This window comes from Rhipicephalus microplus, chromosome X (genome assembly GCF_043290135.1).
Source record: "Rhipicephalus microplus isolate Deutch F79 chromosome X, USDA_Rmic, whole genome shotgun sequence".
NCBI lineage: Eukaryota > Metazoa > Arthropoda > Arachnida > Ixodida > Ixodidae > Rhipicephalus > Rhipicephalus microplus.
In genome coordinates this window covers 397,559,570-397,693,560 of record NC_134710.1, presented here as the reverse complement: position 1 = coordinate 397,693,560, position 133,991 = coordinate 397,559,570, and the positions used below count along the sequence as shown (strand labels likewise).

The 133,991-nt window shown below is 45.7% G+C and overlaps 1 protein-coding gene and 1 long non-coding RNA gene across 6 annotated transcripts; one reads left to right on the top strand and one right to left on the bottom strand.

The window, feature by feature from the left end:
* Positions 1 to 17,558: 17,558 nt before the first annotated feature.
* LOC119161000 (neurotrypsin) lies at positions 17,559 to 127,447 on the bottom strand. Of its 5 annotated transcripts, none has more exons than XM_075880174.1 (26): positions 127,289 to 127,447; positions 124,852 to 124,909; positions 122,500 to 122,685; positions 121,268 to 121,328; positions 115,015 to 115,146; positions 114,780 to 114,940; positions 114,004 to 114,186; positions 113,422 to 113,682; positions 112,477 to 112,604; positions 101,476 to 101,590; positions 101,321 to 101,384; positions 92,584 to 92,684; positions 92,260 to 92,348; positions 68,966 to 69,125; positions 65,961 to 66,068; positions 65,713 to 65,881; positions 64,063 to 64,250; positions 53,082 to 53,192; positions 52,848 to 52,995; positions 50,782 to 50,990; positions 48,607 to 48,717; positions 40,274 to 40,451; positions 39,931 to 40,052; positions 36,888 to 37,067; positions 21,934 to 22,138; positions 17,559 to 17,817 (listed from the first exon to the last, which is right to left on the bottom strand). In XM_075880174.1, exons 1-26 carry the CDS (start codon positions 127,337 to 127,339, stop codon positions 17,781 to 17,783), a joined length of 3,516 nt encoding a protein of 1,171 aa, XP_075736289.1. In that variant the 5' UTR covers positions 127,340 to 127,447; the 3' UTR covers positions 17,559 to 17,780. The 5 variants fall into 5 exon arrangements, with proteins under 5 accessions (XP_075736289.1, XP_075736288.1, XP_037269196.2 ...); XM_075880173.1 differs by having other exon boundaries at positions 21,962 to 22,138; positions 127,289 to 127,446; XM_037413299.2 differs by having other exon boundaries at positions 21,962 to 22,138; positions 92,584 to 92,654; positions 127,289 to 127,446.
* LOC142776458 (uncharacterized) lies at positions 56,818 to 60,495 on the top strand. Its single transcript, XR_012887552.1, has 5 exons — positions 56,818 to 57,169; positions 57,284 to 57,572; positions 57,777 to 57,992; positions 58,474 to 58,613; positions 58,693 to 60,495. It is a non-coding gene; the product is annotated as an uncharacterized LOC142776458 (long non-coding RNA).
* Positions 127,448 to 133,991: the final 6,544 nt, after the last annotated feature.

The following is a 133,991-nucleotide window of genomic DNA, read 5'->3' as shown; positions in this document are numbered from 1 at the left end:
CTCTCAATTGTAGAATATGCGACTTTACGTGGTAGCAGCTTTCTACTGGCGTAGGACACTGGATGCAAGAGAACATTGTGTTATTGTAGGAGGACAGCTCCCAAACTCCATGATGACGCGTCAGTGCGCAATACGAAAGGCCTTTCGAGGTTAGGTGCTTTCAGTATGGGTCGCCTTGACATCATTGCCTTGAGCTTTTGAAATGCATCATGATGCTTGTCACGCCAGTCCAGCAGCTTATTAGGACTTCCCTTCTTCGTGAGCTCGGTAAGTGGATGTGAAAGCTCGGCATAGTTGGGCACAAACTCTCGGTAGTAGCCGGTTAGTCCGAGAAAGGCTCTAAGCTCTTTCTTACTTTTCGGTGGTCAATGCCTGGGCTTACCTGTACACCACCGAGAACAGCGTACCGCCGACTGCCGCGAACAGACCTGGGACAGCGTCTCGCTCCGGGACCAGAACAGCAGCTGGCCGTGACGAACGTTGCTTTAGACCAACGTGGGGGTGAGGTGGGGCGACGCCCAGTCCAAAACGCACCCGAGGACTTCAACGCCGAGACGAGGCCCGGACACGGAGGGTCAGAACGAGCAGCCGGGGCGTGGCCCGAACTTGTCCTTGCTCTCGGCTCTCTGGGGTTAGCCGAGCTGTCCCCGTGGCTCGGGAGCTTTTCACGTGGTACGCGCACGAGCACGCGCATAGGCGAGCTTATAGTTTTACCGCTATCACCATCATGATGATTCCCGCGCACCCTGAAATACTAAGTCGGCCCCGCACACCGATTTTCTACGTCAAAGCATGACGCACACTCTCCAGGGCAGCGTTTTTTTACCACATAGGCAAATACAAAATCGAGACCTCGCGTGACCTCGTTGATAGTGCGCTGAAAGGTCTGTGCAGAGTTGCGCAATCCAAAAGGCATCCTCACATATTCAGACTGAATGGGGTGGTGATGGCCGTCTTCGGAATGTCGGTGGGTTCTGCAGGAATCTGATGGTAAGCCTTCGTTAAGTCAATCTTAGAGAAGATAGTGCACCCAGCCAAATTGGATGTGAAATCCTGTATGTGAGGAAGTGGATAGCGGTCTGGTAAGGTGTGGGCATTGAGAGCGCGGTAATCCCCACATGGTCTCCAGTCGCCAGGATCTTTCTTCGGCACCATGTGGAGTGGCGACGCCCAGTTGCTGGAGGATGGCCGCACAATGCCGAGTTCAAGCATGTGCTCAAACTCACGGCGGGCGATGGCGAGGCGTTTTCCAGATAGTCGACGGGGTCGTGTAAAAACGGGACGTTCAGTGGTCACAATGCGGTGAGTGATGGAATGCTTCACTGGTGATTCTCTGGTGTTCGGCTTCGTGATGCTGGGAAAGTGGTCGAGTATTTTTGCATACGGCGAAGCAGGTGTGAGAGCTCGCAGTCCCATTGGCGAGGAAGTACAAAGTACACTGTTGATGGAGAGGCGGGTGTTGAGATCAATGAGGCGATGAGCATGCATGTCCACAGCAAGGTTGAAAAAACTGAGGAAGTCAGCTCCAAGAACAGCTTGCGAGACGTCAGAGAGGATGAAAATCCAGCGGAACGTACGGCGTAGTCAAAGGTCAAGTGTAAGAGACCGTTGGTTGTATGTGCGAATGGCGGAATTGTTGATCGCTTGGAGTGGTTAGGTCTGTTCGTTGCGATGGCGATCTGCACACGAGGCCGAAATGACGCTAACCTGGGCTCCTGTGTCGACTAGGAAGCAAGCGCCAGTGATCTTATCAGAAACATAAAAAAGGCGGCATGACTTTCGACCAGTACCACTTGCCGCCGTCAGTGGCCGGTCGTCGCATTTCCCGACCAGGAGCACGGGCGAGTGCACTTGCGAGCAGAGGCACCGAATCGGCGGTGGTACCAGCACACGGTTGAGGATGAACCATCCCGCGGCGCGTCGGGTGGCCGAAGTTCCGGAGAACGCGGGGGCGTCGAGGAGCGACTGTGTATCTGGAACCTGGATGACAGTCGACGATGCGCAGGTACAAAGTCATCGAGGCGCCTGACAAGGGCGTCCAAACCGTTCTCGATGCTCGCGAGCACCGGGTCTGCAGCGGTGGCCGGTGGCGGTGTGGTAACGGCGTTGGGGCTATGTGCCCGCGAGTAGTCCGCCACTCGGTCAGCCATTTCAGCGAGTGTGTCTACTGGGACCTCTCCTGCAGCTACGAGGACCGGGACCATGCTCTGCGGTAAGCGCTGGAGGAACAACTCACGTAACAGCTTCTCCTTTTGAGGGGCGGAGGGCCACCAAGGAGCTGGCGCATGCGTCGCAGGAGCTGTGATGGGCGACGGTCACCGAGCTCTGTAGCTGTGATGAGGTGTTTGAGTCTGCTGTGTTCGGACTCAGCCTTGCGGGAAATGATAGCTGCCTTCAACGTGTCGAAGGGATGGGTCAGGTGCGGCGACGCTAAAATATCAGCTAAGTTGTCGGCTAGGTCTGGAGGTAAGCAGGATACCAGATGCCAGTGCCTGGTCTGTTGGCTGGTGATTTGCCGTAGACGGAAGTGCGCCTCGACCTGCAGAAACCATGTGCTGGGGCTGTGGGGCCAAAATGGTGGCAGGTTGACATGTTGAATCGCAGCGACTGCAGCACCGCTAGGTCTGGAGTCTTCTTGGGCGTCAGGACTGGTAGGATTGGGGGCAGAGCCGGTGGGATCCATGCGGGATGATCGGTGCTGTGTATTCTTTAATAACTGTCAGAGCTAACACGGAAAAAATCCAGCCCTGACAGCGTCCAGTTTTCGAACTGATTTTTTTTATTATTATCGCGCTGCAACCGCCGCGCGGCCCAAATGCTAACTTCTTCTTCCTTGACGAGCGGCGCATTGAGGCGCTACACGTCCATCCGTCTGTCTATCCGTCTGTGCTTTAGTAGAACTGTGCGTCTGTTCTTCTGTACTTCTTCCCATCCGTCCGTGTTGGTGTCCTTCCGTCCATGCATCCGTGTGTCTGTCTCTCTGTCTGTATGTTTGTCTGTTAGTCCATCCTTCCGTCCATCCGTTGGTGTGTCCGTCCAGCCATGCATGCGTTCGTCCGTGTTTCCATCCGTCTGTCTGTCTTTCTTTGTGTCGGTCTTTTTGTCTGCCTGGCAACGAGCATGAACCACCGAGGCCCTGCAATCCGCTTCTTCCATGCCCCACCAACGAGGCGATGAGCACGAGCCGTCGCAGCACTCCTCGCCCGCTGCGCTTCTTAGTCCGTACCCCACCAACGATCCGCTACGTGCGGTGCCGATCAAGGAAACAGAGAGGCACTCCTTCCTCGCTCACCTAGGCGCAACCCACGCAGCAGCAAATCGGAGAGTAACCGTACAGTGCCAGATAGAATATCCTAACTCAACTGAATTTTTATGTACTTCTATGTGACAACATCGTCTATTATACTGTTCCGCAGATACTGCTTTCCTTTATTTCTCGTCTCTTACCTCAGTTACGCCTGACGCAGAACAAGGTTAGGCTAAGAGGAGCTTCGGCCCTAAAAGAAACAAGCGCTCAAGGTTCGGACGTGGTCTGTGGAAAGGATATGTATCTTTCGTCCCCTTGTTGTCTTTTTCTGGTTCAGCTTTATTTCACTTGCTGTAAAAGAGAGAGAGAGAGAGAGAGGAAGGGTTTATAATGTGAGCCAAATCCCGGCACTCCGATCTAACGCGACGCCTTAAAAATATTTGCAGCAGTCAATTCCTGAACCATTAAGCCCTTGGAATCAGGCCATATGGCGATTACTTTGAAGAGCGTTTTAGGAAGACACGAGGAAAATCCCATCTACACCAAGCGTTGACGTCTTGCCGACGAATCAATCCTCGAAGAAGCGCTACCTGCAACAGCACGAGGTGAGGGGCATGACCTTTGTAACTCAGTCAAAGAAGAATGGGGATATCACCACTACAAGGAACCCAAAGCGAAAAAAGCAGAATTAGGGAAGAAAATTGAGAAAAAATTACTGATAAAAAGAGTTGCTCTAGACGATAGAAAAATGCGAAAGTTGTGAAAAATAGGCATTACAGTGGTATGTATCACCGAAAAATACAGAAAAACACGACGTGTTTAACATAAATCAGTTGCTGGGGTTTAATGTTCTAAAAATACAATAAGAATATGAAGAATGCTGTGGTCGAGAGATGCTCAAATTTTGACTACCTGGCAAGGACATAGGGGCGTGCACAACGGGTCCTCGCTCGCATAAATAAACAAAAAAACTTGACCAACATCCACGTACATTATCGCTTCCACCCATCTTCGAAAGACACAACCAAATCAAGAAGCCAGAATTCTTCCGGATAATGAAGCGTGATCGCTGTGGCCAAGAATTTGAAAAACAAAAACAAAAAACACCTGTCATGACCAGGTGTTGAACCTCGGTTATTTCGGCCACAACGCAACTTACTAACAACTGTACGATCACGGCTATCCCGCGGGATGTGGCAAGCGGGCGTAATTTCTGTGTAAATAAAAAGGTAAACACCTCTGTTCGTCGTCTTTACTTTGAAAGCGAGAAATAAAAAGTGAGTATAACTACACATAACCACAACGCTCTGCAATCAGTGGGCCTTGTTAACTGGTAGTACCTTTACTTAAAGCGCTCCTTGTAAAAGCACAAAAAGGAATGCCTAGATGTGTGTGCGTGAGTGATCAAGTGATCAAGGATTTCACTTTCAGTGTTCTCTGCGTTTCGAACAGCAGAATTTAGTTTGTCCCTGAAATAAGACCCTGAAATAAGAACTGTCAATTCGCACATATTCCGTAACAGCAGCGGTCTCTTTGAATACGTTCTTCACAAAATGTTTCTGCTCAGTTTCCTCTGAAACAGGAACAGGGGAGGGTGCCGTGGTGGTCCCATCTCTCAATCAATAAACTGGGGAGGGCAATGTTTGCCCCTGTTTACTAAGTCGTAATGCCCCCTCATTATTTAAGCAGAATGTCCACGCAGGTTATTGATATTATGGTGACCGAAGGCCACCGTTTTACTTTGCAAGACTTGTTTACTTCTAAACTCTTAAGTTGAAATACGTGGCGCAAGGTTGTCAATGAGAAGAACGAGAAGAGACAGAAAGAGCGCCAACTCACAACTAAGTTTATTTTCATGAATCATTCACAATATATAGTCTCTTGTAGGGCATGCGCAGAACATTTTATTCACTGCACAAGCAGGCATGAACATTTTGATGATGTAATACGATTATTTCAATCATGGTATCTCGTAACCAGCAACAAACATATATGCCGGATGAAAAGACGTCGAAAAAAAAAAACCAAACACGCCGAAGCCTGCGCAAAAAATGCGAGGAAAAAACAGCAAAAAGAACTGACAGACACTTCGTAGCAACCATCAAAAGTACAACTAGATTCAACAGTTGGAATTCACTATTATATGCAGCAAAACCGAAGGCACGCTGACAGACGAGTCACCTTTCTTCCTCATGTGAAAGGCTTCGAGTAACTCTCGCTCCAGCGCATCCCGGCTCCTTCCAAGTAGTCGCGTGCGATCGAACTGCGGCGTTCAGCCACACGAGGCACAGTGGAAGGGCAAATGAGACCCTGTTTCATTCCTAATTGATAAAGAATGCTCCCTTAAACGTTCATTTGTACAGCACCCTGTTTGGCCTATATAGACCTTGCCACAGCTCAGGGGAATTTCATAAACAGTGCCCACGCCACAACGCAGGAAGGGCTTTTCATGCTTCTTATCGCACACCGCCTTGGCACTTCTTGAAGAAATGCGGGCACCGAGCCTTGAAAGCTCCTTCCGAGCAGAGAGGCCCACCGGCACATGGTGCCGATTTGCAACCTTTTTCAGGTTCTGGGAGATTTTGTGCATGTATGGCACAACATGCGGTCTTTTCCTCTGGCCTTGCAATGGCTCTGGCCTCCCGCGTTCCCCTTTCAGCCTCTGAAGCCAAGTTTCAGACACACCAAGACCGAAACCCGGCTGCAGTGAGCCGCGATGACTGACAGGAAAAACGATCACACAAAGTGTGCTGGCATGACTTGGACAGCGCAGAACGAAAACACATAGCAGCTATAGACCTCTTTACCACTTTTGAATGTGCAGAAGCATATAAAAAAGTCCTTTTCTCATTCTAGGACTGAAGTTCCAACATACGTGACCCTCAGACAGAGTCAGGTTATTATCTAAAATCTGCAATCTTTCGTCAATGGGCAGTGAATGGGTAAAAAGCAAGCCTTTTCCATGTTATCGGAACAGGTTCAAAAGCAAATCTACCTCGCTAGAGTGCGTTACAGGGTTAGTAGAAGTTAACACCACGAGGACATCGTCCACATATCTAAAGATCTTAGGAACTTTTCCTGGATCAACGGCATTTGCTAAAGTACAATCAATAGACGCCAAAGAAAAAATGCACCAAAGATCAGGTGCAATGCTGGAGCCAATACAAATGCCCTTTCTTTGAATAAACAAACCATTATTAAAAGAGGCAAATGTGTTACGAAGGTAAAATTCTAAAAGTGACATGAAGTTGGAAACGGATACGCCAGAAGTATTGATAAATATTGTGCCCCCATGTTCCTCGATACTGTCGCTTACACAGGATAAAAGTTCGTTATGATGCACTGAATAAAAAAGATCCTCAATGTCAATCGAAAAAAGATAACTGATGTCACTTCTGCTTTCCAAGAAGTCTATGACGTCGCAGGAGCTTTTTGTTGCGAAAGGATCTACAAACCTTAACGTATTTAAATTTTTCAACAGATAGCGACTCACTTGCAGCTGCCAAGTACCATTTTCTGTCACAATCGGACTAAACGGCATGTCAACTTTGTGCGTTTTTACATTGAAAAACACTTCCAAGGAAGTTTTCTTGCATTCAAAATTTGATTTAGCCTGATTGGCTAAATTAAAACTCTTGCGAAATTCAACAGCACGACTTTTTGCCTTTGAGGCTTTTACAGTTGTAGGCTAGGAATTCTTCATAATAGCAGAACTGGCTTTTTCCTGGAAACTGGAAGCAGACATCACCACAAATCCGCCATCTTTGTCTGCGTGCACAAGGGAAAGTTCATGCTCCTTGAAATACGAGACAACTCCGCCTGTGGTCAACTTGGGACGGTCATTTTTACGGTTCCACAAAAGTGAGTGCGCACCCTCAAGCAAGCAGCACTCGCGATTTTCCTCGTCAGCACTGCGTGAGATGCCTCGGTTCAGGGCAAGCAATTCGTGGGCTGATACCTTAGGAACAACGCTGAACTTTGGTTCATTCTTGAGCACCAAAGCAACCTTCTCTAGAAGAGACACGTTCTCAAGTACTCCTAAATCGTCCGGCATTGATTGATATGTGGGGTTTAACGTCCCAAAACCACCATATGATTATGAGAGACGCCGTAGCGAAGGGCTCCTGAAATTTCGACCACCTGGGGTTCTTTACCCTGCACCCAAATCTGAACACACGGGGCTACAACAATTCCGCAGCCGGAAATGTTGCAGCCGGCGCAGTCGGCATTCAATCTCGTGACTTGCGGGTCAGCAGCCGAGTACCTTAGCCACTAGACCACCACGGCGGGGCAAATTGTCTGGCATTGGTCGCTTGGTCAGGAGCTTGGGAAGTCGAACCAAGATGCACTACTACCAGTACTCCATTGTGTCATTTGCTGAGCGACGAAAAAACCACAGTTGTTCTTCAGCTGTTATTCCCGGAAAACTCGAGAAATACCGCAGCCGTAGCAGGTCATGGTATAGGCATACTTGCCTCCAAAGTTCCGACTTAAGAATTTTGCAGATTCGTTTAACGTGGCCAAACGAGGGTTGAACAGGACCAAATAGCATTATGACGTCGTTCGTTCTTAGTCCTTTTCTTAAGCAATAACCAATAAACCTAGCACGGCAAGAAGCAGAAGCGACAAAGTGCACGTAATCCTGAGCCTGAGTAGAAGGTAAAACAGACTGGAAAGGGCCCTTGTAGAAGAAATGAAGCTTAACAGTGCGTTATGTTGGACTAGTTGGTACATATTAGGTTGAAATACGTGGCGCAAGGTTGCCAATGAGAAGAACAAGAAGAGAACGAGAATGAGAGGCAGACAAAGAAGGCGGATTTCTGGTGATGTCTACTTCCAGTTTCCAGCAAAAAGCCAGTTTTGCTATTATGAAGAATTTCGAGCCTACAACTGTAACATCGTCAGAGGTAAAACGTCGTGCTGTTGAATTGTGCAAGAGTTTTAATTTAGCCAATCGGGCTAAATCAGTTTTTGAATGCAAGAAAACTTCCTTGGAAATGTTTTTCAATGTAAAAACGCACAAAGTTGACAAGCCGTTTAGGTCAACTGTGACAGAAAATGGTACATGGCAGCTGCAAGTGAGTCGCTATCTGTTGAAAAATTTAAATACGTTAGCATTTGTATATCCTTTCGCAACAAAAAGCTTCTGTGACGTCATAGATTTTTCGAAAAGCAGAAGCGACATCAGTTATCTTTTTTTGATTAACGTTGAGGATCTTTTTTATTCAGTGCCTCATAATGAATTTTTATCTGGTGTAAGAGACTGTATCGAGGAACATGGGGGCACAACATTTATCAATACTTCTGGCGTATCTGTTTCCGACTACCTGTCACCTTCAGAAATTTACCTTCGTAGCACCTCTGTCTCTTTTAATGATGGTTTGTTTATTGAAAGAAAGGGCATTTCTATTGGCTCCAGCATTGCACCTGTTCTTTGTAGCATTTTTTCTTTGGTGTCTATTGATTGTGTTTTAGCAAATGCCGTCGATCCAGGAAAAGTCTCTAAGATCTTTAGATATGTGGACGATTTCCTTGTGGTGTTAACTTCTACTAACCCTGTAACGCACTCTAGCGAGGTAGATTTGCTTTTGAACCTGTTCCGATAACATGGAAAATGCTTGCTTTTTACCCATGAACTGCCCATTGACGAAAGCTTGCAGTTTTTAGATAATAACCGGACTCTGGGTGAGGGTCTTGTATGTTGGAACTTCAGTCCTAGAACGAGAAAAGAACTTTTTTTGTATGATTCTGCACATTTAAAAGTGGTGAAGAGGTCTATAGGTGCTATGTGTTTTCGTTCTGCGCTGTCCATGTCATGCCAGCACACAGTGTGTGATCGTTTTTCCTGTCAGTTATCGTGGCTCACTGCAGCCGGGTTTTCTTATTCAGTCCTATAGTGTGTCTGAAACTTGGCTTCAGAGGCTGAAAGGGGAACGCAGAAGGCCAGAGCCATTGCAAGGACAGAGGAAAAGACCGCATGTTGTACCATACGTGCACAAAATCTCCCCCAACCTGAAAAAGGTTGCAAATCGGCACCATGTGCCGGTGGTCCTCTCTGCTCCGAATGAGCTTTCAAGGCTCTGTGCCCGCATTTCTTCAAGAGGTGCCAAGGCGGTGTGCGATAAGAAGCATGAAAAGCCCTTCCTGCGTTGTGGCGTTGGCACTGTTTATGAAATTCCCCTGAGCTGTGGCAAGGTCTATATAGGCCAAACAGGGTGCTGTACAAATGACCGTTTAAGGGAGCATTATTTATCAATTAGGAATGGAACAGGGTCTCATTTGCCCTTCCACTGTGCCTCGTGTGGCTGAACGCCGCAGTTCGATCGCACGCGACTACTTGGAAGGGGCCGGGGTGCGCTGGAGCGGGAGTTACTCGAAGCCTTTCACATAAGGAAGAAAGGTGACTCGTGCGTCAGCGTGCCTTCAGTTTTGCTGCATAGTGAATTCCAACTGTTGGATCTAGATGTACTTTAGATGGTTGCTACGAAGTGTCTGTCAGTGTTTTTTCCTGTTTTTTCCTCGCTTTTTTTGCGCAGGCTTTGGTGTGTTTGGTTTTTTTTGACGTCTTTACATCCAGCATATCTGTTTGTTGCTGGTTACGAGATATCATGATTGCAATAATCGTTTATTACATCATCAAAATGTTCATGCCTGCACGTGCGGTGAAAGAAATGTTCTGCGCATGTCCTCCAAGAGCCTATATATTGCGAACGCTACATGAAAATAAGCTTAGTTGTGAGTTGGCGCTCTTTCTGTTTGTTCTCGTTGTCGTCCTTGGTAACCTTGCGCCACAAATTTCCACCTAATATGTACCAACTAGCCCAACATAACGTACTTCTAAACTGTTATTTGTTTACAAACTAGTTCATGGTATTATATCCTGCCAGTTACTTCTCAGTTGTGAAAGTTTTCGTATTTTTCGTAAGTTTACTAAGAGCATTGACCATTTAATGTATCTGTCAACTTTTTAGAACACTCTACCGCTCCAGAATACAAAGTCTCTGTGATGTTAACTTTTGTGATAATGATTTTTTTTTGCACAGTCTCAAAATTGTTTTCCACAATGTACAGAACCATTCATTTTCCATCTTTCAGGAAGCCTTCCACTTAGTTCTGTGTATTCCCCTTCAATTTGCACTCCCGCATGATAATTCTGATCTGATCTTCTTCGATTCCTGCCATTTTGCACTGATTTTATTTTGTCTGTCTTTTCGGCTTTTTCAAATCTTTTTCGTGAGACTACCATATTTATTGTTTATTGCTATTGTGTTATATGTGCGTTCACCTGCAAAAAGACGTTAAGGTCATTGCTGGACACCTTAAATAAATGACTGAATGATTGAATGACTGATTGATTTATTGATTGTTATTAATTTGCGCTGCAGTGTTTAACATGAAGGTGTTTAAATCCGGGGTCTACCACGGTTCCGCTGACATATTTCAGTCACTGATATGACTTTGTAAAGTATATACTACCAGATTGCAAAAAAGCGAGGAGTGAAGAAGTACTCTTCGTAGCACGCGGTGATAACCACTATGCTACAGAACACTTCTAGCGCACTCTATGTCACGAAAAGTACGTTGTTGAGGATGCTAACGGGAAGCTGTTTATATACTCGGTACACCGTATGGCAGTCGTCAGAGTTCGGAAACATTAGCGCGCTTTTGCTATCAGTAGCGAGATGGCGTGACGTTCTCGCGTTGAGAGCTCTCTAAAGGTGAGGGCGGCAATACGTGTCTTGAGTATTGCCGAAGCACGATGAGCCCCTCTACCTGAGTGGCCTCGGGAGGTGCTGCGTCGTTATGAGCGTGAGCGGGCCCCATTGTTGCTTGTGGATGTTTGCTCGCATGCGTCTACACGCGTTGATGATACTGATAGGGATGGTGTGTCCACTGGGCTTCGGTAGCGCTTGGGACATTCCCTTGCTCCGGTGATGTGAGGGCCGTTACAGAGCCGACAGCAGGCTAGACACTCATGGTTGGAAAAGTCGACATCTGTCTTTCCGCATGTTGGGCACCGACTGGATGCTAAGTCATAGGAATACGTAATAGAACACGCTAAAGAAAATTGTTTCTCGAAATGCGACTCTCTTACAGGGTCTCTCCATACAAAATCTGCCTGGCCCCTTCTGCGGCACCTCATTGACCAAGAGTCTACCAGAGGCGCGAGCAGAAGAAGCCTTCAAAGCAATATACATGGCTTCCCTGGCAACAATGCGGACCTACTCGGAGCCCTACAGTCGAAGTATGTCAACACTGCATGGGACCACGCATACATACCCCTTTATGACGGCCCCGACAATCCAGAACTTTCAAAAGCGTTCGAAATTAACGCGGCAATCGAAAGCATAAAAAAGGTATTTCCCCGGGGCCCGTTCAGGTATCGATAGGGCTGCTCTCTAACCTAAGCGATGACATCACCCAGTTGCTAGTAGATAAAATAAACCAGTACTGGGACGCCGGAACGCTACCCCTAGAGTGGAAATCAGCCGAGCTCACTTTCATCCCGAAAGCCGGCAAAACGCTCAATATTGATAACCTCCGTCTCATATCCCTCACGTCACGAGCTGTTAAGGTGATGGAGAAGGCCATACAAATAAGGCTTAACGAATATCTAGATGAACAGAACATCTTGCCTGACACTATGTACGACTTTCGTCCCCATTTGTCAGCGCAGGACTTCCTCATTCAACTAAAACACGAGATTGTCAACTTACCCAGTGGTACTACTTAGGCGTAAAGGGCCATCCTTGCAATTCATTTCAAGGGTGCCTTTGACAATGTTCGGCACTTCACTATCTTGGAAAACTTACGGGAGCTCAGGTGCGGTACAGAATTATATGCATATGTGCGGGACTACTTTACAGACAGAAAATTCACTATCCGCCAAGGAGACCTTAAATCTCAACCCATCACCATGGGTAATTTCGTTACTCCCCAAGGGGCGGTCCTTTCTCCGCTCCTATTCAATATCGCCCTCAGGCGCCTCCCGGAGGCCCTAAATTAAATTTCGCATGCACGCTACGCCATATATGCTGATGACGTCACAATCTGTAGCTGGTCTGGTAACCTGGGTCATATAGAAGAAGCCTTCCAACAGGCCGCCTCCATCGTAGAGAAGATAGGACGCAAGAGTGGTCTGGAGTTCTCCCCCCCCCCCCAAATCAGAAATCATAGTATATATAAATAAGGCATCTGACAATACATCACTCAACGTAAAACTCAATGGAACGCAAACTAAAAGGTTGAACCCATCCGAATTCTGGGGGCCCACTTCAATAATCGGGCTAACAACTCATTTGCTTTACATAAACTAGAAACGTCCTGCCCACAAATCTCTCGCATGATTAGTCGGGTGGCTAACCGACGACGAAGGATGAAAGAACACGGCATCATGCAACTCATTCAGGCATTTGTTATCAGCCGCATAACCTATAGGTTTCCTCACCTGAGGATCTTGAAAGCAGACGAGCACAAAATAGACAGTCATACGTGTGACTCTCAAGAAGGATCTGAACCTTCCCTCGTGGACCCTCACAGAACGTCTGCTTCAAAGGGGGCTCCACAATACCGTATCAGAACTATTCTATGCACGCCACATGAATCAGGTCATGCGCCTCGTTATCACTAAAACGGGACGGAAAACACTATCGTAACTTAGAATCGAAGCGCCCATTGAGAGAAGGGGAAAGCAACGTATCCCACATGAATGGAGGCAGGACTTCATCATCAAACCACTTCTACGCAACATGCATCCTCAGTTCTACGAACACCGACGTCGCGCATGGGCAAAAGTTCACGACAACTACTCAGATACTGAGGGCGCCTTCTTTGTCGATGCAGTTGGTGAAGTGAATAGCAAATATACAGCAAGCGTCATTCATTGTGGAAAACAGGTTGATTGTATATAAGTCAAGGACACAGACACAACTAGTATGGAAGAAGCAGGAATTGCCCACGCCCTACGAAACCCAAGGTCCCCTTTCGTTCTACAGATTCAAAAGCAGCCTACCGAAAATTTTTGTATTGTAAAGGCTACATTGTCCCCATTGCGCATCGACTTCTTACTCAACTCTCAACCTCACGCTCAGAGGGCGAATGGAAGCAGCTGATATGAATACCCGGCCACTGCGGAGTTAGAGGCAACGAGCTCGCCCATGCCTCGGCCCGAGAATTACTCACCGGACCTCCGACCCCGGCATATCGCACCTTCCTCGGCTATGCGTATGGACCCATTCCTGACATACACATATATTCTAGAACGTCAAAGACTTGAAAGACGGAAACTTCCGCCCCCGGGGCCAAAGCTCAGTAAAGAATCTCAGGTAGCGTGGCGTCGCCTGCAGACCTTGTCTTACCCCAATCTATACATACTGTCCAAGATAGATCCCGACACATACGCACCACAGTGCAGGTTCTGCGTCACTAAAACAGCCACCCTGCGCCCCATAGTATGGGAATGCCCACATAATTCACCTCTACAACCCAGAGCACAGCACAACACTGTAGGGTGGGAGACAGCTCTGTCCAGCTTAGATACGAAGACCCAAGAGGCCCTCTTGAGACGAGCGAGGACAACGGCCTGTGCCAATGGGATCCCGGACTAAGGAGCCCACTCACCGACACTCTTTTCTCGGTCGCAAATAATTGTTTTATTCTCTCTCTCTAAAGGTCGTCGCCTCCAGGAAGCATGTTCTATCCTGCGCGCGCACTTATCAGACTACAAATTTGGGACAGGACGACGTTCACTTCACTTGCTGCCGCGGCCGTGTTTGCGAAATTAGTGCGCTGTTGACACACGATGAAATAAAAATTGTGACAGTTATTCGCACTTGTTCTGTGTATACTTGTGCGCTCGTTTCAATAGTCTTTCTGTGTGAACAGCGCGCTTTAGGGGTCGAGCTGTGCCAGTTGTTACTCCGCGCTCATCATGTGTGTGCTAATTTTGTGCGTGCTTTCTGCTTGTATTGTGCGCTGCAAGTTTAGAGGTGCTTGCTGTCCTTCCCGTGATTTTGCAATTTGATGCCGTTTCTCAAACAGTGCACAGCAAACGCTCTACTACCTCTTTGAAGACACGTTTTGCTTTTGTGTTATACCGATTCCTAGATTGGGGGAATCAGCCACGTTTTTATTGCGATAGCACTTATATGGAAACTCTTCGCTGGAGTGCGCCACCGGCGTCGACGTGGACGTCGATGTCATGCATCATATATGTATAGGTATCTATATATATGAAAACGCAAGAAATAAAAAAAGTCCCACAAAAAGACTCCGGCGCGCGCAACCAAATGTGGGCTCCACGTCGTCAATGCTAAGCGTTAACCACTGAGCCACCGAGAGGTATCTCCTTCAATGTTCAAACGGCAAGCTATTCATATCTACTACTACATTGGTGGGCTTCTCGGGAGGGAATTATCGTGTTTGCAGCATTATAAGCAAGATGGCGCAGTGAGCTCGCGGCGACTCTTATCACTCACGCGCAAGTTGGCCTGCGTAGAGAATAAGGGGGTGTACGCTCGATCACGTGCCCTTATTTTGCAGTGGGGAGAATCGCATGTCTTGGCTAGCCTTTTAGTTTCGTCTGAACGATTTTGTTGTAGTTACCGGGAGTACAAAGGCCCCTGCAATCGTTGCACAGCCTCCTTTGCGAAAAGGGCGTGCTTTTCAGACACAGCTGAGTAACAACTGAGACGATTATTTGCGTTAATCTGTACCCGTGAGTACGTTTCGTGCCCCCGAAACGTACCCACAGGTACATATTTTGAGTACATGAGCCTGTGAGTGCGTTTCGTGCGCCCCGCCACGGTGGTCTAGTGGATATGGTACTCGGCTGCTGACCCGGAGGTCGTGGGATCGAATTCCGGCTGCGGCGGCTGCATTTCTGATGGCGGCGGTAATGTTGTAGGCCCGTGTGCTGAGGTTTGGGAGCATGGTGAAGAACCCCAGGTGGTCGAAATTTCCGGAGACCTCCACTACGGCGTCTCTCATAATCATATGGTGATTTGGGGACGTTAAACCCCACAAAACGATCAATCAATAAGTACGTTTCTTGCGTCCTTTGTGCGTGAGAAACGCGGGGCACGTTTCGATCTGTTTGACATTCCGCGCGTGAACTTCAAATTTGTTGCGATCACGTTCATTGCTTCGCCTTTGCGGCAAAGCTGTGACTTTTTTTCAGTTATGCACCCAGACACCGAACTTCCCTCTGTAACCTACGTACTCTTGCCATGCACGGTATAGCGCACCCGTATTAATGTGACGTTATTTTCTGTGCAGCCAAACTCATTAGCTTTTATTTGGTGCTGCCATTCTTGTCCACAAGGATCCAAATTGGTCTACGTCGGTACCATTGCGGCGTTTTCTTGAAGAGTATTCATTTCCATGTTTGAAATCTCCCATAGATGTTCAAAAGTGACACCACGCCATGTAAAATAGCTTCTCTGTGACTGGAACACGCACTTAATGAATACCAAGAAAAAGCTCCTTCAAAACACATTCATTTTATCTACGTATATGAAGTATAGTTTGAACCGTCCATCTCTTGAAAAAAGTTGTATGAGCTCACGAAATCTTATTACTCGTACTAACTCAGCAGACCTTTTTTCACTACATCGTCATGACCATCATGCTCTTCATGAGAAGTTTGACTACATACACTGCAAGACAAAGGTCTCTTTCATGTTCCGCTATTGATCTTGGTCCTGTGCTTGCTGCAACGACTTTATACCCGCAAACTTCCTAATCTCATCTGCGCACCTAACTTTCTATCTCCCCTTTACCCGCTTACCTTTTCTTTGAATCTCGTCTGTGACTCTTAATGACCAGCGTTATCTTGCCGTCTAGCGATGTACCTTGCTCATGCCCATTTCTTTCCAATTTCTACAATGATGTCTTTAACACGTGTTTGTTTACACTCTGCTCTCTTCTTGTCGCTTAAGGTTACACCTCTCCTTTTTTGTTCCATCACTTGATGCGTTGTGCTCAATTTAAGTTTAACCCTTTTTGTATACGTAAGTTTAACCATTTTTGTATACGCCCAGGTTTCTGCTCTGTAGGTAAACAGCAGTAAGATTCAGCTGTTATATACCTTCGTCTTGAGGTATGGTGGCAGTCTACCAGTCATGATTTGAGAATTCCTGGCAGTTGTGCTGCACTCATTCCTACTCATTCTTGTCATTATTATTCTTCTAGTTACCTAAATCTCATGGTTCATCTCAGAAATTACAACCTGTCCTAAGTAAACGTGCTCCTTTACAACTCGATGTACACTACTACCTATCTAAGCTCTGTTCTCTTCAGAATTAGCAAATTACTTTCATTTCCCGCAGTATAATATTAAGACCTACCTTCCTGCTGTGCTTGTCTAATTCAGTAATCATGAATCGCAATTTGTCCACTGAGTTACTCAGTATTGCGATGCAATCAATGAAACGCAGCACAATAATGCGATAATCCTTCTAACCCAATTTGCGGCTGTATATTGCATTAAAAAAGTAGCAGGAGGTGATGTGACACTTCAGTACACTTGCTTATGAAGTGTCAAACAATGGCACCAATGTAGACCTGCTGTGAATCCTCTTCATTTGGTACTTGTGCCAACATGACCAATCATCTATCTCACAAAAGGAAAAGTTGTGCTAAGGCTCGTGACATGATTTTCGATTCAGATGCACTTATGGTACCTAAAATACTTTACAGGCTGTTTCAGAGCAACTTAATATGAGTGAATTGTTTGTTCTCTTCATTAATCATCGCCCCACCACGGTGGTCTAGTGGCTAAGGTACTCCGCTGCTGACCTGCAGGTCGCGGGACCGAATCCCGGCTGCAGCGGCTGCATTTCCGATATAGGTGGAAATGTTGTAGGCCTGTGTGCTCAGATATGGGTGCATGTTAATAAACCATATGTGGTGGAAATTTCCGGAGCCCTCCACTGCGGCGTCTCTCATAATCATATGGTGGTTTTGGGACGTTAAACTCCACATATCATCATCGTCATCTTTGTGAATCATTTGGACTGGCGCAGTGCAGAGGACGTTTTTGATCGGCTTGCCGTTCTTTATGACAGTTGGATTGGTCGCTACTGCACTAAATGTTTCGCCCTTGGGGCGAAGTTGTTACTTTTATTCTACCTTTCTGCCGACTCACTGACATATTGCTTTCGCAACAAAAAGAGTTGACATGTTCTTTAGACAGTGATACATGCGTTGCAAGTGAGAGTGAATAGTAATGGATACTTTTTTCATATAGTGTTTTCGCGTAACGATATTGGTGCACTTGACAGAACGAGAAAAGCCGATGACACCAACGTGCTTAAATTTTGTCGCAGAACAATTTTAATGTTTAAGCGGTTAAAGTTTAGAGGCTCCGTCCTCGCACTATCTGATTATTGCGAATCGATCTCTTGATCTGTCCGTTCACTGTTGCGTGGTTCAAGCTCTGTAGTGCTGGAGCTCGTCAGCAGTCTTCATGATCCAGTCCAGGTAGTCCTGCACTTTCACGTACACACCCGGACGGTTAGGTAGGCCACACTCTTCACCCCAGCTGATGATACCGAACACTGCGTAACGACCTGCGCAAAGAGGAAAAGAGTGTGGTACGAGGCGCTGCAAATTTCGAGCACATTTTTTTTGGGTGAAAGAGGGGATAGCTCTGTGCACAGACAAATTTTCACTTTTGTTACATATATAGGACATCACTCCTTTTTTTTCTATTTCACAATTTTTGTTCCTTTAGTTTGGTCTTTAGTGCTAAAGGACGGAGGTTCGATGCCCCCGTCAGTGATCTTTTTTTCCTGTGTGAGCTACCAGAAAAGGCAGCTGCAGCTGTAACATTTAAAAGGGACAGGCATTTCGATGTGCGAATGCCACCTTTCCACTGCCCGCCGGCTACGTAGCCACGATTTTTTTCCGGAGAGGGGCTGGGAGGTCTAACTTTATATAACGTAAGCTAATCGTGGTTTTACTGTGTGAGTGCCTATGTTTTCAACCAGAGGGGGAGTTTGAACTACACAAAGCAAGTTCTTTTAGCTACCCTACTGCGCTGTTGTGTCGGAACGGCAAAAAATAATTGCAACACTTTTTCGAAATTGATATTGCCAGAGAGGTGTTCACATGAAATTGATTCGGCTGGAAATAAACAACTCATCAGACAGACTTGCTTAAACTATACAAAAAGAAAAGCCATGTAAGTACACGCAATGGAAGAGCTGAAGCGAAACAAAAGTGAATTGATGGAGACTGCAAGTGTCACTGCATCAAGTGATCGATCTCGCAGCTTGACGAGGAAACACGATTCATGCTTAACTGACGAGGAGGTGCGAAGACTCACGTGCATCTGGCACATTCACTCATGCGGTGCTGGGCAATAGCGCTCTATCACTCAAGTTTCTTTTTCCCTCTCTGTATATATATATATATATATATATATATATATATATATATATATATATATATATATATATATATATATATATATATATATATATATATATATATATATATTGTTATGATTGGCGTGACTCGCTTGAAGCGGCTTTATCGCATGAGACATTGGGCTGAGCCTACTTTAATTTCTTACGAGTTAGCGCTCCCAAAGATACACCATGAGTGGCGACAACAGAGAAATCGGTCTTCTAGCTATTCCAGGTCGTCGGCGCTCGTCGTAAAACTATTTGTACACGCCTGACCGACTGACAGATTAGGAAGAGTTGTTGGCCATCGAGACGGCTTGCTTTGTCGTCAAGGTGCACCGGGCAAAGGGCCCAGTGTCTGAGAACCGTCTGCGGATGCATTTCCCACGGTCTCCGGGGCACCTTGATGCCGCTGTTTTCACTATTTGTGGTGTGCCTGCCACCGCATGCCCATCACTGCAACAGACAACGAAATTGACTTCCACGTAAGACTCAACGTCTTGGTGCTGTGCTGTGTGGTTCGCGGTGTGTAGTGTTTTCTCCCTCGCCATGGGCTGAACTGGGTGTGTCTCTTTCCCCTTTCGTGGGTTAGAAAGGAGGCGGTGTTTCACCACCCCCCTTTCAGGGGTGGATGTGAGGATGACAAACTTCATTGGACTGTCCTGGCTTTCACAGTTTTTTTTTCCTGTAGGGAATCTTGAGAAGACCAGGGCATAAAATGCGAGCGCCGAGGCGCTCTGACAAGCTCCCACTGAGCTCCGAGAAGTTCCCGTCATGCTTCCATTGAGAGATTCCATGATGCTATCACTATCATGTAATACGCTACCTGTATATATTGTAATTAAAAATTACTGTTAACAGCTCTGGGCTCCTCTCTCTCCTTGACACCTCTCCGAGACTCTGGCTGGCTGGCTCCGGTCTTATGGGCGGACTCCCCCCCCCTCCCCCCACACACAAATATATATATATATATATATATATATATATATATATATATATATATATATATATATATATATATATATATATATATATATATACATGCAGTGCTCTGCTCATGCACAAATAACTGTACGCAGAAGTATACACAAGACGAGCGTGAGTAAGCGTCAAGTTGCACCCCTTTTTCAAACTAGGCGTCCACACACAGTGACAGAAGCGACCTACCTGCGTTCTGTAAAAAAAGGCATTTTCTCCGGTGAAAGCACATGTCGTACAAACCCTACACTAGGCGGAATTAACCGAGCTGTAAAAACTTCACTGCCTCATCAACTCTTTGCATTTGTGCGAACGGTTATGAGACCCTAGTTGTATGGCGCGCCATAAGACATCCATTTGAAGCTATCGAATTGCTTTTGTTTTTTTAAAAGGGCCCTGCAACATTTTATTAACATGATCAGGAACCACTGACGATCGCTATAGACGAGGCTCCTTAGAATATGGGAGCGAACTGACTTAGCTCAGCACGTGGTATGGAATTCACTGGGAAGAATTCACTATGGAAGCATTCTGAAATCTGAAAAAAAAAATTACTCTGTCTTCTCTCGGCAAATGATTCTGGAAACCCGAATGACCACGGCGTAAATGCAAAGTCCATGGGCACTGTCCTAAAGAACACTTCTGAGTTGCAAAGTTATGGAAGCCTCAAGGTATCGGCAGTATTGGTACGTGCGCATGCGCTGAGTTGCCATCACAATGAAGGTATGGCACTTGTTCATGAAAAAAAAAGAAAGTGTCTAAAGTCATGGCTTGCGCTGAGGAAGGGACGTATCTTCTTGCCTTTTTGTTTTTGTCATCCTCCCCCTCATGGCGTCCCTGCCACGTTGCGTAAAGTGCGAATGAACGCACGAACACACACGCGTGCCCCGAGTGTGCTTGTTGCGTGCGTTTTTGCTGTTAGTGAGTACGCCCTCCAACTCCACTCGTTCTTGACAGGATCTATAATATTTTGTGGCAGTTGATTTGTGAGACAATACAATCTTGTAAAGAGTCCATTGGACGATTACTAAGAAAAGTGTTGCATGATACCCAAAGAGGCTAATTAGGCTCTTACTTATTCAATCATTACCACGAGTTGTTTTCAAATGTATGCATATGCAATAATAGGAATTTAAATGCCTTCATTTAATTATTGATTTTGCCCTTTTTAAATAATTTCGAAACGCATCAGTTCAGTATACTGGGCATTGCGTAGCTGTGACGTACCACTAGTATTTGGTGAATGAAGCATTGTCCCGTACAGCAAGCGAACTACCTTAAAATAGAACGCCCGGCTACCATCGGTTTATCCCAGCAGTGTCACTGGACAAATAGTCTTGTTATTGGCAAGCTCGTATTTAGTACAAATTTTTCTCAGACTTCGGGAGGCGTTCTCGTTGAAAGAAATACGAAAATTTCAGTTGAACGATTTTATCACTGCCGACGCTTTACGCCGTGCCGACAAAGGTATTATGTTTGAACGCTGCAGTAATAGCTTCGGGAAGGTATGTGAATGTACACGCCACAAGTAATGCGTGGCCCCTCACGTCAAAGTCGTCGGTAAGACAATGGTGCGTAATGGGTAATACGTGTACCTGCATGCCTTAAGGCTAGGGATATAAGAGCAGAGTTTTCGTATTACCAAAGGGGGCGGACAGCCCGACTTTCTCTTCTTAATTTCTCCCTGTCTCTCTCGATATATATAAAGAGAGAGAGAGAGAGAAAGAGAGAGAGAGTGATAGAGGACTAGAAAAATATTTATCGAAAATACTAAGACGACAAACAATCCATGTCTATCACATAATATTACACAAAAAACTTTCATTGTTTTGATGCGTACGCGTATACCCCGCAGTTATGGTGAATCACAGCCATACAAATGCTTTATTCTTGTCATTTTGTGACATTCTTTTTTATGGGATCATAGCGCCACACTTGCTATTTACTGTCATTGATCAGAATTATGTTATCCAGAAAGGAAAAAAAAACGGGCATGAATGCTGCCATGTAAAATAACTGCAAAAAATAAGGCTCGTCAACACACCGTTCACAGCGAATGAGAGCTTAAGACAAACTCTTATGAATATCACGGGCCAGCGCTAAGAGAAGGGGGGACTGTGCTTCCCTTGTAGCAAGCCGGAGAAAGCCCGAGCCCCCCAGCTCCCCGTACTCTCCGCCTTAGGCTGGAGGACATGGCTGATTAAGAACTTAGAGCCCCGATTATTCGAAAACGCCACTAATACGACTGCTTATCTCCTTGCCCCTGGTAGCGAGGCGCACCGATATAGTTACACATACGGACAATGGTAAATAAAATTGCGTAGACCAGTGACGGAGCGGCAGATGAGCGGTCCCCCGCTGTCACCGTGGCAAGCGTCCATCCCGCCTTGTACGTGGCCCGCGCAGAACATGCCCCGCTGTATTCTGTTTCCGTACACCCAAGGCTGTTCGCATTCTCCGGGTTGGTACAATGGCACTGCTGCTGTCTGAAGCACGGCGGACCCTGAAAATACAGCTCATCAGAAGAAGGCAACATGTAGTGAGTTCTTCTCAGTTCAGACTTCCGTGTAACAGCTCACCGCTACAAAACAACTGGACTGTTGGGCGAAGCACTGCAGCACTTGTGTGTGTTAATCTTCCTCTTTCAATACGGTGTTCATATTCTTTTGGCAAACCCCGCCGGCAAAAAACTTATAGCGGCATCCAGTAGCGCAATAGAGTCAGCGAGAGGCAGATATAGCAGGGCAACACTCAGGTGCGTTAGAGACCGCGGGCGCGCGCGCGCTCTCCTCCCGCGGCTGAAAACGAATAGCTCTGTGCGTCGCCGCAAGCACACATTCGCCAACCTCCTCTCCCAGGGAAACATTGACGCGGGGCGCCGTCCCAGAGGTTCCCCTCCTGTCTTTCTTGCTCCGTGCCCTGGACCCTTGTATGGCGGCTCACCGAACACCCCGCGAAGGGACAACAGTACTTCATTGCCATGAGCCTTCTACAAATTTCCTTCTCAGATTGAGAGGAGGAAGGGACTTGGAATGCGATTACAACAAAACAGAAGATAATACCTCGTTTAGAAATAGTAGCGCCCGCTCATGTTCAGAGAACAGAACCACATTTGTTACTTGGGCAAAAGTGTAAAAAATACGCGGGAAAGGACGAGCAACAATGGTGAGTAAGCATACCCTACGTGTAGCTTCCACCTCATTTCATTGGTGGTGCCCTCCAATGTCACAGGGCGAGTAAGGACAACTGAAATTCGATCATGTGACCATACGAAATTCAAGGTGGTGGTCAGCTTTTTTAGAGAAATTGTCTTTCTTGGGGTACTTCGACGCAAACATTTAGGTCTGTCTGTCTGTCTGTCTGTCTGTCTGTCTGTCTGTCTGTGTGCCTGCCTGCCTGCCTGCCTGCCTGCCTGCCTGCCTCCTGCCTGCCTGTCTGTACATTTGTCGGTTTGTACACTCTAACAATACCCCAAAGGGCCAAAATCTAACCACACCCACAGCGCCATAAAATATAGCTCAAGCTTCAGCATTCATACTTGTGCGATTGTCAATAAAAAGCAATGATTGCACATACAGCCACAATCACAACTCGTCAATATTCAGCGTATATACTAGAGAAGGCACACATAAGTAATTCTAAGGACCATAGCGTTCATCACGCTGCGCTGAAAATGCAACGCTATGCATAAAACGGCGTTTCCAACGCTTTCCTAAATTTACACAGTAGTGGCACCTGCCCGTCGCTTTGTGTTCTACAACTTATCGCCTCCGAGACAAGCGCGCACGCCTTCGCTGCATGGGTGGATCGAGGCACTCTAACGCAGCGTCTCTAAAATACAATAAATAAACTTTTTTTTCACTTTCTCGGAACAAAGACTATCACCTTCCGACGACTTTTGCAGTCAAACATGCAAATACGGGGCCATTTTTTTTCTTGTATAATGAATTTTCTCAACTTAATAACTTTGCACTGCGGGCCACTATAGCTTCCGTTGTTGGACCACTAATATATTAGTACTTGAGTCAACACAACCCTCGAGTAAGAAAAAAGAGAGGGGTGAATGGTGTTGGAAGGCTCCTTTAATCAATAAAAGCAATCGGCAGAACTAGAGTTACATTATATGGTATTATTAGGTACAAAAGTCAGATCCAGCTTTTCTGGACACGAGCGGTTTAGTTCGCCTGAACGACACCACGTGGCGTCTTGACCTTAAAGAAATAAAAAGCCCCGCCATGACGTATGCTGTGACGGAGCACTAAATAAAGTATAATAAAAATAAACGGTGCACACACCCTGAAACGTTCGCTTCACCTCAGTGCGCAGATAAGAGCACGGTGTGTTGGCGTTATCTCGACAGCGATGACTGGCAATGGATTGACAGTTTTTCTAGACATACCGTGCCAGAAAGCTTGCCGCATTTCGCACGAAATGTCTGGCTGTCGTAGACACACCCTTGGTGTATCAAAAGAAGCGTGTTGGTAATTTATTCGTTTATTTTTAGTTCCTGCGCTTCCGTACTGGTGTGGATATTAGGGAAACGTGCTGCTTTCAGGGGTTTTAGTTCACCGAGCGTGAAGCATTATACTTGAGGACGAACAGGACATTGCGGTTGTAATATAATCATTTTTTTGTGTGTGCGCTACTTAGGTGAACATCGTTCCTTCCGTGCGTTATGTCAAAGTGAAACTGGGTAACTTTGAGAACGCTAAAAATGAGAGTATGAGAAGGAAGGCAAAGATGCGTATTTTTTGTTTTCATTTAGTTCTTGTCGAAATGTGGCTGACACCTTCAGCTTGGCGCCGTCGAAGCGACTGTGTCTCGAACTTAAGCACGCAGTGACGCTTGCTTTCCCACCGCATCATGATCTCGGTGTCGCACGGACATTTTTGCTGGCGATCAAGACCAGTACGAATCGATTTGGTACTCTAGGCTGGTACAGATTGAGGCTAGATACTCCTTTCTTAATAACATTTCGGCGCCAAGAATGCCTCCTAACCAACTCGCCAAGCTTTCCATAGAAATTCTAAATACGCCTGTTAGCATCGCGTTTATGTAAATGTTAAAGAACCCCCGGTAAGTGAAAATTTCCTGAGCCCTCCTCTATACAACATCCATAATAACCATGCCATGGTTTCGAGGCATTACACTCCAAGATTATTATTACTGCAAGGAGAGCCGCAGCGCGGGAAAATGTCAATCGACTCCTGTGCCATTAAATATCTACCTTCTTTTATTCAGGTCTTTCTCTCCTTCTCTCCCTATGACTCTTAAACACACACTCTCTCTCTCTCTCTCTAAGCCGAAGTTCGGCAAAGTTGCACTTACTGCAGTCGTTAAACCAATGGACGAACGGTTCGTGCAACGGGGACTAAATGCATGACAGTGCGTGTCGTGCGCAAGCGCCCGACAATAAAGGGACCAATGGGGAGGGTGACTGCGCCGCGATCGCCTTTTGTCGATGCTGCACTGCAATGCTCGGCGTAGTCGGCGATCCCGAAAACGATCACGAAAAGTTATATCGGCTATACGCCACCGTGAAAGTGAAGCACTATCAAACGAATAGAAGATGTTATGAGAGGCAAGTACAACGCGCAGTCAGTGCACACAGGAAGTACCCCCGCGTTTCCACTATGCCGGCACGGACGGGCCAAAACCAAGTGAAAAAGTATCCGTGAACACGGGAAATGCGGATAACTCGCTTCAATGTGCTGAATTAGTTGGAACTACGAAGTACACTGACAACGCTAATAAAAGTAAGCTGTTCGTTAGCGGTCGTGTACCCTCAAAGTCACTGGCCACAACTACAAAGCGATATATAGAAAAAGTAGGCCTTGTACGTCATCGGTATCAAGCTGGCTGACGGTGTGAGTGCATTGCCAGCACATCACATACAATTTCTTTCACAGAAAATAATGTCTTCTGCATTAAAGCTCAGATAAACTTATGTCTTTTTTCTAAATGCGACAATCGTTGTCAAACATCAAGCGTGAAGGCGATCACGGATACGATTGATCGTGTGGCCGGTGGTGCAGAGCAAGCAACTTACCAGCACTATGAAAGAACCGTGCCTGCGAACGGTCTAGTCGCTGTATGTATACAAATATCTACATCACTCCATAAGACACCACGAACATTGGACACCTACCTATTGTTGATTTGTGACTATAAAATAACGACGACGCAAATTCCACACAAGCCGCGTGTTGCGATCGCTGGTGGCCGTTTAACCGTACTACTCGTAAGCCTAGCGACGCCGTCGGCAAACCGACACGGTATCACAAAGGCGAGGTGCCTGGCTGCTTCGCCGGCTTTCCTGCATGAGCGCCGCTGCTACGTTTGTGTTTGCGGACTCGTGCACCAGCGCTGCGAACGCTGGTTCAGCCGACATGATCGAAAGGCAGCTGATGATTCGTATTCTCTGATTGGAGAGATGGTGAAGATTAGATAGATCCATATTAAAAGATCGGTGCGCTTTGGTGATATGAATCAGCCCATGTAAATTTTCACGTTACGGTGTCAATGTTTATTGTTTTTTTTAAGCTAAGTAAAAGTCACCCACTGCTACTACGTGGGAGGTCAAAATAATGTGCTATATATATCCTATAGTTTCTCTGTATTGTAACGCGGGCGGCCAGTGTTTGAGGTGTTTCACTTTAAAATAATAGTGCGTATGTACATGTGTGTTTGTGTGTTGCATTACCATATACTGCATTCTTCAGTGTTAATTAAATTGGCATAAACATAAAATATACTGCACAGGTTCAGGGTCACGATTTTTTTCCATTCGTCCAGACGGTTGAACTGTTAGTCCTACTGTAGCATTCTACGTGTACCAACATATAAACCAAGTAGAGTAACTGCTAGGGGGTAACAGCTGAACCCTTGCAGTTGCTCCCGTAGTTAGTCCTAAATTGGTTCAAAATCTGTGGCAGCCCATTTATTCTCCTAAAGGACCAATGGCATACCCCATTTTTTCTATGAGTATGCCATAACGAAAACAAAATTCGGGAAGATGGGAGGGGGGACGGGACGGGCCTAGTGTGGTGCCGCAGCATGGCTACGCCATCGGTCAACGCGTTTGGCTAATACAAACTTTACCTTCAATTCGCTGTGACTCTACACTATTTGGCTGATGAATCTCTTTCGGCTGCTGACCCGCAGGTAGTGGGTTCGAATCCCGGCTGCAACGGCTGCATTTCCGATGGAGGCGGAAATGTTGTAGGCTCGTGTGCTCAGATTTGGGTGCACGTTGAAGAACCCAAGATGTTCGAAATTTCCGGAGCCCTCCACTACGGCGTCTCTCATAATCATAGGGTGGTTTTGGGACGTTAAACCCCGCACATCAATCAATCAATGATAAGTTTCTTGGACTTTTTCAAATCAAGTGTCCGGTGGGATTAACGATGCCAAGTACTGAACAACTATATGAAGAATACAAAAGAAAACAATAGAAAGAGGAAGATGAAAGCTTGCGATGCACAATCGGTAAATAAAGGTTGTGTCAATACTCGTCTTTCTCAGGGCTAGAGCAGAAATGATTTCCGTAGTGCTGGCGTGTCTACGCTTCGTAGCTCTCCTCAACACAAGATTCAATCTCGCGACCCGCAGGTCACCAGATTGAATCCCGCCTGCGGTGGCTGCATTTCCGATGGAGAAAGAAATGCCGTAGGTCCGTGTGCTCAGATTTGTGTGCACGTTTAAGAACACTAGGTGGTCGAAATTTCCGGAGCCCTCAACTATGGCGTCTTTCATAATCATATGGTGGTTTTGGGTCATTAAACCCCACATATCATTAAAAAAATGCAGCCGGACTGCACCGGGCATTACGAAAAGGAAGCTGAACGTGTTCTTTCTTTTCCTTCTTGTGATTGCCGGCCGTTTGTCCTGCTCGTTTCCTAAATAAGAAACCGTGATTATGTTGGCGTGGCGACGGCGTCAGGCAAAATTAAGAACAGCTATGCCTATCTAAAGCAATGAAACCGTCGGCAAGCCTTATAAAACCACGTTGTTGTAAAACCTCATTACTGACGCAAAACTCAGCTAATCAAAGCACACTGTAAAAACCCTAATTATTTCAAGCAGAGATTTTTGCATGCCGAAAATCAGGCTGAGCAAAATAAGGTAAAATATGTTAAGCGTAGTCTAACACTAAGTACGATGGAGTCCAGCTAGCACTAACTTGGTTAATTAGCTAATTATATAGAATAATATACGATCAAATCTAATCGTGACTAAGTTTATTTGAAAGTTGGATCAATAGCTTGTTTACAAAATGAGGTACTTGGTGCTGCAATTCTGAAGCGATTCTCAAATGGAACCTCATCGATACCAAGCCTATTCCCGTGAATCACAATGTGATCGCGTGGGCATTCTGTGCATGAGCGTGTAGGTGAACGTGTGCCTACTCAAGCCTGTACAAGACAGTGCCAACTACCTTTGCTCTGCCGCAACCTTGCACGATTCGGTGAAAGCTCAGCAAAGTTTTTATCATGGCGAAAAGCTCGGCCGATGAGAGATCTTGGAGGGGTTGGCATACATTTACTGACTGAACAGTTCAATAGTGGAAGTTTCGCAATTTTGAGATCTTACCTTTAACTTGTAGCGTATGCTAACATGTCATCCCCATGGTTTTCGAGAATTTTTTTCTACTACTTGGCTTTCTCTGGCTACATAGACAGTGGTTATACTTCTTGTAGTTATTGTTGTTGGTTTGGCGTCCAAACAAAGCTATATGAATGTGAGAGATTCTGTAGTGGAGGGCCCGATAGTTTGACGATGTGAGGTTAACGTGTTTCTGAATCTCAGCACACGGGACTCCAGCAGAATGCGTAAGTGGAAATGTGGCTGCCGCGTCTGAGAATTAGTCCCGCAAACTAACATCGTGTTGTTAACTAACATTACTCAATGCAGAAAGTACCGCTGCGGCGGTCGCATTTTCGATGAAGACGAAAGTGTTTGAGGCCCGTGTGCTTGGTTTTAGGAGTGCGTTCAAGGACCTCAGGTGGCCTAAATAATCGAAGCACTCCACTAAGGTGTCTCTCATAAATGGTTGTTTTGGGACGTTACACTCCTATATTATTATTATTATTATTATTATTATTATTATTAATATTATTATTATTATTATTATTATTATGTTTCCTGTCATTTCACACGACGTCATTGCACAGTTTGGCGCACTACGTGAGGTGCTCATCGACTGAAGGATATGTATTTCTGTCGGATGTCGTCAAACCATTCTAGTGAAATGCAAGGTCTTTCACCGGACCACCACATCTTAACATCATGAAACGAATTGTCTCACAGAAATGTTTAGTTCAACATCAGGCGATTTCCTGCCATGTACGTCACTTCCAATTTCTATGACTGCCACCATGTCATTCCATTTGCGACGTATATGCTCAAAGCACCTTTACGCACCCCAGAACTAGACCTTCCCCTGTCTTTTACTTAAGGACTGGAGGCCTCCAGTATGTAACACGTATACCTCCTTTCCACGCTTATGTGAGTGAGTTGACAGCAGTTTCCCCAGCTACTAAGCATTCAAGAAGGCTGCCAGGGAGCACGATCTCACGCCACAGCTGCTAGCCGCTTCGAAGGCACTATCTGGAAGCTTTTTAGCGTTATATGACCTTGACTGAGTTTTCATACGTTTACATGTTTTCGTGTGGGAACTGTTTTTCTTTCCCATCGCCCACAGCTATAGATTACTTTGGGCTACGGACTACTCAAGGCGCCTCTTAGCAGTTTTTTTTTGTTCTCCTCCACCTGTAGATCGTACGTGGTGGAAACAGAAGTTCATTTGATTTGAGTTGAATTTTATGGCTTCTTCAGCTAACTCCGCTCGTCAAGTCACTTGAGCGTTCTTGTAATGTATTATTGAACAATGTCGAGGCATAAGATTGCGCATATGGAACTGCTAAACTCTTACTATCACTGTACCATGGTGTTCTGTTTTTCTGCTTTTCTATTCTTGTTCTGTGTTTTTGGAAAGTGTCAGTATAGTTTGACGAGCTGGACACCCATCGAAGTGTGCACCGAGGAAGTTCGCCTGATCTTCCAAGGTATCACCTTGTGTGTTTACGAGTGGAAGTGTGTGTACTTGTTTTTCTGCTACCCTACCAACCATGTTCCAGACTTTAGCCTCCTGTTTGTATGAATTGATCTCCGACAAAAACTTCTGCCAACTTTGTCTTCTGGCCTGCTGACGCGTTCTCCTGCCCTGAGACTTCATTTTCTTGAAGGTGTCAAGATTTTTGGCTTGTCGGTGAGTTCCGAAGCAACCCCCATTCTCTGTTTTGCTGTTTGCGCGCGTTTTGGCATTCACAGTTCCACTGTGGCACACGCCGTTTTCCAGGGTGTCCATTTGTTTGTGGAATGCATTTTGTTGCAGCATCAATCAAAAACGCTGTGAAGTAATCAACAGCAACATCAATGCTCAAAGTACTCAAGTCACTCCAACCTAAACGAGCGATGGTATAAAAGTGTCCCCAGTCGGCTCTGTTTATGAGCCATTTGGCAACACCCGGTGGACACTCAGTTGCTGTGGTTGTGCTCAAAGCTATGGGGGAAGTGGTCACTTCCGTACGGATTACTGATGACTTTCCAATGGAGTAAAGACACAAGAGATGGAGATACTGTGCTTAGGTTTATGGAGGAGTAGTTAATATTAGCGAGATTACAATAGGTAGGTTCTTTTCGATTTAGGAGACACGCACTCGGCGAGAGAAGAAACTGTTCAATCAGTCGACCTCGCGCGTCGCCACGAAGGTCACCCCATAGCCTACTATGCGCATTAAAGTCTCCAAGGAGAACATAAGGCTCCGGAAGTTCATCAATTAAAAAGTGTATATCACGTTTTTGCAGTTGATAGTTACGAGGAATGTAAATAGTGCAGATTGCGATCAGTTTATCAAAAAGAACTGCTCGAACAGCCACTGCCTCAAGGGATGTTTGGAGTTGTAAGTGTGTGCATGCAATCCCTTGATTCACTATAATGGCAACACCTCCGGATGATGTCATGGCATCATCACGGTCTTTTCGGAAAATAACGCATTTACGAAGAAAGTTGGTGTGTTTTGAATTAAAGTGTGTTTCTTGTACACACAGAACTTTTGGTGAGTGTTCGTGCAGAAGCTGTTGGACGTCGTCAAGGTTTATGATAGGCCCCTGACGTTCCATAGCATAATTTGAGTGTTCATGGCGAATGTAAAATAGTGCTGTGTGTACAAAAAGCGAGTGGCTGTTTAGACGGGGTGTTTGAGTTCACGTAACAGGGCCGTCACCAGGCCCTTTTATCTGCTTTTTTATTTTCTTGGCGCGCTCCAAGGAGCCACGCCACTCTTTCGGCACCAAGGGTACCGACGTATCTATTGCCTCCTCAGAGGCACTGCATGCCCGTACGTGCGAGCTTTTAGTTCGAATTTTGAGCCTCGCCTGGTGAGGTGAGGCTTGAGACCTGAGGACTCTGGAGTCTCCAGTCTCTGTTCGGGAGTAGGTGGTGCAGTGTGGACTACAGCCGCCTTGGGGGCAGGTGCCACAACCACCGGCTCGGTATGCGCGGGCCGAAGGAGTGGCGAGGGCTGGTGCGGCGGTGCCCCCTGACGCGCCACATCAGCGCATGCAGGTTCATAGAAGGGTGAGACTCTTCACCGTGCTTCCTTAAATGAGATGTTCTCCTTCACCTTCAACATAATTATCTTTTTTTCTTTTTTCCAATATGTGCAGGAGCGTGAATATGCGGCATGGTTTCCTTCACAGTTTACACAGTGTGGCGGTTGTTTGCAGTTCTCAGACACGTGGCCTAAGACTCCACAGTGTGCACAAATCTGGCGACCACGACAGGTTTTAGAACCATGGCCATACCTCTGGCATTGGAAGCAACGGCGAGGGTTCGGTATGTACGGTCTGAGAGAGGTCTTCGTGTACCCTGTTCTGACAGATACTTTCTACAAATACTTTCTGACAGATTACTGGAAGCGAACGTGAGTATTAGGTATTTTGTTGGTGTTATCTTGTTGTCTCTTCTGATGATGATCATTTGTACATTGGTCACATTCTGACTCTTCCACCCCTCCAAAAGTTGCTCTCTCGGTCAAGCCAAGTAAATCAGCATCAGATAACACTCAATGGCTTGTGTTCATAGATCTGTGTGGTGTTACAGGGATTGGAGCGTCACCAAAAGTTGAAAGATTGTGTAGCTTCTCAAACTGTTCTTTTTTTGAATTTCGAGGAGGAGGCCTCCGCTGGCCATTTTAGTAACTTTGTACCCGGCCCCAAGAGTTTCTGTCCGACAGCTGGCTACTACAAAGTGGGATACGGTTGTGGCTTGCTTGCCACTTTTCTCACTATGTATGACGTGAAAATGGGGGAATTTTTTTTTTGAACGGTTGAAAAAACCCAAGTCTTCGGTGCGTACGCGCTTTAAGACAGTACGATCATTCAAGGAAGGAAAAGCTCTATGCATGAGTGTTTCATTTTCTTCAGAAGCGTTGGCGGCCACTCACCACAAAGTCCAGTGAGGGGACGCTACAAGTTTGCGGATGCTAAAACCTGCAGACGCCAGCCGTACAATGCAACTATAACCCAATGCGCCTAGACCAAGGTAGGCTATTTGCACAGGGTTAACCCTTGCCGCCAGGAAAATTGGAAGTAAACAGAAGAGATAAGTCGACAGGACAGACTAAAAGTGAGAGATAAAGACGAAGTTGTAGAGGAGAGAGATAGGAAAAGGCGACTGCCGATTTGCCCTGGGTGGGTCAGCCCAGGGGTGCCGTCTACGTGACGCCGGGGCCAAATGGGTGTGTTGCCTCTGCAGGGGGGCCTTAAGTGCCAACCACTGGCACGCGTATGCTCATGTCTACGCGTCAAAATCGTCAAATGCGCTTCTCGGCGTCGGCGTCGGAGGGGAATACGCGAGGAGGCGCGGGGAACCAAGCCGGTCTTGATATTTGTGCCGCGCGTACGCTACGTCACCACGCGTAGCGTGGCGCCAACCAACCAGAAGCCGCGATGCCTCCAAACGTTATGCCTAATGGCCGCCTCTTCGAAGGCACGGCTGAGTGGTGGAAGCAAGCATGGGAACTACTCCAAACGTTCCTGAATGCCCGCTTCGTAATCTAGAACGACAATGACACGACGAACGACTGTGAGTGCTACCAGCGTGACGTGGTTTCATGCCGACTTCAAGCGACGCCGACAAATCCAGCGAATCCCGGCTGGCTGGCTTGCGCCGGTACTGAGTGCAATCGTCGGCCGAGCGAAAACATCGTTCAGACTACTGGAGCATGTCGGTGTTCCTGCGCTTTTATCTGTGATTTTCTGTGCTAAAATGAGGGCAAACAGACTTCGGAGGTTTGAAGCTTTGAGCGTGAGCCCTCACCTACCACGGAGGCAATTCAGAGCGGTGTCATCTGCATCCAGTGTAGGCCTCTACTGTCTAGTTCGTATGAATCAGCACATGCGAGGAACATCGACTGAAAAAAATCTACGGTAGTTTCTGTCGCAACAAGACACCATATACGACGCCCGAAACATCGCGTAGTGCATACGGAGGAGTTTTTATCTGCACTGTGTTTGTTTTCAACATGGGTATTCATCATCGCTGAAAGAGAACCTCGCACAAGCCAGCACATTTCGGTGATGTCAAATCGTACGTGCTTATATAAGTGTATTCGCGAATTGTATGACGCTGAAACATTCATTGGCTTCGGTGCAAATCCTTCTCGTGTGTTGCCAAACTAATAACAAGCGTGCGCTGGTTGGTAGCAGTGTGATGTGATTTTGTGTCGGGTACCAGCGACGCGGACACATTTAGCTGTCAGCGGTCTCATGGCTATTCATGTACAAGGTAGAAACTCGAGTGGGCGTTGCTGTGGTGATCGAAAAAGAAAGTTGCATGATTGAGTGCTGCTGGTATTGCCTGCTATTTCACTTCTCGCTTGTTCTGCTTCTCTGCCACGCTCAGTAGCACATACGTTGTTTGGAGGCATTCTAACACACACATTCTTATTTTATAGTTCATTCTGATGCTCATAGCTACAGGCATATAATGGCGCTTTTCCGTCGTTTTACAGTTTACTATATTATAACGCGCGTTTTGTTTACAGCTGGAATGGTTACTGAAAACATTGGGAGAAGCACCTGATTTAAAATAAGCTGCACGATGACACGATAGTAGAAAGAGAAGGTCACCACATGTATGCACAGAATGAATGAAGGTGCACTAGTACTGTACTACACTTTGTATAGATGAAATGTAAAAAGTACCTCATGTGACTTATGAGACCTTTCAGAGCTGTGCATGTGTTTATCTGTTCCTCCAGACTTTAATGAGCTGAAGATATTATTAGATGGTTTCGAACATTGAATCTTTGTTTGTGTTTTAAAGGACTGCTTCATTTCTGTTCAGTTTTTTAGTATACGCAATAACTTGGACTATATATACATGCACTTAAGAATATTCAAAATATCAAGATATTCAGTTTAGCTATGTTATAAAACTTGCCAAATATTCTGTACGGTGCTCTGGTGCAATACTATGACCGGTATCTGTCCCATCAAAAATTTTGGGCATGCTTTATAGCATTATAGGGTATTCCGACTATTGATGACATGTGAAAGCCTTCTTTCTACACAGTGGCTGGCTGCTATCTCAAAACCAATCTCTTTGTCATCAAGAAGTGTTAGATGCATTTTGTAGATGTTAAAGAATATTTAAACTTGCATCAAAGTGCAGAAACCTTCAACCCAGCACTGATCTGCAATCACAATCCAGCTTAGAAGCAATTTGTAGTGCTCTCCAACACGTTCAAATAAAGTTATCAAACATTGGAATGATCTACTTGGTTTGGTTCGTGATACCAGGGTGTCTGACTTTTTGGAGGCACTTGTATCATAATAATGTTCTATTTCTCTCATTTCTTACCGGGGTGCACTCAGGGGGTAGTGATATTTGTTTACCTTGGCACACTTATTGTGATATAACTGTTTGAATGCTTTCATTTTGTATATATGTGCACCACTCCTGCAGTAGCCTAACATTGGGCCTTATTTGAAAACAAATAAATATACCATCCGAAAGTGTTCCACGCTGTGCTCGGTTCTAATCTGATCACTAATATATGTTGCATCATGAAGTGTCGGGTGGGTTTCATTGCATTAGGTGCATTTTGGCTGCCTTCTATACAGGGTTCAGTTCCAGTATTATGACCGATATCTGTGACTTCATGAAGAGTTGGGTGCAGTTTGTCATTTTAGAGAATACTTAACTACAGACAACGTCCAAAAGTCTTCCATACAGGGTTGAGTTGCAGTCCTGTGAACAATATCTGTCTTATCATGAAAGTTTCAGGTACAGTTAGTTGTGTTAGAGCATAGTTTGACTACAAAAAATGGCCAAAGGCATTCTACGTAGTGCTTGGATCCATTCTTATGACCAGTATCTGTTGTATCATTAAAAGCCAGGTGCAGTTTCTTGCATTCGAGGATATTTCCAATACGCTTATCATTTGAAAGCTGTCCACACAGGGCACAATTACAGCCTCATAACCTAAATCCGTCACATCATGAAGAGTAGGGTATGGGTTGTTACATTGGAGAACATTTCGGCTGCAGACAACGCTCAAAAGCCTTCTATACAGGGTTCAGTTCCAACATTATGACCGATACCGGTGACTTCATGAACAGTTGAGTGTGGTTTGTCGCTTTAGAAAATACTTTGACTAAATACAACGTCCAGAAGTCTTGCATACAGGGTTCAGTTCCAATATTATGACCGATATTTGTGACTTCATGAAGTGTCAGGCACAGTTAGTTCCATTAGAGCACATTTCGACACTAGAAAATACCCAAAGGAATTCTATGCAGTATTTGTTTCCTATCTTATGACCAATATCTGTTGTATCAATAAGAACCAGGTGTGCTTTGTTGCATTGCAGGATATTTCTTACACACACACACCAGTCGAAAGCCTGCTACTCTGGCCTCAATTGTAGTCTTATGACTTAAATCTGTCAGATCATGAAGTTTCAGGCATGGTTATTAAGTTGAGTGCTATAAAATATGAAGCGTAAATGTACTGAAGGAACCAGCATATTCATGGTATTGTTAAGAATTCGGTAGTGCAGGTATAGAAACCCGGTGGTTTGTAAACCTGATTAGGAGGGCAGCCGCTGCCTCATTCACCGAAGAGAGGAGGGGGGAGGGGCGCAATGTCAACTCTATATATTAACATAATAGGGAGGGGGCGCTAAGTCAGCCCCTACATGGACATAATAGGAAGGGGGAGGGGCACTGCGACGAACTTTTGCCCCCCCCCCCCTCTTAAGGAGAACCCTGCACATGCCTATGATAGACGTACAGTATCCTAGACGCGAATGTTCATTCGCGGGAGCGGCGCACGCACCGATGTTGATTTCTGGTACATACCACTATAGTTACTTTGGGCATTGGAATGCCAATTACTTCTAAAATAGTCTAAACTGTGGTGGGTGAGCACTGTAAATTTTTTAACGTGTTCTCATACCCTCTAAAACATACAAACCCGCCCCAGTTAAGAATGTGCCGTTCTGTGCTGAACTTGGACAGTTCTAAGCCCAAAGATCAAGCAACGTTGCGCTTCGGCCTTCGACGCGTGGGCGTCAACGCGGTTGAAGCGTGCCGGTGGTTGCACGCCTTTTTTCCCCACAGGCGCGACTAGACGCTTTTGACACGTAGGCGCGTGCATACGCGTGCCAGGGGTTGGCACTTTAAAGGTCCGATATCACTCAGCGTCAGCTCAACCCCCAGGATCCCCTTTTCCGTGGACACGGCAAAGCCATGCGCGGCTAGGCGTGGGAAGGAGCCGAACCCCCCCCCCCCCCCCCCCCCCCGTTTGCTCGGGTCCGTGGTGTCGCTACACACCAAACGCCTGCTTTCACAGGTGCCCCTGCAGGGACCTAGGGCTGTCTCAGGCGTTTAACATAACTGTTAGTTTCACGAAAATAAGTCTGGAAGAATAATTATTAAGAAAATTAGCCGAAATAAAAAAGGCGACAAGAAACACACGCAAGAAGACACGGACAAGCGATACACACAGATGTTGAAAAGCACAGAAGAGTTGTTATGTTCATTGTCGTTTTTTTTCCATATGCGTAAATTGACCTCGAACCGTTATGCGTGATCAAATAGCTTAACAATCAGTTGTTTTACGATTCTATTAAATCTCATGCATGCACGGCGTAATTCTCAAAGGAATTAGCATTGCTTACGAGGTTGCCTTCGTTGAGTGGTGAAGGTCTTTCCCCAGCCGGCAATGATGCAGTAGCTGCCGCCAATGTAGGTGTCTTGCTTCGTCGGTAGACACACGGGCTTGACGTACTCGTTGAATAATATTCGGTGTTGCGCAGTAGTGCGAATTTTCAGCAGGCAGATGTCGTTGTAGAAGGTGTCTGCTCGATAACCATGTGTTAAACAAACAAAAAAGTTACTGTCACAGACGGCGCATTATAGGCAGAACTTGTTCGTGCATGGGAGGTTTTCGCAATGAAATGATGAGTGGTTTGGCTTTATTCCCCTTATGAAACTTGCATCACTGTACCCATACTCGAAGGACAAGTCAAGACATTAAGGAAACAAAGCACGCAATTCCATTTTGTCAAGTGCTTCACTGACAAAATACAAAAATAAATAAATAGGTAAATAAGTAAATAATTAAATGTTGTTACTCCATATTAACTGATAATCGGCATGGACACAACATGAAACGCAGCTTTCCAAGTAAACAAATAAAATGAAGGCGAGGGTGATTGCCTACAAATACTGCCTACAAACACAGGTGTGTATGCAGCATGATTACCGCGGACTTTTCGCAACTGACTCGGCAGGCTTCTCTTCTACTCTTTTCGTTCAGAAGCTCAGTTTGTAGTGACCCAAGCGCTCCCCTTTGACTGACGAGATTTTCCAACTCCCTCCCACCTTGGTACAAAGAGAAATGAGAAAGCGGCAAGAAGAGTAGCACGTCCGGTATCGACATGTTTCTCGAACCCTGATGCCGAATACTATTCACAAGTGACCCAAACGCAAGCCATATGCATTGTAAAGACCTTGATTGAAACAATTTTCTTGTAACTCGCCCTCTCGCTGGTATGACGACGTTATTTAATGTCCCGGCACTTGCCGTAGTAAATATTGTCCCTCCAGCCCACCCAAACATGTGAGCTTCGGACCTTATTTTGAGTCAATCAACGAGAAAAACGAGTCTAAAAGAACTGCACCGCTATTCAACGTTTACGATGTTGCCGTCATTGAGTGATGAAAGTGTGTGCGTATGTAGGGGTGGGTGCATGTTACTTTAAAGGTATTGTAATTTACATTATTAAACGTCAAAACACATTACATGTCCTCATTGTCTATCCGACACTCTGCTAATAATAAATTAGAAAAGAAGAACTTTTTAACACACTTCATTGCTCATATTTTTTGTAAGGCTTTCCCCCCTGAATTGCATAGCTATACTGAGTAGATTGCAAAGGAACACACGCTGCCTAATCACTCAGTCTTGTGAAGAAGAGCTTTCTATCTAATCTCCACCTGTCTTTCACTCTCTCGCGCGGTTTGCTTCACATATGCCTAGAATAGATTAAAAAAGCGTGAAGGAAAATAACACAGTTTCACCGCAAGGGCGAAGCGAACGTCACCTCAACAAATCAGAAAGTTCAACGAAGTAAGGATGCCAGCTAACGCTTTTAGGATGCAATCTTACATAACTAAACACAGCGCTGGAGTGCAGCAAGTGATTTTGTACTGGCTATCAGTTTAACTCGAAGTAAGCGGTACATCACAGCATCTGCAAAGTTAAATGCTGTCTGCTGAAGACCTCTAATTGATTGATTGATATGTGGAGTTTAACGTCCTAAAACCGCCATGTGACTATGAGAGACACCTTAGTGAAGGACTCAGGAAATTTCTACCACCTGGGGTTCTTTAACGTGCACCCAAATCTGAGCACACAGGCGTACAACATTTCCGCCTCCATCGAAAATGCAGCCGCTACAGTCGGGATTCAATCCCGCGGCCTGCGGGTCAGCAGCCGAGTACTTCAGCCACTAGACCACCATGGTGGATCAAGACCTTTAGTGGTACAGCGGACGCACGGTCTTGGGCAACCATGTCTTCAAAATGCATGCTTTTCGTCCCACAGACATGCATCTCTAACTGATGGAATCGCATGATCCCTTCTCGCCACGGAGATGGGCGGCTCTTTCTATGCCAACCAAGTTCGTCCACAACGCTCGTGGGCAGAACATACGAGGCGCGAGACAATGTTGTTGATTCGAATTTTATACGAAACATGGCGGCGACGGCAACACCCACTGGTAGTGCCCATATAATCACTATCATAACAAAGCTAATACCGAGGGAGAGAAGAAAAAAATCATTCTTTATGTGTTCCCTTAAGAGGACTCGAGAGCAAAATATTCCTGCAAATCTATCTTACCGTGCACTTTGTATCACGCAAATGCTGATTTTCAGTTTTTTACTTATGACAGCAGGAAGCATAACAACTGTAAGACAGGATACATAGAAAGTTAGAAACTGTCTAATCAAACATTTTTCAAAGAAATCCACAACCATTCATTGCAATTCATCACCCAGCTTGGGGCTCCTGAAATTAAATAAATAGTATTGCTAAGCAGGATACTTAAATAGTGTGACTTCACCCATGAGATTTACAGCAACATAAATTTGGTTGGTTGCCACACAGTTCATCTGCATATTGCTAAACTCTGTCAGAAAATGGCTGGGGCGCCCTGTATACATTAAAAGTTGAGTACCTACTGGTTATTTCATTATCCAAGCTCATCGCCATGATGCACGTTAGGTACCTCAACAAGACTAAATGTTATGATAACTCTTTAAGATTGATGAAACGCCTATACCCGTATTTTTTAGAGCTTGGCATTGATCCTCCTAAATGTAGGTAGCTACAGTTACTAGTAAAATGTGCTAACCAAAGTGACAGTAAAAAAAGTGACTTGGCGATGATGGACGCTCTGATCTACTAAATATTTGGGCCTAACAAATGCGCCGTTCTCCTACACTTTTTTTTCATTTAGAGCCCATGACTTGTATTTGGATAACCACAGGGCGGGCGTTACAAAGAGGTTTATCTTGACTGTACATCCTCTGAATGAGTGCATCCTCTCTATGAACTTATTTGTTAATCCTTAATTGGCCAGATTTCAATGTAAATAATTTGTCGCACTAGGCACTGTAAATTGTTTGGTATGAACAAGTGGCATGCCGTTTCACCTGGATTGAAATCTCTGTGAACACGCATGGCCTCGACTTGGAACTCGAGCTCGTAAGGGTCGGGTGCGTAGAGCTTGTACTGTCCCACGCGCACGACTAGTTGTGACACGTTCGGCGAAAACCTGCCGGGAACGCAAGAATGAAAAAAAAAGCACGTTGAATGTGAGCACACTGTGATCATCTATAATGATATCTTCGTTGTAAAACGACTGATTGGTCCACACAAGTGGTTCTCTTTTAATCTTCAAAGCAGCTGTGGCACTTAGTACGCTATAACACGATATTTAGTAACCGCATCAGCTGGATGGATTTGCCCAGAAGGGAAGAAATGAAGCGCACGTACTTGAAGCAATGGGCAGCAGTAAGAATCAAGTCGTGGGTCAGGATGGTGCCTCCGCACCAGTGCAGTGTCTCCCACGAGAGGTCGCGCAGACGCACGTCCACCAACCAAGGGTGGGCGCCATAATGGGCTGGTATGCCATCAACAATGCGCCCGGTGATGCGTCTTCTCGGTGACCTGGCTACACGAGGGCGAATTAAATTGAAATAACAGTAAATACAACAGAGCTACGTTGGAAATTGCTTTAATTACGTCTAATTACCTCAATAACTTGATAGTCAACACTCGAAGCATCATTACTTATTGGTAATAAAGCCAGCACTGTTTGACAGTATTGTTTCGTGAATTGCCAGTCGGTAGACCAGTCTATAGAACAGTTACGTTACGCATTTAAAATAGCAGTTTCAGCGCTGGTAGTTCAGTTCCGAGCCCGAGCAGAGAGAGATCTTTCTTCGTCCAGCGCAGACGCGCATGATTCAAAGAGCTGGAAGTATGCATGTACAGTATTAGACAGTTATAGGTTATCGTTAGCGTGATAGCTGAAGTTGAGGGAATGGCGTTATCATGCAGCAAACGTTTGTTGCGGACAGCATCCTATAGTTTAGCGGTATAGCGTTTACGTGGTTTGCGTGGCCCCAGCTGGGATGGTGGTGCCACCTATTGGAGGGTTGAAAAGTAAGAACAGTAAAGAGGAAAAGAAAACAAAATTGTTTGCTATGTCATCTCGCGAAGCATTGATACAAGTGTATTTTAGCAATACTAAAAGCAAATAATTGTGAACCACGCATCAAACGCGAAAACAATTATGTTGCCGATTTGGTTACAGGGATCTTGCAGTTAGGTCAAGAGACGTTGGAAATGGGAAGCTACCTCAAAAACTAGGCCAACTTATCCATAATAATTGGTCCTAGAAGCTGCCTCAACGCAAGCAAAGCCATTTTAAACAGTCGTTTGCTGCGAACAAAGTAAATTTTTCAACACTATGCTAGAATAACATCAAAGCAAGCATCCGAGAGCACCGCCGTGTTTTACGTACACTGCATACACCAACGCTAACACGGTAACGTTAAATCTGAAAAATAGAGCGCGTACGGTAAGCGGTACAGGTAACGTACATATCTGCGCGTGCGCACTTTTATCTCCCAATCACGGTACGCCCGGTATACCGGTAAGCCTGGTATGTCATTACTGTCTATTATTACGAGTAAAGACCGTGAACAAGCCGCAAACAGCACACACACAAAAGGCCGTTGACTTCGCACAAACTTGGGCACCTCATTTCTGCCTTGCATTGTCTAAGATTAACGCATTAAAATGAAAACGTGACGCACCATGGCAGCGCAGGGGCTACTATAGGTACGGATTCGATTGCTGTCGATGGCTGCCGCATTTCGATGTGCGCAAAGCCTGACTAACTTAGGATTGAGTACAAACTACATGAAATAAATCTATAATTTTCGTGATGAAAATCAGGAAGTTTCTCTGCAACAGATTATTAAAACGTTGCATATACCGAGAAAATGTGACTGCTGATTAAGGCTGCTTAAGTGTGGGGTCTGGAGGTGAGAAGATGGAAGGAAGGTGATCGCCATTCTGTACTTCTTTCTGTGCTGCGTTAATAGGGCCTCTCATTTGTTTTTTGCTCATTGCCACGTTTCTTTTCTCAAGTTTTGTTATCGCCCCAGTACACTACACAATTCTCAGCGCAAACCCCGCCTGCAGTTTTATAGAAGCTTCAGGAGTGTAGTAAATCATTTCGAAAAGATCACGCCAGCTCCGCGAACTGTACAGATTATTCTGGAACCTACGTCACCCCTAGCGACAACGCTAGAACATTCGATGGCAAGTGTATAAGTGCCGATGTGTTTCGCCGCTTGTCAGTTGATCGATAGCCGATGATGCATGCACCGCTATCAGTGCAAGTGTGCTACCGTTACCAGACTTTCCCTTTAGTGGGAACAGGTTCGCCCAAATGAACAGTTTATTCTGACCATTCCGTCTCCTGCCTTCAACCATGTCACGACCCCGTGACATCTTGTGAAGGTGCTGCTTCGTTCATGTACCGGACACCCCCGTCAAGCCGCGAACCCAGCCCACGTCACGGAGAAGACACCGACGCCAACCAGGAGCTGCGAACAAGCCACCGGCAGCAATGTCTACCACAGGAGCAAGGGCCTCTACAAGACAAGGCGCGGAAGACCAAGGCCATGACTTCTACTGCGCCGACAATAACCAAAGCAGCGTCCCAGCCCGCTATCGTCATGCATACACTCAGGTAACCACCAACTTTCCGCGGGTCGTCATTCGAAGACCCGGAGACCTGGCTAGAGACATACGACCACGTGGCCGCCATCAACCACTGGGACACTGATGAAAAGCTCCGTCTTGTGTACTTGTACCTGAAGACACCGCATGTACCTGGCTCGAAAATCGGGAGTCTGCGCTTCAAACGTGGGAGATCTTCTGCAGCGCATTCCTGCAAACGTTCGCAAGCGTCGCTCGCAAGGAGAGGGCCACTGCTTTACTAGAGACCCGGGTTCAGCTACCAAATGAAAATATCACAAGTTTCACAGAACAAATGACCCGCCTATTTTGTCAAGCTGACCCGGACATGCTTGAGGAGAAAAAAAAATCGTTTACTCATGCGAAGGCTCAAACAGGAACTCTTCGCGGGACTGACGAGGAATCCACCGAACACCGTCCCAGAATTCGTATCGGAGGCGACCACTATCGAAGAGACCCTGGAGATGCGCACCAGACAGTATTATCGTCGCCTGACTCCCGACTGCGCTGCTGCACAAGCCATTGACTCAGAAGACCTGCATGAAACGATCCCAACAATCGTGCGGGAAGAGCTGCACAAGGTGTTTCCTTCGACGCAGCCTTAAGTGGATTCGATCATTGACATTGTGCGAGAAGAAGTTCTGCAATCGCTTCTAATTCCCCAAGCAACGCTGCCCGAGCCGGAAGTTATGAGCTACGCCACTACAGTGCGCCGCAACGCTCCTCCCCGTCGCCAAAACTTGACCCCGTTGCACTTCCGTCGCCAGACGCTACCGCCGCAACCACCCCCACCGACGTCCTACCGTTAGCCAGCGGGCCAGCGTGGTGCGCCGAGAAAAACCAACGTTTGGCGAGCTCCTGGCAACCGCCTGCTCTGATACCACTGCGGCGAGGCCGAGCACACCTACCACCGTTGCCAGTACCGACAGATGGGACAACGTGGCTTCGCCGTCAAGGCACCACGTCCGAAGTCAGGGGAACGGCCACGTGACATCACCGACTACCTGACAAGAACTCAATGGGCACCACGAAGTCCTTCCCATTCACCGTAACCAAGCCGCCGCATGTCAGCGCACCACCGGCAATACTCTGGCCCAACGCGGGGCCGGTCTCCTAGACCATATCCGGGAAACTAAGGGCAGCAACCGGTGGAGGTGCGGTTGCTGTGCGACGAACTCTCGAAGATCCTCCGATGACGATGACGCTGTTACGGAGCTTTCCAAACACGACGCCAACCAGGCAAAGTACCGACGGCGAAACCTCACTTACCGAAAGTGGCCTGACGATGCAACATGAAAGCAGTGGAACAAGCCGACACAGCCATGACCCGACGCCACGCCCTAACTGCAACGCGAGGCGGCGAACTAGCGACCTCGACGTTCTTATCGACGGCCACAGTGTGACCGCTCTCGTTAATACTGGAGCCGACTATTCCGTCATCAGTGGGTCGTTCACCACGAAGTTGAAGAAAGTGTGGACAGGTTGGGAAGGCACCGCAATCCGCACAGCTGGAGGTCATCTCGTAACGCCGGCAGGAATCTGCACAGCGAGAGTAACCATAACCAGCCGTATTTATCCTGCAGACATCGTAGTCCTACAGCGTTGCTCGGGAGATGTCATCCTTGGAATAGACTTCTTATGCCTTCATGGTGCAGTCATCAACATAAGAACAAAGGCGATAATACTATCCGCAGAAGAAGCACTACCGCCGCGCACGCCATCAAGAAACCACGCCTTGAATGTGCTCGCAGAAAAAGTAACCATTGCGCCTCACTCCAGCGTCATTATTTCAGTCGCCGCTCCTAAATCACCTGACTTGGAAGGCATCATCGCAGGCAGTTAGCATCTGTTGGTCACCCACAACATTTGCGTCGCAAGAGAAATTGCAGAGCTGTGGGGAGGCAAAGCAACGGTTATGCTCACAAGTTTCAGCAATGAAGCCGAACACGTGAACAAAGGAACGATGGTCGCATGCATCGAAGAAATTGCGGAAGCCACCTGTGATTTCAACCTCACCGATTCTGCGGAACCTGCTCGGAGGAATCAAGCCCCTCTCTCAGCTTTTGACGTCAATCCCAGCCTTCGGAACCATAAGTAAGAACAGCTGAAGGCCCTGCTTCAGCAACACGAAGATACAAAGATGTTTTCGTTGTCATCGAAACTTCGGCAGACCCCAATCACGAAACATCACATCATTATCGAGGAAAATTCCAGAACACTCCGCCAGAGTCCATACAAGGTTTTGACGCAAGAACACGAGGCCATGAAAAGACAAGTTGATGAAATGTTGCGGGATGACATAATCCAGCCGTCCAAGACTCCATGGGCGTCCCTCGTGGTGTTAGTGAAGAAAAAAAAAGATGGAACCCTACGTGTTTCTGCGTCGATTATCGTCGCCTGAACAAAATCACAAGACAGGACGCGTATCCTCTCCAACGAATAGATGAAGCACTTGATTGGCTTCATAAAGCTAAGTACTTTTCGTCAATGCACCTCAAGACTGGCTATTGGCAAATCGAAGTGGACAAAAGAGACCGAGAGAAGAGGGCATTTATAACACCGGACGACCTCTTCGAGTTTAAAGTAATGCTCTTGGGCATTTGCTCAATACCTGCCACGTTTTAACACGTTATGGATACAGTACTGGCAGGATTGAATGAGCAGACTTGTCTTGTGTACTTGGACGACGTAGTCGGGTTTTCTTCGAGTTTCGACGAGCATCTTCAGCGCCTTGAAGCAGTACTTCAAGCCATAAAGACGTCCGCACTCACACTGAAGCTAGGAAAGTGCAGATTTGCGTACGAGGAGCTCTTGTTCCTGGGGCACGTGATTAGCAAGCCTGAAGTCCGTCCCAATCCACGGAAAACAGCCGCCATCGCCGACTTCCCGTCGCCCACTGACAAGAGGGCAGTGCGCCCGTTTCTGGGCCTTTGCACCTAATATAGGTGGTTCGTAAAAAAATTGCCCGCATCGCCGTTCCACTCACTAACCTTACCAAGGCCAAAGTGGAGTTCAAGTGGGAAACGCCGCATGAACACGCTTTTGAGGAGCTTAAACATCGTACCCAGATGCCTCCGTTACTTGCCCATTTAGACGAGTTCACCGAGACAGAAATACACACTGACGCAAGCAGCGTAGGTCTCGGCGCCGTTCTTGTGCAGAAGGCTCACGGACTGGAAAGGGTTATTAGCTACGCCAGCCGATCACTATCCAAAGCAGAAGCCAATTATTCCACAACCGAAAAGCAGTGCCTCGCCATCATCTGGGCTACGTTGAAATTTCGCCCCTACCTCTATGGCAGGCCCTTCAAAGTTGTGAGCGACCACCACGCCTTGTACTGGCTAACTACCTTGAAGGACCCTTCAGTTCGCCTCTCACGATGGAGCTTGAGACTTCAAGAATATGACATTACCGTCGTTTACAAGTCCGGCAAGAAACACTACGACGCTGACTGTCTCTCTTGTGCGCCTGTAGACCAACCACCTCCCGACGACCCGTATGATGACTACTTCTGGAGAATGATAACTGCTGACGACTTGGCTGAACGACAGCGGGCCGACCCGGAACTCAAGGCCCTAAATGAATACTTCGAAGGCAGGACCACCTAAGTTCTGAAGGTATTCAAGCGCGCACTTGCGTCGTTATTCCTGCGAAACGGTCTTCTCCAAAATAAAACTTCTCACTGCTTCAAGCCAAGTACCTCCTTATGAGGCATTCAACGCTGCGACCAGAACTCCTGCAGGCACTCCACGACGATCCGACAGCAGGGCACCTTGGTGTTTCCCGCATGCTCGCGAGGATACAAGAAAGGTACCACTGGCCACGTCTTACCGCTGACGTCACTCGTTATGTGAGGACATGCCGGGACTATCAGCGACGCAAGACACCGCCGACAAGGCCAGCGGGACTTTTGCAGCCAATTGAACGACCTCGTCGACCATTCCAGCAGATTCGTATGTACTTATTAGGCCATTCCCGACGTCGCCTTTCAGAACAAGTGAATCGTGGTAGCTACCGACTGCCTCACCTGCTACGCTGAGACAAAAGCCCTACCTAAAGGCGGTGCATCCGAAGTAGCTAAGTTCTTCGTCGAAAATATTGTCTTACATCATGGCGCCCCGGAGGTCCTCATCACCGACAGAGAAACGGCATTTACTGCTGACCTAACTCAAGCGATATTGGCATACAGCCAGACAAACCTCTGCCGGACAACAGCGCACCACCCACCGACTAACGGCGTCACCGAGCGGCTAAAGAAGACAATCACCGACATGCTGGCAATGTACGTCGATGTCGAACACAAGACGTGGGATGCAATTCTCTCGTACGTGACCTTCACATACAACATGGCGGTGCAGGGGATGACGTTCAGCCCCTTCTCAAAATACACATAAAAAGTGCGAGACGATGCTGCCTGTCACATTCCATCCTATTAGAGTAGAGTGCGTTCGAAATACAACGGTCAATACGGCATAGTACACGGATGCGACGCTATTGTTCCATACAAATTGGTCTATGGAAGGAGCCCGGCAACGACGCTCGGCGCCATGTTACCGAACGTCACTGACGAAAAAAAACCTCGATGTGAGTGAGCACCTTCAACGACCGAAGGAGCCCGACAACTCGCGTGCCTCCGTATCAAGAACCAACAGACGACCGACAGTCGCCGTTACAATCTTCGACGACGCTTCGTGGAATACCAGCCCGGTGAACGTGTTTCGGTGTGGACGCCAATACGCCGACGCGGACTCAGTGAAAAGCTTCTGCGACGGTACTTCAGACCGTACAGGGTGGTTCGACGTCTCGGCCCACTCGATTACGAGGTGGTCCCTGACGGCATCACGAACTCTAAACGACGCCGATTGTGACCTGAAGTCGTCCATGTCGCACGCCTCAAGCCGTTTTATGCACGTTAACGAACTGAAACAGTGTTTTTTTGTATTATTACTGTATCGTAATTTGTTTCTTGTACTTTCTTGCATTATTGTTGTACCTTCATCTTCCGTTAAAGCATCGGGACGATGCCTTTTTCAGAGGGGGGCAATGCCACGTTCCTTTTCTTAAGTTTTGTTGTCGCCCTAATAAACTACACAATTCTCAGCGCAAACCGCACCTGAAGTTTTCGAGAAGCTTCAGGACTGTAGTAGATCATTTAGATAAGATCGCGCCAACTCCGCGAACTGTACATATTGTCTTGGAACCTACGTCACCGCTAGCAACAACGCTAGAACATTCGATGGCAACTGTATAAATGCCGACGCGCTTCGCCGATTGTCAGTTGAGCGATGGCCGACGCTGCATGCACCGCTACCAGTGCAAGTGTGCTACCGTGACCCGACTTTCCATTTAGTGGGCACCGGTTCACCCAAATAAACAGTTTGATCTGACCATTCCATCTCCTGCCTTCAACCACGTCACGACCCCTTGACAATATACGTAGTACCTCATTTGTACTTTTCCGATACGTAAGAACACCAGGATTTATTAGTTGATTGTTTTATAACGTGGGTAATCTTCAGCCCCTTCTCTAAATACACATAAAAAGTGCGAGGCGATGCTGCCTGTCACATTCCATCCTATTTGAGTAGAGTGCGTTCGAATTACAACGATAAATACGGCATAGTACATGGATGCGACGCTATTTTTCAAGCCAGACACCTGCAACAGCGATAGATTCTCCGGACCTTTTCACTACAGTGAATATCCAGCCGTGCCCACTTCGTAGGTATTGCGTCGCGCTGCCAAGCTCGAAAATGTAGGTTTGGTAATCCGCTACGGATGCCTCGATGTTTTGGGTGCAATGCAAAAGGGGATGTGCACCTGGATTTAGGGGCGCGTTAAACAACGTCAGAGGGTCGAAGTTAATCCTGAGTCTCTCACTACAACGCGCAAGTTATATCGTGACATACAGCATGAAACCTGACTGCGCTATATCCGTAGGCGTTCATTTTATGGGCGAGCTTTAATGCACGTGTGTAGCAATGTCTGCATTGTTCTTGTTATATAAGTAATGAAGGCGTGTGAATGTGCACGCATAACGTAATATTTATTACCTGAGTGGAAGTTCTGATGCAGGATTCTGTTCCTGCTCGTGTGATATTGGAAAAGCACCGATGCCTGGTCCATTCGGGGCTGGTACTTTGGCATTCCGCAGATATGCCTATCTGTGCGGAAAATAAATTTGAAAAGAAAAATGTTAGACCAGCGAGTATTGTGACAAGATCGTTTTATAAACCACCAGTGCTATTCAATCATGCGTTGATTCACCTGTACAGATGCAACTATTCGCTTATTATTGCATAGTTTACACAACAATAAATAGCTAGAACAATCCATCAGAATTAAAGAATTCCTTAGCTTCTATAAAAAACTGGTGCAACAAATGGGGGATGAACCTAAATGCAACTAAATCAGTTAGTATTTCGTTCACGCATAAATAAAGAACTCGTCAGAATCAGTTCACTATCAATAACGTACCGCTGAAGAAGTGCGACAATTTCAAATATCTCGGTGTAACTTTTACGACGAAATTAAACTGCGAATGTTAGATAATTATTGTATATCAAAAGGTTATAGGCAAGCTGCACGTTTAGAGAAGAAAGTGAAAGAAAAACACATCTCGCAGCATTAAACTAAATGCATTTTAAACTCTCGTTAAGCCAGCTTTAGAGTAAGCGGGCATAATATGGGCGCCACGCCACAAATATTTAACCGACGAATTGAAACGCATACAGAAGCTAGTATTGCTGTTTATATATTCACCGTATTCGTGACAAACATTCATTAAGAACTTGCGTGTCAGGCCTAATTTTCAACCACTTGTACAACGCGGGTTAATTTCTAAGCTAAAATTTTTGTATCTCCTTTGTCAGGGCTCCTATCGAATAACCTAAGCAACATACTTTCATGCGCCACTCAGGCATTCAACTTGAACGAAGCATAAAAAAACAATACGTCAATAACCTGGTCATAATAAATATAATAAATATTGTATATTTCCACACACCATTTCCTAGAGGAATGCCCTGCCTGCTGATATTGTGAACTGCTCATCTGTCGATGACTTTATTAGCAGCATTCATAATCTAGAATTAAAAAGGTAAAAATATTTGGTGACATTAGCCTTTCATATACTACCCCTTTTGCCGGCGCAATTATTACTCGTATAATGCTGTTTCGCTGTATATATGAACACCTTGTTTACTGCATAATGCTCGTGTTCTTTGTCATTTTGCGTGTGCTCATACACGATGCTCTGAATTGATGGTCTCAGTGGTTTTTTTTGTTCCAACTTTTGAGAACTGTATTTAATTTCAACCCACTACAGCATGACCTGAGAGGAGCCTGCAGTATTCCTAAATAAATAAATAAATAATTAAGTAAATAATATCGGCAAGGTGGGTCGTTATTACAGAAGATGTCATTACGGACAAAGATTCATTCCCCGCTAAATAAACATTGCTCTCAAAGTGAAATGCTCTCTGATTTTCAATGACACCACCGTTGTTTCAAAACGTTTGAATCGACAAACCTGGGAAATTGTAGAAGCATTTCACAATACTGAAGAGGGAGAGTTGTACTAGTCAATTATCTCTTTGATAAGCAACCGAGAAGTCACCTTCCTGGAAAGAAACTAGTTTTAAGTTTATTTATTGAACTACAATTCAATAAATAAACTTAGAATTTGTGCCCTTGCAGGAAGTCTATTGTAGCGATTGCAACTGTCACGCACTTAATCAGGTTTACTATTTCCGTTCCCGGCTTCAGCCTTTGTACATTACCAGTAATACATCTTATTTTGCTGTTACTTTCGTTCTGTTTATTTTTAAAGTGTGAAGCCTACGCATGCATTTATTTACTGATGAGTGCGTGCAGTGTATGTTCTGTGGTGAGAGTGCATTTTACTTGCTAGTGCCTATCTGTATCGTCTGCTCTACGCAGATGCAAATATTACGTATTTTTCCTGAAATGAAAGTAATAGTGGATTCAACAATTGTCTTATTTTTCTTGCCCCTTTAGTCTCTGTCAAAGTATGCCACTTCAGCCATACGGCATCAAGATCTGTAATTAAGTCGCCCAGCTTTCAATCTTAGTCGTTCTAAGCATTAGCGTGTTCACTGAGTCTCCTAATCATCCACGGCGTTCCATTTCACAAATTCACGTGTCTTAATAGATTGCTTTATACAAAGTGGTTGTGATTATCATACTTCAATCAAAGGCAGACGTACATGAGGTAATACTCGGTGGCTCGGGATGCTCGTGGTACGAGCTGCACGTGATCGCCACGTCCTTATTGTGACTGCAGTCGCTGTATCCCCAAGGAATGCTGCGACACTCTTCCAGAGAACTCTCCGTGCCCAAACAGTGCACATCTTCCAGCCAAGTAGGACCTTTGCCAGGACCATAGGGGAGGCCTCCGAGCACGGTGACGCTGGCACTACACCAGTGTGGAGGGAAGGATGAGCAGCCTTGGGTAAGCTCACTAATATGAATATTTGGACATGTCGATAAGAGGTGACAGAAACAAGTGTGCGCGATACGAACTTACAGAGGAGGCTTATGAGGCGTCAGTGCTCGTGTGCCTTCAATCTCTTCTGTGCCCATGCCTCTAGTACTTTTACTTTTACCAGGAAGGCTGTTTAGGCAAGCCGCGAAAACTTGGGTGTGTACATTTATGTACAATAAGCTATCACCCTAGAAAAGGGACGAACCGAAGAATTGGATAAAGCTCACTTTTCTCCGCTCACTTTTCTCCGCCGGGTGGAAAACATCAGTGAACATATCTAGAAAGACGTAAGTAGTAATTCAGAGAATACCTTTAATAAATATGCGCAGATAACACAGTAATAAACACCATAGCTGCACGTTTCAGCTTCACTGAAGCATATGCATAGAGTGCTTCAGCAGCACAACAGGAGAATACTGGAAGACAAGAGAGGCAATGGCGGCTGCGAGACGACCCCTAAGCGAAAAGAGCCTTACGCGAAGGACTACGTGCTCGTATATATCTATGGGAGGTGCGAACGCTTGGTTTCAGCACAAGTTCTTGTCTCTGTAGCTTGGGGTTACGTGTGGGGTCATTGACTGACTGATTTGGCTGGAACTTCTCTGCGCTGCGATGCAACCAGGAAACAACCTAGCATCGCTAAGTTAAAGCATAAGAATGAATTAAAAGAAACAAGGTTAAACTTCAGGATTGTCCAGCTTCGCTGCTCAAGACTTGATAAACTTGGAGGAAGCTTCACCATGTTTTAAAAATTTTGTTTAAGCATTACTAGAATTTTGAACTCCTCTTTGTTGTGAATATCAGGCCTACTTCGCCAGCATCGACCTCTAACTGACAGGTGGTTGTTTTGTGTCTAGAAGTGATCGATGCATCACTATGGGTTGCCCAAGGTGTTTCATGAAGGCATTTACAAGAATGTTTCGGCAACCACGCGAAAGACTTGCTCACAGTCACAGTCGGCTATAATACTTGCATTTTCTTACAATTTTCGTTACATTTTCCTCATAATGACTACGAAAATTGCGTGAAGACGGCACTGAATTTCAATCATTTATACACGTTCATCATCCAAAATAAAAAAGTATAAAAGTGACAAATCGGCAGACAGAGCTTCTTCTCTCAAGTCAACTCGAGAGCATAATAAAGTTGCTGTAGGAAAAGGCTCCGCCTCAATTTAAGCTCCTTCATTTTTTGCATTGTGCACTGATTTTATTGGAAGCAAGCATCTCAAGCTGAATTAAACGAGAACAAACGGCGCTGGACATGGGATGATGAAAAAAAACGACAAACGAAGGCCTTCGTCTCTGTCTGTCATTCTTTCACTGGCTCTTTTAACGGTGACGCAGACTAACGACAGAATAAGACGAAGGCGTTCATTTTTCGTTCTTTCACGGTCCGGTGTCCAGCACTGTCTGTTCTCGTCTTAATTCCACATGTACCAGTAAGCCCAGCTAGTCAAACTGCGAAGTTGAACGCAACTTCAGGTAGAGTGAAAAGACAATGACGCGAACAACAAAACAACCACAAGAGGACAAGCGTTGACTCCAAAGAGAATTTAATTAGAGGAAGCATCACCAACGCGCTCTTTGTCGAAAAAAAGCACAAGAACGAATATACTGTTTTATTTACCTTACCCTGAAGTCTTTTGGCTCTGCATTCAGTTATATTCAAGCACAACCGACCAGCCAATTAAAGATGCTGCTGACGGCCTTTAAAGTTACAGCACTCTGATCAGTTTGCCAAGTACGTATGTATACACTATGTCGTAGGATAATAGGAACCGCATACTTAGCTATGCCCAACATGGCACACGCCACGCGAGCCTCCACTGGTCCGAAGCCGTCGGCGCAGACTGTGCCCCATATGCCGTGTCTGCGCAGTTCCAGTCTTCCCGAGAGCGGGTGTGGTCCTCCCATGAGCCGGATGGCCAGCTTACCTCGGGGGAGAGAAGAACAATATGCTTAACACTCACAGCGGGATTTGCGTGGCTCTCATACAGTGTGCACCATTGGCTGGGCTTACTTTCGCACTCGAACTCTTCGTCTGCACCGTCGGCGCAGTCTCTTTGCTCGTTGCAAACAAGGTAGTACGGGATGCAGGCTCCGGAACATTCCAGCTCAGACTGTCCGCACGCTGCAATGGGGCAGAAGAAATTGTGGCAGCTACGAACTTGTGGCGCGAAGACTGAGGAAGCACCCGTCTTGGTGGACATCCTTTCATATTTTTCCTATTCCTGGCATCCCTTCTCTTTCCCACTGTTTGCTATACTATATTAAACAGGAGTATGTGTTCTGCTGCGCTTTACTCTGTGCTCTATGCCCTTAAATATCAGATTTTCGACCTTACTTATCTTCCCCTCCCTCGCATCATACAAAGCTATGCTATGACGGATCGGGTGTTCACATCTCATTCACTTACCTTAAATTTCCCTTGCCACCATTTTGTTACGCAAGGCTATGCTATACTTTACAATTTCCCCTCATTTCCGTCGTCCTCATTATAAATTCCCTCTACCACACTTGGTATACTGCACTATACTTCATATGCTGATTGATATGTGGGGTTTAACGTCCCAAAACCACTATATGATTATGAGAGACGCCGTAGTGGAGGGCTCCGGAAATTTCGACCACCTGGGGTTCTTTAACGTGCACCCAAATCTGAGCACACGGGCCTACAACATTTCCGCCTCCATCGGAAATGCAGCCACCGCAGCCGGGATTCGAACCCGCGCCCTGCGGGTCAGCAGCCGAGTACCTTAGCCACTAGACCACCGCGGCGGGGCATACTTCATATGCTATACGATACTATATTATACTATAATATACTATGACATGGTGCTGTTCGCTCTACGGTACTATTCTATGCCTTTTCCTATACCATACAACGTTCTGTTCTACCCTGTATCCTAATCCTTTCTCTCATCACATAACACCTCTTCACGCTCACTTGTCTTTCCAACTCCTTGGTGTAACGTGGCTATGCTATCCTTTGCCCTCTCAGCTTTCTTTCAGTTCTTCTCATCTTCACAACACTTCTCCCCCTACTCACTTCTCCTCCAACTCTTGGCTATACTATACCACAGATGGCTATGTTATGTCTCCTCTTACAGCTACACTGTGTTTTGAGCGTTCGCTGGCCATGACTGGACATCAAGCCTAAATAGTCACACTGGTAATTTTGTATTGTCGCTGGGGTTGCAAGGTTTATACAGCGCTCCTTGCATACTTTCGGGTGCACAGTACTTAAAAGAGAAATCATATTATTTAGCACAGTTGTCATAATTTTAAGAAATTATATAATATTCATTTGTGCAGCAAGCTCAGCCGTGTGCTTGAGCTTGAGGCCAACGTTTACCGCATCAAGTTCCCTGCTCATGAAACTTGAAACATAACGAAGTTTACCATGATTACTTCTTTTAGGAAGCATAATAGAAGTAATGCCCTCGAACATTTTGTTGGAACTATCTTTCGTACGTGGTCATCAACATCTTCGAAAGTCCGCCGGGGCGGTAGCAGTTACGGTGCACGGCTGCTGACGCGAAGGTCAGCAGCCAAGGTTCCATCCTGACCTTGACGGTCACATTTAAATAGAGGCGATATGGTAGTGGCCCGTGTACTGTGCGATGGCAGTGTACGTTAAAGAACACCAAATGGTCGAAATTTCCGGAGCTCTCCTTTACGGCATCTTTCATAACTATTTCGTGCTTTCGGACGTAAAATTTTCATATATTAAAAAAGTTATGAACCTAATTAAAAAAAATTTTTTGAATAGGAGCTCAAAATTCTATCATTTGGTGGAAGTATGCCGTTTTTCTACAAGACAAGGCATGCTATCAAAAGGCATTTTCGATTTTTCAAACGTTTTTTATGCAGCGCCAACGTTGCAAGCGTTATCGAGTGGCCGATAGAAGACTAAAAGGGAAGCTTTTCATTCGATGCCTATTGTTGTACATGAAAGTGAGCAATGCCGTGGTTCATACAATTTTTTTATTGTCTGAGCACTTTTATTTTTGCAGAACAGGACACTATAAAATAATAATTAAAATGTAACCACGTGAAAACCAAACGAACAAAAAAGAACTTCCAGTCTTTTCATATATCGGTAATATAAAGGGTGCTAAACTAGTTCGCTTCAACTATTTTTAAACGTTTAGTAGACGTCAACACAGGCTGAAAGAAAAAAAAATTAAACAGGATAGTTAGCATAGTTAAATTGATCTGAAACTCCTGAAGGAGTGCCATCTTGGTTTGGAATATGTTTGCTAAAGTTTGTATTTAAAAAAATCTACTTTATCAATCTCTGTTGATTGACCAGCTTATCGGCTATAAGAACAAACATCAACGATGTGCTGCATACGGCTCAAAACAATACTGGACCTCTCCGACACGCGTAGCGCATAGCCGAAGGGGAAAACTCCCTCTAGACACAAATAAATTGTCATCATTGATTTTCGTTAACGAAAAGCCACCAGAGGGCAGTTTTGCTGCCACAAAATAACTAAAACTGCCCATTTACGCACAATGCAAGCTGGAAACAAGCATATATGTATTGAAGTGAACGGGCGCAGAAAAGGCCATTTTGGGCCGTTATATCTGGTGAACAAAGCAAATGAGGACACATTGAAAAGAAGTTGGGTCTAGACCGACAAAGGTAAACTTCGATAAAAATTTTCGTGGGAATGGAGACTGCAATTTTTTCAATCCTATTTTTTGAAAATGAGCTTTCGAAAATATTGCTTCTTTTTGTTTTTATTCTTCTGCGTTGCTTGTAGGAGAAAATATTTTGCTGAAATATTGAAAAGGCCTTTTTCTACAATAATTTCAGTTTCCTGTGTTCCATTAAAACGCGCCTGAGCGTGTTTTCAGTGGACCACACAAACGTAGCATAGAAAAACACATTAAAGCATCGCAACATAGCAAACTGTTTTTTTTACTTGAGCCATGTTTCCAATTTTCTGCATTTTTCTCCATCTGAGGACTGCATAAAAAAAGCTTGCATGTAAACCAATGTAATAGACATCTAAACGCAGAAGAAAAAGACGTCAACACATAGTTTATACTTTGTGGTGGAGTCGGCCTTGAATTATAAAATCATTGCGTTGAGCAAAAAGTGAAGGCCCGTGTATTTGCCTTCAAATAAAATTTTTCTATGTGCATTGGGAACGCTTTTTAAAATAAAAAAAATTGATTAGGTGCATTTTCATTGTGCCCACGTAACATATAAAAACCCAGGCAAAACAAAAGTATCTGCCCCACATGCATGTTCGATCTCACGTGGAATACCCATAGTGTTGTCGAAGGCTTATCTTTGGAAGCATCTGTAGAAGGGGGCTTTTCGGGTTATGGTGCTTCCACATTTTTCTTTAGAAGTGTGTGCAGACTTCGTCTTATAACTTGACAATTTGCTAGCGACACGTGGCTGCTTATATATCTCAGTTATATCATGGTCCCTCAATACTTTTACTGGTCATGAAACTCCCGCGTAACTCAAAGGAAGAGCTTCGCATACCGCCCGCACTTTCCGCGTCGCGGCGCTGGCGTAGCTACAAGAGGGACGAGGAAGCCACCTGCTGCTGGACGCCATTAGCCGAGTGTGAGCGCGGAGTGGTGTTGTTTGTACCTTTTTTTTCTCTTTTCGCGGTCACCTTGTCGTGACCGCTATGCCCAACACCTGCTGTGTGCCGGGCTGTCGCTAGGGATACAAGGGCAACGTCGAAAAAGTCTCCCTGTTCTGTTTACCAGCCGACGCAGAACAATGCGACAGGTGGAAACGTGCAATCCCGCGACAGGAGACTGTCGGATTTTCGTTCGACCCGAAGTATGTTCGCGTGTGCGAAAAACGTTTCGATGCAAGTGACATCGTACGTGCGGACGTGTGTACAGTGAATGGGAACATCGTTTCACTGCCTCGAGATCGGCCAAGACTGGTGGAAGGCGCCGCGCCACGAATTTTCGCAGGTTTGCCTGCTTACCTCTCCAAACCAAAACAGCGTTCGCGTGGACTAACAAAGCGCTTACCTGTAAAAAGGCCGCGAGAGCTTTCTCCAGACTGTGATGCGAAAGTTGCGAATGTGGACGTCTCCACTGCAGCCGACGAAGAAATCGACGGTAAGTCTGGCACAAAGCTTGCAAGTATCCTAACCGCTCACTACGCTAACAAATTTCGCTCACTATACGCTAACAAAATTGGCTCCTTCCCTTATGAAATTTGCTCTTTGTCAGTCTTTGCAGATGTTGTAAGAACTGAGAATCGCCCAGGCTTCGCTGATGCAGACTGTCAAACAGAGGTCCCAGTTTGTTCAGCATCGGAGCTGCAGAGAGTGAAGGCGCAACTTCGCAGCGGGAAGCAACAGCTTCAATCATGCCAGCGGAAACTCGCAAAAGCGGAGGCGCACGCGAAAAAAAAAAAAGGTGGAATGTACGGAGTTATTCACAAGCTGTCAGACCGCGAGAAGCTCATTATAGACCAGTGCATCATGAAGGCAAATATGAAGTTTACGAAAGCAGCACGGTAAGATCCCGTTTGTGAAGTGTGTTTGAAGTTTAATGTGAAGTGCGGTTTTCGGAGTGTGCGCGTTTTCTTTCTGGATAATGATAGAAACTGAAAAGTGATGCCGTGGACCAAAATTCGATATTTTGTTTTACTTTGATAGTGCTGTTTGCTGGTGCTGTCGCTGAATCGTGAACACAAAAATCTGCATTTTACTTATTGCAGGTATAAAAAAGAATGGCTTTACGACTGTTTACTGCTGAAAGTCAAAATGAACAGCAGTTTATAGATTTCTTCACGAGAATAATTTTCTGCCTCTACCACACCCTCACACACTCTACTCCTACCTAAAAAATCTGAAGACCGACTTTGGATTTGATGAAAATTTATTTGCCATCCTCAAAGACAAAGTGGGAAATATTCCAGAGAGAGAACGCCGAGGTATCAATTTTTATTTTTTTGCATTTGATTTTTCTGGACTTTAGGTAAACAGCTGTATTTATATTTTTTTAGGGGTCCTGATGTTTGACGAGATGAGCGTGAGAAGGAGCCTTCATGTAAGGGAATCGGATATTACACTGTTTGGAAAGGTCGACTTAGCAAAGAACACGAAGCCTACTGACCAAGTGAAAGATGGTGACCGTGTGTTAGTGTTCCTTTTCCGACCATTCCTCGGTGGCTGGTCGCAGACTGTCGGAGCGTTTTGCACGTCAGGGGCTGTACCAGGCTACGCTATTGCTAAACTGCTCGTGCATTGCATTGTACTCCTGTCGAATGCCGGTGTCGTTGTGGATGCAGTCACTTGCGATAACTCTACTTCGAACCGATCAGCATTGAACTCTTTGAGTAAATATTTATGGACATTATTTATCCTCATGGTATCTAGTACGTGATCCTAATAATAGAAATGTCTTCCTTTTAGGTGTCAGCGGCGATATCGCCAGAGTATCAACATAATTTGAGCATCCATGTGACTCCTCCGAAGTCATTCAGGTCATATTTGACCCACCTCACATCTTCAAGTGCATCAGGAATAACCTTCTGAAGGCTGGGAAATTCCTGGTGGGTAAAACACAGTTTAAGATAAATCATCACAGTGCTCTGGCTGTTTTGTCTCACAGGCTTTTTCTTAATGTAACAGTTGCCTGGTGACAAAGAAGTACAGCATTTCCACTTTGAAGCTCTGCTAGACTACGAGGAGCAGCAAGCTGGACTACGGGCTGTGCCAAAGCTTACGAAAGCACACACCAGCCCCAACGCTTTCCAAAAACTGAGTGTGAAACTTGCTGTCCAGGCAAGTCTGCTCTAGCATGTGTAATTAATTATTAGTATGTATCAAAAAGTGCTGTTCCTTCATGAAAATACAGCACTCTGCCATATAACTTCTCTAAAATCTTTCAGCTCTTCAGTGAAAGCACCGCTTCAGCAATAGACTTCTATTGCAGTAGAGAAGAATGTGTGAAACTTCGTGGTTCCAAAGCAACCTCGGATTTTGCGAGACGAACGAATATTCTATTCGACTGCTTAAATTCCAAAAGGCCACAAGATGTGCAGTATAATGAAGCAGAACACATTGCTGTAAGCCCTATTTCAAAGCTATGGTCGCTTCCTTTGAAGTTCCAATTAAATCAGATTGTTCTTCAGACACTGAAGGAGAACATCGAGTGGCTTGACAGGTGGCACACTTACAACTAGACTTTACCAAAGCAAAAGCAACTCCTCTTTTTGAGCAAGCCAACATGCAATGCTCTGAGAATGACTTTGCACAGCACAGTGACGCTTGTCGAAAAGCTGCTGAAATGTGGCTTTCGCTATGTTTTTGTTGGAAACTTTGGACAAGACCACCTCGAGGTAAATTTAAATGTTTTCGCTAGTTGAAGACATTTTCTTTGCACTTTTCTCTCTTTCAGAGGTTCTTTGGCATAGCAAGGCATGTTGCTGAAGCAGGGGGACAGCCAACGGTTCAGCAATTTTTGTTCATTTACCGGTTGCTCTCGGTGAACAACTTGATCTGTCCGCCACAGCGAGCCTCAGTTGAAGGGGATGGTCCACGTCTCTTTTTAAAAATGCAGGATCTCTTTCAACATAAAGAACCTACTGTTAATCAGGTAAACAATTTAATAGTACACCAACGCTGCTCGTAGGGTGTCTCTTCATCGTATGGAAATGTGCTGAATGTTTTCTAGCCCTTTGATGCTAATGACATGCACGTCTGGTCGTATGATATACAACGAGCTTCTATTCTGCTTTTTCACTTTTCAAATTTCTCACTCTTGCCATTGTGGTATGAAAAAATATTTACGTCTCAGATTGATACCTTGGTGGTTCTTTTTGATGATATACTGCTGGAGCCTGCTGAATGCATACAAGATATGATTCACCCGGAGTAAACGAGGAACTGCATTTTGGATTACATTAACGGCTAAGCTGCAAAGAAGTTTGCTAAAATAAGCGGCAAGGACTGCCTCCAAACACTTAGAAGCAACTTCCAAGAGCCAACTGCATTGACTGCAATTAGGACGAGAGAATTTTTGCAAGTGCCATCGGAGCAACTATTGTGCCTCTTGCAAATTGTGGAGGAACATGTTGAAATGCGCACCATAGACAATATAGCCTGTGCCAATGTCTACGTGAACATTGTGGAAAACATCTTGCTGGACGACCGCACTTCCTCGGCCAGTGTTGGCTGTGGAACACAATTTGTGAGCACCACAGCAGAAGTTCTGCACTTCTTTATTAAGTGCCGTCTGCACGTTTTTACGCGCGAACAAAACAAACTGTTTCGTGCTGGTGGTCGCCCATCCTGTCCGGCCAGAGGAGGGAGAAAACCAGGGGCTGACATTTTTTTTCAGTGATCTTTTTTGTGTCATTCACTCTATCCCCCAACTTTTCATCCACAGTTTCATCCACGCAGATTTAAATAAACTCTATGTAATTGTGCTCATGGCAGTTTGGAATTCTTGACAATTGCCAGTAATTGCAGCAAAAAAAGATGCCGAGAATTTCACCCACATTTCCTTGCAAGGCGCAGCGTTGTTGCAAAGTTCAAAATGCTACCCCCTGCTAGATAAGTGGCACACAAATTTATCTCCGTTAGGCATAAATATTTCGCACATAAAAAGCTGAAAAAAAATTGAAAGAGATATCTAAGTGGACAAAGAAAAGAAAGTGTTCGGTTTAAGCCCGAAAGTGACTTTACAGAAATCGTGAAATGTAAAAAAATGTCACGAACACATCCGTCACTTGACAGATACTCTCGGTCAAAACATTGCCAGCAATCAATGACTTGGGCAATTTGACAAACCTCATCATGTACAATATTGACAATACTAATCACTGCTACGGTTTGTTAGCGAGAACACGGATAACGAAAATATCTGAAGAAGTGTATTTGATGGCAAACGCTTCTGCGAACGCGCACCTGCCCTACCAAGCGCGGTAGATCAATGCCCTCCTGTATACGGTGGCGCCTGTGGTGGCCACTTTTGTCACTATATGAAACTTTCGCGGGAGTTTCATGACGAGTAAAAAGTATTGAGGGACCATGATTATATTTACGATAAATAGTCGTGATTACGATGATGCTTTATTACGGCAAGGGCCACTAATAGCCAGCCAAAAAAATCACCAGGATGCAGAGTTTCGAAAAAACGTAATGCGCAAATAGAAGCACTATTGGAAAACTCGAGCAACTTGGTTGGTTTTCGTGAAACTGTTTGTGTTGTGCAACGGCCCTGGAATTAGCATGGTAGAGCACTTGACTGTCGCTAGAAAATTGTTACTGCATCAAAATAAGCGTGCTGAAATCCATGTTTCTCCCGAGATAAGTCCTGATGCTTGTGGAAGTGAGCTTTTTTTCTTTATTTTGTCGCGGCTCGGTAGTGAACTATAATACTGTAGTGGCACAACTGCCACGCTACGCCACCTCTCTTGGTAGTCTGAAACACCACGGACCACCGATAATGTTTCTAGTGGCACTACTGCGTGTTTTCTTAGGCGCTAGCGAGCGACGGGAACGCGGAAGTCACTCAACGTGTTAGTTTGGAATGTCCAGCGCGACTCTCATATCAAGATATTCGCACACTTGAAATTCCTTCAAAATTCTGGTGTGTTTTCGAATCAGTTGGCATTTTATATCCGATATTTTTGACTACAGAGATTAGAAAGCATAAAATTCGAATCTTTTTCACCCACGAAGGCACACAAAGGATTACTGAGCAAGGCAACAGCTGCTGGGCTGTGAGTGTCAAGTGTGCTTTCTTTGATTCAATATACGTATGAAGATGTTCCATCTGGTAAAGACCATTTACTGGAATAGTTTTTCAACAAATACTATGTGGCTGCTGCACAGAGCTTACTCCCAAAGAGTGCGCCTCACCATCCATTGTGTGTCATACCTGCCAGTGATAATCGGCTTTCATTTAGTTCAGCAGGTTGTCTAGCGTGGAAATGCATATTGAATGTAGTCTTGGTGCGAATACTGCATGAAACTACTTCTAATGCAAAGAGAGTGTGCTGGAAGTCTCGAAAACCTTGTACAGATGACACGCATGAAAAAGAATGTTGGCCAGCTGCATATGTCCAGCTTGTTGTTTTAAAGGGACAGTAAATAACTGCAAGGTCCTAAACCTGTTATAAAAAGACATTTGTGCACTTTGGTATTGTGAACATGCTGCTACAAGAATTTCGTGAGTACATGCTATATTAAGGGAGTTACAGGGCTTAGAACAGTGGTATTAGCTGGTTTGAAGTTTTTCAGTGGCGGCACCACCCTTCTCTCTCACAAGGAGGAGAAGACGTAGCCTGTCGTTGTGACTGGTACAGACCAATCGGCAAGCTGCGTGCTACGTCAAGTCACCGATTGAGAGCTTTGTGTCACTGCCTGTGAAAGGAGAATCGGTCGGGCGTAGCAAAAGAAAGCGGGAATGGTTTTTCGAAATGGAGCCCCTGCGCGGCGCTGTAATACTCAAAAAACATCATCGTCACCATCTATTCTACGAATGAGGATTTTTCAGGTCCCGAATACTACCTCGAGTGGAGATCACCGAAATGTAAACTAGGGCTCTGTGGTTTCCGAATTTGTCAGTACAAAATCTCGGGGCCAGACATTTTTTGTAATAATTTGCAAATTGTGCCAGCCAATGATCCCCCCCCCCCCAAAATTATGGCGCGCGTGACGTCACCGCCACTGTGACAACGTAAGCCAGTCTCCTGAAAAAGGCCCAATGCCGATTTTTTTCGGGGGGAGGGGGTGCAAAAAAAAGCGGAGCCCGTTGACTGGCCCTTTAAAGGGACACTCAAGCGAACTATTGAGTCGACGTTGATTGTTGAAATGGTGGCCCAGAAACCTCGTAGTGCTACTTTCGTGTCAAGGAAGGGCCTATTTTGAAATAAAATCAGGTTTTAGTGCTCCACATTGGGTTAGCGCACTTCAAATTACAAGCCTCATGAAGCGGACCAACTGGACCCTCTCACGTCACTGTTGCCGTGCACAACGTTGCCCGGCTTTACTGTGCTAGTAGCAGCAGACTGAAGGTAGCGGGAGCCACAGCAGCAAGAACGGCCATTGATCAATTTCCCACCATTGGATCCCAGGTTGCAGATGATTTTGTTTCAACTGCGCCCCGCTAGATGGCATCACCTGTCCTGTGTAACCACTCAAAAGTAGAATGTTTGAACCGCTCGCGCCATTCGCCATAGTAACGTCCGGCGGTTCTTCTTTTTTCACGAGTCAAACAGAAACAAACAAGCGGCATTTTATTGCGTCTCTTCATGCATGGAAGGTTCTTTATTTAGTGCAGTTAGATCGATTACTAGGGATTAATTGTATGGGGTCCATCTGATGTCATCAGGATCATTTTGAAACTGTCCTACTGCGGCGCTTCTGTTCTTGTGCACTTACCTTAATTTCTCGGTAAGTAGGGCACTGTTGTTGATGATATTGTCGTTTCAGATGTTATACACTGAGCTTTCACTCTGAAGTAAATTGTTATTTGAATTTAGTGTCCCTTTAGGTTCGTTCATGATTTAGAAAAAGCCTTCACAACATGTTTCAGTTTGCTTAGGCTGCATGCTCATAGCATGCTGGACATCATAAGCGAAGTTAAAGCGAATCAGAAAAAAAAATGAAATCATTTGTCCTGACCATTCTGTAAGCATTGCAGACGAGGACTGTTAATGCTCTACAGGAGACCGCAACGGCTAGTATCGCAGCCACTAGAAACGGGTACTAGGCAAAAACGCTCCTAGGAAAGTTAGTGGTGGCGCAAACTCGCGGCATCCGCATGAATGGTTGGCGCGAGAGCCCGGCTGGTCACGCCACTAGAGTATTTCTAGTTCACTGCAGAAGGCAATAAAAGCGGTGGCTAGGAGGGGCAGCGATGAGCACCTCAGTCTGTGGTTTCCTTTTAATTAACAGCCTTGTGCATTTCTATGTAAATTGTGGAAATGAGTACGAATGAACGACAATTTTCAACACAATGGAATGGCTGTTCAGACAAGCGGGCAATACCTTTGGTTCTGCATCGCACACCCGCCGTCTCGTTAACAAAACAGTTGTGCTTTTTCCACCCGGGGAAGGAGCAGTGAGCCAGCGATGTCTCGTTGCCGACGCACAAAACGTCATCCATGAATATTTCAGTGATTCCGTCTTCAGCTGGTAGTCCGTGCTGTGACTCTTTGGTTGCCTCGATGGCGCCCCTGCATACGAAGAAGAAACGATCCTACACCACTGCCCGACAAGCTTGGTATGCAGCCGCAACAAAAAATATTAGCACAAGTGACCGGCGGTCCAAGCGGCAAAATTGTGACCCATGGTGCTGTTGTTCGCCAGCACACCGGCAGCGAGAGTTTGAAGTAGTAGTTCGTACATACCATTTTAAGCGAAGGGCCGGCCGAACGCAGCCCACCTTTCTGTTGGCCCATACAAAAGCTCACATTTTTAATAAATGCTTGTGCTTTCCTTATAGACAGACTACCATTGTGCATGATTTTTTTTATCCTTACCGCTAGGGATGTGGGAACCCGTATATTTTCGCAGTAGCCCAACAAATATTGTTTGTTGGGCTGCTTTTCACTGGCAACCCCTGTTTTGTAAAGTGGAAATCTGTTTGGTAATCTCCCTCTCTGCGTGCTCGGTGAAAACAGCACCCCGTGTCGCAATTTCGCCACTCCTACCACCGATGATTTGCGCGAAACTTTTTCCGTTGTGACGGTACGCTACATTCACCTGCCCAACTATAAAATTGTTGATTGCTATGCTCGGCAGGTTCAGAAATTGTGGAGGTCAAGTTCTGTGATGTGGGCACAAGTCTTCAGAAAACACGAATGCTGAGATGCATGCCTACGCGAGACAGGTCACATGTTCTGTCTAATTAATTTGCTATATCCACGTAAGTTTGAGAGGTTGCGCACCACATACAGGTTAGTTTTTGGGTCTGAACACACCCTGCGTTTCACAGACTCCACACGTGCGCTTAAGTGTTGTTATAACTGAGTATGAGTCCATTCGTGACGTCGGGAGCTGCGCTACTGCTTCACACCTACGTACGAAAGAAACGAAACTGGTACCATCAACAAAGAGGGTACAAAAAATTTGTGAGCGAATGTTGCACTTTTGCTACACCTTTCTATACAAACTGTGCACTTCAAGTGCCATTGTTGCTCTGCTGAAACAAACGAGATGGTGCAGCCCCCTGTGCACTGGTTTAGGAGACGCAGGCCTATAACACTAACCTCGTACACACGTATGAAGCTCTATAGATATTGCTGTTTCGAAGTATTTTGGTGGCAAATAGTTTATTTAGCTCTGTATAGGTATGATATATAGTTCTATTAGATTATTTTGAGTTGCACAGTACACACATAGAGGACAAAGAATGTCATGGTTTTACTGAACCTAAATTCCTAGGTTGTTGAGATCCGTGACTCCGCACAGTATTGGTATGGGTGGTGTGACTGGAAAATGATGTAAATATTTCTCTTGCACCCTTGCATCAGCGGTGCAGTGTCAGTTGTGCTTGTATTGTAACATACTTCTCAAGTCGTAGAGCTTCGCACGTAAGTCGTACGTTGACTAGGCTGGCCATGGAGTAAGGTGTTTTCTTAGTCCGAGTGCAATCTGTCGTCTTTGCCGCGCATGCGCACGACCTGCTATACTCACAAAGGGAAGCCGAGCTCTCTGCACACAACGTTGGCCGCTTCAGTGTCCCAGTTGTCGTCGCAGACGAGACCCCACTGATCATGAACCTTGACCTCCACGCGGCCTTCAGCTAGTGGTAGCAAGGTTTGGGATCCACCACGAAGGCGCACCTCGAAGCTCATCCGGGTCACTGTAAACGAAACCGCTCTAGTTATCGCGTGTGGATAACATGACCTCCATGATGACAAACGTGACTCCTGGCAACTCACGGCAGTTGGTTTCGTCCGACCTATCGCCACAGTCATTGGCTATGTCACACACAAGTTGTCTCTCGATGCATTTGCCGTTGCGACAGCGGTACATGCCGGTGCAGTTGTCTACGCAGTGACGGGAGATAATACCGGTAAGCAACGCAGTAATGTTTAGCCGTAAAGCAAATAAAGAAAAAAAATTCACAGCAGATCCACGGAATGAATGATGATGAGTGGGGCGAAACACCCTTCCGTCCTTCCGTCCATCCATCCGCCCATCCATCTGTCCGTCCATCCGTCTGTCTGGCTGTCCACTGCTATAAAAATGGCAGCATAACCACGGAGTGAATAATGGAGAGTGGGGCGAAGCATTCGTCCGTCTATTCGTTTTTTCTTCCGTTCGTCCATGCGTCCGTCTGTGTAACCGTCTGTGCGTCCATCCGCCCGTCCGTGCGTGCGTCTGTTCGTGCGCCCGTCCCTGCGTTCGTCTATGCATCCGCCCCTGCATCTGTTCATGCGACCATCCATGCATTTTACTGTGTGTCCGTTAATCCATCTATTCAACGCTCCGAGTACCACCATCTCGCATCTTTTAATCATATATTCCCCATATAGAAGCACCGCCATCCAGCGGACATTCCAAGGACTAGACTAGAGGTGGCACACGCACACTTTCTTACGGCTGGCGCTTCGGGTCTACTTCCCACCTTTAACCACCCCGAGTTCATGGTATATACTAGTTCACTGTATTCATGGCACTGCGGCCCAACCCTCGCTGAACCTTTCTAAAACCAAGGAGGTTACGCCCAGCGAGTGTAACGGAACAATCTTTTCCTGTCAGACAGTGCTCAATGTACATGCCAATGGCTGCTAAGGGGAAATGAGAGACAGGAGAATTCGGCTTTTACTTTCTTACGGCTTGCGCTTCGTATCTACTTCTCACCTTTAACCACCTCCAGTTCATGGTATATACTTGTTTCTTGTATTCATGGCACTGCGGCCCTGCCGCGGTGGTCTAGTGGCTAAGGTACTCGGCTGCTGACCCGCAGGTCGCAGGCTCAAATCCCGGCTGCGGCGGCTGCATTTCCGATGGAGGCGGAAATGTTGTAGGCCCGTGTGCTCAGATTAGGGTGCACGTTAAAGAACCCCAGGTGGTCGAAATTTCCTGAGTCCTCCACTACGGCGTCTCTCATAATCATATGGTGATTTTGGGACGTTAAACCCCACATACCAATCAACCTTGGCACTGCGGCTCAACCTTTTTAAAACTAAGGAAGTTACACCCAGCGAGTATAACGTAGCAACCCTTTCTTGTCAGATAGTGCTCAATGTACATGCCAATGGCTGCTAATGGGAAATGAGAGACAGGAGCATTCGGCTTTTAGTTAACGCGCACGCCGCAAACTTTTGATTGTTCAACTAATCACTGGAGAAATCTCCTACCGGCACCACCTTGCAGGCCAAATGTAACACTGGTTACACACTACGACTACGACTACGAGGGATGAACGGGTGCCGCCTTAAGGAGCTTCGCTCCTAATACTAGGGCACGCATCGAACGGATGGATGGATGCTTCGCCCCCGTCTCTTCATCATCAATCACTCCGTGGATATGCTGTGAATTTCGTACAAAAACAGCACCATCCATCCTATTTAATCAACTCTACGAAATTCACATCTAGTGTAATTACTTTCAAGGACATATACTAACAATGCCATCTAGTGAACAATTCCTACACCTAACGAGAAGTTGCTACTACAACATACTACGAAAGAACGACCCACACTCCCGGTCGCTTCACATGACACAAAAAGTAGCGATTTTTAGGCTGCGAATTTGCACGCAGCGAAAAAAAAGGGCAGTTCGCTCCCACCGCAGTTGTCTGCAGCGAGCTACCAACATGTGGGAAATTTTCGCTGTGATCGCAGCGGCGGCAGAAATTTTTGCTCGGAACCAAGGAGGTTGACCCGTTGAAATAGGGCCAGGCTGGCCAAGCCATTCAGATTGGGTTGATGTGTTCGTTTTTGTAGTAGGCATTTTAAAGTGAATTTAGACTGAGCGTATTCTTATATGACAAAACAAGCGAGCCTTTCGTTACCGTCCATAAAAACAATGCACAGATCATCATATTAATTCGTGTCTGCTACAAAGAGCGGTGGCAAGAACTCGCCACTCTAGTCGCAGAGCAAAAATCACGGCGCATTAGCAGTTCATATTAAACGAAACCGCAAATAGCGGTGGTTGCGAACAGAACGAATGAAGAGAAGGGAACGATTTTTTTCGCTGTAATCGCGGCATGGGAAACAGCCTCAAGGAGCTTCACCCCTAAAAAAAATTGATGACGCTTGAACTTTGCATTTAAGAATAGGATGCAAAAGCGTGAACCGGCCCCGTTCGCACCGTCTTCTCATTCACCTCTTGAGATTCACTTCTGAGTGGGCACCTCTACCGTGCCGTGAGGAAATGAACATTTGTACGCGTAACTCTGGCCGTTTGAAACTCGCCTGGATAGCATGTCTACGGCAAGTGCAGTTGCTAAGTACCCACTACGCTATTTTGTATCACATAGAAATCTCAGACGTACGCACTACGGGTGCGTAAGGCACTACGTGTAGCTGCACACTTTGTTAGGGCTGTTGATGTCGATGACAATATTTACACGCCGGTACTTCGAAATGGGTGATCCTATAGGGATGAGTTATCATGTGAATCAAAATCGGACCATCGTGAGGGTTCAGTTTTATGCTTTACTAACGTGAAGTAATATCAACGTTCATGTTACGTACGTATGAAGCTTACCCAAGTGTCACATACATTGGAAGTTGTTTTTATACATACACCACAGCAGACAGTGACATTTCATAGTACTGCATCGCGGACAATCGTATTTCTTTGTCAATATGGAACTGTGAAGTTTTCACTTGTGTTTTTGCACTATTATTGTTTAATGACAATGTTGTAACTAACTACCAAATAGCTGACTAACTAACCAACACGTAAAAGTCTGCAGCATTCTACTTACCAGAGTAAGTCGTGCTTTCGTAATAGTCAAACCGAGGGTCACCAACAAGCGAACCCGTTTGAGCCACGTTGCGGTCACTAAGTATACAAAGGCTGCCGGACGACATGTAGCTAAAGGATCGGCAGGTGAACGCTGCTGTGTAGACACACTTGGCCGCGCACTGGACGGACAAAGAAAAAGTACATATTGAAAGGCCGCTAGCTCTTCGATGAACTTGTGGTGAGAGAAAATTCGATTTGAATTGGCCGGTATTCAAGACTACGCAAAGTCGCTTTTATATTAACAGCGAGGCCCTTTCAACTCACCGTAGGCCAATGCATGGTTTGTATGAATGTCCTGGGTTTGCATAGCCTAGATGGTCAAAGCCCAGATTAGTCCAGCCCGGTTAGTCATAGCAGAGCATGACTGATAGTAGTTAAAGGGGCCCTGCAACACTTTTTGAGCATGGTCAGAAAACGCTGCCGATCGGTAGAAGCTCCCGACTAAACGCGAGCCAACATTTATAGCGAAGCACGCGGCCTGAATTTCACAATAAAGTATTAAAGTCAGATAAAAATAGCTTTCTCTTCTCTCGACAAATCACGGAAAATAAGCCCAGAGAGCCGTTGGCTGATTTGAACGTGGGGCGCTCGGTTGTTACAGCGGTCTCCACGAGAGGTCGTCACTTGCCAACGCGCACGCGTGCGGTCGCACTCAAAAAGCCGCGTATTCGAAGAAAAAAAAAAGAAAAAAAAGCAGAGTCGCGAGGTGCGAGTGACAATTTTAGCTTGCCCGTGCCATCCCTCTCTGCTTGGTTTCCAGTGCTTTCACGAGGTGCTAGTGACATTTTTTTTTTTTGCCCCTGCCATCGCTCCCTGCTTAGCTTCCAGAGGTTTTGTCGGGACGACAAAATGACAGAGAATGTGATTGCAGCGTGTGACAAATCTTTGTAACTCTACTCATACTGGGCGGATCCTTGAAATTTTTGTGGCGTTCCATTCGTGAGGTAATACACTTTTCCTGTGAATTAATTCCATGGTTACTCAAAAAAGTGTTTCAGGGCCCTTTTAAGCTTAGTCTAGCAATAAGTACCATGAGATTATCAATCAATGTAAAGCATGAGCTAAACTATAACCGAACAATAAACTATAAATACTAGAAAATGCTTGAGCTTAGCCTAGCCTAATGTGCGTGGACAATGCCTTATAATGACTATACCTTCGCGATAATCGATCAATATCCAATAAGTTTATTCATTATATTCTAGAAAATGTTTGTTTGAGCTCTGCATCACCGAAGATGTCCAGCTTAGAGGAGTTGTTTCCTATTGCCCCGCACAAAAAACTGCATCAAAACCAGTATCAGTTCGTAAAAATTAGCAAGACCACGTATAACGCGGTAAAGGCTATGCAGAACCAGCCAATCAGACCCTATGTTCCTCTAGTTTTTTGCGACTAGTGCAAGCAACGGTGATTTAAATAAAAACACTCCCACACCACAAAACTTTTGAACAAATACTGAGATCAGCACACTTCATTACTAAATATGACAAACTTTGATGCACAAATAGAAAAAATTAGTTCAGTTACCACATCGCCTTCCCTTAGTGCGCTTTCTCAGGTGTTTAGCCAGTATTCAAGTCAAGTGACGAGGGCGTACGAGGCCGCGCACGTTCTTGCTATAGAGTGCGGGACTTATACCAAAAAAAAACAACAACACCTGAACGAGTAGACAGCCATAGCAAAGTAAGCGGAAATGTCTCAAAAGAAGGAAACCGAGAAATTTTACGGGGTATCCTAAGATGAAGATAGTTTCATAAAACTTCTCGAAGCAGGCCATGTGGACGGCGTCGTGTAAGAGGTAGTGATCGTTGGATTGTCAATAACAGGCAAATGCACAGTACAGAGGCGAATAAATGCACCAGGAAGATCCGCGAAAATCGATCTACGTTCCTGAAGTTTCGAATCTTGCTTTTTTTAGATATAGTTCATTTAATGTTGTTGAAAGCATCGGCGTCCATGCAGCCAACTGGGATTACCGTGCCAGAGTCGCAGGTTTTGATTTGATTTATTGTTTTTTTATTCACACATATATGCAACATAGTGGTAATGTGAGGTGGGTGAGGAAAAAAAGCTGCACAAGCGCGGCTTGAGAAAGACCTCACTCCCTTAGTGCGATTTAGCTACATATGATAGAGCACATAATACATTTGTATATTACACTTACACAGTGACTAGGAGGTAGGGAAGTTAGACAATGAATCGATAAAAAGCAAATACAAAAAATCTTTCGCAACGTCAAATACATTACTCAGACAAAAACGGGAACAAAATAGATACGTAGTTCGTATGCTAGACAAGTAAAAAAAATTACCACTATAATAACTTCCCGAAAACATCTAAAGATGGTAGCGCAATAACAGCTTCAATTAGGAAAACAATAAATGCTTTAATTATTAGCCTGATCTTTTGTATGAGTGTAAACATGTCATTCGCGGCTGATTTATCGCATTTATAACGCGGATGAACCGTCGACCTGACCACTGGACAAGCACGAGAAGCATTAGCATCGGAAAATGCATCATTCCGTGATTGGGCCCTGTACGAGTGGCTTTGAGCGTCCCGTCAAATCTGTGCTTGTTTGCCCAAGGCGCCTTCCACCACGGCGAAGTTACGTCTGCATGGATCCTATATTGAGCGCGAGCACATACCGTGGCGCCATCATGCGGAGGCATTCCTCTAACGTGCAGCATTGGTTTGCTTCGCCAGTCCTCTCGCGCACAGCCCGCGACCGCTTTCGCGTCTCCTGTTTTATTGTTGGCCTGGTGTGCGACCAATAACGGCGCTTTGAATCGCGCTTTTATGATGTCAATACGAGGGTTCACAAGCTTTCGAGGCGTGGCGCCGTGTAGCAACCACCATCGTTGGTGACGCTGTTCATTCGGCAAAGTTCCCGTCAGAAGCACACGATCGACGCACAGGAGCAGCGGCTGCTGCAGCGCCGTTGAGAGCGGAGCCCTCGACCAGACGTAATACGCGAGAGGGCGCCACTCCACCGAAGCCAATTCCTGTTGTGTTTCACTTCGACGAAACCAATAGAATACTGCTGCTGCTGCTGCTTCACTGACCGGATGAAATGCTGAATAAGCGCTCATAAAAAGTTTTAGGGCTATGCTTCTCATAACGCCTGACTGCCGGAGTCGTCTGTTAGGACCGCCTTTATGAAAACCTCGGGGATGGAGCGTGCTGCTATTGTAAAATGTAATGAGCCAATCCGTGTCTAATTGAAGCTTCGAATGGGAATTAACGCATGCTCGCGACGAAGAAACGCACTTTTCGCGGCAAAAATGCGCGCAACCTTGCCACTTCATTCATTGTAGCTTCGCATCTATTAGCGACATCAACTTGACACTCGCCCCCTAGCGGTTCCGCCTTAAAACGCCACTAACGTCGCTAAAACGTCTCTCACCTTGAAAGGAGCAATGTCACCACGTTGCGCGCGTTGAGAAGCAGCCGCATAGGTAACTCATTTTCGGCATGCCTCGCGCGCGATCCCGTTAAAAAAGAAAGCGATGTCCAAAGATCAGTGAAGTGTGCCACAAGGCGTGGCATCGCAGTGGAAAGATGGCGACGTATGATTATATCACTTCCCGAAAGTGTCAGACGACGCGCGCGAGAGAACGGCGCGAATCAGAAACATACGCATTGGAAAGCAGGTGACAGACAATACCCCAGTTTGCTTTAATCAATTCGCTCAGGAGGACCTAATTCTCATCGGAGAGTACACCATTACGTAGCATGTGTACATTCTTATCACTATTCAGGCTTTTATAAATATGGAACATAGTTTGTTAATAAAAGCATGCGCTTTAGGAAATTTGTTGCGTTGCGCATTTGAGTGTATTTTTCACACATGCTCGTTGTCTGCGGAAGTCATGACGCTATACCGATTCTCGAATTAAGCTGCGGGTCATATTTTATTTTGCATGTGTGTAAATATACATGCACGCAAACGCGCGCGTGCGCGTACGCATGTTCATGCTAACAGCCGTGAGCACCTTTAACACGAGCGCTCCGCCGCATGTCCTGCAGCAGTTTGATTGACGCTGACACCACGTACGTTTGGGTTCTGTTGCCAAGATGCTAGCCATACATGCCGACATACCATCCAGGCCCACCGAGGTATTATCTCGGCAAAAGCGCCCAGCACTTCGCGACTGGCATCAATCAAACTAACCATGGCCTCGCATCGAAGTGTTCATGTTGAAGGTGCTGATGGCTGTAGATATATTACGTCCGTGGATTCGTAGCGTGCGTAGTGTGTGTTCATATATCTGCTTTGAATATCAACTACTGCGTACACAAACAAATGAACGTTGGGAAGCAGATGACCTTACTTATTAGAAATGTAATAAGATGTATCGGTGAACAAAAAAGAGCAAAAAATAATCGAAAGTATGATTTACGTTAGCTCGAGATACACTGGCTGCGACAGTCCTCTATTCTGTAATCAAGTGAATGACATGCGTATTCAGCTTTTGACGGGACAACGAAACTCAGTACGATACATGCAAGTCGCAGCGCGAGTCACAGTTTAGTTACCTAAAACTGTTAAGGCCTTGCCCGTAGCCGCTCTGCAACGCAGCGCAAAAGTGCTATCATCATTCGGTGAGGCCCGCTACGTATGATCATTTGCCTTCTCCAACCTCGGGCTCGCTAGACAGGCTCTTCAACTTAAAGTAAATCTGATGCCATTTGCTGAAGAGGCATGATGTTTGCACGTACAGCGCAACAATTTCCGCTGTTCCACCAGTGAAATACTTTATGTCGATGAGAATGATGTGGTGCGTGGTCAGCACCCTCTCGCTTTCGACGAAGCAACGCGATCCGACGCCACAATGAACAAACTTCGGTCCAGCGCCAAGCAGAACTGCCGATTTCACTTCGTTCAGCATAGTCATCTTTATTTTTTTATCAGTATTGCCAGCACACAGAGCGTTTTCTGGAGTTGCGAATAGAGATGGGCCATGGTTGGCACAACGATGTGCACAAATTTACATTCTTGTTTAGCACACATAGCCAAATGATGCACAGCTGTAGCGGATTGCCGCCTTTGTGTGAAGAAACGCAGCATTTTTACACCTGCATGCAGCCAAAAACTTTCTGTTCTGGTTACCGACAAACGCAGGAGAGTCCCACTCACGAGCGTACCTCATTCAGAGTTGTATAGCTAGGTAAAAGTTTACATGAAGGAAATTTGTCTGCGGCAGAAAAAATATTCTAGGGTTGTTGCACGTGCACATTTCATTAGCATGGAGCCACACAGGGCAGATCTGAAGCTTCTAAAAAAGGGTAAATCACGTCGAAAAAATGTGATCCCGACAGGGCTCGATTAGAGTTCCTCGGGCCAGCCTGAGTGGGCAATGCAATAATAAAAAAAGCGTTTTTACTCGAAGACTACAGCTGTGCAATCTGATGATGCCTGGAAGGCTTATGCCGCACAATCGCAGCTATGCGAAACCGAAAAACAAAAACAAAATTTCCAACCATATTATTTCCAGCATGTTAACTGACAAAACCAAGACATTCTAGAAAGTAAGAATCCCTGAGCCGTAATCTTCATGCTTCATATGAATAATGCAAGACAACGAGTTTCTTCCGTCTTCTGAAGTAGCTATTGCGTTCAATTCCTTCTTTCGCTTCGTTTTTCTATGCTAGCTTCATATATTCCTGACAATATTTAACTCCACTCTTTTATCTTCATCATAAATGACATCGTGACCAATGAAAAGGGAATCGAAGCTGTTATTGATCATCTTTTTAGGAGCTGGGATTCTGGTCTAGATGGTATTTGTCCAAAACTGTTAAAGTTCACCAAACATGTTATTTCTCGCATGTTTGCGTGTCTTTTTCAGCAATAGATTCAGTCAGGATGTGTCCCTGATGGATGGAAAGTTTTTATAACAGTACCAATCTTTTTTTTGGAGGCCCGTCATCTGTCACCAACTAACGACTCATCGCTCTGACCTGTAAACCAATCAAATTATTGAGCACGTCATATCATCAGCAATTATAAAGTACCTAACAAAGCGCAACCATATTTTCAGCAACCAGCACGGCTTCCAAGAGGGTGGCTCTTGCGAGACGAAGTTATTCAAGCTGGTCACAGACATTTGCGAAGTCGTTATTGACTCACCGCAAATAGACATCATTTTATCGACTTCGCCAATGCATTCGATAACGTAGCTAATAACCGTTAACTACTTAAGTTACGCTATTATAATATTGTTACGTACGTGTTGGTGCCAGTGTCGACTAGAGGACGCTGCTAGCCATAGTAGAGGTTGAAGTGTCTCGGGCACAGAACTGATTGCGTCGCATTTGCCTTAGGCCATCTGAAACTTTTACTGCAACTCTACGCGTATCATTTTGGTACAGGTCGACAGTGTACTGGCGGCTCAGGCACCAGGGCAATACGTGATGCCTCTGCTACGAGACCCGGGAGTCTTCACCGGCACTGCCAAAGTCGACATTGATGAGTGGCTGTCGATATACCAGTGTGTCGCCAAGAGTTAATGGTGGGACCCAACCCTTACGCTGGCGAACGTAATTTTTTACCTCAGAGACACTGCAAAGGTGTGGTTTGAGACGCACAAAGCCGAACTCACAAGTTGGAACATCTGCAAAGAGAAACTATTAGATATTTTTGGGAAACCAATCGGATGCCAATCAGAAATCCCAGAAGGAGCTCGCGCTTTGTGCTCAGATGTCCACTGAATCGTAGATTTTCTAGATTCAAGATGTCCTGGCACTTCGCCGAAAAGCCAATGAGAACATACCGGAGGCATATAAGGTCGGACACATTATGAAGGTCATCACCGACAATGCGTTCAACTTCTCGCTATGAAGAGCTGCACAACATTTGACTCCCTCATCAAAGAGCGCCGCATCTTTGAGCAAGCAAAAGTCAAGCGCATCGTGCAAAGCTTCGACTGGCTCCCTAATACGGCTACGACCTCATCCTGTAATGAACAAGTGCTGCTGCATCAACCAGCGTCACCAAGTATGACGCAAGCCATAGGTCGTGAACTCGAGGCTATGGCTCCGAGCTCTCGTGGCCCTACACGCATAATAACCTAACAATCTCGCGCAATCAATCTTTTGTTCGCCAAGAAATTGCGAATATGAACATACCATGCGCCAGTAGCCCACGTCCCACCTCGATTACCCCGATCATTGCCTCTGCTACGCCAAGACAGTACTCCGCGAACCAGTACCAAAACCCATCTCAGTGACGAACGCCGGATGACAGATCGATCTGCTTCGTGTGCTCCCGGATCGGCCATATTTCCCGCCACTGTCGTGGCCGCTGGAATTCATCGCTTCGACCATATACTGACTGTCGCGACGAACGCCACGTTCGTCCTCTGTCGCCTACCGCTGAATCGTCCTTTGCTGACCCTGCCGCTCCTCCCCTGTACTTAACTAGCTGTTCGCCTTCTCCGCAGTGCCGTCTGTCTCGCTCGCCTACATCTGAGTGACCCCCATCCTCATCCTACACAGGGCGTTCCTCGAGAAGCTAACCAATGCAGCCCCGGGAGGTGAGGCTGCGTGGACGACTCTGACTGGAAAACCTCTGTTGACCCTCACCCATAAAAGAAACATAATCGAAGTTTTTGTTCATCATGTGCCAGTTACAGCCCTCATCGACACTGGTGCTCACATGTCGGTCATGCGCTCTGACCTTCGTAGCCATCTTCGAAAAGTGCTAACGCCCGCCGAATTGCCTTTCCTACGAGTAGCCAACGGCAGCACAACTGCCGTCGTGGGAATGTGCACCGTTCGTATCACCGTCACCGACCACTCAACGTTAGTTTTGTTGACTGTACTTGCCGAGTGCCCTCACGAGGTGATTCTCAGAATAGACTTTTTGACTGTTCATTCTGCGCTTATCGACTGTTCAACCGGAATTCTGAGGCTTGAGCTACCCCAGTGCTGTGCCGACGCTTGCGCAGATGTCCTGCCCCGACTTCGCTGCACTGACTTTGTTCGGCTGCAACCTGGCACTGCGACTTCTGTCCCCATGTCGCCTTGCCCACCACTTTACAATGGTACTTACGTCGTGTCTCAGCTTCACGCTGTCGCACTAGAGCGTTGACTAGCTCTCCCTAGCTCCATAATTGCGCTCACCAACAACCGCGCATGGCTTCCTCTCCTGAACTTTGGCTCGTCACCACAAGCTCTTTCTGAGGAGTGTGGCAGCTTGAGCTAGTTGGTGTTACATGACGATAGTTATAGCGCGAGAAGAGAACGATGACACAAAAACAAGAAGTGTCCTTCATGTCCTTCTTGTCTCTGTGTCGTCGTTCTGTTCTCGCGGTATAACTGTCCTCTTTCTGTGGGCATATCTCGCTGTGTTGTCCCCTTTGAACGACTCCGGAGTATGTGAACTAGGCCATGAACAATCATCTGCGTTTGCTCAACCTTCAGCTACGACAACGCCATCTAATGAGAAGTTCAACAAAATGATAGCTCCTGACCAACGACCTTTTTACGCCGACGCTCTCCGGCGCGTTTGAGATCTTCCGAAGACATATTTGATTTCCACAACCATCCACTAGGTCGAACTCACAACGTAACTCACCCTATCCACACTAATGACGCTCTGCCCATCCACAGGCGTCCCTATTGTGTGTCGGCGGCAAAACGTCACGTAATAGAAACAGACGTAAAGAAAATGCTGTCCAAGCATCTTATCGAGCCTTCCTTCACTCCATAGGCGTCCCCTGTCGTTTTAGTAGAAAAGAAGGACAATACTTGGAGATTTTGCATTGGTTATCGTCATCTGAACAAGATCACGAAAAAAAAGACGTTTACCCGCTTCCGCGTATTGATGACGCAATAGACTGCGTACGCGGTGCCAATTATTTGATCAATTTACGTTCTGGCTACTGGCAAACTGCAGTCGATGACAGAGATCGCGAGAAAACGGCGTTCATCACTCCAGACGGTCTTCACCGATTCGAAGTGCTTTCGGACTATGTAATGCCCCGGCCACTTTCAAACGCATAATGGACTCTCTTCTACGTGGTTTTAAATAGTCCACATGCTTGTGTTATCTCGATGACGTTAATGTTATTTTACCGACGTTCGACAGCCACCTCCACTGGCTTTCGGCCATCCTTGACGTCTTCCGGTGAGCATGCCATAGCTGAATTATGCTAAATATCATTTCGACAATGGTCGATTACGCATGCTCGGTCAACTGGTGGAAGCTACTGGCATACATCATGATCCTGAAAATGCGTGCAGTCCACGAGTTTCCAACTCCTCGTACCCCTTGTGAGTTTCCTGGGGCTGTGTTACTATTTCAGACGCTTTATTTAGAACTTCGCTGAAATCACTAGTCCTCTCAACAGTATTCTTAAAAAAGACAGCTTTTTCAGTTGGGGACCTGAGCAAGCTCAGGCATTTTCTACGCTTACGAGTCGCCTTGTGAATCTGCCCGTTCTGGATCATTTTAACGCTCCTGCTAATACGAAAGTCCATACGGGTGCAAGTGGCCATGGTTTTGGTGCTATTTTGTCCCAGTGACATGGAGAGCTCAATCATGTAATCGCTTATGCTAGCCGCCTTCTTTCCGCCTCAGAGCGCAATTACTCGATCTTAGAACGTGAATGCCTAGTCATTGTCTGGGCCATAGCCAAGTTTTGCCCATACTAGTTTGAACGGCATCCCGTGGTAACAGACCATAACGCCTTATGTTGGCTCCCCTCACTTAAAGACCCTACGGGACGCCTCGGTCACTGCGCTTTAGCCTCCAAGCATACACATTTTCTGTGTCCTGAAAGTCTGGACGGCTACACAAGAACGCCGACTGCCTCTCTCGTTACCCTGTTGACAGATCTGACACCACCGAAACCGATTCAGATACCTGTGTTTTGCCGCTCGGCGATTTCGTACACATCACCGACGAGCAGTGCCATGACCCAAAAATACAACGCCCCACTTCAATACCGCAAGACGGCTCCCTCTGTATGTTTGTTCGGCAGGACGGTACTTTCTATCGACGCAATATGACACCACAAGGTGCTGAACTGCTTCTCGTTGTTCCTCAGCATTTGCGACCAGCCATCCTCTCATCATTACACGATGCTCTCACCACTGGCCAGTGGCCTAGTGGCTAAGGTACTCGGCTGCTGGCCCGCAGTTCGCGGGATCAAATCCCGGCTGCGGCGGCTGCATTTCCGAAGGAGGCGGAATTGTTGTAGGCCCGTGTTCTCAGATTTGGGTGCACGTTAAAGAATCTCAGATGGTCGAAATTTCCGGAGCCCTCCGCTATGGCGTCTCTCATAATCATATGGCTGTTTTAGGACATTAAAACCCACATATTAATCAATCACTGCTGGCCATTCTGGTGTTTACCGAACTTACGATCGTGTGCACAGACGTTTCTTCTGGCCTGGTCTATACCGCTCGCTTCAGCGCCACGTCGCTTTCTGCTACCTCTACCAACGCCATAAAAAGCCTTCTCTCTTCTGCTAGATACCTTCCGCCCATACCTATCCCCAGCGGACCATTCTTTTGTGTCGGCTTGAACCTCCTTGGTGCTTTCCCGACTATGTCTGAGGGGTAACAAGTGGATTGCCATAGCGACTGACTATACGACACGTTATGCCATTACGCGAGATTTTCCTACCAGCAGTGCAACGGATGCCACTGACTTTCTTCTCCACCAAGTCATCTTACACAATGGTGCCCCACACCAGCTGCTGACTGACTGAGGTCGATGTTTCCTTTCGAAAGTTGTCGATGACCTTCTACACTCTTGTGCAAGGTCTCACAAGTTCAGCACCACTTACCATCCGCACACAAATGGACTTACTGCGTGCTTGAACCGTACACCCACGGACATGTTATCCATGCACGTGTCTGAGGATCACCTGTATCGGGGCTGCAAGTTGCCATTCGTGACGTTTGCTTACACTCTGAGGCAAAATGCTCCGAAAAAGGAGTAACGAAGCCCAATGGGCACGCGCGAAGAACGGATAGACCGTTGAAGAGTAACCACAGCGAGACGCGTGCCGCGTGGAAACCACTTAGTCTTCAAAAAGATAAACCACCCGGGAAATGCGGGCCATGCGCAAACCGTTGTCAAGGGCACTAGCCATTCTCTTCTCTCCTGGCTCAGTCTTCCCCCGTATTTTGCTGGTGACGGTTGGCATTGCGTCGCACTCGGAGAGCTCGACAATCTAGGAATTACGCCATGGTGTTTTCGGCATACGCTTGGATGAGCGCGCGCTGCTGCTTTTACGTTTCGCAGCGCCTATGAAGTCTGGAGCAGGTCTCAACACGCCGCCACGCCGTGCTGTATATCTCTAGCTTAGTCAAGATGGTCATGACCTACTCGCGACACCACCGGCTGGGAACGAAGGCCAACATAGTGGCCGAGAAGACAGCAGGCCTGTCGGATACATTATTTCAGTCTCACTCAGGGCAGAAATCAGCGCTGGATTCTTCCACAAGTAGGTGATCATACTCTTTTCTGCCGTACTTGTCGGGTGTGCGATACGGACCGCGCTTGCCGACAATGACCTCGGCCGTGTTGTGTATCGCACGCACTAAATGCACTGCGAAGGTCGGCTTGAGTGTCTGCAGTTCGCTTGTGCTTTGTGACCGCCCGGAAATTGGCCGCCATTGCCTGCGTCCGCCCGGACACTCGCTCACCGAGTGCTCGCTTGTCTTCACCGCCGTGATGACTCGTAGAGACCGGAACGTTAGGCACAAAAAAGAATGTTTTAGGCACTTAAAATGGCCCTAAAACAGCCATTTAGACATTAATAGGATTTCAAAACTTTCGCTTAGCATATATAGGCACTATTTTTATTGCTTCAGTAGCGGGATCAGGCCAATTATTCGACTTCTAACAAACACAGCTGGCCATATCTGTGCTTTCGGAAAGCTGAATTTATTTTTTCTATGGAAAGAATTAACAAGAAGCATAATCATTTGAACAAACTTAGGTGAAAGCTGAGGTAATTTGACATTGTGAGAAAGGTTACGAAAACAGCCACAAAGCAGCATAATTTCAAGGTTTTCGAAATTGAATTGTGCTTGCTTTCAGTCAGTATTTGCTTTCAAGCAAAAAAAAAAAAACGCTTGACGCCCACTGAAGTTATTAAAGCGTACATGTTGCCTAGCACTTTGAACGCTTTACTTGAATCTGGAAGATTTAAATCAGCACCACTCGAAACTTTAGACACTTGCTTTAGCACATACAATGCTGGATTTTTTCTAAGGCAGATTTAAGATTTGAGCCAACCCTGTCAGTGACCGCTCTATTGGGTGAGGCGAACCTTTCCTGCATGTCCAAAAAAACTGGGTATCAATAGCCTTTGCCTTTAAGTGTTTAACGCAATAGCGATGTCTACTCCCTGGTGGGTACTTCATCCACTTAAGTGCCTACTTATTATATCATGATGTTACTCCAGAAGTTTAAATTGTGGATTACTATACAGTGGAAACAATAAAGTTGAAAGGTGCTTGTTTCAGTGAATCTTTCGCATATGGCTTCGTTCTGTGTAACGGGTGCATGCGAGTTCAAAGATGCGGATATAAAAATGAAAAACAATCTGTGTGCTCGTGAAATGACCACGAAATACATGTTATTTGAGTAGATTCAGGGGTTATTTAAATAAATTAGCCGTCGTGTGTCAATGATGGGAGTTTTATGGCTATGCATGTTTCAGAATGGACGTCAAACTCAAAATATTGTTGACCTTTGCAATGTTTTTCCCCTGCTTTCCACATGGGCCGTTTCTCGATTGACGGAGTAGTGCGGTGATTGACTGGTCCACTGCCTGACAAGTACACTTTATGGCTTTTTTATTCAGCATTGTTCGGCAGACTTCCGACAGCTGCTGTTATGAAGAACATAATTGCTAACGAAATTGAAGTGTAGGCTGTAGGCGGCAGCACTAGCATAGCTTAGTTTCGGCTGATTAGAGTACGTTCTGCTACACTGTACTCTCGCCTCCCAAACGTAACCGCCATGCTGCACGACTCTCAAACATTCAAGGGGCAGGAGGTACGCTAGCGTTATCTTCTCCTCGCTTCGCTACAGTACACTCTAGCCACGCTGACGCAACCGCCATGCTTCACAACTCTTGAACCAAGTGACGAAAATCTTTTAGGAGCCCCTGCTAGCGCTATAGATGCTAGACTCACTGGGGTACAAGGCGATGTTTATAGCACGAGCTCAGAATGACGACAAAAGCACGAGATGACGAGCCACGCTGGCGTACAAGCCCCGCTCACGTAAAGAGGTGTTTACAGTGCGACGTTATCGGAGCGTTAACAAACGTCTCACGCGTTGGAGTGCATTGGCTGAGTACAGTTACACGTTGACTCTGGCAGTGCGTCGACTTATGATCTGTTTTTGCCGACATGACAGAGCGTATGCACGCGTTAACCCTACGTCTAACCATAATCGAACCTTACCAGGAGATAAAATCATGAAGAAGAAAAAAAAACTATTAGCGCGCTATGCACGTTTGTCGTTAATATGATCACACCAAGTGCTTTTGAACGCGATAGCGTTAGAGAGCTCGCGTCGCAGAAAACCCGCCGCTGGCGTCAGCCCCGTTGGTTGTGAGCGAAAACTCGTCTGTGCGTCTGTGACCGGAAAATCAATTTATTGAGATAGCCGCCGGAGGCACTACTTGTACACGCGTGCGCGCGCGATAACACTTAAAAAGCCGTGCATGCGAAGAAAAAAAAAGGTAGGTGCCCAAGGTCATGAGGCTCGGAAGTTTCATTTCCCTGCCACCCCTCCCTGCTTAGCTTCCAGCGCTTTCGTCGGGATGAGAGTAGAGATAGTGAAATTGCAACATGCGACAAACCTTTGTAACTCCACTTGCACTGGACGGATTCTTAAAATTTTTGCGGCGTCAAATTCATGAGACAATAAACTTTTCCAGTGAATTCATGCTATGGTTACTTGAAAAAGATTTTCAGGGCCCCTTTAATGCAATTTGTTCGACAAGTGACACGATGAAAGCAAGCCCATTCGGCGATAATAGCGCACGCTGGTCCAATCGGTTGTGTGCGTGTTTGTGTCCATGCATATGTATGTAACGAAACATGTTTATGCACTTAGTGGTTGAAGGGTGCACTAGCGGCCGGACTTCACTTTCGCGTTCAACTCCTAAAGGCAAAGCTCAAGGGTACCCCACTTTTTGTTTTCCCCCATAGCAGCCCATTTAAGCAAAACGTTTAATCGACGAACGCGAAAAGGCAATTTTAGGCGCTGAAAAGCTGATATAGCACAAAACCCTAAATAGGCGCTTATAGACACAATTAATGTGTTGTTAAAATGTTTCCTATTCCTTAGTTCGAGTTTATATGTTGAATAGGCTCGAAGCGGACTCCAGAAAAAAATAGGCATTTTGCTTAAAGTTCCCGTCTTAAGTGATGAGCTCCGGGCTGACGATATTGGGCGGCTACCTCGTCGCTGTTTTGCGAGTCGTGCACCGCCACGGGCTGGTGGGGCTTTGGATAGCTCGGAACCGAGTCTTTGAAAATTGATTACCTTTTCAATTGGCTTCGTCGTCAATCGATCGCAAGCAGCTCTGCGCCGACCGTTGGCGGCTGCCATAGTGGCGGACTCACGTTTGCTCGCTGCACTCACTCGAGTTTGTGGAAAAGGGCCACATTACCGTCGGTATTTTAGGCGCTCGCTCCAAACCAACTCGGCACTGTTCGTGGTGGCGGCCCAGCATACGGTCGCTCTCCTGTTGGAGGTTTGCTGGCGGCTGACGCTTCGCGTGCAACACCATGTTTGGTCGCGCGTTCGCTTGCTCGAGCTGAACGGCGGCACTTGCATAGAACTCGCCGCTTCACTGGCGGCACAGTGGTTCGCGGCACCTCGGAGTTATGACTTCTGCTACCACACTTAGGCTGTTGCACTATGGAGATCTGTTGTAGGCCCGTGTGCTCAGATTTGGGTGCACGTTAAAGAACCCCAGGTAGTCTAAATTTCCGGAGCCCTCCACTACGGTGTCTCTCATAATCATATAGTGGTTTTGGGACGTTAAACCCCACATATCAATCAATCACTACGGAGATCGAAATGCGTCTTTGACGATGTGTGACATCATGATGCAATTATTTAGATGTTCTATTTTAAAAATATGTTTTTATCTCACCTTTCACGTATTTGTCATGCCCATGCATATTCATCCTCTGTCACGCGTGAATAACTATTTTTACAATCTCATTGTGCAGCCGCGGGCACACACCTTGCAGAAGGCTGTGGCTGTGTCCGCTGGCATCTGCAGTGCCTGTCATATATCGGTTTTGTTAAAGCAGCTTCAGAAGGACTGTAAGAGATGTGAAGGTAAAGTTATTTGTGTATCATACTTTAGACATATGTTTTTACATCAACTTACACGTACATATCATACGTATGCATCCTCGTCTTCTGTCACGTGTGAGTACTTTTACTATCTTATTGTACAGCGGTGGGCAAACAACATGCAGAAGGCTGTGTGCGCTGGGTCTGCGATGCCTATCATCTATCGCTTCTGTCGGTGGAGCTTCACACGGACTGTACAAGATGTGACAACGAAGTTGGACTTGTACGTTTCACCACGAATTCTTCTAAAGCACGCAGAGACTTCATTTGTATAGAGAAAAATAAAAGATGCGAATGTCTCAATTTTTTCATTCGTTGTTGCACTTACTGCGAAAGCAGATAAACACAGGTGGCAAAATATTTTTTGTGTGTCCTTTTCCGCGCCATTTGTTTCTTCACTGCCCAGAAAAGCAGGTGAAAAAGGTATTAGGCCTGGCGGAGAGTAAAGAGAAAAACAATATTTTACCTAAGGATAAAAAAAAAGTTCATCCAATTGGAGTGTTTGAGTGGACCGACCATTCGTCTGGCGAGGTGAAACTGTGAAGACTAACGGTTGCCAGATAATGTGTAAATGTGAAGAATTAATGTTAGTCCTTTGAGGTGATTTGTGGCAGTTTTGGTTACCCGCTAAGGTGTAAATGTGTGGACTAAATGCTAGTCACTTGAGCTGGTCTGTGGGAATGAACTGTTAGACCCGGTGCCATTAGTTCCTGAAGCGAATAATGGTTGTGGCAGCTCCATTAGTCCTCAAAAGGGCAAACTACACACTCTTTTAACACCATTTGGCCTTAGAGTGCATCATCCTGATCATCCTGCTGTGGTGGATTGATGGGGCCACAAGGCAGGCAGTCGGCGTCGGAGGGTCTTCCTCCAGACTTGAACACGACGATAATATCGAATTCTTGAAGTCTTAGGCTCCACCGATCGAGGCGACCTGAAGGGTCCTTCAAGTTAGCTAGCTAACACAGATCGTGGTGGTCGCTCACAACTTTGAGAGGCCTGCCACAGTGGTAAGGGCGAAACTTCGACGCTGGCAGATGATGGCAAGCCACTCCTTTTCTGTAGCTAAATAATTGGCCTCCACCTTGGCTAGCGACCAGCTAGCATGACTGATAACCATTTCCCGGCCGTAAGCCTTTTGCACAAGGAACGAGCCGAGTCCTACGTTGCTTGCGTCAGTGTGTACTTCTGTTTCGGCGTATCCGTCAAAATGCGCAAGTAGCGGCAGTGTCTGCAGGCGTCGTTTGAGTTTCTGAAATGCTTCAATTTGCGCTGGTTTCAACTTGAATTCGACGTCGGTTTTCGTTAGTTGCGTTAGTGGCTCGGGGATCAGTGAAAATTTCTTGGCGAAGCGTCTGTAATAGGCGCACAAGCCGAGAAATCGGCGCACAGCCTTCTTGTCAGTGGGTGGCGGGAAGGCGGCGATGGCAGCTGCTTTCTGGGGTTCTGGGCGCACTCCAGTTTTGCTGATCACATGACCCAAAAACAGTAGCTCATTGTATGCGAAGCGGCATTTTTGTGGCTTTAGGGTGAGTCCAGACCTCTTGACTGCTTGAAGTATGGATTAGGGGCGCTGGAGGTGATCGTCGAATCTCGACGAAAACATAACGACGTCATACAAATACACGAGGCAAGTCGGTCACTTCAAGACAGCCATCTGGGTCTCTGCACAGCCTGGTGTCGAGTGGCAATTGTATTGACGTGTGTGCATTTCAAGGGTCTTCTCGGTAGTCGTCGCTTCTGAGACAAATTCTTGAACGCTGTTCGGAGGGTTGCGCATCAGTCCCGCAATATGCTCCTGCTTAAGCCCTCGCATGAGGAGGCGGACTTTCTTGTCCTCAGGCATTTCGGGGTCGGCGTGATAGAAGAGCTTCGTCATCTCTTCCGTGACGAGCGCAACGTTCTCATTCGGCAGTTGCATGCGGGTTACGAGCAGGGCTTCAGTCTTCTCCTTCCGGACCACACTTGCAAATGTGGAAAGGAACTTGACCCGAAAAACGTCCCACGTTGTCAGATTTTGATCTCAACTCTCGAACGAGGTCCGAACAGCGTCTTCTAAAGCGAAATAGACTTGCTTAAGCTTGTAGTCATCGGTCCAGGCTTTGAAGACGGCGACTCGGTCGAACATTTCAAGCCAGCTTTTCGGGTATTCGAGCAGCCAACCGCATAAAGTTGACGGCTCCTTAGGTTGCCGAAGCAGGAGTGGTGCAGGTGGCACAGGCGCGTTCACTGTCACCGTGGTCATCGTCAACGTCTTGGTCTTGAGAGTCTTGTCAGGTAGAACCCACTACTCTGTTGCCAGGCATTGTTGCCTGTGGCTAACTCACTGCTCGTGGCTGGCGTCGGGGTCTCCTCGACAACGTGGGCTGGGTTCGTGGCTTGAAGGGGGCGTTTCGTACAAGAAAGCAGCAACTCCACCAGATGTCATAGAGTAGTGAGGTGGACGAATGAAGCAGACTGCGGGTCAAATAATAAACTCTTTAGTTGGGTGAATCTATGCCCGGTAAACAGAAAGTCTTGCACTGATAGCGGCGAATGGAGCGTCGGCCGTTAATCAACTGACAAACGACGAAGCGCGTCGGCATTTGTATACTTGCCATCGAGTGTTCAAGCGTTATCACTAGCGGCGACGTAGGTTCCAGAATAATCCGTAATGCTCACACCGTGGGCGTGATCACAACGAAATGATCTACTACAGTTCCGAAGCATCTCGAACACTGCAGACGCGGTTTTTGCTGAGAATTACGTGCAGTGTAACGGGGCGATAAGAAAACTAGAGAAAAGGAACGTGGCAGTATGCTGACGCACACACTGATGACGCGACCAAATACCACTTGCTCACTATTGCCTAGCCCCGCCGCGGTGGTCTAGTGGCTAAGGTACTCGGCTGCTGACCCGCAGGTCGCGGGTTCGAATCCCGGCTGCGGCGGCTGCATTTCCGATGGAGGCGGAAATGTTGTAGGCCCGTGTACTCAGATTTGGGTGCACGTTAAAGAACCCCATGTGGTCGAAATTTCCGGAGCCCTCCACTACGGCGTCTCTCATAATCATATGGTGGTTTTGGGACGTTAAACCCCACAAATCATCATCACTATTGCCTAAAGTGAGTTACTCAACTTTTTTTCTTCGATTGCCTAATTAGGCAGGTTTTATTAACTCACACTTGGTGCAACGAAGCTGGACGAAAATTAGCGATGACAATGTTGTAGAACTGTTTGCAAAACGTCCGATCAGATAGTTTCACACTATCTCAACTAGATATCAGTGTTTTTCTGTTTAGTACAAATGTCCGTGGACTACAAAACAAAAAAAAAACACGCGACATATGCCCACTTGCGCGCTGTATTGTAGTGCTCTCTAACTTTGAGCGTGAAAATGAGCTTAGCATTTGGCTTTGTATAATGACGCGAGCGATGACACGTGTACACACGTGCGATGAGGCGTGCTTTACTAGCAAGAACACAAAAGATAGCCGCTGCGTCTGCTTGTCACCGTCATGAGACGCCGCGAGGAAAGCAGATCGTTTGTATGCGGAACGTTATAAAGCACTACAATCATGGTGCACCTAGCCGCACAAGTGGGCATGTCACGTGGTAATCTTAATGTTACAATAGCTCTCAAGATATTGTTTCTCAGAACTTCCAAGTGTTTTCGGCTTCGGTGTTGGCTTAGGCGTTATCAGTTGTGAGCGAAATAATATCTTGCTTGTCAGCGACAAATCGAGAAAGATGCAAATAAAAGGAATATTAGGAATTTTGTGGTCCGAGTGAGGATTGAGTCCAGGAAGTCTGCGCCGCAAGCAGTTGCTCTGTCACAGAGTCACGGAAATATTGAAACTGTTTTAAAAAAAACAGTAATTACCACAATAATGTTTTCGGGCAAAAGGAGTCTCCATAGCTCATCATATTTTGCACGGCAGAATAGCAGAATCACGCTAGGAGTCAAAAGATGTGAACTAAGCAACGGACGGGTGATTTAAAGCCCTAGTCATTACAGCACTCTTACATATGTAACGATGAGCAGCAGAACCAGTAAACAGCTGCCTAGGTTTGAGTGTAGCCCTCCGAACGCGTAGTGAGCCCTTTGCTGATTTGCAAAAGGAACAATTTTGGCGTTGTGGGCACCTAACTACTGTGCTTGCAGTAGGCAACCGATAATAGTAACTGTGTTTGCGATGGAATCAGTGATAACAAGTGAGTTTTCGATGGAATAGACATTCGTTGCTACTTTGAAGAGGCCATTGTTACGCGCACAGTCGCTCATTTTTTTGCAGTAAGGTTGAGGCATGCACCGAAAACTGAAGCAGGCTAGCAGTTAAAAAGGCGATGCACATGAGGCACGATTACGCTATCGCGACGTGCTCTTGAAAACGAAGCTCAAGCGTCCTCCAATTTTTCGTATTTTGTGGACATGTGAGCAGGAAAACACTCAATAATGATCGATATGGAAACATAAACTGTCTGACGAGACCTTCTGTAATTCGATCTAGAATTTTTCGCTATTGATTTTTGGCTAGCATCGTTGCTTCAAAAGTTAGGTAATTAGTCATGACTAATTATGCAGTTGAGCAGAAAACAAATAAGTGTGGCCATTCAATTGTCAGCGAAATAAATTCGGCCCCGTGGTCATAGAGTGCGTCGGCACGTTTTCACATGATGGCTTAAAAGATTGATTGATTGATATGTGGGGTTTAACGTCCCAAAACCACAATTTGATTATGAGAGACGCCGTAGTGGAGGGCTGCGGAAATTTTGACCACTTGGGGTTCTTTAACGTGCACCCAAATCTGAGTACACGGGCCTACAACATTTACGCTTCCATCGGAAATGCAGCCGCCACAGCCGGGATTCGAACCCGCGAACTGCGGGTCAACAGCCGAGTACCTTAGCCACTAGAACACCGTGGCGGGGAAATGGCCTAAATGAGCACTCACATTAAATTGATTAAATTTTAAGATCGACATGTGCTCTACATTTGCTTGTTCGGCATGCATAGGCCTTCTAGTTCAAATTTGAATGCCGTGTCCCATTGCATGGAAGTTATTTTATATCGACAACAAACAGTGTACGAAGGCTCAACGGTAAGTCGAGTGCCCTACCACATCAACACTAGTGCTGCGTGATTGGTGTGATACGTTCCACACATACCATCCAGAGTGACAATCACTGTAGCGATTACTTCTATGAACCCAGTGTTCTTATCGTGGAGATGACTGGCGCCGATGCCTAGAAATTTTCTCACTCTACATGGCTGAACTATATGGGTCACAAAGCTTGGAACGAAAGGTGTCCACAACCTATTGCCACAGCCCTGCCGTGGTGATCTAGGGGCTATGGTACTCGGCTGCTGATCCGCAGGTCGCGGGTTCGAATCCCGGCTGCGGAGGCTGCATTTGCGATGGAGGCGGAAATGTTGTAGGCCCGTGTGCTCAGATTTAGGTGCACGTTAAAGAACCCCAGGTGGTCGAAATTTCCGGAGCCCTCCACTACGGCGTTTCTCATAATCATATGGTGCTTTTGGGACGTCAAACCCCACAAATCAATCAACCTATTGCCACAGACATCAACACCCGCCGACGACTGAAGCGTGGCTAGGTGAGAAGGCAACAAATAGCGAAAACTTAATATATAATTTTTAAATAGTCGTAATTTTATATACGTAAATGATAACTATAAACTTTCTTTACCATTTATCTGACATCTGAATAGATTTCGTATTGCCTCAGATTTTGGTCGAGTGCCATAAAAAAGGGGAGGGGGCGTATCTAGACGACCTGTATCAGGGCATGAGTTCAGTTCAGTGCATTGCCGGGTCAACGATGCGTCACTCACTTGTTTTGATGGTTCCGTGCCCACCTTCTGTAGTTCATTGATTTGATAATGTGTTTTTCAGTGGAATGACATTTCAGAGCTGAACTAGCTCACAGATTGGTTAGGTAGCCGCTCCTGTGACTGCAAACTGCCTTCGCTGGCGCACGGTCTTCGCCCTTGGTGACGATGAATGCGACGCGCTAAGCGACGAGACGCTGTATTGTATGACAGCCAAAGCGATATTCTTAAAGCTGCTGTCTCGCTGCAATGGTTTTCCATGTTCTGGCGACGTGAGTTTTTGAACTATTGCATATTGTGGTCGTGAACAGCCATGCCACAATTTCATCTGAGAAGTTTCCGGTGTATGTTGCAAATAAACCATTTGGCTAATCAAACAACTTTGATTCCTCAATATCTTTGTTGGTCTTCCGTTTTTCTTGCACACGCAGTTAGTGAGCCATAAGGTGCAATAAAAGTGCGTATTTGTAACGGCTCGCAAAAGCTCAGCAATTAAGAAAAATTGCAATGTCACGTCATGCAGGACAAATGCACGACGTCGCTACCGCTTCCGGTTTTGATGTCATATATCATTTATATTTATTATCTCTTAATTGTCCCCTCTATACGTAGAGATGGCAACAGTAGCAACGAGATACTGGATACAAGGGCTTCTATAGAAGTTACGCTACCAGCTTACAGATACCTTGTTCTGCATCTCAGATCTAAACCCCTTCCATAGCGTCTACCACCGCTTTCAGTCGGCTGGCGAAAAACGCATGGAGGGGCTTTAGTCTCATCTTCGTTGAATCACTTTTGAATAAATCCATTCTCCCATTTCATGAAATTACAAGACGTGAACCATGAAAATGTGAAAGATGAAAGGAAAGAGCATGACTCGACGTGTGATCATCAGTCGGCATGTCGGTGTACTGTTGTGAACTGTAGTCTTCTAGTTCAAAGCGCGGAGAAAGTGCAATGATTGTGTCATTTATTTTCACGTATGACACACGCCAACAAACCACAAGGTTTCAAAGTGGAGTAGTGTATTGATAAATATCATCGATAACAAATGAAAAACCGGTGTTTAGTGAATTTTAGTTCATCTGCAAACTTTATGCTCGCGTATTACCGGGTTACTTCCGCCATAACAGTGAGAGGCCAGATAAGTAGGGTCATCTGGAGCCGCAAGAAAGAACCTGGAAACCCAGTGTTGTTACCACAGAAACCCATTTCATTCTAGTTCTCCACTTGTGTGCACTCCTTCTACCGATGTCCCATAGACCACTTAGAGTATACACTCGAATGCTGTGCACGCCATAACTCCCTAACCAGCGAGTGTGGCCGAAGTTTGCGTCCCTGGGCATCCCGCTCGCTGCTGCTTCAAATGGCGTCAATTTTTTGGAATAGCTCTTCTGCAGTGGGTCGACTGAAGTCGAAATGAATCGCAACGCCATGAATCGTGGCGGATCTAAGCTGCCGTACTCAACACAAATTGACACTTTCTACGGCGACGACGGCAATACTAGCGACAAGGCATGATTGAATGTCCATGCCTAGCAGAAAAAATGTTAGTATTGTCGCTGAGCCTGACGTCGCTTCTTTCTGTTGAGAAGTGAGCTGTGGCGCGATGTGGAGGTGACCGCGAGGATGCACTGCCAGCGCAAAGAAATAGCGGGCTTCCCCACCGCTTTGAAAGATGTATGCTTCAATGATGATGATAAAACTGTGCTACATACCAGTGATATACATCAACAAAACAGATAAATATTCTTCCCGAGGTTGCGTTTTAGGTAGCCAGTCGCAACTAGAGGCATGGTAGCTGCTAGTGGATGCAAAAATATTGAGATGAGTAAATTTGATTTGAGTGCTCTTTTAAGATATATTGGACAACTTGTGCGCATCCAAGGGCTGCATGGGCTGTATAACAGTGCATGTAATTTACACTCTACAAGTAAATAATAAAATATTAGCACAAGGATAGCATGGTAGTGGCAACAGCCTGAGCGCTAACTGGTACATTGGGGCTAGGGTGCAGCTGCGCTTCCCGCCCGGCTTAGGACAATTCAATCGAGTATACAACTCCGTGCATACCTTGGTGACGCTCGCAGAAAAATACCTTGCTGCCTCGTAGCTGCTCATTCTAGTCATAGGTGTCCTACGAAACATTTCGAGGAGACGTTCTGAAAGAAGTTCACATGTTTAAAAATACTACTGAACTAATTATTGTCCTCTAGTCATGTTTTTTGAGCTGAAAGAATGCATGCTTTATAGAATAATAATTTTCCCAATAAACTCTGTTGACGTTACTACTTAGTATTCAACATTCGCTATTTCTTTATTATAGTTTATGGTGCGTAATTTGTGATCTGCACAAAATATACACGAGAGGAAGATACATGAATGGCGAAAACTCACCACAGTTCACTTCGTCCCTTCCATTATGGCAGTCTACGTCGCCATCACAGATCCACTCTTTTCGAATGCATCTACAATACATAAGATCGGGTACAGTGCGGCTGTTGTGCAATAAAAAGAGATTCTCATGAGCAGATTGAAATAACACAGGAGGCCCAACAATGCCCATTCCTCTTAATAATGTACGGAAATGGTCGCTCTTCACTGTAAATTTCTAGGCCAAGCTCACTTTCATCGAACACTGATATCGGAGAAAAATTTCAGAATGTCAATCTCAAAAGAAATCGCAGGTGCGGGTGACAGGGCACTGAAGTTTATACAATACAGAGAGCTGCTCCAACTGCTGAAGCCTGCCGGGTTGTCGTTGTCTGTATTGTACCAGTACGAGTGTCATTGCTTTTGTTTGTCTGTTAACCAAATTCAACGGCGACAGCCGTTAAACTTGGTTGAGTTTTGTCATGCGGCAATAATTACTAAATAACACCTTTCTATATCTCCAAGCAGCGAAGGGTTTCCCGCGTGAAGAACTTCAATTCCCCCATTTGACTAAACCGCTTGATTCAAATAATAAAAAGTTAATGATTTGACTTTCCCAATTACTCACCCAAGTTATATCAACTCAAGATGCATGCCACTACCGAAAAAGGCAATTGTGAAAGCCGGGAGCAAATGTCACGTTTTCCAGATTTTTGAGGATTTCTAACACATCTTGAAACACCCGGTATCGTGTGAGCAGACAGGGAGATGTACGTGAGCAGGAGCTTTTTCTGTGTGCATGCTTTCCTACGTTCCTTTATTGAAATATAAATGATATCTTGGGTACCAACCAAAGCCTCAGCTTTCGCGACGCATCGACACTCTTGGAACTGCTTACACTAACATCTTTTTTTTCCGATCTCCACCTGTGAAGCGTACAACACGTTCCTGCGACCGTGACGGCGAGAATGTTTATCACCCGTTGCTCGACTGTCCCAAGCACAACACACACACCGACCGTGAATTGAACATGAGCTCCGTTTACATGACACACAACTACCTTTTCCGCTAACCGAATTACTAGACCCATAGTACCAAACATTCACCAACAAGTGGTGAAAGTCCTTCGATGCATCTTTGAAGATATGACAATTTGAGGCTGAGCAGTAGCCTTAGCTAGCGAGTGTGCATTTGGCTTCTGCGTACAACACATTTGCGGACATTGCTAGGATGAGGGTTTTTAAATTCGCCAAAGGAATACTATTCGTTTCTTGAATTTCAGCTTATTTCTAATAATCAAGTGAAAAACATGTAGCCGTTTCCATAAAACGAGAACTGCTCTTTCATTTAGTTTATTCATGTAATAACAGAATGATATGGCACAAGGGAAGTTAACCAGGTGATAAATATTCCTTGCGTTACCCTGCACTGAAGAATGGTTAAGGCAAGACAGCACAATAAAAAAAAATACGTAGAGTGAAAGAGCGAGTGAGCACAGATGAAATAGCGGATATCTCAAGAGCCAAGTTTCAGTTCTCCAGCGGAGAGCGGCGAACTTATTCGCGCTTCTAAGCAGAGGGGAATTATTTTTCGCATAATTTGGAGACTGACAGATGCAAACTGACATACTCAAAATGAAATGATTTAGTGACTAGCGAAATAGAGTACTATCAAGGTATTTACGTGCCAGAACTTTGGTATGCTTATGAAAAATTCATGATTAAGTAACAATGCTATTTTAACGTGGAGTGTTTATTAAGTTAACGCCTATTGAGCTAACACTGCACACAGTGTGCAAGGATGCAGGACGATAAGGCAGTCCAGACACAGCCCCACAACAACATCATTGTCTTGTCAACATCATTGTCAACATCATTGCGTCATTTCTGCACTCGTGCCTGAGGTACCTTTCTATACCCGTGACAAAGCACCATCCCGGTGCCTGCTGTTATTAGACGGACGGGTCACTGTGATAGGGCTTCAGGCGAGAACTACGCACAATGTCACTTCTGGATGTAACAGTGGGGTTCGTAGTAGGAGAAATTTCATAAGTGACAGGTGTGACTTGGCGCAGAACTCGGTAAGGCCCAACGTATTGCGATAAAAGTTTCTCGCCCAGGCCGACACGACGGGATGGGAGCCACAGTAGCCCGAGAAAGCCCGGAGAAAAATAGACTTCCCTATGTTGACTCTCGTAGACATCCGACATAGGGAAGTCTTTTGTGCTCTCTGGGACGATGAGAACCTGGCGCGGGCTATTGTAGCGCGATCAGAGCATGGGAGATGGCATCTTGTGCGTTCGAAGTGGTGGACGGGAGGTCATGCGCAAGCAAGTTATCCAAAGAGAGTAAAGGATCACGGCCAAAGAGAAGATAAGATGGGGAGTAGCCGGCAGTTTCATGATAGGGCGAGTTGTAGGCAAAGGTTACGGACGAAGGGAAGGGTCCCAATTGGTGTGGTCGTCAGAAACACACATAGCAAGCATGTCCGTCAGTGTGTGGTTGAGGCGTTCAGTAAGTCCGTTAGTCTTGGGATGGTGCGAAGTCGTAAAGTTGTGCCGCGTAGCACAGGGTCTAAGGAGGTCGTCAACCACACGAGACAGGAAGCAGCGGCCACGGTCCGTGAGTAGGTGAGAAGGAGCGCCATGCAGAAGGATGACGTCATAGAGTAGGAAATCTGCGACGTCCGTTGCACAGCTGGTCGGTAGCGCTCGAGTAATTGCATACTCATTGGCATAATCCGTAGCTACTGCTATCCATTTGTTTCCCGTTGCTGATGTCGGGAACGGACCTAACAAATCCAAACCGATCCGATGAAACGGCTCGGCTGGGACTTCAATAGGTTGAAGGTGACCGGCAGGAAGAGACGTGGGCTTCTTCCGACGCTGGCACAGGTCACACGCTGCAACGTAGCGGCGAACGGAACATTAAAGGCCCTTCCAGAATATCCGTCGACGGACGCGGTCATAGGTTCTGGAGACACCTAAATGTCCGGGAGTTGGGGCGTTTGATGTTCTTGCAAGATGTCCTTGCGCAGATGACGTGGGACGACGAGCAAAAGTTCCGCGCCATCAGGCTGTAAGTTGCGGTGGTACAAAACGTTGTCTTGAAGAAAAAACAGCTCAGTGAAGGGTCTTTATGGCCGGATTGAAGATGGTCAATCATCGATAGCAGCGATTGATCTCGGCGTTGTTCGTCGGCTATGTGCTAAAATCTGTTATGGCTAGCATGTTGGCATCCACTTCGAACTCAGAGGAATTGGGTGGATAAACAGGATGTCGAAATAAGCTGTCAGCATCGCTGTGAAGCTTGCCAGACTTTCACACTACAGAGAACGTGTACTCCTGCAATCGCAATGCCCATCTTTCGAGTCTTCCTGTAGGGGGTGCACGTTAAAGAACCCCAGGAGGTCAAAATTTCCGGAGCCCTCCACTACGGCGTCTCTCATAATCAAATGGTGGTTTTGGGACGTTAAACCCCACGTATCAATCAATCTTCCTGTAGGATCTTTCAAGATTGACAGCCAGCAGAGCGCATGGTGGTCTGTGATGACTGCGAACGTGCGTGCATATAGGTACGGACGAAATTTTGTGATAGCCTAGATGAGAGTTAGGCACTTTCGCTTAATAATTCAATAGTTCCTTTCTGACTGAGAAAGTAGGTGGCTAGCGTAGGCTATGACACGGTTTGGGCCGTTCTGGATTTGTGCGAGTATTGGCCCTATGCCATGGCCACTTGCGTATGTGCGAAGATTCGTTCGAGCGGCTGGGTCAAAATGAGCCAACACAGGTGGTGATGTGAGCGCAGAAACCAACGACGCAAAGGAATGTTCTTGTTCTTCACACCAGGACGAAGCCACGTTTCTTTTGAAGAGATCCGTGAAGGGCCGAGCAATTTCCGCAAAGTTTCTGACAAAATGGCGGAAATATGAACAGAGTCCCAAAAAGCTGCGGACTTCTTGCGTGGAACGTGGGACCGGGAACTCGCGCCCAGCGCGGGTTTTATCAGCGTCGGGTCATACACCAGTAGCGTCAACTAGGTGGCCAAGTAGCATTATCTGACGGCGTCGAAAGGTGCACTTAGGCGCGTTAAGCTGGAGGCCAGCACAGCGAAAAACGTCAAGAATGGCCGACAGACGTAGAAGATGGCTTTCAAAGGTTGGCGAGAAAACGATGAAATCGTCTAGATAGCACAGGCACGTTGACCATTTAAAACCGCGAAGGAGGTAGTCAATAATGCGTTCAAAAGTTGCTGGCTCATTGCACTGCCCCAAATACATGATTTTAAACTGATAAAGCCTGTCGGGTGTTATGAATGCCGTCTTCTCGCGGTCCTGGTCATCGACTGAAATTTGCCAATATCCAGATTGTAGGTCCAGAGAAGAGAAATACTTGGCTCCATGAAGGCAGTCAAGCGCATCATCAATTCGAGGTAAAGGATAGACATCCTTTTCGGTTATTTGATTGAGATGGCAATAGTCGACGGAGAACCCATAGGTGTCGTCTTTATTTTCAACAAGCACAACAGGTGATGCCCAAGGACTGGTCGAAGGCTCTATGATGTTTTTGTCGAGCATTTTCTCTACCTCCGTCTGGAATATTTGGCGCTCTGAATAAGAGACCCGATAAGGACGCTTATGAAGAGGACTGGTGTCACCAGTGTTGATTGATACGGTGGGCTGCGATGCTCGTGCGGCCCAAAGAACGGTCGTCGATATCAAAAACGTTGAGGTATTAAAATCGAAGACCACGGGACGCTTCAACTTGGGACGGCAACAGGTCGTTTGATATCACATTATCTCGGAAAGCTCTATTCTGTGCGGCAGCGACAGGTTCGGCTACGGTCTTGATGTCAAGAGTGAGAGATAAAATTGTACATTGCTCCAAAGTGGAGAGTTCTGCTAAGGAAATACCTTGAGGAATGACCTGGGTCAACATGGAGAAGTTGAGGACAGGAAGAAGCGTCTTGTTTTCGCTAATATTTACTATAGTGTGAGGAAGTATGATGTTCCGGAAAAGGGTCTGGTCAATGAGTGGAGCTGCCAAGTAGTTGCCATCAGGAACAGGTGGCAACGGCGACATAGAAAGGTACACAGAGGCCTGAAGTGGTAATCGTAGACACTGCACGGACCGTAGCCTTGTGCGAGCTGCAGGAGGAACATTGGAGGACAAAGGCAACTCCAGCTGTGAAGTGCCGGTTGAATAATCGATGAGGGTTGAATGTGCGGTCAAGAAGTCAATGCCGAGAATCACTTCTTGTGGGCAAGCGTCTAGAACAGCGAAGAGGACTGAAGTGTGAAGGCCAGCAACAGTTACGAGGGCAGTGCACATAGCAAGAACTGATGTTCGGCTGCCGTTGGCTACTCGGACAGTCGAAGACATGACAGGGGTAAGAACGTTTTAAAGCGGAATCGAAGACGTGAACTCATAACGGATATGTGGGCACCAGTGTCTATTAGAGTTGTAACGGTCAGACCATCGATAAGAACACCAAGTAAATTTCGTCTGGAATTAGTGGTCGGTAGAGGTTTTTCGGTTCGAGTTGTCAATGAAGTGCCACCCCCAGGAGCTTCATCTGTTTGTTTCCCGAGAACTGCCCAGATTACGCCGGTGACGAGGAGTGACGACGTTGGTAGGAGCGCGGCTGGCGACCCCGAGGTCACGGCGAGTGGCTGGACTGGGTTCTCTGGGCGACGACTTCGGCGTAGGATGGTTCGGAGCGTAGCGTAGAACGGCTAGGTGGGAGGTCCTGAAGGTGGTCATCGGCAAAACGAGTTGGCGAATACGGCCCACCATCCTGTCGGTAGTCGTCTAGAAAACGTTGCCGGAACGACCATCTGTTGCGGCAGTGGCGGGAAGTGTGGCCAACACGATGGCAAGAGAAGCATATCGGTCGATCATCTTGTGTTCACCACTCAGATGGATTTCGATCGCGTGATGAGAACCGCTGGACCAACGCGGCAGCAGCAACAAGTGGGCCGGCGTGGTAGTGAGCGTTATGAGCGTTAGGATTTATGGGCTACGGTGTGTAGCTGGAGTTTTGAGGAACTAAGACGCCCATGTTGCAAAATCTTGTCGCACAACAGCCTGAATAAGAGATATTGGAGCCAAGTTGTCAGGCACAGAAGGTTGATCAGCGGAAGGAGCCGTTGCTTCCAGCTCATAGCGCACAACTCTTGTGAGGTTGGGAGGATTCACGAATGGACGTGGTGCCACAGGATCCTCGCAGGAAGAAGTCGTAGCGGTGTTTGGGAGTCGGGAAAAGCGTTGAGGGATTCTCCTACTTTAGGCTTGTTCGAACCACCGACATTCACTGACAATCGAGACAATGATGGTACTGTTCTTGCAGATCAGAATGTTGAAGGCATCGTCAGCTATGCCCTTCAACATATTGCTGACCTTGTCTAGTTCGGTCATGTCTTTGTCTGCCTTCCGACACAAGGCGAGCATGTCTTAGATATAGGTAACGTACGATTCGGTGGAAGATTGAACTCGTGACGCGAGTACCTGTCTGGCTACCATTTGTCGAGCAACTAACCGGCCGAACAAGTCACGGAGTTTATGCGTGCACACGTCCCAACTCATCAGGTCTTCCTCGTGCGTCTCGAATCAGGCACGTGTCTTACCTCGCAGGTAAAAGATGATGTTGCCAGCTTAAGCTTCTCGCCCCACCTGTATTGCTTGCTGACGCGCTCGTGTAAGGTGAGCCACTCGTCAACGCCAGTTGTGTCGGTGCCAGAAAATGTACCTGGATCGAGAAGATTGGAAGGAATCACAGGGGATGGAGCAGGCGTAGACTGAATGGACGGCGCACTGCCTTCAGGCATCGTGGCTGGACGAAGCTGACGTCCGCTATGAAGATCCAGAGTCGGAATGTTACCCAGCACTTTTAAATATGTCACGGCGAGTATTTAATAAGTTAACACCGGTTGGGATAACACTGCACACAGTGTGCGAGGATGCAGGACAACAGGACAGTCCAGAGCCAGCCCCACAACAACATCGTCGTCTTCATTCCTTTTGCGTCATTTCTGCACCCGTGCCTTAGGTAGCTTTCATTACCCGTAACAATATTATTATGCAACCAGGATATTGCGCAACCACGGCATAAATTAAGGTAATTAGCGTACTTAACTAACACATAATTATTTTTCTGACGGCCGCCGTTTACGATAAGTTATTCAAAACTGAAGATTTGTTTAAAATACTCTATTCTTTGGAATCGCTAGCTTTTAGTGAAAAAAAAACACGCGGTGTTTTGCTCATCTTTTGTCTCCATTCAGAGAATATAAAAGACTGTCATTGTATTAGAAGCTTTCGAAAAAAATACTACTCTGCTTATCGAAACATAAGGGAAATATCGGAATATTAATTTTTTGGGGAATAATATACACGTGGTATTGCGTAAGGTTTAAGCTAAGATTGTCTCCACTACTATAAACTGTAAATAGTCTGACTTTTCACACAATTTTTGAAAAACTGCGCGACAAATGGGAACAATGCGTCTTAAACAAACTCAATTTCATGTTTAAAAGTTTTCAACCAGAAGGGTGAGACAGAATATGCAGAATTTGTTGCTTGCTATCCGTCACCTTCAACACCTTCCTTTAAAGCTCACCTTTTCTTTTTTCATCAGCCTTTGTTTGCCCGTGTGGAGCCACAGGGCTGTGTGTTTTCAACCTTATTCGTCTCTTACAGGAACAGCAGTAAAAAAATTTTACAAAAAAATGTCTGACCTGTTTAGTGATTACGGAAAAGAGCAATTCAAGCTGCGCTTTGATGCTTATTCACTTAGCATGTGTCCGGCACTTAGGCGTGTCAGGTATACAACAGCGTAAGAGATTGTTCTGTGAAATAGTCCAACAGATACGAGGAGAGGACAGCTCACATTAACCTTCCGGTTATCGAAAATGAGAGGTACAGAACACCAAAGGTTAAAAGGGGATGAAAAAAATAAAGTTCCACTTGTAGCACAAAGTCACGAGGAAATTCACACGAAGTTTTCTGTAAGAAAACCTTGTAGGCTAAACTTACGGAATTCTAATGCATTTCTTCGCAGCTTTCTGCAAAAGTTGCCAAATGATATGAGCTAACAAGCAAAGTAATAACCTCAAAAATTACACAAAAAGCAGTGTTACTTTCGCCAAAAAGCGCAAAAGAAGAGGAAATTAAAATAAAATTGCCATTCGCAAAGACTTTTGCAAAAAATAATAAAGAAATGTCCCTCAAATACCAAGGGGAATGGAAAAAGTAACGTCACTAGAACGGAATGAACGAAGGCACATATCTACTTTCAAAAATGTCTTGAAGGTAGCCTCGATTCAGTCTAATGGACGTTGGCTAGTACATAATAAATTGTACTTGCTGATTCTCTCGACGTATGCTCGACTTCGACACTGAGTTACTAAAGTTCAATAACAAACGCGCTACTGGTGAACGTAATGATTACCTTGATAACCTCGTTTACTGGAAAATTGCGAATAAGCTTCCCCCTCTCCCTACCAAAAAAGACGGGAAAAGCGACAAAACAATTCTAAAAGCTACTCGACGAAAAAAGTTCAAATATATTTATTATAATCGAAACTGACAAAGCTCTTTCGTGGTACAAGTGGCTGCTTTTGAATTATTGCTTTCACAACCTTCAGGTCTTGTCCATACTTAATATGACACGTTGATGGCTCAATTAGAGCGGGCATCGGAGGGTGCTCTCATGTTTAGGCTCTTCAAGTGACTGCGATCGCAATCATACTTATCCGTACTTACTGTTCAGGGCTACACTGAAATTCATTGTCAGCACATTTCGACAACACCATGGCAACGCTCGGACCTGTTGAGGAAAAGGGGGAAAATGTAGCAACTATCACATTGCTCCTCTTATTCTTATCACAAATCAGGAAGGTTGCACAGGCAATGCTTACTTTGACCTAGCGAGCACTCCGGTATATCGCAGTGTTCGTATTCTGATTCACTCACAAAACACCAGGGCGTATCGTCACCATCGGGCGAACGGCAGTGATTGTGCAATTTCATTTCCTGAAACAAACAGAGGCAACATTTTTTTCACTAGTGAGTCATGGACTTTTCCGGCTCTCATAAACTACTAGAAGCTGTAATCGTCATCTAACTTGTGCGTGGTGACATCAGCGAAATTATTTTCCATAGAATCTACTTTTCTCCAGTTTAGCGCAAGAGAATGAAAGGCAAAGTGGTGTTTCGGTGGTTTGAAACAAGCGTAGTTGCTGTCTTAGCTCACAGCTGTTGACATCTGACGATGCATCCGACAACACTGTGATTCTCAGGAGCTCTTCTAAAGCCAGCACACTGATCCAATCAATGCCAATTTCAAGACAAATTGTTTGCTCTTGATACGACACTGTTATTTAAACCTGGACACCCCAGGTTTTATGGCAGCGACTCATAGAATACAAAATTAGGCACAAGTCAATCAAACAGTATAAACCCAATCAGTATGTGAATTCTGCACATCTAACCTTCCGAGCTAGTTGTGTAGTGAGTTTTATGCATCAAGTGTGATGTTGTGGAGGTGAGTGAGATTTCCTGCAGCAGTTGCATCCCAACCAAGTCCAATGGTATTATCAGACGTAACGTGATTTTCTTTTATATTTAGGCTGAGTTATGAACTAAGAAGTTTTGTACTATAGCTACAAAAAAAACCCCACCATTATATTGCCCACAAGAAGTTCCGGATCACCTATCGTCTTTTTGTTTTCAATTTTTTGTGTGTAGTGAAGAAGAGGGGCCTCAGCGGCATTTCTCTGTGCCTCAGGGGCATCGCCATCAGCATAAGCTCGTGCTTGCTGCGCTTGGCCGGACGCTGCTGACTCCTTCGCCTTCTGCATTGTGCTCTGCAAATAAACCCCGTTACAAGTGGTGGAGGCTGCTGGGTTTCGATAACCCTGTAGTTACGGAATCGCATTTCACGGTCTATTATGCCTACAGGCGCAACCGCTGCTCCGACGGCTCCAACAGCACCACCTACTGTCCTCTGCGCCGGTTCTCTGTGTCTGCGAGATCCCCCTGCTTTCTCAGGAACAGAAGACAAGGACGTTGATGACTGGATTTCTATGTTTGAGCGAGTGAGTACTTACTCCAAATGGGATGACGCCGCCAAGTTGGCCTACGTCTTCTTTTACCTGTCGGATGTGGCCAAGCTGTGGTTCATAAACAACGAAGCTGAACTACCTACGTGGACCGTCTTCAAAACGAGCCTCACAGAAAGTTTTGGACGGCCTGAGGTACGCAAACACCGTGCCGAACAGCGCTTGCATACTCCGTCCCAACAGCTTGGTGACAATTTCACAAGCTATATTGAGGATGTTCTGGACCTTTGCAAATGAGTCAATGGGCCGATGTCCGATGAGCTTAAGCTCAAGCACATCATGAAGGGCATTGAAGACGACGCTTTGCAAATGTTGCTTTCTAAGAGTCCTCGCAATGTCGTAGAACTGACTGAGTTACGCCAGAGTTTCGACGAGTTGTGCAGGCAACGTCTTTCCACCCGACGTCCCTTGGTTCCCGACGACTCTTTGTCCAGCCTGTCCAACGTTGGCATAGGAGATGACCATGCCCCTCTTCTCTCAAAGATTCTAGAGTTCATCCGCGCTGAGCTTGCTCATCAACTCTCTTTGATGTCCTGTGTACCCAATCCACCACGCAGATTGACGTCTACAGTCCGCGACTTCATTCAAGACCAGGTCGCACAAGCTCGTCCTCTCGCCCGTTAACCGCCGCCAGTCGCCGCACCTCCCACGTACGCCGAGGCCGTTGCTCGACCTCGACAGCCTGCTTTCTAGCCAGCGCCTATGTATTCACCCCCGCCCTTTTCGCCGTCAACCTATTCATCACCGCCTATGCCGATACCACCTCGGTCGCAGTTTTCTGTCCCCAGCCGCTACTCGGCGTCTACTCCGACCAATGGCGGACCTACGAACACGGTCCGATATGTTTTGCTTGTGGCGGCGTTGGCCACATGGCGCGTTATTTTCGTCGTCGCCAGGTTGTTCCGAACATTCGACGAATGCCCCCTTTCGACCCTCAGTTTTCTTCCTGCGCCTTCAAGCCCTCCTTCCTCTTCCTTTCCCCCTGATCGTCCACTCGGCCGCACACACCACTCCCCATCTCTACGTCGACGTTCGCCTTTCCCTATGCGTCGCTGTTCCGGACCCACCGATCAGGAAAACTAACTGCCGTAGTTCCCGAGGCAAGAACTGCGTCCCCGTTGCCATGCACAAGTCCTCGGTCCTGACCAGCTAATGTCATTGAAGTATCAGTCTATGGTATTGTCATCAGGTCACTTGTCGACACTGGAGCCGCTTTATCCGCCCTTTCCACCCACCTGTGCCACAAACTCCGCAAAGTTCTGACGCCATGATCCGGTCTCTCTCTTAGAACGGCTAACGCATAAAGTGTAACACCTCTCGCAGCCTGTACCACACGAGTCGTCATCGAAGGAATTGTGTATATCGTCAAATTCGTAGTGCTGCCCTCGTGTTCCCAAGACATAATACTCGGCTGAGACTTCCTTACGAATAATAATGACGTCATTCACTGCTGTCGCGCTGAACTTGAGCTGTCTGCACTTCCTAATGTGGACGCTGTCGAAGCCTCCCTACCCTATTATAAACTGTCTGTTTCTGGCGACACCACCGTACCACCGCGCTCTTCTCTGCTGGTGACTGTGTTGTGTGAAGTTATTTCCGACGGTGAGGTTTTATTTACGCCCTCTGCCCCGTTCTTTCAACGCGAATGTTCTTCCTGCCCGTTGCTCTCCTTACTCTCCACCATGGCGTCCCGAAGACGCTCGTGTACAACACGCTAGAAGGGCCTTTCCCTTTATTCCATGGTGAATATCTCAGTCACGTGCATCCGATCGGCGCCCGTCACATTTTCGACGCTCCGTCTAGTTCACTTTCTACCGAACCTCAGCGCACTCATTTCTGACCCTGTTGTGGACCAGTCACTCCTTGACGTATTCCACCGCAATATCAATGTCGCAACGTCTTCTTCAGAACGAAGCCAGTTGGTCAACCTGCTGCAAAAGTTTCGCACTTCTCTTGACAGCCACGCTTGCGGCCTCAGTCGCACTCTCTTACGAGATTGACACAGGAAGCCATACGCCTCTACGGCAGCGTCCCTACCAAGTCTCAGCGTCGGAGCGCCGTGTTATTGACGACCAGGTTGCCGACATGCTCCAGCGGGGTATTGTACAGCCTTCGAACGGTCTCTGGGCGTCACTCGTCGTTCTTGTTAAGAAGGACGGCTCCACTCGGATCTACGTCGACTACCGACCTTAAACAAGATCACTCGTAAGGACGTTTACCCGTTACCGCGAATAGACGACTTCCTTGAGTGTTTGCAGAGAGCAGAATACTTCTCTTCGCTGGATTCATGCTCTGGATACTGGGAAGTTTCTAGGGAAACTTCTGACCGACCGAAAACAGCATTTGTCACACCCGATGGATTATACGAATTTACCGTTATGCCTTTCAGCCTTTGTAATGCTCCAGCCACTTTTGAGAGAATAATGGACACTATTTTACGAGGCCTCAAGTGGAACACATGTTTATGCTACTTCGATGACGTAGTTGTCTTTTCCACCGATTACGACACCCATTTAAATTGTCTCGAGCACATTCTAACACGCCTCACCGACGCCTGCCTTTAACTCAACCTCAAGAAGGGTCGTTATGGTGCCCGGCCGCTCACCATTCTTGGCCACGTCGTATCGTGGGATGGCATACTTCCCAACACCACCAACCTTTGAGCAGTCACCGATTTTCCGAAGCCAAAGAACCTGAAGGAACTTAGAAGTTTTGTCGGTTTGTCGTTCTAATTCCGACGCTTTCTTCGAAATTTTGCTTCCATATGTGCGCCCCTTACAGACCTTCTTAGCGGCAACAAGAACCTTTCCACTTGGTCACCAGCATGCAATTATGCATTCACCAAATTACGCCGCCTGCTAACTTCACCACCCATTCTCCACCACTACGATCCTGCCACTTCCACGGAGGTTTATACTGATGCCAGCGGTGGTGGACCTGGCGCTGTGCTAGCGCAACGAAAGACAACGTTTGATGAATATGTCGTCACTTACGCAAGCCGAACTCTGATTAAATCCGAGGCTAACTACTCCGTGACCCAGAAAGAGTGTTTAGCGATTATTTCGGTGCTTGAAAAATTTCGCCCCTACCTGTATGGTCACGCATTCGACGTCGTCTCTGACCACCACACCCTTTGTTGGCTATCCACACCTAAAGACTGTTTCAGACTGCTTGCTTGCTGGGCGCTAAAACTTCAGGAGTACGACATCCGCGTTATTTACTGATCCGGTCGTAAGCACACGGACATCGACGCCCTTTCTTGCTCCCCCAAATCGGATGAAGGTGTTTTCCTCTCTTCCCGTGAGTCTGCACTTGCGTCACCCACCTTGCGCAATATGAGAAACAACGAAATGATCCCTGGATCAGTGGCCTCATAAGCATTCTTTCGGATCCTCTCACTCCTTCGCCGTCTCGCGCTCTCCACCCCGAGGCTAGCAACTTTTGTCCAAGGAACGATCTTTTTAATCGACGCAACTACCTTTCTGACGGTCGCAAGTGTCTTCTTGTCATACCCCACCATCTTCGAGCCGTTATCTGCAAAGCTTTCCCCGCTGACCCACAGTGCGCCCATGCAAGCTTCTTCAAGACATACGCTAGGTTTCTACTCAGATTTTATTTCTGTGGCATGTATAATTACGTGTGGAAATTCATTCGCTCGTGTGCTCAGTGCCAATGACGAAAGTTGCCTCTCGGGCAAAACTACCTGTCAAAACCTCTTCCTTGTCCTAGTCGACCTTTTGATTTCGTCGGCATTGACACTTACGGACCACTACCATCAACTCTAGCTGGTACTCGCTGGATTATTGTTGCGATAGACCATCTCACACGCTATGCCGAAACAGCCGTCTTGCTGACTGCCACAGCCCATGACGTTGGAACGCTTCTGTTGCGACGTTTCGTTCTGCGTCATGGTGCCCCTCGCGAGCTCTCAAGTGACAAAGGCCGTGCCTTCCTTTCTGACACCTTGAAGGCATTACTCAACGAATACTGAATTGTGCACCGCACACGTACAGCGTACAACACTCAGACGAATGGCATGATGGAGCGCTTCAATCGTATTCTTGGCGATATGCTGTCGAAGTACGCCGCCTGTGATCATTCAAATAGGGACCAAGTTCTCCCGTTTGTCACCTACTCGTATAATACTGCCGTGCGAGCTATATACTACTGGGTTTTCAGCGTACTTTCTTCTATACGGACGAAAACCTTCTAATACAGTAGACACTATTCTTTCATATAAATCTGATGAGTCCAAAAGTACAACTCTGTCCGAAGCTACCCGAAATGCTGAAGAATGCCGCCAATTTGTCCGCTCTTTTCCTACCGAGGACCAGTGGCCGCAGCAATCTCGCCAACCTGGAGACCGTTCGGCTCCATACTTTCCACCTGGTTCATCGGTATGGCTTCGGGCACCTGCTACTGCACCTGGCCGCTCTGCAAAACTTCTTCCCAAATACCTCGGACCATACCGCGTTGTAGAGCAAACATCAGTCGTCAACTACATCGTGGAGCCCGTCATCCCAACCACTGACCTACGCTACCGTGGCTGCGACACTGTCCCCATCTCTCACCTGAAGCCATACTATGATGTATTAGTCGTTTAGTCTCCCCAATCCGCCAGGATGGCGCCTTTTATAGCAGAGAGCTATTGTAGTGAAGAAGAGAGGCCTCAGCAGCATTTCTCTGCACCTCAGGGGCATCGCCGTCAGCATGAGCTCGTGTTTGCTGCGCTTGGATGAATGCTGCTCACTGCTTCGCCTTCGTCGTTCTGCTCTGCAAACGAACCGCACTACACGTGTATTATTTGCCACCCTACACGATGCATCACGTGTGAGCTTGTGCTCTGCTAGCGCGAGCGTTTACGACGACGAAAGTTAAGCACGAGGCGCGCGTACTCGCTCATCTTTGTAGACAAACGTGTTGCATATCATTCAGAGAATTGAACCTGATGGATGACACGAAGCACAGTAGTTGGCACTTTTAGCTGTGTTGGGCTTATATTCTACCCCACCCAGATGTAGCGTCCTGACACATTGTATCAAACTGCATATATATCGCGTTTACTTCAAGCGAGTTTTGCCGAGAGACGGTCACCTTGGCGGCAAAACGACGCCTAAGTCAAGTGTACGGGACGCACCTTCACCTTTTACTCACTCGACTTTGTCAGTGGAGTGAGAGACAAGTTCTTCTTTCTGCTTCTCATGCGATCGTTCTGCCATGTGATTGGCATGCGGTGTCGTGCACACGAGCAGCGTCCTGCAGGTAGGTCACTTTGATGATGGTACAATCATATCGGTCTTGCTTCAGTGTGTTAATGGCAGCCAAATGCTTCGCGGTGCGCTAAATTTCAAGAATGTGAGGCAGAGTTCTTATCTTGAGCCGTGAATGCGCGAAGGCCTCTTGCTCACCACTGGCGTTTCGCTCACTGCACCAAACTCAGTTGAACGACATTCATCCATCCACATCGTTGTCTTTCGGCGGTGCTTAGTGAATAAGTTCTCGTAGTCATTGCCTTCTCACTCGCATCAGTAGATGGCAGAAATAGCTCTGGTGCATATGAAAGCTATACACGATAGCACAACACTAAAGACAAAGCACATAACTGACACAACGCGAAAGTCTAAGCGCGTAACGGCGTCGTAACCGAATGAAATCGCTCGTGGCCTCGTAGGTTTAATCCATAAACTCGGGCGGAGCTGATTGCGGGTATTCTAATAACACTTGTTGTTAGGTTAGTTTGTGCATTGCATCAGAAAAAATATACCCATCCAATGAAATAACGAACACAGGAAAGGAAGAAGAAGGCAGGGAACTCGCCTTCCTGTCCCCCGTTCTTGTTTCCTAAGTTCATTATCTTACTGGCTGGATATATTTTTCCTCTTTGCGGAAGCCATGGGTCGATGTGCTAAGTAGGGTGAACGCAACCTAGATGACGTTTGGGGTGCCTTGATTGATACCAGCATCCGTTCGAGTGTAGTCATTGAGGCGCCGTACCGTAGCGCTTAGCATACCTAAGCAATTTCTGTTAGAGCTCTTTAGCGTCATAATGCAGTATCCCAATCGTAGGTGGTGGCCCTGTCCCAATAAACAAAGAGCGCCGTTACAGAAAAAAAAGTTGCGTCAGATATATAGGCCGCGTCCGAAGTGCACTTTTCATATATGCTGGTAGCCTATATCTTAAGCTCCTGGCAGGTATCGCCATGGGACGAAAGGTTGCGGATTCGAATATAGATCTTCCAAATGAGCGATGCTTTTTCTTCTAGTTTATTGCTTGGTATTTTGTTCGTGTACGTTTTAACAGCGTCATATCTGTGACGGAAGTACGTCATTGAAGTCTTGGTGGACCCCGGTATAAAACACTTCCGTGTTTAAAAAGGTACACATCTTGCCTTTGATTGATTCAGCTTAGATGAATGAAAATATGTCCGTCAATTGCTTCCAGAATGCTTTCGATAATGTATGAGTCAGCATTGTTATGGTAAGCCCAAGAATAAGGCAGCTCTTGGAGCTTCATGTACTTTTTTAAAGGCGTAGCATTACATGTACTTGAGTGTTTCTGTCTGCATATATATTTGTATACCCATCTACGTTTACGTACAGCCATTATTTCTTCCTTAACTAGGGGTGGACAAAAAGTATTACAGCAGGTTAACATGGGTTCACAAATACGTCAGGGTGATAATTAAACGAATAACTTGAAAACGGCGTCGCGTACATTGTCAAACCCTTTTCTCCAGACACATGTGGCACATATCTCTTTACCACGAACCGCGGTATGCGCTAGAGGTGATTAATAGTTTACATGTATCTATGAACAGTCGAAACAGGCATTGGTAGAGTTCAAATACGAGAGCGTTAAGAAAAACTCACATTGCTAGCGTTGCCCCGACGAATTCAAATGATAAATATCAAAATATCAGGGTTCCAGCATTGTACATGGCAATAAAGCATTCTACCACAAAGGCACGTCACATGTCAAAATTGCTTCCTGAAAACATTTTTTGCAGGCGTCATCTTGATGAAACATCAATTTTGTTTGCAGTCCTGGCTATCAAATTTTATAAATATTACGTATGTACTCCTATTATTCAGGCATCACATCGTGTTAACGTTAATTGCATGCTTAGGCGTGATCCACTGAAGCTGATCTACGTAGCACTACACAGAGCTAGTGCACCCCGCAAGCACAGGCGCTACTTATCAGCTTATCGCTTCTCATGCTGGCGATACCCAAGTTGCTGTTTGCATCGTTACGCCGCCGTAAACAACTTGTTATATTGAACATATGTAGATTTTTAGCATGTCTGTGCGTACGTATACATTTGTGTAAAATTTAGCATCTTTTTGTAACGCTTTGCACACTAAAACGTTTACGCCGCTGTCACCCTCCCTCCGCACGCTTCGCATAACATCGATTGCTCTGGTACGTGGGATCAGCCGATTCATTTAGGAATGAAACGCCTTAGGCTCGCACGATGTCCGTTGTCACCTTAGTCATAAGTAGCTGTCGTCCGTTCGTGTAAACCATGCATAAACCGTTCACAGCGCACACAGATCGTACTATGTCTCCGTCCATCTGTCCATTTAACCATCCGTACATCTGTCCATTGGATCGTCCTAGTGTGCGCCCATCCATCAATCTGTCCGCCTGTATGTCCACCTGAATGTGCGTGTGTGCGTCCGTCCGTCTGTCCAAGTCTCTGTTCATCCATCCATAGTCCGTGCGCCTGTACACATGTCCGTCTGTCTGTCTAGCCGTTCATGCATTCATTCGTCATTTGCACTAGTCGGTGACCTTCAACGTTGAGATAATGAATCTCAGAACCTAGCTTCAATCCATCATCAGCATTCACTTCGTGGATCTACTGCCTTTTTTTCGCCCTCCTATTAGGTACTGCATTGCTTGCGGGTATCACTTTTGTTCTTTTTGGCGCTTTCGGTGAACGTAATTTGCTTGTTTTGTATTTTGCTGGAGTATACTTTTATTATGTTACTAGAGAACCAAGAAAAAATTCAGCCACTTCTGTGCAATGAATACCACCCTACAGCGAATCTCTCACCCTTACGCCAGGCATTGCATTTAGATCCTGAGCTCCACCACGGTAGTCTAGTGTATAAAGTACTCGACTGCTGACTCGCAGGTCGCGGGATTGAATCCCGGCTGCGAAGGCTGAATTTTCAATGGAGGCGAAAATGCTGTAGGCCCATGTGCTCAATATGGGCGCACGTTAAAAACCCCAGGTAGGCGAAATTTCCAGAGCCCACAACTACGGCGTCTCTCATAATCATATGGCGGGTTTCGAACTTTACTCCCCACATATAATCATCATCAATCAATACAATTAGCTCGTAAGTTTCGGCAAAGTTTTCTCTGAGGATATCTTTCTTCTTCGTTCTTCAGGTTAACCTTTGTGGATACCGCGTGACAAAATGCTTAATAGGGAGTAATAGCTAAGTGGATCAGTGGGCCAGTGAACCTATCGAAGGAGTGGAGGGGGTAGTGTAGCGTGAAACAAAAGGAAGAATATTACCTGAGTGATGCCACGCTTGTTCTATCGCAATGCTGCCCTGCGCCACCTGTTTAACAAGGCTGAAGATACTGTCAATAAAGTCACGGCCAGGGCCAGATAGATCACAGGCTTTTGTTGAAAACACTTGCACGCTTGTGCGCTGCGCCCACATTACTGAGCAGACAAAATGAGGGGGTCAGTGGCTCGCTCCGTAAAAACGCTGGTGGCACCAACGTGATGTGCATGCGCAGTTGACGTCTACGCTCGCTCGCAGGGCCCACTGCCCGCTGAGCTACTTAGGTAGTAGAGCATTTTACTTTGACATTTTTACGGCCCGCTCAGCCCCGAATGGGCCCACTTAGCTGCCGTGGAGAGGCGGAAAATTTTCTAGTTTTAGCTATGCGTTTTCTGTTCCAGAGCACAAGGTTCACAGCTTAAGCGCCCTCTGGCCAAATTCAGCGTCGTTAAATAATATGAAAAAGCATATTGTCATGTATACATTGTAAAACAAGTATGCAACGTTCCATTGTTCACGAAGAATTCAGACTTGTGCTTGCATTACGCTACCAGTGCATTTAATTGAAATAACTATATATAAGGCGCCCACTTGAGGATAGCCACGCGATAATCAGCGAGGTTGCATTTCAGAGCCAGTTCAATCAATTTTAAGGTATCAGTAATACTCTTTCGTCAGCGGTGCCATGTTTACTTCGTGTCACTTTTCTTAATTCCGCCACTTAAAGCAAACACAAAGGTCCGTCTATGCCTCATTGCTTTCGTGGCTTAGGCTGCTCAGATGAAAAAGAAGCTACCGTGCACGTTAGAAGCCCATGAGACACTGGAAGCAGCCATCTTGAAATATACGGATAGTCGACGCACGCGGGAGGGAGGGCACGCACGTCGACGCCCCTCGCTTGCGGCCACGGCAACAACGCTCCACGCTCTGATTTAGCTGCCTGTAAGCGGAGAGTGGGCCTCGCTTTGCTAGCCCGCTTACGTATAAGCGGAGAGCACTTGTGCACTCGCGCCCCCGCTCCGGCTAGCTGCTGATAGGAGCGCAAAAACGCCAAACTAAAACGCTCTATTAGCTAATGAAATAGATCACGAATGATGACGATACCTACCCACGGTCCACAAAGACGCCCCTCTGTACAATGATATCTAGGAAAATGACACCGCAGAAAGGATAAATTAGAAAAGGGGGTGCAGTCATTTCCTGTTGTAACGTCCCACCGACGAGCTGTACATGGTGAGCCTCGAGAGAGGAAGCGAAAGCTAACTCACTCACCTGGTACGCTTGGGGGTAGTGTCTGCTCACAGAAGGGCCATTCCGAGGATCTCCCCAATGTAGGCAAGGCTTTCCAGTCTCCGTAACGTTCGCAGAGCCAAAGTATGCCCCGTCAGGATTACGACAACCTGTGACAAATCATTGAATCAATTTTTTGCGTATTTGTTTCAGTAAAATACTTCTCTAGGCAAAACCCTTTGTGCTGTCATCGCACTATATCACTATATCGCACTATATCACCGGAGCAACATAAAAGTGTGCGCCAAGTTATATTTTAAAAGTTTTGACTTGAAACGATGAAGTCATTGTAAAGAGAAGCATGCCACCTTATCAGCAGGAACGCCAAGGTTTTTTTTTTTAGCAAATTTCGTAACTTTCGGTGTAAGTGAGTGTCACAAACTCCTCCTTTTTTCCTTACCTGTGTGTATCCATGCTGTTTCATTTGAAAGCAAAAAGGAACTAAAATTTTCAAAAATTCAGAGCCAGTACATGAATGTGAGCATGGGAGCCAGTATCTGCGGGCGCACGTTCTGCGGCAGTAGATTCAAGTATAGTTTTCGCGCCCACTGGCCCTTGTGAGCACTGACGCTCATTCAGTTCCTGCTCTTCTTCGTCAGTGAATGACACGCGTCGTCCATCCCATAGCGAGGCCAAAGTGCAACTGCTGATAACAGCGGAAGCACGATCTCTACACGTTACGAGACAAAGGGGCAGAATGATTAGTGGGAAGTGCCGCGACACTTTAGAACTAGTATCGCGACACTTTAGAACGATTAACTGGTGGCGGAGAGGGTACGAGGGCCATCTGTGTCAAGGGGTGAAAAGCGTGAAAGATTTTTCGACGCGTATGCCATTGTGATAGTAAACGCAGTTTGCCCAAAAGTTAGACATATACAGCATTGTTGTAAATAAAAAAAACAATGGGAAGTCAGGAGTTGCACTTGCCTATCGGAAAGGTCGCTCTCTCGCATATGAATGGCAGCCTCTCTGAACAGTGAGCTGTGTTCCACATGTGGCGCACCTCCTCGAGCGGTGTTCCGTGGAATTTTTCTGGGAACACTCTTTCCAGAATGAGGCATTCTGGTGCAGCCGGGAGAACCGCATTGTGGAGTTGCCATGGCCGGTCTGGTGTGAGCACCTGGTTACTCGCCTCCCACTTCCAGACGCCGTTGATTCGAATGCCATCAGTGTGCCAGCGGTCGAGTCCTCCGAGAAAAAAAAGTGTGTTATGGTTTAACGGAAGCACTTGAACTTCCCTTTTGCTACCGGACTGTATGCGCATTCAGTGCAAGTGTTTAAGGAAAGACACTGGCACGAGCCGGACTTTAAAGTAAATGACGTCAACATCTTGCTAGACGGGAGACAGATATGAAACATACCCATTTCGTAGTATGGTGTCTTTCACAAGTTTTTTTTTAAAAACATGAACTTCTGTTTAGCACTAGTGGCTTTAATCAACCACAGGACCTATCTTGTCATCACCACCAGTCCGAAACGCGGTCGCACCTTCATGCTTTGGCAGCTTACCTTTTTGAAGGGCTAGCAACAATTCTGACATGAAGTTCTTCTTGGCACTGGAACTGATGCTGACAAGTCGAGATCCCCTCGATTCACAAAAGGACCTGGCTTCCGCGTGTGTCAGACTCGGCGTCCCAATCACTAGGTGACACATACCTTGGAACGGGTGCTCTCCCGGATTGCAGGCGGATGCTGCGAGATAGACGTGCCATGGAGTGTCACTCATGCACTTCAGGGTGTAGACTCGAAAATTTGTTCCAAGCTGAGGTCGGCAAAAACTGTGGAAATCACTGAGACTCACTAATCAAATATATTGCTACATGGTACATATCAGCGGTCAGAAGACGACAACGAGGAAGGGGTCTGTTGGTTGTGCGTGCTGTCCTTCATTTTAGTCGATGCTATACGCATCAGTGTCAATACAGATTCTAAGTAGACACCCCTCGTGTTATTTTTTACGTAACATTATTTTGCCCTTAGGGCTTATTCGCACTCATACTCAAGAAAATTTTTCTGGATTGGACTGACTCGAGCTCAATCTTCATCGAACTCACTCAGACAAAAATTCATGAAAATGTTACCCGAACTACTTCAGACTCAGGCTCACTGCTCGATATGAGTCTAAGTGAGACTGCGTGAATCGGCTCATGAGTGATTTTTCTAACCTATGGCTCCAAGCAAACATTTCTGTTGTAGCGATGCTAGCTGATACCTAGACACATTGTTCACTGGCCGAATGCTGAGTGATTTTGCTTGTAAGGACGCTTCATAAAAGGAGGTCCTACCGGGATCGCGATTACAGGAAAGCCTGATTCTCCGCATGCTGGTGCACATAGTTCTTCTAATGGTGCAGTGTGCCATATTGGTCACCTCCTTCGGGCAGTCCACGTCAAAACCATGTCGAGCTGTCAGCCAGGGATATTTCCTTTGTACGTATTCTCCGCCTCTTGAGGAAAAAAAAAGGTAAATGTAATGAAAAACGGTGGCACCTCACTGCGCTTGCTCGTGGTAAAAACTCACCTGTTGAAGCCCATTTCGGTGCACGCCATTGCTGTCAGTCGTTGGTTCCACGCGTCACCACACAGCGACTGCCACTTCCCTGCGATTTTCACCTCCAGGAAGCCCTCGTGCGGCAACCTTCCTCCTCGAAGGCTTCAAAACGAAAACAAAAATTGGTGAGGAAAAAAAAAACTGGGCTACAGTGGCTTAAACCATTCGAGAATGCTTGAGCTTCGCCTTCAACAGGACGTCACAATAGCGTAATCGGGCTTCGGGCGCATTATATTCGGAATTACTGACCTGCAATGCTGACCTGTATCGGTGCGCACCTCAATGGGGAAACACATGGCTGTGTGCGTAACACTTACTGTTACAAAGTATCATTCAATGCCTATTGCCAGCACACTTGTTAAATGCCCACTACATCATAATAATGATTTTTTTTGTTAATCAGTGAGTGACCCACTACACGTTCGTAGGGCAACACGTGAGCCTGCGCAGCTGCTTACTTTGTTGACAGTTCTGCTGGTGATGATAATTATATATGTCTGAGTGGTTTGTATTGGTGCGCTTTTCAAACCCCTGCTCGTGATTCTATGCATATCTTTTGACACATGGTGCTATTCTATACTTCTCACACACCATATGTGATGCGTTAAGAAGAGTCCCACAACTACATGTCTTTCGCGTATTTTCTTTTTCCAAAGCTGTAGCAACAAATCTCGCGCCTTTGTGGTAGAACTTCTGCTTGCCACGTACACGGGCTGAGTTTGATGCTCACCCATGTTCGGACACTTTTATTATTTATTTTTTTGCATCTTTATCAATTTTTTATTATCGCACAGGATGATAATTTTTTGCTCATAACTATTGACGCCGAAGCTAGAATTTTTGCGAACGAGTTCTTTAACAACAACAACAACAACCACAACAACAACAACAACAACAACAACAACAACAACAACAACAACAACAACAACAATAATAATAATAATAATAATAATAATAATAATAATAATAATAATAATAATAATAATAATAATAATAATAATAATAATAATAATAATAATAATAATAATAATAATAATAATAATAATAATAATAATAATAATAATAATAACACAAATTATATTATTATTATATTATTATTATTACTATTATTATTATTAATATTATTATTATTATTATTATTATTATTATTATTATTATTATTATTATTATTATTATTATTATTATTATTATTATTATTATTATTATTATGTTTCCTCTCTCAAAACACTGATAGGGTTATGTGAGACACCGTAGAGAAGGACTTAAAAAATTTACGCCATCTGTTGTTCGTCAACGTGCGCTGGCGTCGCACAGCACACACGGGCATCTAGAATTTCACGTCTACCGAAGTGTGGCATCCGTGGCCAGGATGGAACCCTCAACTTTCGGGTTAGCAGCCAAGCATCGTAACCGATGACGCGACGTCGCTGCGGACAGCGTTCTTTTGCGCTATCGAACTGAACATGTACTTCCCACAATTGCAGCCTATGAGCGTATACGATATAGTCCCCGGCTGTGACGCTTGTCACGGGGCAGTTTAACTAAATTTCGTCAATAAAGCTACTAGGACACCTAATTTGCTCGCAGCTTGGTCAAACATACTTTGTTTACAAAATAACAATCGCAGATCAATGACTTCAACTTCTTGTTTGCGTTTCTATGTAGTCTTCAGGGCTAAGCTACTCGAGCATGTGCTCTCTTGTAGTGCTTCATTAAACGCGGAGCTTTAACGAAGTGAATACTGTATTTTTATGTACAAAATTACCAATTACCTCAATTACAAGATGACCTCAGGTTCTTCAGTGTGTAGACAACCTCAACTACACAGCTTTCACCCGAATTTCACAACCATTGATATGCCCACTTTTGCCCAGAATTGAACCCATGCATGACCTCGTGCTCATGAATTGAACGTCATAGCTGCTGAAATACCACAAAAAAGTGATTGCAATGACTTTTGCGCGTTTCCCGTGTTTTTGTCGTCCATATGACCCCATATGTAGAGATGTGTTAATTAGTTAGAGAGTGGCCGTCCTTTTCTCTGCTCCTTTTTCAGCCTGAGGCGTCAAATATGCTAGACTGGAATTCTCTGTGCATGTCTCCCGGAGTGTGATTTGACGCCGGCTACTCACCTTCACTGTTTTTTTACACGCAAAAACATTTGTCTGAAAGTTGCGAAGGAAATTACTTCTGGGCATTTGTATTTATTGTTTCCGCTAAAGGTAATATTATTCAGAAAAATTCTCCAGACTGCACAAACGCTGTTGCTGCGAATGCCTGCACACTGTCATTTTTTCGCTTTTTATGACCAAGCAGGGGCTATAAATGTGAAAAAAAGAGAGAGGAAATTGATGAAAGCACGTGTTGTTTCGTTAGCTACAACCAAAAGTAAACAATAGGTAATGAAGCTAAGAAAGATGTAGGCCACATTACTTGTATGTTTTAACTCTAGCATAAATGAAGTAAGAGAAAAGAAGAAACTAGTATAAATTAAAGAAGGGCTTGTTACCATGTTTAGCACACTGTTCAGCAGATAATAAAGACAAAATGTAGGGCATGCTCATTGAGCTGTTCTTAGCATAGACTGGTAATTAGAATATAGATTTTAAGAAAAGTGCACGAAAGGACAACTTGCAGCCGGCAGGCACCGAATCTGCAACCTTCGGATCACTCGCGCGATACTCCTACCAAGTCAGGAATACTCTTTTTTTGGGGGGGGGGGGGGGGCAGCAGCTCGTGACCTCTTAAAGAGTGGACAGCTGACGTGGCATGCTAGGCGAAGGTACCGAGTCTGCTGGATCGAGACCATCGCTTTGTATGAATGAAGAAATATAATTGTGAGGCCTCGTCTCTATGCTCGACACAATGTTAATGCTCATTTTCATTAATGCGCCCTCGAAATTTTCTCGTTCTTGCCGGCTTCGTGCATTAGGTGGTGTAGAAAGAATATTGGTCAACTTTGAGCTCATAATTGGAGCATGTGCTAGGTGACGCCAGCTGGTAACAAGGGTTTAGCACACTCGCCGCCACGGTGGGCAGGGCTGGCTAACACTCCAAGGATTGCATACCCAATAATGTGGACGGGAAAGCGATCACCATTTTAATTTAATTGGTAGAGTACCAGGCGAGTAATTTGAAAGTTGTACGTTTGGTTCCTCTAGCTGTGGCAGTTGAGTTTATTTCCTATTCATTTTTGTTATGATTACTATACTACAGTTGAAACATACAAGTGGTGTCCCCTATACGTTCCTTCACTTCAATGCCTGTTTTATTAGGCTGTGTTAGAGCACTGCACGGGTCGATTTTTCCGGCCCGAGCCTGACCCGGCCCGAAAAATTCATGCTCTGGCCCGCTCGAGCCCAGTCTTCTGTTTTTAAATACGGCCTGTACCCGGCCCGGGCCCGAAAGGTGTGGACCCGGCTTGACCTAGCCCGGCCCGTTACAGCGTTTCATGCCTGGAGCACAAACAAGACACCATCCGGTATTCGGTACCTGGGACGATACTTGTTGAAAACAAGATGTTTTCTAAACTGTCTTGAGAACGTTTTTGAAGGCCATAAATTTAACTGGTATATTCTGTGTACTTTCGGGTAATGGCACCCGTAACACTTCCAGGAAATAATTGACGGTAAATAAAATGTAATTGGTCTTTATTATTTACGCAGATCTTACTACAAAATGTTTTTTTTATTTCATAGAATGGCTACAAAATATACTACACTCATAATTTGGGGAAAAATGGCAGGCATTTGTAGTTTGAATCTACATAAATTGCTTGCAAGCCGGCGTCATCGAGCAAATGTGACAAGACTTTTGCAAGCGTCATATATTACGACATGCAATTAAAATATGCTTTAGATAATTCTGACTGGACTACCATGGGGCGGAAACTCCATATACCTTGCATGTACCCGCTCCCTGCGGCGGAAGAACCACTTTTACCACTGGCGGTTGCAGGGCATCCTAATAGAAATAAATCATGAAGAAAAAAAAACTTTCGTAACATCACTGGTGAGGTCCCCAAAAGAGAGAAAGGAAGAAAGATTGTTAGGAGGAGGGTTGCCGAGGAAGCCCTACTTTCCCTCTTAGCAGGCATGCGCAATGCGCTCGTGCCTTTTTTTCAGTTCCACTGGCCGCTTGGCCAATGTTGCTATAAAATTTCGGTAATTAAAAAAAAAATCTTTTCCTGTTTTCTGAAGAAGCGAAAGTTAAGCTGACTGATTTCTCAGTAAGACGAAACACGTTCGACACAAATAAAATGGACTTTTTATTTGCATGTTTTTATATAAAAAACGAGAAACTTAGTGTGAAAGTATCGATCTATAAAAGCAGCTTTATTTCACAACTGCCATAATGTTTCCAGCTTTGATGTGTCTTACACATCCGTTAATGTCCAAAAGACGGCCGAAATTAGAGAGAGAACTTTGAAGGGATGCGAAATTTCTGAACTTCAGGTGCCGCAGGAACCGTCGCACATTTATCCGGTAAATGATGCCAATGCACCAGTGCTTATACACCCCGTCCCTCTGTTTCAAGGTGTACAGCAGCAAATCAAAATCATAATCATGAGTTTTCCTACATAGAGCTTTTACGTACTTCCCCCGTGGGAGTGCTTGCACGTGTTTGAGCGCCATAAAAACACTTGCGTTTCAACATATGAGGACGCTTATGAATTACTGTCTAAATACGAAAAACACAGTGTTCGTAAAAATAAACAAAACTTGTTCATATTATGGACATTCCAGTTAAATTTTTAACATATTTGGATGATTACCAAGTGCTAAATATTTGCAACGGCCTTGCTATCACAAAATTAGCATGTTTCCATCGATTAACGCTCCGGTCATAAAAGTCACTTCACGTCTCGCAGTCAAAGTGCACCAACAACAACTCATTAGTTATTCATGACACAAGTCACGTTGAAGAGTCCACAAAAAACGCAGGCGTAGAAAGGCTTGGTGAGCATGTGAATCCATCTGAATACTCGAAATTTTTTCCTAGTTGCAGCACGAACATATTTACAGTATTATAACACTAGCCGTGTACCGATGGTGTTGCAACAGTACCACCTGGCAAATCTTTGTTTAGGGTATGCAAATAGTAGTGAAAACATATAATACGCATTTCTTAAAAAAAAACTTGTGGCATAACGATGGAGCCAAATGCCAGACACCATGTATTTTCCGATTTCAGTGTATGCCAATGCACTCCATCTGGTATAAATTAGCCGAAGCCCTCAACGGCACCTTACGTAACCTGGGCCACTTCAGGATGATAAACCCCACAAAACAACAAAGCCGAACAGCGCAAACATGCCATTATACTGATATACTAGGTTTTTCAAGAAATGGGTACGATATTATTTGAAAATTACAAAAAAGAGTCATCTGCGTTCGACATGCGCTATTCCCTTTACTTTGGGAGAATGCATCGCCAGATGTGTTAAAACAATGATTACGGCAGTAATTACAGTAACTAAAATAATTAACTTTTAACCAGTCGAGATAGCTGGTCGAGTGAAATGGATGAATTAAAGTTCTTCCTGCAAATTGTCTATAGCTATCTCGAAATTTCGTTAAGGCGGCAAGTGGTATTCACCACTTAGTGATGAAATGTGGCTAATGTAGCTGGCGAAACCGAAGCCGACGCACCAGACAGCGCATATGCCATTCACTTCGAAAACACCCTGAATGAAAAGTTAACTGCTTTAAATTTTTCGAACAATGAATTGTTTAAATTTATCTAATTATTGTCATAAATATTGTTTGTACACATCCGAAGATGCCTTCTGCCAAAGTAAAAGGAACACGGATGGTAGATGGCAGATTCCTCTTTTTTGTAGTTGTTCAATAATATTGGACTCATTTCTTGAAATACCCTGTATAAGACCCGGGCCTAATACAGGCCTGACTAAGGCCCGGGCCCTACCCGAGCCCGAAGGTCATAGGCCCGAGGCTGGTCTGGGCCCGATCTAACAGTACCTTACCCGTCCCGACCCGGCCCCGGCTTTTGGGCCTGCCCGGGCCCATGTAGTGCTCTAGGCTGTGTACGTGGCGATATACACGAATGAAAACACGTCTCTGACGATATCAAGGAATGTGAATCCGCCTTCTCCCCCCGAAGTAATCGTATGTTCTGCTTTTCCGTAGCTAACTGAGCAGTAATTTAGAACGTTAGCTTATTAACAATACCAGAGGTGCTTAATTCAATCAACTATACTCACCGTATGGTATGATTCGAAGTGGGCAAGCTCGTGCTTGGTAGAGGTGTGTTACCTCGCCGAGCTGTAAGAGCAAGAAGAAAAATCAGAATATTATGGATGTCATGCCGTCGAGCTGTTCTAACCCCATCATCAGGACCATTGCTCCTATGCTTGTACAGCAATTTTGTGTCAGGTAGATCACATTAAAATTATGCTATAGAGATTTCACTATTGAGAACAAGAAACTCCCCAACAAATGTATGACGTGCATAATAGAACCGAGGCCAATACTCATTTACATAGTGTCATACATAGTTTCTGCATAGTATCTACAGTGTCACGCATTAATTTTATATATTGCGGAGCTAACCGCTCACCCAACGGAACACACACGAATAAGTTCGAACCGGTGATGTTACGATAAAGCCGACGTCGCGGGTAGGATTATTATTGTGTCATAATGACAAGCTGCATTGTGCACTGGCCTCGCACAATTTCACTATTAATCGGTTGGTCGCGGTTACGTCCTCGCATTTGCCTCGTGCAACCCAACGCTTACTTTTCCACACTTTTTAGGACCCGTGAGTTTTTACAGTAAGCGTATTTAGCACGTGCGTAACAGTAGGCGTATTCAGCATGTTTCTAAAAAAAATGAAAGCGAGAAACAAAATGCAACTTTGCCCTATAGTGGTGTCAAGCCTGCAAGAAATGCGGACCTGAGAAGCCTTCTGTCTTTTTCACCTGTTTTCTGTTTTTTTTTCTTCCTCTTTTTGTCCTCTTTTGCTTTCTTTTTCTCTTTTTCCTTCTTTCTATGTCTTTCCCGCTTTATTTCTTGTTATTCATTTTATTACGTGGTTCACGTTTTTATGTTTCGTTTAACATAGTAGTAATGTCCATACATTACATCACAGTGAAGATGCTCGAAAAGCAAGAGCAAGAAGACATCTCCTTGCCGCGAGTGCGCTGTCAATGTGCTACACTTGATTATGCTATATGTATATAGTGCTCGAATACCAATACCAAGTCACTCGAAGAACAAGACAAAGAAGACTTCCCTGTGCCGCGTGCACGCTCAATGTGTTTTGGCTGACTACAATATATCTTCTTTTATCTGCGCTACGCTAAGCGACGACTACAGCGTACGATAGCATACGACAGCTTGGACCTCTAAATCACTCCGCACTCATAGATGCTCAAATATTCAGTGCATTAAATTCACGCAGTGCTCAGATGTAGTGCACAAAGTGCATCACCTTTTGCGGCAAGACTACCAGTGGGACTCATTGGAGGGCGAGAAATCGTCTGCAGCGACTTGGCCTCCTCAGCATGCCTGTGGTCAAACCACTGGGTAAACCACGAAGGCCGACCAGCCGCAAGCGGGCTGTGATGCGGTGGAAAGACCGCAGGTGGATGGTGGGGATGTCGGCTCCGAGTGACATCTGTTCATTGTAAGTCAATGAGGCGTTGGTGCATTCAATATATATATATATATATATATATATTTATATATATAGTGCAATAAAAACAGGAAATCATTGTGACAGTGACATGGTACGAAGTAAAAGACCAGTTTTACCATTTATGCACAATGAAAGGCTGCAATGACAAAGCCAAATTGCGACAAGGAAAAGAGGGACAACTTGCGGCTGCGTTACGTGTCGCTAATTCATCCGAGAGCACGCGCAAAGCGTTTGGTCACATTGGGTAGGTTTTTTTAGGAAAATGATGAATCGTGCTGATTGACATTGAATAAACATTACCATAGGGAACAAACGAATAAACAAACAACCACGAAAAATCTGCGACGACGAAGAGTTTACTAAAAAACGAAGGAACGTGGCTGAACCCACTTATTAAAAAATAAGAATCATCCAAGTAAAAAATAACATTTTATAAAGAAATAAACTATGAATGAGCACAAGAACTCTTGCGTCAAAAAGCCGACATATTTGGAAAGTTAGTAGGGACACTATGTCTGAAGCAGTTGGGGTATGTGCATGAACCGAATGTTTAGAGCCTCACCAGACAATGACCATGGAATCTTAGAAGCAATCAGGACTTGTGTTAATGTTGCAGCACAAAACCATGATAACATTGCAAGCGCGAAGAAAAAAGACCTTGACATTTCAGTAAAGCATTCCTACAGAATAATAAAAAACTTCATTTGTTTTTCTTTCTATTCTTCGTCTTCGTTTTCGCACTTTGGTTTTTCACTGCTTCCTAAATAAATCGCTGTCATCTAAGGGAATAACCAGCCAGCGCATACGGGAAAGAACGACCACGTTAACAGAGAGCTGCAGATATCGAAACTTTTTTTAGAATAGACGCCTGGGACGTTCTGACTCCCCAAAGAAATAGCGTCGACACTATTGCACAAAGATGAAGAACGAAGAGCGCAGGGGCAGTGCGTCGCACCCGTTAGTATAGTACTCAGATTTATTAGAAAAGCAAAAATTTAGCTGAAGGGCTTTGCTGCGACCAACATTGCGGTACCCATTGAAACAATAGCGTAGCAAGATGGTCTAACTGACAACATTATTAACAATTGATTACTTTTTAATTCACCACGTTCTCTCACCTCGCGAATAATACATAAATCTTGCGATAGATAGCCACTGCTCAAGATGCGTAGTCGAACGTAGGCTGATAGGCGTAGCGTGACGGGGGTTGGTGAAGTATCACCTTGTGGAGGGATGATGACAATATTGTCAGACGAACAACTTCTGGAGATTACGAGCGAGTTTAGTAAAACTATTTCTTGTCATCTCGTTTTCTCAAAATACGTGCTCTGCAGACACTTCATGTGTCACGCTTTGATTATTATTCAACGTATTTAGCACTTTATATTGTCGTTACGCTGTCAGCACAAGAGGCAAACAGTAAGTGCGAAAACCCTCATCTAAAACTTACACCTACTGACTCACTACAAGCTAGCTCACGAAAAGTTCCTTGGTGCTCCAATAATTTGGCGCCTCTGTTCTGAATAACTGTGACATGCATATCAAGTTTGAGGGCACGAATGACAAGTACAAAGAGATCTGGACCAAGAGATAACGTAAGCAAGGTGTGATTGACACAGGCGTTTTCATGCACTGTTTATAAACGTTCCCACTATCAATTAAATACATTTGGCTATAACTATTAGGTGAACCTTCTGTCAATATTGAAACGAGATACAGTGTCGCAAAATAACAACACTCGTTTGTCTCTGTGCGTACATTTGTCGTTTTTTTTTCGCTGTTATTTTATAGAATAATAAAAAACCAACTAGCTCAATTGAGCTCCATTGTGAGATTAACCATCAATATGTTATCAAACGGTCTTCACGTGCTCCCGACAAGGAATCAGAAAATCTTTTTTGTTCTCGGTGAAGCCACTTCCACAGTTCTTTGCCACTTAGGACCATTTTGTACCGGAAATGGTATAGCGCATTACGGGGAAGAAGAAACAGCCAAGCAGACCGACACAAGAGGACAGAGCGCTAACGTTAGCGCTCTGTCCTCTTGTGTCGGTCTGCTCGGCCGTTTTTTCTTCCCCGTAATGCGCTATACCAGTTCAAGTACGACGAACCAACTTGCCCAATCTTCAACACATTTTGTACCTACCGCTTTGGCTTGGACGGCCGAAAAAAGGAGCTAAATTTGTTGTCCATCCGTCGCAATTCTGAAACCAAGAGAGACGCGCGCAGAAATAATTACCTGCAGAAAATAACAGACTCGAGAATATGTCGCATGTGGTATGGGGTAGTGATAATTGGTAGCAATCGTTATTTAAAAAGGATGGTGAGTGTCCACTTCAAAGAAAGAGAGAATAATGTTGAATGCAAAACGTTTCGAGAATTGAACAGATGTGAATACATACTACACCAAGTTTTTTAAGCACACGCTAAGTACAGAGGAAAGTCTCTCGTTAAAAGCAGTTGCAACGTCGAAGTCCTGCTTTTGTGAAGAACCAGACACATTTATCATTAAAATCTCACCAGACCTTCGAGAACTCATAGCTTTTGTCTCGTTTCAACGTTGAAAAATAAAGAATTTGACAGAGGCCACTTTTGCGATGAGAAGAATAAGATGGGCGGACAATGGTGGATATTTACAACACTGAAAGGGCCAGCTGTTTTGGCGTCGTAATAAGTTTAGGTATTTGACCGTCTTGAGTCGCACTGTTACTCGCTGCAAAATTAAATAAAGAAACATTCTGAGTGCTACTTAAGTCATAGCACTCTGACGTACGTATTTTGTGACTCTTTACTAGTGACGAACCTATTGTAGTGTCCTGCTTTGAATAATTAATAAAATAAATAAATTCCTAATGAATAACGTCACTATCATCAAACGCCTTCATGAATTATAACGAGAAAACAACATAATTTTGTTGTAAACTTGAGTAAATATGCTGTGATTAACACACTTCTTAAGCAATAAATTTTTTGTTGAAGGAACGGCAAAGGAATGATTTCCGGAACCTTTTGTTAGCAAATTGGTAAGGGTTATTTACCGCTGGCAAACTACGCATCATTTCTATACTATCTAACACGATTCTTGCATATTATGAACTAAAAGGTTCACTGCACTCTTGCGCTATTTCATATTGGATAAATACAGCGTTATTATGAAGGATATCGGGAAGTGTATAAATAAAGGGCGCGCAGTCAGCTTGCTACGACGACCTTGTTTCACCTAAGCGCTCATTTTGCGAAGAAAGAAAGTACTTTCTCTATAAATGTCTGAAAAGCATTTTGTAAAAAGAGATGCCACTCACTCCTTATTCCTGACATACTGTTAGATCTATTACTATTAGACATTTATCGAACTTTGCAATCAACGGGCGCCATCAGTCACATATTTTACTTTATAACTCCATATGTTCAAACTTCTGATTGTTCATCAGTTTATAAATCTAAGCAATTTTTTTATCTTTTGCGGTAGTGACCTTGATTTGCTGTCATTTCTTCATTAAGACTTTCATTTTTGGTGAAAACTTGGTCACTTATCTTGGGGGCAGACGTACGTACTACGTCAAAGAAAGAGAGGTGGGGGCATCACAGCAAAAGACACTGCGCGTGGGAAGGACCTAAATGAACGCTCTAAAAGAAAAGCGGCCCAGTGTTATGAGCAATTTCGATGAAATATTGAATGTTGCAGACGGCTTCTGTCCCGCACTGTACAGTTCGACGATAAGTCATCCAACTTCAAGTGAAATAAAAGTTGAACAGGACACCGAAGCAACTGAAGTTCCATGTGTTAATATCAATCAAGGTAGAACGACTATGGGAAATACTTCCCGTGGGAAAGCGGCCAGATATGGCAGAATAACACGCGATTTGATGAATGAAGGAGACCATATTCAAGAATATTGCGACACTGTGCACAGAATGTGTAAATCGCCCCGCCGCGGTGGTCTAGTGGCTAAGGTACTCGGCTGCTGACCCGCAGGGCGCGGGATCAAATGCCAGCAGCGGCGGCTGCATTTCCGATGGAGGCGGAAATGTTGTAGGCCCAAGTGCTCAGATTTGGGTGCACGTTAAAGAGCCCCAGGTGGTCGAAATTTCCGGAGCCCTCCACTACGGTGACTCTCATAATCATATGGGGGTTTTGGAACCTCACACATCAATCATCAATCAGAATCGGTAAATGCCGCAGATGTTAACTTGTGCGGGAAAACCGCCAATAGATTATTAATACATCAGAAAAAAATTTGAAATACACGAATAATTATACATCAAGTAGCTTACTCTCAGTATTGCACAAAATTATTCAGTTTTGCATAGAATATACTTAGATTTGCACGCCCATATACGTAGACGGTAAAGAACACTAAGGGATGAAATTAATCGGGAATCCCTCAGTACAACACACCGTAATTATATCGAGGTTTGGGCATGTAAAACCCCGTAATTAGATTACCGACGAAGCGATGCAAACAATAAGCTTTAAAGCATCCAATAATTCATTCTAGGAAATACTGAGCCTATGCTTGACCATCCGTATGTATTCGGTTGCGCACTGCGCATGCTAAATCATGGCGATATTTATGACTTACGTTTTTGCCCAGCAGAATCATCACAAGTGTAATCCATTTCGTCAAAAGCATAACAGCAGGGGATACGAACGCACGTCCTCGATTTAAAGAAGTGTGGTCGTACCTGCCACCTTCAATGGGCTGTTTCCTTATAAGCCGCGCTTTACGCAAAGATAGCTTTAGGCGCTTTCTGCAACCTAGGCGTATGTTTATCGCTTCTCACTCGCGGTCTTTGCTTCGCCGAGGCAAAATGATACGCCAAGCGTGCGGATAGCACGTTTCCGTCTGACTCAAACAAAATACGAATATGACGAAAGCGCGCCTCTGAAGCCTGGCCTGTTTGCCGAGTCAGAACTTAATCGCTCGGGTTGGATTACAAGTCTCATCAGTCTGTTGATGCAAATGGTATCTCAGCATAGTTATTTGGTATACAACGTCATTCCGAAGGCGACCCGATAACGATAACAAGCGTTTTTTTTTTACTGCACCGCATTGGTATGCGGCGGAGTGGAAGTGAGGGTGGCGTGTGGATGGTCGCTGCAACAGCTTGCGACACGGGCTGGAACATTACCAGTGAATGTGCTGCGCAACCGGAATGTTGCGAGAAAAGTACATTATTAAAAATACGATCAGTGTTTTTAAACTTGCAACGTTGAACAAGGTTCATCATCGATATAGATTGTTGAGTAGGGAGAACATTGCTGATTTGCAAAAAAAGATGTTTCAGAGAAATGGGCTGGTAAGGAAAGAAACCTTAAGAAATGCAGATATTGTGCAGTTGAGGCTTGGCATAGGGGATACGTTTTCAGGCTTTCGCATGTCAAAATCGCGATATAGCTATTCGATGTACACTTTAGCAGAATTCTTAGAGTTAAATTTGACCACCAAGAATTCTCAAACGTACTCCTAAAATAGGTACATCAGTGTCCTTACATTACATTTCATCGCCAACAAAATGCGGCACTGCGAATCAAACCCACGTCCTTGACCTAAGCGCTTTGACACCTTATCTGCTGAGCTACCACCACGGGTGATAACGCTACTTCATCCGTCACCATACCGAGAGACTGCCGAACAATAATCGTTCGAATTGGAGCCTTTCATCCGTGTAACAATAAAGGTGACACTGAGAAGCCTGGGTGCAGCAGTCAATTGCACTTCTGCAAAAGCAAAACAGCGAGTCCTAACGTAAGATAACTATGTGTAGGTAGGAAAAGCCGCATATATAAAAGTCCAAAGCTGAACACGTCCCTAACCTCTATCAGATGTTTGACACGGTGGTATCACTTTTGACAGCGACAATTTGGGTTCAAGTATGTTTTTCGCTAAACAATGAATGCATAACATTAGAAAAAAAAAGCAACTAAAGGAACAACCTAGACATAGTTTACAATAAAGCACCAATTAACACCTATGACTGAAAAAAAAAAATTTTCATCTGTCGCATCGGTGACTTTTTTTACCCCCAACCTTTGCAGAGAATAAAAAAATAGAAGCTTGAGTATCATTGTTTTCGGTAATCGTCAAGTTTCATGAAATGTGCTGAAAAAAAATTGGTTAACAGGGGTTGTACTGATCCGACGTTTCGACAAGCGGAGTTGTCTTCCTCAAGGCTAGAACAGAACTGATTTCTTTAGTGCTAGTGTGTCTATGCTTTGTACCCTCTCCTTCATTCAAACAAAGGAGGGGGAGGGGCAACGTTGAATACGCTGGTGTGAGAGAGCGGTGGAGGGGGGTTGCAGTGACGAATTGTATAGAGTGAAGAAGGAACAGGTATTCCGTGAATAAAAAAGACAATAAGAAAGCGGTGGGGAGGGGAGGATGTACACATTTCGCTGAGTCTCGATTCTCGAACCGGTTATTAGAAGTTAACGATGGCAGGTTTCAAATTCTTTTTGTGATAACGTTGCAACAGCCTTCTATGTCGAAAAAGTGCAACAAAAGCTCTTTTAGGCGTCCCAATGCTATGCGAATCATCGCTGTGATACTCCTATGCACTTGTTGAATTAGAAAAAGTTATGTAATTGATTAAATCGTTTGTAGGTATATTGTGGCAGCAGAAAGCACAAGACAGGGTTGATTGCCTGATCATGGGATAGGCATTCTCTCTGCAGTGGCTGTAGTCATAATGATAATGATGATGCTGATGATGCTGCTGCTGCTGATGATGATGATGTTGGTGGTGATGATGATCTACGTGGCTAACATTCCCTGGATACTCGAAAGTCCCGAGTTTGGCTTTTTCCACGCTCGAAATGTTGATGTCCATATGCTAAACATGTATATATGGTCGAAAGTTTCACTCCACACACGTTCAGAAGGTCTAGTGTTTGATACTTTTCAAGAAGGAGGCCCTGCGAGTAGAAAACCATAGCGCCAAGTGCAGTAAATTTCCGCGTTTTTGTAAGATTCTGACCATATATCTGAGTTCTGCAAGAAGTCAGGCATAAAAAAGTACAGAACGTTAGTTTCATGACACACGTGAACTTGTACTCTAATTATTAGCTCAGCGTGTTGATTTAATGAATAGATAGATACTAAGAGCAGTTTCATAAATATAGGGTTTAAGATTTGAGGATATAAAGAGCTAGGCTTTGGGGGAATGTATCCTTATTTTTAATTTCGTGTCTCGTGAGCTTGCGTGTCCAAGCGAATGAATCATTCCTTGTATTAGCGCCATAATTGAAGCATCATGCCAGGCCGGAGTGTACATCCGGAGCGTACGTCGCGAACATAATCGTAAGAATATTATTTTAAACAGTGCAACTTTTTAAAGCTCGAGCTTCGTTCATTGGCGAAAACTCCATCGAGCAATGACGTCGCCATGCCTTACCTGAGAGAGAGAAAGAGGAGAATAGAAGAGGATAGGAGGTGCAAGCCGAGTAAAACAACGTAGTTCTTCCTCTCAAGAGGGATTCTAACCGGTGTACCTCAGGATATAAAGCAGGCGTCGTAACCACTCGGCTCTCTAGACACACAAGGAGAAAAAGGATTGTATGGAAACCATATGATTGCCTTGCTGAGAGCACGGGACCAAGAAAACCACACAGAAAAAGGAATAGAGATAGAGAAATTGACAGAAATAGACACAAAGGAAGAAAAGGAGAGAATGAGATAGAAAGCAATAGAGAGATAAATAAATAGAAAGAGCGCCTCAACATGGCTTTCCTATGCTTAAGTCTGCTTTCCTATGGTTAACTGCCCCTCGTCATGTTCATGTGGCTATATCTTGGCTTGATTGGCACTTTCTAGGCTAGGCTTCACTGGCATGCTCAGGAGGTCTGCCAAGCTCTACTGTTCTCGAAGCTTGGCCCCACTTGTGCGAAACTGCCCCAATATATTTTTGTTTCTTTTACGATCTTTGTTACTCATGTGCTGTTATACTAAAGTGTCACGTTATGCTACGATAAATAATACCGGCGCGATAATTGTGTAAAGCTGTTGTCATGCCTTTGTAATATACCTGTATGTTTAATTCACCACTGTGCTTTTTCATGTTGGCTTGTGGCTCCGTTGCTCGCAAAGTCCTCCGAGTATAGCTACTTTCTAAAAAATGCAGGCACAAAAGGTACAAGTTGTCGGTCTAAACATTTTCTCTCAACAATTGTAACAATCGAAAGGCAAATGTATTTTCGTATGGCAACATTTATGTTGACGTAGGTTTTCACGTAATTCACTATATTCACAAGCCTATTACAACAAATACAATAATACCAGTGGGAAGAATGAAACACAGCTATTTCAAAAGAATGTGCAAGTGCACTTGCGCCGCGTTTGCAGATTGAACGCTGTATATTTATAGAGCAAATCCTAAATGCCTACGCAGCCGGCAGACAATTGTGTTCTGTTGTCACATTTTTTACAATTTTGATTATTTCACGCAAATGCGTCTCCAAACGGAGAGGCACTCTCTATTGTTTCTCGTCGTTACGCTCTTCGTCGTTGTTGGATCACCCTGTATCAGCTTAAAACGCTGCGATGCTAAACTCAAGTTTGGAAAAAAGAGAAGATGCGGTAAAAAGTATGCGGAATGATGTGAATACAAACAGAGGATGAGCATGCTGTATACGTGATATTTCGAGAACACAAAAAAATGTGAGAGTTAACTTCTTTAACACACATAAAATTTGTTTGGTGGAACCATGGTAGCATGCATAGCTATGAAGTCTTAAACATTCTAGATCTTGTTTACTGACTTCAATACTGCCACCTTCATTTTGATGCACTGTTCAAGCTTTGAATGCGCAGATATGAGCTTTTATCATTGCTCTCAGCCAGTAACATAGCCGGGGTTTAGGGCGTTAAACACCCCTTCACCTGACTTTATATTCTGCATCTGTATATGCCGGGTGCTTCTCGTTACAAAAACCAGGAATTAAAAAAATTACTGTGGTTAACTCCAACTCATTGAAATAAATAACACAATTTGTTGTTTCGCAGTGCTTGTTAGAATATGAAGCGTTTCATCAAACGTAAGATCAATCACACAATCTCTTTGGCATTCACTTTTGACCCCAGTGGGGTTCGTTAGGTTCTAGAAATCATCTCAATACAAGTGTTTCAATTGTGTGTCAACGTATACATACAGTGTGGTGATTTATTTGAGCGTGTGAAAATGCCTTCGAAATGTGAAACAAAATCATGAGATTGAACTGGTGCGCGACTATATTGCAGCGCTTTCAAAAATGCTTCGAGCGAAAAGCCGTACTTGCGCACCGTCATCCTGCTACGGTGCTTTTTGAGCCTGTGCCACCATAAAAAAATGCTGATGCATTGGGAAAACAGTGTCCGGAGCCATGTTCACTAATTTTGGCACGGTTCGTGCAAGGTTCAGCATGGGGCGTGAAAGCATTTCCCGCGATGTGACACCTGGTGCAGTTCAACACACATTGTCACTCGGTCACTCAGTATTAGACCTACATCTGTCTGAGGGACAACTTCACCAAAGTATCACCTGTACGAATTCTTAATTCGAAAAAAGTTTCAAGTGCTTGCGTCTGTCTGTATAGATGCAAGAATAATGGAGGGGCTCTGCGATGCAATAGTGGACTGGCACCGAGAGTACATTGACTAGAATTTTGCTCGAATTCTAATTTTTAGTGCGAAGCGTTTCCAAGCGAATCAAATGCGGTTTAATAGTATCTATCTATCTATCTATCTATCTATCTATCTATCTATCTATCTATCTATCTATCTATCTATCTATCTATCTATCTATCTATCTATCTATCTATCTATCTATCTATCTATCTATCTATCTATCTATCTATCTATCTATCTATCTATCTATCTATCTATCTATCTATCTATCTATCTATCTATATAACTTGGTATATTGCATGATTAGCACAAGAAGACGTGAGAGTAAGACGAAAGGATTGGCAGTTCATCTTAAAACGATTCACCACTTCTTTGTCACATATACATCGTGAAACCCTTTCCGCCAGTCACTCTTGACATACCACGGCGCGTCGTGTACGGGTATGCACCACTAGTGATTAACAGTAGATGTCAACACCGACATAAGAAATCGTACCCTGGCATGTGATGGAGCGTTCACCACAGAAAATTTCATGCAGGTGTTGGCGGCATGACAGCACCGGCATGAAAAATACCTTTGCAGGTGTTACCTCCGGCTATCACCAATTCGAGTGGCAGCGTTGGCTAGCTGGGCTTACATCTATGTAAATAACATCACATATCTATCCCTTTTCACACGGTAGCCCAGCATAGCTAAAGAATATGCTGTTACGAAGAGGCCCCACCGATCTCTGGGTGGCAGTGTCGCGAGGGCTGACGCTGGGCAGGGAGCATCAAGACGGTGACATGGCAAAAGGTAGCCAGAAGCAAACAAAACGGTTATATTTACAGCAATGTACAGAACGTGGACGAGGAAGCTCCCGATGCTAGATGCGTCGGCATTTTAAGGCACCGAGACGCTCGAGGAGGACCACAACGCCCATTGTTGGGCATGCGCAACGTCTCTGCAGGACGCGTCCAGCATCTCTGACGGACTTCTCCGGGGTCCGTGAAGGATGTGTCAGTGTCTATAGGAGGAAGGCCAGCAAGGGGGGGGGGGCGTGAGAGCACTGCCTAACGCGCGTAGCGAGATCATAACAGCATCTCCACAAAGGTGGTGATGACCTGATTGACAAGGGTCGGCAGCCCTTGTCCGGAGGGTCACTCTGCGGGAATCCGAAGTGTCCGCTCGCAGAAACGCCCTGAACAGATGTTGGCGCGCAGCGTCAGCCCAGGCGCATCCGTCGTCCTAGACTCGGTTCTGGCCTCCGGGCTCGCCCCCTGCGGGAACGCCACGACAGGGATGCCTACAAGCAGCAGGCGATTCCCCTAAGACCTGCCAGGCTCACTTTACCACAATTCATAAAACTGGCAGGCGAGAGGGAGAATTCACTGCCCACTCAAGTGATCACGTTCAAAACCAGGAGGGGGAACCCTTTAACCTCCTGACCCGGCCCAATACACAAAGAATCTTTCGAACGAGCTCTTTTGGACGCATGCCTGAAATTGCGCAGGAGAACACCCAGACGCTTCTCGAGTCCCCTCTCCAGCGTGGAGCTGAGCTGTTCAAACCAAAAGATCTGTTTCAGGTCACATAAATACCGGCGCTTCCACAAGACGCCTGCCTGACCACAGACGTCTTCTTCCAGCTCCAAATCTAACATGCAAAGTTTCTTTAAAGCAGTACCCTCTGCGATCACGGACA

Bases quoted from the DNA above. Each gene is read 5' to 3' on its own strand.
- LOC119161000 (XM_075880173.1), bottom strand. From the start codon at position 127,339: ATGCTTTTGACGAAATGGATTACACTTGTGATGATTCTGCTGGGCAAA. The intron at 121,329-122,499 runs GTGATGCACTTT...TTGCTCTTACAG, and splicing joins TGGTAGTCTTGCCGCAAAAG to CTCGGCGAGGTAACACACCT. The intron at 113,683-114,003 runs GTAAGCTGCCAA...TTTTTCTCGGAG, and splicing joins GTTGCTAGCCCTTCAAAAAG to GACTCGACCGCTGGCACACT.